General features: G+C 35.5%; 15 protein-coding genes across 21 annotated transcripts in view; 7 read left to right on the top strand and 8 right to left on the bottom strand.

Moving 5' to 3' along the window:
* The window catches only part of LOC110720624, a 4,686-nt gene extending 401 nt beyond the window's left edge, over positions 1–4,285 (bottom strand). The window contains exons 1-8 of the mRNA XM_021899669.1: positions 4,136–4,285; positions 3,932–4,056; positions 3,108–3,208; positions 2,582–2,777; positions 2,393–2,485; positions 1,860–1,919; positions 1,674–1,748; positions 724–804 (exon numbers count right to left, since the gene is read on the bottom strand). Coding sequence (XP_021755361.1) covers positions 724–804; positions 1,674–1,748; positions 1,860–1,919; positions 2,393–2,485; positions 2,582–2,777; positions 3,108–3,208; positions 3,932–4,056; positions 4,136–4,211 — 807 coding nt within the window. The 5' untranslated portion in view covers positions 4,212–4,285. The remainder of the gene's footprint in view (positions 1–723; positions 805–1,673; positions 1,749–1,859; positions 1,920–2,392; positions 2,486–2,581; positions 2,778–3,107; positions 3,209–3,931; positions 4,057–4,135) is intronic.
* A 7,323-nt stretch (positions 4,286–11,608) lies between these two features.
* LOC110720604 lies at positions 11,609–13,943 on the top strand. Its single transcript, XM_021899647.1, has 6 exons — positions 11,609–11,889; positions 12,024–12,101; positions 12,186–12,405; positions 12,797–13,020; positions 13,361–13,421; positions 13,601–13,943. Exons 1-5 carry the CDS (start codon positions 11,785–11,787, stop codon positions 13,382–13,384), a joined length of 651 nt encoding a protein of 216 aa, XP_021755339.1. The 5' UTR covers positions 11,609–11,784; the 3' UTR covers positions 13,385–13,421; positions 13,601–13,943.
* A 672-nt stretch (positions 13,944–14,615) lies between these two features.
* On the top strand, positions 14,616–18,716 carry LOC110720603. Of its 3 annotated transcripts, none has more exons than XM_021899646.1 (9): positions 14,616–14,785; positions 15,939–16,030; positions 16,111–16,197; positions 16,305–16,429; positions 16,685–16,781; positions 16,905–16,982; positions 17,181–17,406; positions 17,694–17,917; positions 18,199–18,716. In XM_021899646.1, the coding sequence occupies exons 2-9, from the start codon at positions 16,004–16,006 to the stop codon at positions 18,217–18,219; spliced, it is 885 nt and encodes a 294-aa protein (XP_021755338.1). In that variant the 5' UTR covers positions 14,616–14,785; positions 15,939–16,003; the 3' UTR covers positions 18,220–18,716. The 3 variants fall into 3 exon arrangements, with proteins under 3 accessions (XP_021755338.1, XP_021755335.1, XP_021755336.1); XM_021899643.1 differs by having other exon boundaries at positions 15,808–16,030; XM_021899644.1 differs by lacking the exon at positions 14,616–14,785 and adding an exon at positions 15,280–15,662 and having other exon boundaries at positions 15,808–16,030.
* Positions 18,717–20,089: 1,373 nt separating this feature from the next.
* LOC110720623 lies at positions 20,090–26,435 on the top strand. Of its 3 annotated transcripts, none has more exons than XM_021899665.1 (8): positions 20,090–20,311; positions 21,115–21,201; positions 22,349–22,476; positions 22,695–22,791; positions 23,082–23,159; positions 23,250–23,475; positions 23,577–23,800; positions 24,008–26,432. In XM_021899665.1, exons 1-8 carry the CDS (start codon positions 20,228–20,230, stop codon positions 24,047–24,049), a joined length of 966 nt encoding a protein of 321 aa, XP_021755357.1. In that variant the 5' UTR covers positions 20,090–20,227; the 3' UTR covers positions 24,050–26,432. The 3 variants fall into 3 exon arrangements, with proteins under 3 accessions (XP_021755357.1, XP_021755360.1, XP_021755358.1); XM_021899666.1 differs by having other exon boundaries at positions 20,092–20,311; positions 22,352–22,476; positions 24,008–26,429; XM_021899668.1 differs by lacking the exon at positions 21,115–21,201 and having other exon boundaries at positions 22,352–22,476; positions 24,008–26,435.
* Positions 26,436–29,597: 3,162 nt separating this feature from the next.
* Positions 29,598–32,799, top strand: LOC110720622 (protein MAIN-LIKE 1-like). The gene is made up of 4 exons (XM_021899664.1): positions 29,598–29,725; positions 30,513–31,850; positions 31,931–32,356; positions 32,452–32,799. Exons 1-4 carry the CDS (start codon positions 29,657–29,659, stop codon positions 32,590–32,592), a joined length of 1,974 nt encoding a protein of 657 aa, XP_021755356.1. The 5' UTR covers positions 29,598–29,656; the 3' UTR covers positions 32,593–32,799.
* A 17,962-nt stretch (positions 32,800–50,761) lies between these two features.
* Positions 50,762–51,797, top strand: LOC110720621. The gene is made up of 2 exons (XM_021899663.1): positions 50,762–51,369; positions 51,461–51,797. Exons 1-2 carry the CDS (start codon positions 50,794–50,796, stop codon positions 51,686–51,688), a joined length of 804 nt encoding a protein of 267 aa, XP_021755355.1. The 5' UTR covers positions 50,762–50,793; the 3' UTR covers positions 51,689–51,797.
* On the bottom strand, positions 51,712–52,542 carry LOC110720594. The gene is made up of 2 exons (XM_021899635.1): positions 52,069–52,542; positions 51,712–51,843 (listed from the first exon to the last, which is right to left on the bottom strand). The coding sequence occupies exons 1-2, from the start codon at positions 52,540–52,542 to the stop codon at positions 51,712–51,714; spliced, it is 606 nt and encodes a 201-aa protein (XP_021755327.1).
* A 6,520-nt stretch (positions 52,543–59,062) lies between these two features.
* LOC110720619 (protein SUPPRESSOR OF MAX2 1-like) lies at positions 59,063–63,530 on the top strand. The gene is made up of 3 exons (XM_021899662.1): positions 59,063–60,992; positions 61,339–61,627; positions 61,716–63,530. The coding sequence occupies exons 1-3, from the start codon at positions 59,782–59,784 to the stop codon at positions 63,357–63,359; spliced, it is 3,144 nt and encodes a 1,047-aa protein (XP_021755354.1). The 5' UTR covers positions 59,063–59,781; the 3' UTR covers positions 63,360–63,530.
* Positions 63,531–77,753: 14,223 nt separating this feature from the next.
* LOC110720618 (preprotein translocase subunit SECY, chloroplastic-like) lies at positions 77,754–83,026 on the bottom strand. The gene is made up of 8 exons (XM_021899661.1): positions 82,722–83,026; positions 81,856–82,013; positions 81,370–81,755; positions 80,337–80,636; positions 80,164–80,253; positions 79,777–79,900; positions 78,415–78,578; positions 77,754–78,129 (listed from the first exon to the last, which is right to left on the bottom strand). Exons 1-8 carry the CDS (start codon positions 82,907–82,909, stop codon positions 77,902–77,904), a joined length of 1,638 nt encoding a protein of 545 aa, XP_021755353.1. The 5' UTR covers positions 82,910–83,026; the 3' UTR covers positions 77,754–77,901.
* Positions 83,027–83,530: 504 nt separating this feature from the next.
* Positions 83,531–94,043, bottom strand: LOC110720617 (cyclic nucleotide-gated ion channel 17-like). Of its 2 annotated transcripts, XM_021899660.1 has the most exons (8): positions 93,896–94,043; positions 93,397–93,434; positions 92,704–93,271; positions 89,700–89,912; positions 88,715–89,016; positions 87,697–87,808; positions 86,444–86,680; positions 83,531–84,687 (listed from the first exon to the last, which is right to left on the bottom strand). In XM_021899660.1, the coding sequence occupies exons 2-8, from the start codon at positions 93,423–93,425 to the stop codon at positions 84,001–84,003; spliced, it is 2,148 nt and encodes a 715-aa protein (XP_021755352.1). In that variant the 5' UTR covers positions 93,426–93,434; positions 93,896–94,043; the 3' UTR covers positions 83,531–84,000. The 2 variants fall into 2 exon arrangements, with proteins under 2 accessions (XP_021755352.1, XP_021755351.1); XM_021899659.1 differs by lacking the exon at positions 93,896–94,043 and having other exon boundaries at positions 93,397–93,869.
* A 1,569-nt stretch (positions 94,044–95,612) lies between these two features.
* LOC110720616 (probable alpha,alpha-trehalose-phosphate synthase [UDP-forming] 8) lies at positions 95,613–99,729 on the bottom strand. Its single transcript, XM_021899658.1, has 3 exons — positions 97,195–99,729; positions 96,825–97,098; positions 95,613–96,388 (listed from the first exon to the last, which is right to left on the bottom strand). The coding sequence occupies exons 1-3, from the start codon at positions 99,174–99,176 to the stop codon at positions 95,999–96,001; spliced, it is 2,646 nt and encodes an 881-aa protein (XP_021755350.1). The 5' UTR covers positions 99,177–99,729; the 3' UTR covers positions 95,613–95,998.
* An 8,455-nt stretch (positions 99,730–108,184) lies between these two features.
* Positions 108,185–114,693, bottom strand: LOC110720615. 2 transcript variants are annotated; one of them, XM_021899656.1, is made up of 5 exons: positions 114,469–114,693; positions 111,536–111,614; positions 110,767–110,880; positions 108,654–108,755; positions 108,185–108,547 (listed from the first exon to the last, which is right to left on the bottom strand). In XM_021899656.1, the coding sequence occupies exons 1-5, from the start codon at positions 114,558–114,560 to the stop codon at positions 108,464–108,466; spliced, it is 471 nt and encodes a 156-aa protein (XP_021755348.1). In that variant the 5' UTR covers positions 114,561–114,693; the 3' UTR covers positions 108,185–108,463. The 2 variants fall into 2 exon arrangements, with proteins under 2 accessions (XP_021755348.1, XP_021755349.1); XM_021899657.1 differs by having other exon boundaries at positions 108,185–108,511; positions 114,469–114,690.
* A 3,111-nt stretch (positions 114,694–117,804) lies between these two features.
* On the top strand, positions 117,805–118,581 carry LOC110720593 (cell wall protein RBR3-like; the record flags this gene model as incomplete). The annotated part of the gene is made up of 1 exon (XM_021899634.1): positions 117,805–118,581. A coding segment is annotated over one exon (777 nt), but the record flags the coding sequence as incomplete, so codon positions are not given.
* Positions 118,582–133,464: 14,883 nt separating this feature from the next.
* LOC110720592 lies at positions 133,465–136,201 on the bottom strand. Its single transcript, XM_021899633.1, has 2 exons — positions 136,006–136,201; positions 133,465–134,351 (listed from the first exon to the last, which is right to left on the bottom strand). The coding sequence occupies exons 1-2, from the start codon at positions 136,199–136,201 to the stop codon at positions 133,465–133,467; spliced, it is 1,083 nt and encodes a 360-aa protein (XP_021755325.1).
* Positions 136,202–138,092: 1,891 nt separating this feature from the next.
* Positions 138,093–138,860, bottom strand: LOC110720591 (kunitz trypsin inhibitor 2-like). Its single transcript, XM_021899631.1, has one exon. It carries the CDS (start codon positions 138,858–138,860, stop codon positions 138,093–138,095), a length of 768 nt encoding a protein of 255 aa, XP_021755323.1.
* Positions 138,861–142,624: the final 3,764 nt, after the last annotated feature.

The raw sequence follows: 142,624 nt of genomic DNA, 5'->3' as shown, positions 1-142,624 counted from the left end.
TGCATTGGAAAACTATGACACTCAAGATCATGCAGACAAGAACATTACAATTCTGGAATTGACCCTCTTATCTATAACTGGAGTAATTCACTCAGTTTCTAAAAGGCAAAGAGTTGTCAACACTTGGAATGGAACAAAAATGAAAAAAGAGTTACCCTTGTGTTTTCAAAGAAGTATTTCACTTACCCTTGAACATATAATATCATTCAATTATAGTTCCAAGGTAATTTTGGCCATGTTTGACAGACAAATTTAAAAGAAATCACCAAGCTGAAGGGGCAATTACATATTAACACCTTATAACTTGCTAAGATCCATATGTTGCAGTAGTATGTGTTCTAAATAATATAGGGATGACGGAACCAAAATTCCAAAGACCCAAGTTGGTACAGGATTGTTTCGGCTGGGCCTACAGCATTGCCAAAATAAAGACAGGCACATTCTAATCCCTCTCAATAAACATGGGGTACCTAAGAGTAATTTTGGAGATAATCTTCAGCATTCTAATAGTAATTTTGGGGATGATCTAATCCATTGTGTGAGTTCATAAATGGAGAAACCCCAGGAATATTTAAAATAATCAGCATCTTCCTTATTATATACTTGTAGTCAATTAAGCTGTTCTCACAATGCAAGAAGCTTTTCTTATCTTTAAGGACTATAAAGCTGACAAGGTTACCAGCATAGAAATAGTATTTCAGTAGAGATGATGGATATACATACCACTGATTCCCAACAATCTGCAAGAGCAGAGTGGAAGCTCTCAGAGAAAATAACAGAATCTACAGCTAATAAGCTGTCTTCCTGCAAGATCAAGAAGAGAATTAAGATGGTTCTAATCAAATCATAGACATATATAATATGAAGATGGGAAGACACACAACTTAAACAAAATAAATTCATATGTTCAGTACGCCTGTGATATCTCAAAGTCATATCAGAGATTACAGTCAGAGAAAAGGTGCTTACATCAATACAGTTAAGGATCTCATAGATACAATGCCAACATTTTAGCAACCGAAGCACATTTAATCCAAAACAGGGAGAACAAGCGACAGCAAACTTGGAAAAAGATTACAGTATTCATCCAGTTAATTACTAGCATGCAAAATTCAATTGCCAAATTAGTGCACCAACATTTACTCTCTAGCACGCTTATAATTAGAAGAATGACTTAGGACATAAAAAGAACCAATAAGGGACTAATAAAGGGGATGATGGCCTTTCTATTTAAACCAGAAATTTTTCTGGGAGTCAAGAATCTCATATCTTGCATGCCAGCCATGTGTAGCTAGAACTCATGAACAGTCAACAAGCATAACAATTAGCATGGAGGAGCAGGGTTCAGAGATAAAAGCAATAATCTCATTTTCAGGGGCACCAGGAGAAGAGAGATTGTCAGACCTGTCAGTTTATCTAATATGAAAATGCCTCAATTCCTACAAACTCCTTCCAGACTAATCAGCCTATAAGATAACTATCCTCACTTAGGCTAAAGATAAAATCCAACAGTGACTAAGGACAGAAATATTATATTTCAAGATTTAGCTTGAAACCAAACAAAGAACCAAAGCAGGACCAGATGATCATATATAAAATTTCTAATTCCTCTCTGAGAGTCAAGAAGATTAACATTTCAAAAATATTTAAGTAAACCATCAGAGAAAATTTACCTTAACCCATTCTGGCACCATTGAATCTTGGATGCTGTCACAATATGGAAGATAAGGCTTCACATCCAGTACTGGCTGTCACAATTTTACATAAACTTAAAATGCCACACTTAAAGCCACCTAAAACTTTAACCATCACCTCAGGCCCTCAGCCCTAGCAGAAAATGCGAGGAATGTAGCACTTACTGTTCCATCTACCAAATCAACACCAGAAAGTAAAATCATATGTCCTTGAACAGCCTCGATCTGGAGAATGAAAACAATTGCTACCTAAGTTAGCATGTGCTACTCAGTTCAATTACTTGCCCATAACTTGCAGAATTGAATCATATTAAGGCCTAAGGACATAAAGATTTAACATATCCTTCTCACTCCACCAAGAAATTCATGTTTGTTGTCTTGCTTAATGTTTCTAGAACAATTAGAAATTTCTTGGACCTAGCAGGGGATGCAGAATAGGAAAAAAAAAAATAAAAAAATAGAGACTATGTAATATTTTCCTCGGAGAGGATACAATTCTTCAAATTTCCTTCACAATGTCTTTGACACCTCTTTGGCTAATGACAATTATATTCTTAAAATAGTTTTCACTCAATCCCTGTATGTTTTATTTCCTAACATTTTTGTAAGAAGATATTCTCTTTGAACAATATTCATACATCTACCCTAAATGTTTCTCTTAAACAAAAAGAGCTACATTACAAAGGGAGAATACTTGCCTTAGCAACAGTTAGACCAATTGGACTGGGACGATGGGGGGTTCTTGTTGCATATACTCCTTTTTTGCCTCCTTTTAATCGTGGCACCCTCACCTAATCGTTCATATGACAATTGTTAAATACTGAGAGGGGGGAGGGGGGGGGGGGAGCCATAACTAACGTGGTGCCGGTAATAAATATAGTGCGAACCTTGGCTTTGATCTTCGATCTGGAAGGCTCTAACCATAACTTATCCAAATCAGTATTTAAGTGGAACACATATATAATCCAAATATGAGAATACTCTTCAAGACCTTCCAAAGATGCCGGAGGAACCCTCATTGGGTCAAACATCAAACATGCTCTAGCAAGTGGCACCAGCAAAGGTTGTCTAGGCGTACCATTCCTACATTAATTAGAATTGGTACTTTTATATAAGCTAATGGTAAACGGATTAGAAGAATATCTCACAATATCACTACAGCTTAAAAGATCAATTGAGTTTGCTGATACTTTATCACCAAATCCTATACATAACTCATACTTGCAACTTAATAATTTCTACAGCAGTCATTACAAGGATATAATCAGGCAAGCCTGGTTATATATCCCATATCATTTGCGCTCTTCCAAAATTTAGTCTTTAGCCATAAGCTAGTTGAATATTAACATTTATTTTACACCTATCACCTCCTCAACATTGCATCAAGTTCTGGCCCACAAAATCATTAAGTACCTGGTTGAGAAGCAAGATTGGACCGTACCAATCGGAATCATGGGATAAGATGTTGGATCCATATGATCTGTCTTCTGTTGCAGAAGTGCCTTCCTCAATTCCTAGAGATATATCCAATGAAACATCAGGGACCTCACGAAACAATAAAAACAAAAGAAATCGTCAACATTCTATGCATCAACCATCATACAACAATGTCATATTATAATGCAAATTTCAATGATACAAGCCAACACTTCTAATCATTACACTTCAAAAACATATGCTAAGGATTTCTGAATACCAGAAACATTATCTAAATGAGTCAATGTTCTTCAGCGAGGATTCAACTCAAGAATGAAAAGGGCCATATCATACAAATTGGTTTGCCCTCTTCCATTAGACTATTTACATTACAAGTCCCAATGAATTGAACAAATGTATCATTGGAGTCATCATTGTACATAAAATCAGTTCATTCAGTAGCTTCCTTCTATTGTTTTTCATTCACGAATCGTTTCATTTGTTTTATCCACAAACGAATGAAACAAGAGCAATGGAAACCAAACCCATTCCACAATTTCACTTATAAAACTACTAAAACCACCCAAGAGCAATCAAATGGGTAACTGCACACAGAATTGAACTTCTCAGACCCTATGTCTCAGATCAATATGTGGGATTTAGATTCGGGTTCGAGTTCGGTCTCGTATGCAATCATAACATATAGCATCATTCAAACTTTTCAAACGCATCAATACATTCTAATTGAAATTTATAATCAAAACATCAAAAAGACCAGAAATTTATAATCAAAACATCCGAAAATTCAATGTAAGATAAACCTGTTGAGCCCTAATGCGGCCTTGTCGTTCAGCAGCACATTTATTAACCGAAGATTTAAGAGATGCCTCCAGTTCTTTAACATTTGATTCCATGGCTCTCCATTTTTTTCCCAGTATATAATAAGCTGCTCAAAATATAAAAATAAATACATATAAGAAGACATTAAAGATGCAATCTTGAAAGAGAGTAAGAAAAAGAAGCACCAGTAATGGCTGCAACAGAGAAAGTTAAGGTGAAGGGGGTGGGTAGCCATTGAGATGGTGGTGTAGAGTCGCCCATGAACTAAGAAAGGGGGGTTCAGGGTTTTGCACTTTTGCGCAAAGAGAATAGTTACGTTACAAGTTTAAATCCCGTGCAACGAACGGTTATACCAAAATTTATACTCCGTAGAGATTTACAATAATTTATATGTAGTTCAATAATTATTTACAAATCTATTCCGTTTATAAAAAGTATAATAAGTTTAAATTTTTATAATCTACTAAATTTTTAATATGTAGTTAAAAAAAATTATATTGATTTTGGATCATTACAATTGTTTAAATATAAATGATATGAAATGATATTTATCTTGAATAGATATAATGGTAAAGTAGGAAGGAAAATATTCTAGTAAATTATAAATTTCTTATAAAACACTGAAATTTTTTGGCAGGATTTTTTTAACTTACCTGTGTCATTTTTAATCGTCTTTAATATATAGTTATAGATAGATATTAAAAAAATAACCACATATAATAATAGTTATAATGAACATTTTAATATTATAGAAAGTTTAGTTTAGATTTTATGTAAAGCAAATGTCATTATTTAGATACAATAATTGTTAGTTATAGTAAGAATTTTTCTTAAAGCAAATATTTTTGGCGGGAAAATTTTTTGTATAATGTTGCCAAGTGTCTCTTTAGATTCGCCTTTAGTAATATGTAATTGATTGATATGGCCATATGTGTTATTAGCTCATAGAACTGCCAATTAGAAAGTAACAATTTGATTATGAGAAAATACAAGTTTATATCCGATATTTATCAAGGGGTATATATGTAAATTATAGCTAACTTTAGTTAACTGTTGTTTCCTCTCTCCTCCTTCAACCTTCAATTTCAATGGTGCAAAGTAACGGTACACCTCTTCACTACAACATCGAACAAGCCGAAACCAATGGAGGAAGAAAAGCTTACCTACCTAGTGTTAACCATGTCCTTTATTTTCACTTTGTTATTTGGGTTTTGTTTCCCAAAATGGTGGTACTAAATAGAAATCAATGGTTAAGCTAATTGTTGTGATACAGACTAAGAGGGAAATTCCTGATTCCTAGTTGAAATCAAGAACTTTTTGTAACAACTAATTCTATTTGTTAATAACAAAGTTGTGTAGTACTAAAATGCTGATTATTTGGTATCAAATTAAACCTTACATGGTACCAAATTAAAGTTAACTTGGTACCAAACGACATATTTCATAAAATTATGTTGGTATTAACAAAGCTGTATATTGTTAAAAATAAATAATAAAAATTTATAGGGGTACTAAACGTAAGCTTTCTTGGTACTAAACTTAAACTTACATAGTTACGTGGTATCAAAATAGAGAGAAAAAATGTGCATTTACCAAGTTGCCCCTTGATAAGTTATAATATCATCATAGTTAGAAATTGGGCAGTCCTTATAGACTAGAAGTGTAAATCTATACTTTAGTATTTAAAAACACAAACCAATACAAATCAAGTACCACATATCTTCCTTCCCTCTTTACCCTTTTTCATTCTTTTTCCATGAGTCCAATTAATGTTTTTATTTTTCTTTATGTTTTCATAGGATTTCTTTAGCTTTCCCCTTTATTTCTTAACAACTATTAATATTCTGTAACTTCTAATTTAATTCAACATATTGAATTTTTTAACTTTCTCCTCTTCTCCCTCCATCTTTCAATTGAATTTAATCACATTTGTCATTCAATTATTTGACCTCTTTTCTTCCCTCGATCTATCTGCTAATATAAATACAATTTTTCAATAAAGTTTTTTTCACATCACCTAAGTTCCAAAAAAATATTAGAGAATAAATTTTTTTTATGTAAATTGAGGCTGCAAAGAAGGAAGAATTGATTGGTTTTGACAAGAAAATGAAAAGTTTCATTCAAGAAAATTATGAAAAATTGTGTTCCATAGTATATATGACATTACTTGCATGTCACAGAGCCATTAATTTCAAGATATTAAGCACACTCTAGATAAATAGGAATTTTATAATATAATTATATATTTGATTTGATGTAACAATGTAAAATTATAGCAAGGGTTTGGTATTTAACTTTTTGATAAAAAATATTGGTTAACTATAATGTAATTAGAGAATTTGATTTTATAATTAAGCCTTTTTTTTAAAACAATTACTACTTTGCTAATTATTTGTTGAAAGATAAAATCTTGCTATTATTTTGCTAGGAATTGAAACTTGCAAATATACAACAATTATAAGGGGTCACCGACAATTAGTCAACAAATGAACGCACAAGCTATGTCGACATTCTTTTTCTATAAATTATACTATGCAAATTCGTCCAAATTAATCCATTAGGACTTTAATTTTTCAAACCCAAAAAACAATAGAATACATTTTTTTTTTAGTTGTATCAAAAGTTCTTAAAAACAAAAAAATAAATGTTAATTACAACAATAAACATTAAAACCTAAACAATTTGTGAAATGTTATAAGATGTGAAAAGTCAATGAAATTAAACCTTAAAGTTTTAAGCATAAATAAATAATAACTTATGCAAAGCCCGTGTGTAGAATGAGCCCAAAAGCTAGTTATTATAGACTTAAAGAGTGAGAGATAAGTCAAATGATTAGAGCTCCCCTCCCGATTCCAGGTGATCTTGTGATCGATTATAATTACTCGCCCTTGTGGTTCTCTAAACACCAAAAAAATATTGAGATAGTCAAACATTTTAAATCCACGCTTTTTTTATTTATTACAAAATATATGTCATTAATTACAAAGTACTACTGTATTAAAAATAACCAATTACAATATAAAACGCTAAACAAAAGTACAAAATGCATCTTAATTACAGTAAACTAATTACAAGTAGCACTTCGCAACTGATTAATTAGATTTAATTAAGCAGCTCACGCCAAACCAATTAAAAACTATGCATCAAACAGAAACAAATGAATCAACAATTCAACTCTTAATCCAATTACTCCTTTTTACAATTCAGAAATTGGAGTACACCTGAATTCACAGAATTGAAGGTAAGAGAATGTTATGCTATTTCCAAGATTCATTTTTTGTTATAAACATAATACATCAATTTATTATATCCCGTTCAATAATGTGGGTTAATTAATGTGAATCGCTAAACATCGCCCGCAAATTACCATATAAAGCCCACAAATATGACTTGGTGTGACCATTATGCCCATTTTCTAAAATTGAAATAATCTCGGTTTAAAAAATGTGGAGCCGTACTGGCTCGCCGGGGGAGACCGGAGATGCGGGGGACGCCGGAGGTACGTCGTCGTCGACGGAAAACGAGGTAAGTCACCGTTAAAATTCATGGTTTACCGTCGGAGTGGCTCTGGCGCCTAGGATGGACGCCCAAACCGTAGCCTGGACGTCCAACCCAGACGCCAGAACCACCAGAGTGGCGTCCAGCCTAGACGCCCAGACCACCAGACTGGCGTCCTGGCCAGGCGCCACTCTACTGGCTGAGGCGGCCCTGCCAAGCGCCAGTCCAGTGGTTGTGGCAGCCCTGGCAGACGCCACCCTTATAAATTAATTTTTTTTTTTCTTTTTTGATTTTGCTGTTGTTTTTTATTTATTTATTTTTTTTTTTTGAAAAAAATCGAAAATGATTTTTTAAAAAAATTCGAAATGGGTTTTTTTTAAATTAATTTTGAAAATTCGAAATAGGTTTTTTTAAAATTAAGTTTGAAAATTCGAAATGGTATATTTTTAAATTTAGTTTGAAAATTCGAATTGGGTTTTTATAAAAATTAAGTTTGATTATACATAATTATGCTTTTTTTTGTGTTAATTCTGTGTAAATATAGAAATTAAATGTATTATCCGTTAAATGTATTTATTGTAATATATAATTGATGCGGGATTATGGTGGAGACGGAAATGATTACAGTGGGATATCGACAGCTGAGCGGCTTAAGTCCTGCTGCGAAAGTAGTTGTGAAAGAAATGAGTGATGCTCAAGTCAAGCCTGCTAAAATATTAGCATCTGTGTTAGAGAAATTTTCAGAAGACCATCCAAACCGAAGACACATCTACAACGTCAGACAGCAACTCAGGTTTGAACGGTCAGAGGGAAGGAACCCTATACAGCAGCTGCTACACCAGGCACAATCACGTGGTTACCTGTTCTGGTTTGATTCTGATGAAGATACAACGGAGGTGACTCATCTTTTCCTTGTGCATCCTGATTGTGCTGATATGATCAAGTCTTGGCCATTTGTGATTTTGATCGACTCAACGTACAAGACAAACAAGTACAAGTTCCCACTGGTTGAGATCATGGGGATGACTCCAACGAACCAGAACTTTCTGATTGGTCATGCAATCATCAAGGATGAGACGGCTCCAAGTTATTATTGGGTGTTGGAGAAGCTGAGAAACTACATCGGGCCTAATGTTCATCCAGCAGCCATCGTCAGCGACTGTGAGGGAGGTCTCTTTGCCCCCATAGCAGAGCTGTTTCCAGAATCGAACCACTTATTATGCACATGGCACATCAACAACTGCGTGAAAGTGAAAGCCTACAACCTTTTCAACAAGAATTTGGAAATGGCAGAGAGATTGGTGAATGGTAAGTGGCGGAAGATCCTACAGGCTACCACAAAGGAAGCGTATGAGCGAGCATTGGCTAACTTCAGGGATTCGTACCAGTGGTGTCCGACACTGGTGGACTATGTGATGCAGCAATGGGTCCCTCACAGGGAAAAGTTTGTCAAATATTGGACAAACCAGGTACTTCATTTCGGGAACACTACAACATGTAGAGTTGAGAGCGCTCATAGAGCTACCAAGGACTGGATTGATTCATCGACCACTGCTTTGGATACACTGTTCGATAGACTTAACAAGTCAATTGAAACTCAGAAGAACGGCATCAGGAACTCTCTAGAGGACTCCAGACGACGACATGGTACGATGTATATCCATTTTATATTTAAGATTCTCCATGGTCGTGTGTCGCACTACTGCTTGGGGTTGATTCTCACTGAGCTGAACAGGATGAGGGACTTGGCTGACGAAGTGTATGCTCGGTGTGGGTGTGCTATTTCAGTAACTCATGGATTACCTTGCGCATGCACCATTCACCGCGTTATTACAGAAGAAAGGGCGTCGTTACATGTTGATCAGGTCCATTCATTCTGGTAACTGCGGATTCCGGGTTGTGGTTGATGTTTTTCAAATGGGCGAAGACAACTACGGTTTGGTGCGTCAGTTGATGTACAACGAAATTGCCTCTAACCGAAATGTTTATCGTCATGTGTACCAGGCCGAAAGGCATCCAGTTCACCTGCACATAGTTTTAAAATTTAATAACATGAATATAATATGTGCAAATAATAAAATGTAGAAACAATTTATAAACGTTACCTCTAAGGGGGACAGCCTGTCCAGCAATAACCGTATCGATCGGAGGCGGTCAACGGACTTCTTCTCCGAGCGCGAACTCCACGCACAAGCACGCGGCATCCCCTCATCAATAGGAACCGGGTCACGATGTGGTCGCAATGCAGGAAAGTACTCGTATATCCAGGTCTGCAATAGAGTCAGACACCCAGTGATACCTGCCGCGTCAGCCCGACTCGCAAATCCTAGTTGGCGATACAAATACGCCAACGTAGCCGATCCCCAGGAAAACTGGCCTACACTGTCGGGGTCACACGCCTCTACTATGTCGCGTGGCCTGAGCTTGTTTCCGCCACTCTTATCCGGAAACAAGGTACATCCGAGGAGTAGAAAAACATAAGCACTCAGCTGTGCGTCGTGCGTCCTACGTGCACTGGGGTACAAACACCGCTGCAACACGGATGCGATCTTCACACCTCCGTGTTCCCAAACACCTAGCGCCTCGGTGTACAGTGCAGCCCTGTCCACCGCCAACAACTCCGCCAGCAAATCTGCCTGATCCGCATCAGCCACAGCACAAAGTCGTTTACCCTCAACACGAATCCCCAGAATGGCCTCGACGTCATGTAACATGATCGTCATCTCACCGAACGGAAGGTGGAAAGAGTTTGTATCCGGCTGCCATCGCTCAATGAAAGCCGTGATCAGCGTACTGTCAATCTTATCGTGCATGGTGGCAGGAACGTGATTCACCCCAGTGCCCTCCAGTCGCTCGAACATCTCGCTCTCCGCCGGCCAAGCCTCAGCCCATGTACGCAAAAAGCTACAAGTCTTTTCCCGGGTATGACATTTCAACAACCCCGTAACTGAAGGCCTCTCCTGGTCCTCCCAAATACGGGCAGCTATGTGTCCTAGAAAGCTAGGAATCACACTCCCGTCAACAGGCCCACCGGGCACCTCACTCCTAACAACCCAAGAATCATTACCGGCCCTCGACCGTTTCCTGCTTGCCCCAGATACAGTGGACGCAGATGATGTGCCAGATCTACTAACAAACCTACCACCCCTACCCTTACGCACCTCCACCATATGTGTCTCGTACATGTCATCAACCCTCTGACTGAATGGACCGTAATCATCATACGGTCCACTGCCATCGTCCACATCCTCATCCTCATCTGCGCCCTCCTCCTGCTCCTCCTCCTGGTCACCCTCCTCAGCATCATCATCGTCATCGTCATCCTCATCCCGATGGTGGATCCGTTCTCTACGAGCTGAGGCCGAAATACCACGGGATCTGACATGTCTATGCCCCGACCTTTCCACTGAATAGCTTCTACTAAGAAGCTCTACATTCTTCCCCGCACCATGACGACCCAGTGAATTCTACACAAAATTTTAAAATATATAAACATACAAAAATTTATACGAAAAATAGCTACCACTACCCAAATCAAATAAACTAAAAACATACTAACAAATTAACATAATAAAGAAATTAACAAAACACTTAAATAAAAATAATAGAATAAAAAATACACTTAGAAAGGAAATAAAACCAACACAGAAGAATATATATAAACATAAATAATTCATTCCCAATTAAAATAAATTAACTAACCAAAAACAATATCAATAATAAAATTTAAAATAAATTAACTAACCAAAAACAATATCAAAGTCACAAAAAAAATTTAAAAACAAATCAAAATAGAGAATAAAAATAAAAATGTACAAAAAAAACAAACAAATAATTGTAAACAAAATATAAACATAGAAAAAATACAACAAAATTGAAAAAATTTATAAAAATAAACAACAAAATATAAAAACAATTCAAAAAGATATTACACAAAAAAAAAAATAAAAAAAAATAAAAAAAACAAATATAAAAAAAAAAAAAGAAAAAAGGGGGGGGGGGCGCCTTGGCTGGACGCCCAGCCAGCGGTGGTGGCGCCAGCTGCAGACGCCGCCACCAGTGGGCTGGCGCCTGGGGTGGACGCCACAGCCACGGCTGCGGCGCCTTGAATAAACGCCACAACCGTGGCTATGGCGTCCAGCCCAGCCTGAGTACAGAGTACTAAATTACCCAACCTAAGACTTGCTTGTGGAAAGCATCTTTCATGTAGTTATCTGGCTTTCTGTACTGTGAATAAGAATGTTGAGTACTTTGAATTTAATGGCATCCAGGACTGTAGCTATCAGCAGTGTTATTGTTTATTGTAAGTGTTTTACTTGTTCTCATTGTTTGGTAAATGAACAGTTGGACTGGATGCATGATGCGTTCATTCGATGGAGGTTATACTTGGACAAATAGAGAACAACTTCCTCCGGGTGTATTAGGACCAATAAAAAATAAGGTTCAGATTGCCCTTATATTTTTCTCCTTTTCTATATTGAAATCATCTGTTTGCCATGGCATAATTTGTGTAATACATTCATACTCAAGTTTTTTTTTTTTTTTTTTTTTTTTTTTTTTTGGGCCTCTGTTCAGCCTATCATGTTGGATGATGGGCAGATGATCTGTGGGTCTTCTGTAGAAAGCTGGAATTCTTGGGGGGCTTGGGTGGAGGTAAGACATTCTAAGACCAGATACAAATTTGATCATCATTGCTTTGGTTTGCTTTTATTTTGATTCTTTTTTCTCTTTTCTAAGGTAACATCTGATTTAGGAAAAACTTGGAGAAAAAATGGACCAATCTTCATCCCTGGTGAAGGTCTGAGTGTAATTCAACCTGTACCTTACCAGACAGCAAATGGGAGTTTAAGGGTTCTCTTAAGATCTGCTATCGGTAGAGTTTGTATGTCGGAATCCTTAGACGGTGGTCATACCTGGAGCAATGCACAGCCAACTGTACTTCCAAATCCTAATTCAGGTTCTTGTCAGAAAGCATTTTTAAGTAGTGATTTTTGAAATATCTTTTAGCTGTAATTTATTTGGACAGTGTGAATTAATGTCTTCATTTTAATTGAATGAACCCCTCTGAAGTTCTGAGTGACAAAGCTATACCTGCAACTGCTCAACCCTTGATAAAAAATATATACGCAGTAACAAAATAACACCTTGCATTTTGTAGTAGAGATATTAAGTTTGGTTGAACTTATTGAACTATAAATATACATCTTAACTCATTTTCCATCTATATTTGCACTTGTAACTTTATTTTGGCCAGATAACAAAAAATACTCTTTTGTTAAGAATTCTTGGGTTTCCAGGTAGTTTGACTGCCTTTGTGCTGACCTAAACCAAATATTTTTATCTATTAGGAATTGACGGGGTGAAATTGAAGGATGGTCGTCTTGTGCTTGCTTACAACATTGAAACGCGGGGATTGCTCAAGGTTGCTGTGTCGTGTGATGATGGTGACTCATGGATTGATGTTTTGACACTTGAGGATACTTCAGGCATGGAATTCTCTTATCCAGCTGTCATCCAGTCAAGTGATGGATCGGTGCACATCACCTACACTTACAAAAGGGCACAAATTAAGGTGCTTTCAACTTTCTTCCCACCCCCGTCACAATCTTTATATGGATTTCTTCCTAATTAACCATTATGCTCAATATCTGATCAAAACTGTCTAGATTTTGTGAATCATCACCTTTCAACTATAACATTTTGTTCATGACTTCCTCATTCAAATATCTGATCTTTCCTGGTAGAAGTTTTGCATTCATTCTTGTTTTTCAGAAGCCGGACTAAATTATTATTCCTAGGAAGAAACTGGAGTAAAATTGTGAAAATGTGTACGCATTGTACTGTAGATAGTGTGAATTGTGAAGTCTCTTAATTGGGCATTTAGCTTAACCCTTGTCTTGTTTTTGGTCCAGCATGTTGTACTTCAACTCAATTGACGCGGTGAACCTTAAATTCTGTGGCAAGCCTGCTGAGGTATTAAGCATAAATAGTGTTTGCTTGATGGATCTGATATTTTTGCTTCTCAGGTCCTTATGTTTTTAACTGCAGCTTGTGTTTTTTTTTTTTCCTCTGGCATTTCATATCCAAATGTGTAATTTGTTGAGATCAAGTGAAATCTTTTTCTGTTAAGAAACTATTCTTTTTCTTGACAGTTGAAGCTCAATGCGTGCTTGTAGACTTGTCCCTCTACTCAGACTGCTGGATTGTTGCTGATTTTAAGCTGTGTTGCATTGACACACAAATGGACATAGATACTTGCAGGAATGCAATAATAATGTGTAATAAACTAACTATTCAGAAATAAATTAAACTGGTTGCATATTATGCTTCTATACATCCTACATCGGCTATGTGTATTGGTTGTTTGAATATGATACTTGTGACATTAATGTGTGGTTTAAGGTCTTTATGATTTGTTTAACTGTCTAAGCTGTAGCAGCAGTGTAGCGCTCTAGTGTGTATCACACCAATGGATTGTCACTCTCTAAACGAGTAGACATGTCTGTACCCTAGGTTTAAGCTAAGTTTGAGTGCGATTATTATCGCTGTATCAAGGTTTTGTTAAGGCCTTAAGGGCCTCTCAGTATCTGCAGCCAATTAAGTACTCAATTCCCCGATTCTTCGAGGATGTTGGAGTGGTCTGAGGCAAACAATACCTATGCACATAAGATTGTCTGAAAATAATGCTCGAGGTTGACATCTGAAATTTGAAGTAATAAACGAAATAACAGAATTATACTTTGTATAGGGATAATTTGGTCTTTTTGTTAGCCCGAATGAGCTTCAAGGGCACAAATTACTAGGGGTGAGAGATTTGAACTTATTATGCACTTCGTATGACATTTTCATATACAAGCCCTCTATTTTACAGAGTAACTATTAGACTAAAATCTCATTGGTATATTTTGATCCTTTAATAACAGTGTTAAGTAGCTAACTATTAGATATAGAAAAAATTAACATACAATATATAATCCCAACTTTGTTTGTCCTTCTCATTTTAATCCATTCTTTTATATAACTCAGTTTAATCCCAAGTATTTATGTCACATTCTCAAATTAGTATAGGGACCACCTAACCATTGTGAGCATCTAATGGAAATGATTACGAACCCATCACGTGGCATCACTTCTTCCATTGTTTTTGTTTTAAAAGAAAGAACTGTAGTGGGTAGAGTAAGAACTAAGAAATTCATCTCTTTATCTAACGAATTCATGGCTTCCGAGGGAAAATTTGAAGGTGAAATATTATCACAAATGTTGATGCTAGATTGAAGGTTGTCGACAATGGTGGAGCGTATACGGGAAAGAGGTTTTACGCAATTAGAAAGTTCCCAGTAAGTGTTATTGTTAAAGTATCCAGTATATTGCTGTCATTTTAGTTAAACCGCATTTTTGTTGGTTGTAATGTTACACAGTTTATGATTTAGAATATGACAAGTGGTTAGAGCTTTCCTACCGGTTTTAGGGGATTATGGGATCGATTCTCATCATCTGCTTTTATAACTCTCTAAGCACCAAAAAAAATATACTTTGTTAAACAAAAGTACGGATAAAAATGAGAAGGACAAACAAAGTTGGGATTATTTATGTTAATTTTTCCTTACATGTATAACACAACTCTTAACATTTTAAGAGAAGTACCCGACCCATAAAAAACAATAACCCAATGGCTAATATTCGGGTTTACTCCGTATAAGGATCAAACATCCTCTTCTTGTAGCAATGCCACCACCCAACGAAGTCCTACCACAAATTTCTAACTGTATAAATCAACTACAAATAGATAGAAATTAAAATTTGAAAGTCAAACAAAGTAAAGCCTGAGAATTTGGAATTTCAAAGTTTATTGATGGTTCTTCAAGTTTAGATACCATACTCAATACCTTTTGCTAGAAAAAAGTTAAAAGATTCAATATTGTGATGAAATTGCTGCAATTTGTGCCCACTAGATTACTATAATTAATTAGATAATCTGCAATTGTTTTTTGATTACAAATTGTTACCAAAAAAATAAATAAAACTAAGAGATGGAGGCTTTTTATAAAGAAATTTGGCCTGACTAATCACTAAGTCAATGATAATAATGTTTGCCATGTTTACACATTTAATACACTCCATTTGTCAAATAAATGAAGAACTTTTAGATCAAGTCAGAAGAGCAGCTTGTCTTAGCTTCTTTATCATTTGCACCTAGATTACTGCATTATTAAGGTAATGAACTAATGGCTGTTTGAGTGTGTGTCAATTCGAGTCGTTTTGATGATTGTATCGATCATTCATATGAACTTACATACAGTATGCAGTTCATTTTCTAATATAATGCAGTTCATTTTCTAATATAATTCAGCCGTTGCAGTCTTGCAGATATTTCGTTTGAACTTACATACAGTATGCAGTTCGTTAGGCTTTGGGATGGTAAAAAGTGTTGCATCTTCACCGTCGTATTACTTATATTTTTCTTTCTTTTGGTTGAGGGATGCAAAACAGAATCTACCATATTAAAGGTGGTGCAAGAGGAGTTCACATTTGATGAAGTTTCGCGCTCTTTCAACATGTGCCATGCTTCTACAATCGTCGAGGTAATTGTGAAAAATCATTGTGTGTAACTTGCTCATTCTTCATCTCTGCAAGATCTATATGTGTTTATTAGCTTTTGTAGGTTGAAAAGGGCCATTTTTTGGTTGCTTATTTTGGAGGCTCCGGTGAGGGTGCACCTGATGTTAAAATTTATACACAAAGATATAAGGTAAGTGAGTGTAATAATACAGTCCAATGAATTTACTTAATTCATTTTGAACTAGGTTACATATTGTAGTTACATAAAGTGAGACATAGGTGCGTGTTATTGTGCAGGATGGTTCATGGAGCTCTCCTATTGCTATCGAACAAGAACCTGAAGCTTCAGTCTGGAGTCCTGTGTTGGTTAAAGCACATGATGAGTTGCTCCTGTTTTTTAGAGTTGGTCCAACCTTTCAAACGTTCGTAATTTATTCTGTTCTGTTCTGTTGTACATTCTGAAAATTTGCGCGATACTCCATCTTTGCACCCCCTCCCTCCCTAGGAGATCGAAAGACAATTAAAATGAACTCAGACATACCAATCATCAATAAGCTTAACTAATTTTATTTCAACTAATAATAAACAATCAGAATTTGTGCAACTTTGTGAATAATACAAAGTTTAGTTATGTCCAACTTTGTGAATATTAGTAATAAGAGTTTGTGCTTGTGCAGTTGGACCGGAGCTATGAGGCGTTCAATTGATGGAGGAGTCAGTTGGTCATCGCGAGAACAGCTCCCTGCTGGTATAATCGGACCTGTCAAAGTTAAGGTTAGGATCATAAACTATTAATTCATCTTCCTAGTTTCATTAATGTTGTAATTATGTAATTTTAATTTGCAATGCAAGATTCTTAATGTACATGTACTTTTCTTTCTTCATATACATATTCAGCCTCTTTTAATGGAAAATGGAGAATTGATATGTGGATCCTCTGTGCAAACATGGAATGCTTGGGCATCTTGGGTGGAGGTAATTACGCTTATGGATCAAATATTGTTTACTTCGTGAAATTTTTGGGATGGTATCCTAAAGACGTGGGATCGAATTTTGTTTATAATCATAACTTTGTGACTTTCTTATATACACTAGTGAACTTACATTATAGTTTGTGTTTGAGACGAGTCTTTTTTATTGAATATATTTTATGGCTTTGATCCGCACTTTTAGGTGACCCCGGATTTGGGAAGAACATGGAAGAAGTATGGTCCCATAGTGGTTCCAAATCATAATATGAGTGTGCTTCAACCAGTACCTTATCTCACAAAGAAGGGACATATACGTGTTCTTATGAAATCTCACTCAAGCATTGGTAGAGTTTGCCTAGCTGAATCTCGAGATGGCGGTCGTACTTGGAGCGATGCAGTGCCTACTCAACTCCCAGATCCTAATTCAGGTACCAGTACACTGGCTAAAGACTATACTATTAGTACTCTTTTTTTTGACAAACTATTAGTGGACTTAGCTAAATTGATTCATATTTATTTTTGAGATCGAAGTTTGACTCTTAGTCTTTTAATAAGTGGTACAGTTTGTCTAACGTGTGTCTATAGGCACATGCTAAGCTCCGCGGAACGCCATATAAAAATTCTGTTCGGCAATTTTGCTGCCAAATTACAAAAAATGGCCTATAATTATACCTTGGGATAGTTTCTTACTGACTTGATTGACTTCCATGATCAGCAATCGACGCAATCAAGTTATGTGATGGGCGTCTAGTGATCATTTATAACACAACTTCGAGGGGAATTCTCAAGGTTGCCATCTCCTACGATGATGGTGATTCATGGCTTGAAGTTTTGACACTTGAAGACACTCAAGGAATGGAATTCTCTTACCCAGCCATTATTCAAGCCAACGATGGATTAATTCACATTACTTACACATACAAGAGGACACAAATTAAGGTAATTTTTGCTATTTCTATTGATAAAAGGTAAGTTGATTTTTCTTGTTCATTTTGAAAGTCTATGCATCGATTTTTCCCAGTTAACTTAGTGGTAAATGTCATGAAATTGTATTGTAAACGACAGTTACTGAGCAAGTTAGTTGGCTACACTTGACTTTACATATCTACCCCCCAAGTTCCCCACGAAATGACACTACCACCCCTATATTAACAAATCTTGTTATTATAGGATTTAAATTGTATTTTCTCTTTATCATAACCTCTTTTTTTTCCTTGCAGCATGTTGTTCTCCAGCCTTGAGGGCCCTCGACACTTGTACTTTGATGAGGATATAAGGCATAACCGCATAAGTTATGCACAAAATATTCGTTACATTCTTGTTTAGTTTTTGAGTTTGCCCCACCCGGTTTACCAGAGCTTAGTTTCGACTATATTCCGATCCGACCCAGGTTGGACACCTTGACTTATGATGGGTGAGTCTCCTAACAAGAGTTTTTTGCATTCGGTGAAGCTTGAACTCGAAACCTCCCTTAAACGGCATCAAGCTGCTTACCACTTGAGCCAACTTGTTTAGTTATGTAACAATTATATGTAAAGATTTAGGTATTTGATGATCAGGTATAGCTTTTCTCTACCTTGAAAAAAGTACGAGAAAATACTTTTAAATAGTGTGAGAACAATTATATCCTTAAAATGTTTGTTTATCTACATATCCTCAAAACGTTTGTTTATCTATATGCCTCTATTATTATGACAACTGCATATGAGATTTCCCTTGTGTGATCAAGTAATTTAACTCTTATAAATATTTTTGGACAATTATATCCTTTAATATATTTATTTACTTATTTTCCTCATTAATGTTAATTACTTCTTTTTTTTTAACTCTTAAAAATTATATGTATGCGAACATTTATACCCCCAAAATATTTATTTACATATTTTCTCTTAATAAATTTTGCCAACAATAATTGAAAGGTCTATATATACTAGCTATATATGACACGCACATCATGCGTGTTAGCTACCGTATTATGCAAAAATGTGATTTTAATTATGGAACTCACATGATATTTAATTTTTGATGATCAATAATCAATAATTAATAATAATTGGTACCATGTCAAGATCTAAATAAGGTGAGTACATATATGTATGTACATTCATGCCCACATGGCCAAATGACTTATTTAATGTCTAGTCAATATTTTGATATGGACTACTCCTTCGCTTCTTTGAGTTCTGAAAATTTTGTTTACTTTTGACAATTACTTTCTCTAGTTGACACTTTTCTATTATCATGCTTATCAATGCATGTTTTTAACAATTAATATTTCTAATTATCATATCTGGAGAAAATAAGATCTCGTATGACTATATTTATCATACCTATAAATCACAAAAGCAAGTCAAAGTGTAATTTATAAATAGTGTAAAAGTGAAACTGTGTCAACTAAAAAAACGAAGAAGTATGTAAAACGATGTTGGAGGTTAGTAATTAATTTGGTGGAGTATTTCAATAATCACCTTGGAGGTTTAAATTAGGATCAATTATTTTTTTCCATCACCACTTATATCTATCATTGTTTAATTTTTTTGATAATAAAATCAATACATTAATTAGAAATCACATGGACTACAAAAGAAACTTCAAAGAAGATCTTGCACATATCAATGAAATTTACAGTCTATCTGGAGAGGCTTCATAATGATAAATTTAGTTGTGAGGATTATTTCCATCGATAGTATTTGAATCATTGATATTATGATCCTACACACATCCTCCATTTCTAAATACATGCAAGATGCAATAACTCTACACACATCCTCCATTGTCAGCATGCTAAATTTGAAATCAAATTTTACTCGTGATAATTTTCATATTCCAATTTTTCATATCAATCACAAACTCCACTTTAACCAACGTATATGATTTATACCTATAAATTAATATAATTATGTGGAATCTTGATATATTGATGGGCGAAATTAAACATCAATTAATAAAAAAGTCAAATTATTACATGTATTTTGAAGTTGACTACTCTGTATAAGAAAATCTTAGTTGAAGTTGGAGTTGAGTAGACGACATGATGACTTGTAATTTTGAACCACTTGATTCCATATTTTATACTAGTACATGTACATGCATGCCCAATATATAGCGAAATGCCCAAACGACCAAACTCCATATCAAACATAGTAGTAGTCGCTACTCGCTAGTCTCTAACTATATAAGAGTAACAAAATTTTTAGCTTTGCTACTTATCAAATCACATTCATCTTAAGTTTTAAGAAGAGCTACAACATGGTGACCATTGTAAAAGAGGAGTTCACATTTTCTGAAGAATCTCGACCATTCAACAACTGCCACGTTTCTACCATTGTCGAGGTGATTATTAAATACGGAGTACCGAATTATGCATATAGTTTTGTGCTTTAGAATTTATATATTTCAATTATTGTTAGAGATATGAGATGTCAATTATTCCGGTGATCACAAATTTTTATGTGGCTGTCCACACCGTGTGGCTCGAGTTATTTGTTCAAAGGTTACTTATTATAGGGTTGTTTATTCAGGGGTTACTCGGTCGGTTAGGGGTTACTCTCACACAGAAAGCGCGATAACCGAGTGAGTAACCCCAGAATAAGTAAACCTTGATTTTTTAAGTAACCCCTAAATAAGTAACCCATGAATAAGTAACCCAGTCACACTGTGGCCATCCACACAAAAAAAAGTACTATCTTGCGATATACTTCGTATAATCAAGGAAAGTAGTATTTATACTAATTTAAAGTAAGTTCATTTTAATTTATGGGTCATATAATTCATACTTGTATTTGTTAACGTTTATCAGGATTGAGTTATATATAGTGACGTACTAGTGGTTTTGGTTTTTCCAATGCACGATGCAGTAGAATTGAGGTTGTAGCTCTAGGAAGAACATAATACATACAACTGTTATATGTCGGACTTAGCTTGTTCTCTTTAGATTTGTTTCAATGCATACGGATTATTAAAAATTATGCATTGTTTTATATGTGATGGTACAAACGTACAATTAGATCGAGAACAACATAGAGTAGTTTAGTAATCCAAATGTTTACATACCACGGGAGTATAATTTTTGAAGATATATAGTGGAAATAAAAATTTACGAGTGAAATATTATATTAGCGTTGTTTTGTGTGTAGATCAACAAAGATGAATTTCTGGTTACTTATTGGGGCGGCTCAAAGGAAGGAGCTTCGGATGTCAAGATTTATACACAACGACATGTTGTAAGTAAATTAATACTATCGTCAATTAATTCTTAGGGGCTAAGCACAATTGTGGGATATAAATATTCAAAAGCACATACATAAATTGGATTTTTTTAAACAAATTGATAAACATGGCCTGACAAGTAAGGACAATCTCTCATGTTAAAAGACCCGGACCGGCAATCAACAAGCCCCTCAATCCCTCATAATCATATATCCTATGGCCTTTATTTACTCCCTGTCGCCCTTTAGTTAGAATCAAACCTTACACCTTAGGGTTGTGAATTTCAATTGAGATATTTACGTTAATTTGAATATCAAATCAATGTTTATATATTTTGTGTTTGGCCATCTATCTTCGGTAGAGCTTAAAGGTAGAAATTATCGGTGATTCATATAATAATTGAAACACTTAATGTTTGACACAAATTTTAAAAAAAGTGAAAAAGAAAAGGTTATTCAAATGCTTAACTGTGTGCATTAAAAAAAGAATGAAAAGAAAATATGCAGTTGAACTCTGTTCTTAGGCGCCAACCTCCCACCTACCCTCAAAAGAAAAACAAAAAAAAAAAAAAAAAAAAAGGTGGCATTTGGAAGTTGTTTGTTGCATGTAACATTCAGTAATCCTAGTTTCTTTTTTTCATTGCATGAACAAATAACTAATCAAGACCATAATCCATGCAATGTGATTATGTACCTATCTTGTTTCCTTTAAATTGCAATGTGGAGATGCACAAAAACAAAAAAAAAAAAAAAAAAAAAAAAAAAGTGACTCATGTAATGAAAAATTGAAAAGAGAGATGGAAGAAACATTAGCTAAATAAAAAATATCTTAAAGAAGAACAGGAGAAATACATTGTATAAGGTAATTAAGGAAAATTTGACAATTTGCGAGTAATATAGCTTTATACTTCGTAATTTTTTCCTAATTAATTTACAAAATTCAGTTTTTGTATTATTAGTGATATTAAAAAACAATTCATAAATTAATCATGAAATAAATTTTAAAAATAAGAAAATAAATTTATAATTAATTTTGACACCAAAAATAAATCAAAAATTAGCCAATAAAAAATTAGTACTTCGTATAATGGTAGTCATTTTAAGGATGAATACCATAGAATTTTCATGTATATTTATTTTGATAAGCTTAAACTTCTTTAAGCAGCATGGTTCATGGAGCTCTCCTGTTGTGGTTGATGAAGAACCTAGTGCTACTGTATGGAGTCCTGTACTACATAAAGCACATAATCAGTTGCTTCTATTTTTCAGAGTTGGACCATCCTTTCAAACGTTAGTTTCTTCTCTTTTGATTTCCTAATTTTAGTACATAATCATATCTTGTACAAAGTATTTTCTTGCAATTACTAATATTTTGTATCACTCTTAATTGAAAGAGTTATGCTTGCAAATTTCGATCCCAAATCTTAAGTATTGCCTCAAATAATACTTACTGATCAGAATTGACAATCTAAGCTTACTCTTCACCATTTGGTGATTGTTTTTTTCAGTTGGACCGGATGTATGAGGCGTTCATTCGATGAAGGTCTAACTTGGTTAGAGCGAGAACTACTTCCTGCTGGCATTATAGGACCTGTCAAAGATAAGGTTTGTACTCGTATGGTCGTATCATATCAACGTAATGTTCTTATATAGGGTATGTAAGACTCTAAGAAATGTCCTAAGATCTTTTGCCCCGTGTTATACGTTACATAGTCCGCATTTCTGTCAACCTTTATTGATTCATGCTACTCTGTTAGCTTGTTAGCTAACTATTTACAAGTTTATATTATCTGCAATAACTAGTTTTGCCGAAGAACATTATTGATCTCTAATTCTCTATGATGTAACTTATCATACTGACATGGATTCGATTTTTGACATTTTCCCTACATTAGCCTCTTTTACTGAAAAATGGAGACTTGTTATGTGGCTCTTCTATGCAAAGTTGGCATGCTTGGGCATCTTGGATGGAGGTAATTACGACGAAACAAATAGCCATATGTGTCACAGATTTATCTCAGTTTCAAGTACTTCATAAAATGTTTTTGCCTCGTAATGTTCAGGTGACTCCAGATTTAGGTAAAACATGGAGAAAATATGGTCCTATAACGGTACCAAATCACTCTATGAGTGTGCTTCAACCAGTACCCTACTACACGAAAACAGGCCTTTTACGCGCTCTAATGAAATCCCATGAGGATATTGGTAGAGTTTGCATGTCTGAGTCGCGAGATGGTGGATGTACTTGGAGTGATGCTATGCCCACTCAACTCCTGAATCCTGATTCAGGTTGCTACATAAACAAAAAATAGGTTTTGTTCTGTTTTTAACTAGTTACCTAGTGTACATTAATTTTTGTCTAACTTTGAGCAAGTGAGTTTATATGTTAGGGATTGATGCTGTGAAGTTGTTTGATGACCGTCTTGTGTTAGTCTACAACACTACTTCTAGGGGAATTTTGAAGGTTGGAGTCTCTCGCGATGATGGTGATTCATGGACAGAAGTTTTGACACTCGAAAACACTCAAGGAATGGAATTCTCTTACCCTGCTATCATTCAGGCTAGTAATGGATTGATTCACATCACTTACACTTATAACAGGACACAAATCAAGGTACATATACAAATATCCATGAATTATCTCTAGTTATTTTCCTAGCTTCTTTTAATGAGGAATACAACGAACTTTACTTACTTAAATTTCATTCTTCTTAATCCGAAATAATCAAAGAATTGAACATGCAAAATTGGTTCATTCTTCTTTGCATTTATATTACCTCGACATTAGTCTATATGATTTTGCCCTTTGTATTTTATCCAGCATGTTGTACTTCAACCCTCAGTCTCAACTCTCTCAAGTTGATGCAAAGAGCGGTCATAGGATTACTACAGGAAGGGCAAAAAGGGTGCTACTCCGTAATATGAACAAGAATATTATTTGATATTCCCTCCGTGGCATAAATAAATTATCACACATTTTTCATTATCTCATTATTTCAATTAATACGTTGTATTTTTAGTATTCAAAAGTATCAAAAGAAATACTAAACTCCACAAGCTAAGATTAAGGTCATTTTCTTTTCGCCTTACAAATATTAGTATTACATTATTTGATTAAAATTCAGTGCAAGTGTTTTTATAAATTTGATTAAGAAGAATAATAACTAATAAACTCAAATAAATTTAGCTAACAAGACTTGTCCAAATAAATTTTAGTACAACTAGGCCTGTTCAAGGATCAGATATCCGATTCGAAATCACATTTTGGATCAGATATCCGAATACTTGGATATCAGAAACTGATATCCAAATCCGATCCGAAAATTTCGGATATTCGATATTCCGATATCCAAATTTTTCGGATCGGATGCTTAGGATATCCATTATCCAATATTAAGTAAAATTGATTATGATTACTTTTCAAATTTCACTAATTTTACCGTTTTTTTATCACTTAGTTGTACAACATATTAGAACAAAATAGTAGTCTTTTTGCAATAAAAATTATCATTAAATATATTCAGAATATTAAAATAAGTTAATAATACAGGGTTAGTTTTATATGAACAATTTGAATTTTTATATATATTTCACTATTTCAGCCTTTATATTTCGGATATCGGATGAAAACTCGAATCGAATATCCAAAAATTCGAATCAACTACGGATCGAATTATCAGATTTTCGGATTCTTGAATAATTTTGTACATGCCTAAGTACAACTATTAAGGCCATTTTTGGGCTATGGTATAAAATATAAATCATGGGTAGTGTGTGAATTTGTACTTTGACGGGCTAAGTGGCCCAGTACTGTAAGCATGAATATTATGTTTTTTATTTCGTTTTTTCATTGGGCTTCACTTATGATTTTCATTTTGAGTTCTGTATTTTAAGAGTTTTTCTTCTCCTTTCTATTCTTTTTTTAGGGGTAATTTGGGTATGGTTTTTGATAGAAAATAAGTAAAAATTCCTTCCATATTTCCACCATTTTCTAAAAATTTGTAACAAATGGGATATTTATACTCCTGTTATGCGATTCAAAAAAAATAATAATAAATAAAAAAAAAATCCTTCCGTTACTTTTTAATTCATAGGTTTTGATCATTTTTCTCTAGAAAAAGGAATTCAAGTGTGATTAAAAAGTGACGGGTGAACTATTTGTTAATACACAACTTTGGTTATTAACATATTGTATGATCAATTGGCACCTTATTTTATCTTCAATTCTCCTTTTTTTTTCTTTCTTTTTTTTTTTTTTTTTTTTTTTTTTTGCGTTTAAGAAAAAATACTCCTATTTTCTTGATTAATTAATAATAGCTTTGATCAATGTAATATATTTTGATTAGTTAATACGAAGTGCACCTTTTATCTTAATATATTAAAGTCAACTAAACTACCTAAAACCATGTGTCGATTATAGTGTAGCACTTTTAAAAATAAAATTAAATAAAAAAAAAGGAATAAATAAGATATATGACTGGTAAATTGGGACAATCATTAAAAAAAATGTAAAAACGCATAAATGATATGAATTTCTTTTTACAAGCTAAGTTCAAACACTATCTAAACTTTATCTCTTTTTTTCCAATTGATATTTATTATTTTTATTTAAGATTAAATTTAAGAAGTATGGTAGTCTTAGAAACCAAAAATAAGAGAGAGATGCTTTGAATACTTTGAAAATTAGGTTAGTTTCTCTACAATACAATAATGCATGACTTTTAAAAGGGTTGATGATGCTGGTTAAGTATTGGCGCATAGCTGCTATTTACATGGCAAGTAAATAGCATGAATAAGACAAAAGAGTTGTGAAAAATGTTTTTCTAGTGGTACTAATAAGTATATAAATTGTCATCAAATATTGTACTACTGTTACCTATAATGGCTATAAATAGTACTAATAAAACAATCTATACTCTAGTAGTATAAAATATATGTATAATAGTACATTAAATATACCACTGTAATGATAAAAAAAATAATATAAATTTACCAATTAGCCCTCCCATATATACATCCCAAATAAATAATAGTTATACGCCTAGTTGCACTCCATGTTTCTTCATTATAAATAAGTTGTGGGAGTGATTAGAGGCTTTTGCAAAAAGTCATTCTTAATAAAAACTTTATAGAATAGGACATTCAACATTATAAAAATTTAGTCCACATAACATTTTTTTTTTCCAAAACACATAACATTATTTCTACTACCTCCGCTTTTTTTAATTTTTTTAATTTTTTATTTTATTATTATTATTATTATATTATTATTATTATTATTTGCAACGATTAGTCATATTCTATTCATATTTTATGTCAAATCGTTGCAGATAATAAAAACGGAGGTAGTATTTCCTTACAAAAAATTAAGATTATTTCTATCCGGGCGTTTTGTGTGTGGTTGGTCACATCATGTGACCGCTTGTAAAAGAACAAACTAACCCATGTAACACTAATCGAGTAACCCCTATAACATTGATCGACCTATAACATTGAAAGATTAACTCCTGTAAATTTGTAACACTGACGAAATAACCTTTGTAACACTGATCGAGTAACCAACACTAACAAAATAACCCCTTGATGGCTTGGCTGGCCACACGGTGTATTTCTATTTTTTATTTTTATTTTTTAATTTTAAGAATGAATTAAAAAGAATGTGCGCTACTTTTGCAAGTTGGTAGTGAAAAATGGGCACACAAGGACCAACTTTTAGCATTAAATGAGAAGTAGTGAGTCTGCAAAATGGTGCTGTAATGGTTTTTTGTTTGGTGATGACATTCATTTCAAAAGGTAACAAGGACAAGTAACAGGTCAATAAACCCTTCTTTATTCTGCCATAAAGTTGTTACAGATACACAAATATGGGTGTTTTTTGTTTTTGTTTTCCAACTTAAAGCTTTCTTTTGGGTGTACTTCTACTTCCCTTCTTTCAATAACTTTTTATATTTAAAGAAATTTTTACTTTTTAACTAATATTCCCGGTTTTGCTTTACGATATTGATAGCCCTAGGATTTAAGTTCTTGATTAACAATTGGTTGTTGTTGGTTATCGATTGTATGTATAAGTCGTTGGTTGTTGGATGTTTTACATTTTAAAATAATGATTACAGTTTTTTATTTTAATTATTTCAGTTAATATTACATTTGACTCTATTTGATTATGTGTGTTGTTTTATAAAATAAAAAAATTTAGGCCGATATATATGAGAGTCAACCAGGTCGACATGAGAATGGTCTAGCTTGGCCCAATATGAGCCTAGCAGCCTACCAAAAATCTAGTACAGTATGAGAGGCATGTCATTAGGCCATGAATGGTGCATAACTATCATTTTTAAAAGTTGGCATGATCACAACGGGGCAGCTTACATGTTGGCCTGCTTTTTTAAAGTACTAATTTACCAAATATATAAATTCAAAGTATTACTAAACGGTCAGGCACCACACTAGCACGACCCAACCTAACAAAGTATATATGATCGGTTCATATATGGACTAATTTTTAATGATTGACGTAGTTCTAACACTCCATATAACACGTAATACGGAGTACTACTATTTCTTTTAGCCAATTTTAAACATGACCCACTTAAACACGAGTCACGCAGGCACAGGCTTAGCCCGCCCTCACCTCAGCCGAGACTAGGGAGTAATACGGTTAATGCAAGTAAATTTAATTTAGAAATAATGGGCAAATTTTGTTTTTTGTTTTGATGTTTTTATGATGTGAAAGTTTGTGGATGAGACAGGCTTTTTGGTAAGCCTATGGCACAAATATCAAAGCAAAGTTTTAATTAATTTTGTCATTTAAAGCAAAGTTTAAAAAGTGAGTGAGTAGTATCTTTCTCTTTCTGTGTCTAAATCGGAGGGTAGATTTTCATTCTTACCTTTGCATGGGCATGTTGTTGTTGGCATGCTTAATGTTTTTTGGTTGAGTATATAAAACTTTCAGTAGGAATCTCTGAAGCCAGAGCAGCTTTTTCTGTTTAGGTTTTTGTGCACTCACTTCCATCCATTTGTAATTTGTTGCATTTCTCTTCTTTTGTGCTCCACTATTTTCCTTTGCGTTTTTCCTTTTATGAAAAAAATTGGTACAGTAGTGTATCTTAATCAAGGATCAACTTAAAGTTCTTGTTCTCGTCAAATAATTTTGATTATGTATGCACCTCTCAAGCTCGATGTAGTTTTCTCTAGGTTTTTTCAACTTGTTTGTGGAGTTTGATCAAGATCAACTTCAATGAACGCTTGTTTGTGCTCTAATATATACTTGTATACAAGTATAGCCATCCAATAATGTACTCGTATTAATAATTTGAATTTTTTTCTTAAAAAAGGTATACTATATATTCTTAACCAAAAACACACATCATCTTAACATTAAAGGAGCTCATTAATGCCCACTATTGGTTAAAGGCTTAGAGTGAGTCATTTTAATTTCTTTGACAATCATCAATTCACTAAATGGTTTCCATCTCTACCATTTGTTAGGTCAATTAATCGATCAATACTTAGTACTATAACAATTAATATCCACCTTGGCATGTGGATATTAAGAAGAAATTAACCATCCTAGCTAACACAATTTAAAATTAATACATTGGAATCTTTACCATAAAATTGGAGAATATTCATCCACTAATAGTAGTAGTTGACTTTAACTAGTTTTAGGTGTCAGATTTATCACATGCTAATTCATAACACAAATCCTATACGAGATTTTGAAAATATAGGGCATATAATTATTGGACTAATTTTGCTTAGTAATATTTTACTACGCATGTATAACTGTTTGGCCTAGCTAGCTTCCTACTCTAAAATTGGCATCCTTTTTATTGCTATAGATATTTAATAAAAGCATAGTCGTATGAGTTATGTATAAGAGGTAGAAGAAGAAATATAGAGCTAAACTACTAAATATATTTATGATAGATTCTCAACAAAATATATATGGGGAAATACGAATTATATCAATTGTACTTTTTACAAAGTATATTCTTTTTCTATATTGATTACCTCGTATTTAGACACTTTTTATCATTCGTTTGAACCTTAGACCTTTAATCCTCTTTTAATTTTAATGGGAGAAATTACTGGAGGGCTAGTTGGGCTAGAAGTGTGGATGCAGCAGCATGGGTCCTCCTCATACCCAGCGTTTAATATTCCACTTGAAAGTAGGGGGTGGATGAGATTCGAACCCGTGACCTTTGTGTCACGCTGGCTCCGATACCATGTTAAAGGGTCATCTCAACCAATAGCTTAAGTTGATAGTTGAGGCCCAGAAATATGTTTTATACTCTATCAATAAGTAATGATGATAAATTTATCTCAATTGCTAAACATCGCCCGCGAATCTCCACATAAAGCCCACAAAATTAGAGTGAATTGTCACTTTTGCCCTCAAAGTAAAAAACACAATTTCTTCTCTCAATTCTCTACTTCCACTTTCTCTCTCTAAAAAACTTTCCGAGCGATGTCGAGGCGGCCCGGCAAGGAAGTGGCGGCACAGGCGGCGGGTGGACAGCGGTTTTCCGGCGAGAAGGTATTTTTTATTAATTTTGTGTTTAAAAATTAAAAAAAAAAGGTCGGAGGCGGTGGCGGCGCCTAGGCCAGACGCCACCACCACGGCGGCGGCGTCTAGCCCAGACGCCACTACCACGGCGGCGGCGCCTAGGCCAGACGCCGTGACGGTGGCGGTGGCGTCTGGCCCAGGCGCCAGAACCACGGCACCGACGTCTGGCCTAGGCGCCGCCGCCGTGGTAGTGGCGTCTGGGCTAGACGCCGCCGCCACCGTCACGGCGTCTGGCCTAGGCGCCGCCGCCTTTTTATTTTTTTTTTTAATTTTTTTTTGGTTTTAAATTTGAAATTTAATTTTCGAAAATAATTATTTTTTTTTTGATTTTTTTTTAAATTTGTTTTTCTTTTTTTTAATTTTAAATTTTATGTTTCTGATTTTTTTTTTATTTTGTTTTAAATTTTGTTGGTTTTTTTTAAAAAAATTTTATGTTCCCTTTTTTTTGTTATAAATTTTTTTTAAAATTTTGATGTTCTTCTTTTTTTAAGTTTTTATAATTTTATATTTTTCACTTTGTTTTTTCCAATTTGTTTTTTTTGGGTAATTTTTTTTTTTGCTTTGTTTTTTCCAATTTTTTATTTATTTATTTATTAGGTTATTAATTTTTTTATTTTTAGGTTGTTAATATTTTGTAATGTTTTTAATTTATTTTCCATCATATGTATATTGTTTTATTTATTTATTTTAATTACTTTTTTTATGTTTATATTACATGTTTATATTGCATATTACATGTTTTGTTATTTTGTGTTAGGCATCGTATTTTCGTTCTGGGGCTGGGAAGAGTATGGACATTATGAGAAGTACGATGAACTCAATGGAGAGCTCGGGGCCCAGACACGTTAGATCCCGTGGTATTTCGGCCTCGGCTCGTAGAGAACGGGTGCACTATTCTGAGGATGATGAAGATGATGATGGTGATGAGGAGGAGGAGGAGGAGGATGCAGATGAGGATGTGGACGATCAGAGTGGACCATATGATGATTACGGTCCATTCAGTCAGAGGCTTGATGATGTGTATGAGACGCGTAGGGTAGACGTGCGTAAGGGTAGAGATGGTAGATTTGTTAGTAGATCTGGCACATCATCTGCGTCCACTGTGTCTGCGGTTAGCAGAAAACGGTCGAGGGCCGTTAATGATTCTTGGGTGGTGAGGGGCGAGGTGGCTGGGGGACCTATAGACGGGAGTGTGATTCCTAGCTTTCTAGGACACATCGCTACCCGTATTTGGGAGGACCAAGAGCGGGCTTTGGATAGCGGCATTTTGAAATGCCAAACCCGGGAGAGGACTTGTAACTTCTTGTGTAGTTGGGCTGAGGCTTGGCCGGAGGAGAGCGAGATGGTCGGCCGATTGAGGGCCACTAGAGTGAGCCACCTTCCTGCCACCATGCATGAGAGGATTGACTCGACGCTGATCACGGCTTTCGTTGAGCGATGGCAGCCGGACACGAACTCTTTCCACCTTCCGTTCGGTGAGATGACGATCATGTTGCATGACGTCGAGGCCATCCTTGGGATTCCCGTAGAGGGAAACCGAGCATCTGTTGTCACAGATGCGGATCAGGCAGATTTATTGGCGGAGCTGTTGGCGGTGGATAGGGCTGCGCTGTACACAGCGGCACTTGGTGTGTGGGATCACGGCGGTGTTAAGATCGCAGCAGTTTTGCAGCGATGTTTGCACCCCACTTCACGTAGGACGCAGGACACACAGCTGGCTGCATATGTTTTTCTTCTTCTCGGGTGTACCTTGTTTCCGGATAAGAGCGGAAACAAGCTCAGGCCACGCGACATAGTTGACGCGTGTGAGCCCGACAGAGTAGGCCAGTTTTCTTGGGGGTCGGCTACATTAGCGTACATGTATCGCCAGTTAGGATTCTCGAGCCGGGCTGATGCGGCAGGTATCACTGGATGTATGACGTTGTTACAGACGTGGATATACGAGTATTTCCCGGCGTTTCGACCACACCGCGACCCGGTTCCTATTGGGGATGGCCAGCCACGTGCCTGTGCGTGGAGTCCGCGTGTCGAGAAGAAGTCCATTGACCGCCTGCGATCGATACGGTTATTGCTTGACAGGATGTCCCCATTAGAGGTAAAGTGTTTAAATTATTTCTACTTTTATAGTTTGATGTGTTTATTGTATGAATCTTACTAATTTTAAAAAATGTGCAGGTGAACTGGATGCCTTTCGGCCAGAACCCTAGTAATAGGGTACCCAGGACCCTCTACACGGGACTGATTCAGTATCGTGAGATCGTAGAGGCGTACATGCCGCAGCGCTGTCTTCGCCAGCTTGGATATGTCCAAGTTGTTCCTCCTCCACCAGCATGGCCCAGTAAGGCCGTCCGATCTGCGTCGTTGAAGGAGTACGTCGTCCAATGGCCGGCAAGCATGATTGGCACGTGGGAGCAGTTTCCGATGGTTGCCCGCATATGGATTGAGCAGTTGCAGCGGCCGCCAACTGGGGTGGCTGCCATGTGTGACCAGCACTACATGGAGTGGTACAACCGGCACTCGCACCCGAGGTTGATCAGAGACGTCCACCACGGCGACGACGCCGATGATGATGATGTGCCACCGCCCACTGCCGTGGATGCGGTACGTCTCATAAAACATTTGTAGTTGTGTTTTTTTTCATATAATACGTCTCATAATACGTCGTTATTGAATTTTATGTGTTTTGTTATGTGTAGTGGATGGGAAAGATGACGCAGTTGGGACACAGACTTTTTGAGGAGAGGGACAACATGACGACTGCAACAGGCAGAGCTGTTATTGATGAACTGGAACGGGCCCTTGAGCAGTGGCAGTGGGCGTCACAGAGAGATTATTGATATGTCGGCAGTGCATTTATAAAACATTTTCCTAGTTGTTTGTAAAAGTTAACATTATCTGTTCTTATAATTATTATTTTAAGTTCTTAGAATTTGACATTATATTTTTAGTTTTTATAACTTTTATTTTAAGTTGTAATTAGTGGGCATACGAAAACTAAATACAGGTTCACATTTAAATGGGAAAACTAAATACGAAAATTAGAATCCGAAAATTAAATAAATGGGAAAAACATAGCAATAGCAATATTAGGTCACATAGAAAAGGCAACTAGATTGTTCCACTGCTGCACCCGGTCATGATATAACGCATCCCAGCCCTCTACGCTTGCTGTACGAATGGTGTACCACGTTGGTATAATCGGTGGGACCGGAAAATCGGGTGACAGGTCCAGTCGGATGAAATGTCTGTATGACGGCCCCAGAAATCCAATAGCAACCTCTCTTACCGGTCTGGTGACGGTCTCACGCGAACACCAAGGCAGAACCGTGGTACACGGATAGTAAGCTCGACCATGCAAACCAAGGCCGAAATGCATCACTGCACACTTGTAGATGTTTGCAACGGTGTTGTCGAACCTTTACTCTGAACTGACACCCACAACCTTTCCGCTTTGTATCAAACCGAATCGCTTGACTGAAATCTCGTTCCTCCCTTTTGCGATAACGGTCGCATCTCAAAATGCGATCCATTCTACCATCCCGTTGAGATTTATGAGTTGCTACTACTAAACAAAAACCTGATCTAATTGCAACCTGTTTCGCCCAATCAACCGCTTGTTGAGCATCTTCGAACAGACCATCGTGTACAAAAATCCCACTATAATCATTTCCGTCTCCACCATAATCCTGCAACAATAACATATAAATATAATCACATAAGAGTAGATTAAATTAATACATTTGACACAACATTAGCACAAAAGCAAAAACAATAATAAATTATAAACAACAAACAAAGAAATAAACAAAAAGTATTCAAAAAAAAAAAAAAAACAAAACACAAAAATAAAAAACATAAACAAAACTTTAGATTAAATAAATAAAAATAAACCAAAAAAAAAAAACAAAAAAAAAACATAAAACGAAAAAAATTGTAAAAAAAAAAATAAAAAATAAATAAATTAAAAACAAAAACAAATTAAAACAATTAAAAACAAAACAAAAAAAAAAAGAAAAAAATTGTAACACAAAAAAAAAAAAATAAACAAATTTTAAATTAAATTAAAAAATAAAAAATAAAAAATAGTGGTGGCGCCTAGCCAGGACGCCGCCACCGTGGCGGTGGCGTCTAGCCAGGACGCCGCCACCGTGGCGGTGGCGCCTGGCCAGGACGCCGCCACCGTGGCGGCGGCGTCTTGGCCAGACGCCACGGCCACGGTGGCGGCGTCCTGGCCAGGCGCTAGAGTTACGGTGGCGGCGTCCTGGCTAGGCGCCACCACTACGGTCACGGCGTCCCGGCAGGACGCCAGCCGCCAATTCGTGGTTTTAGATGGCTTCGTACCTCCTTTTCCGGCGTCAACGGCGTCTCTCCGGTGCATCTACCCGACGTTGAGGGCTCTTCGGTTTCACTCGGCGATCCAGTCCTACTCCACATTTTTTATGAGTGAAAAATTTTATTTTCGGTAAAAATTAAAACAAGGGCAATAATGTCAACATTTTTAAAAAATGTGGGCTTTATGTAGAAAAACGCGGGCGATGTTTAACAAATCCCAAATTTATATGTGACATCTTGAACTAAAACAGTACCAAACAAATTAACATTACCATTACCATGATTTATTATTAAATTGCTAAGAAAAAAAAAAAATCCCCTCGAAGAAATAGCTAGTTTGAGACTTTGAGTGCATTCAAGTAATACCCACATGAAGATTGGATAAATAAATAGAAGTTATTGCAGTGAATGCTAAAAGGGATTATATATAAAATTATAGTATAAAGTCTAGAGCATATAGTACCCATACATGAAATATAACGCTAGCTACTTGCAATTTGTTGCAGAAGATAATCTTTGGGAAATCGTCATTTAGATGTCTTTGTTCATGAGTTGCCATCTGCATTTAGTAAAGGCAACTAACTATATTGATTAATTTACGGATAAGAAGATCGATAGGACCCAGATGGCCAGATGACATGCATTTAAGGAAATTATGTGATTATATATTGCTTTTACTACACTAGAATTTCCTTTCCTAGTTTACTCAGAAAGCTAAATAATGGGATGATTCTATGGTTGTCATTTGAATCATAATTTTAAAAATGAACGGTTCAGATTTAATGATTTTTAAATTATTTTTTAATGGCAACATTAATTAAAAATCAACTTAATTATTTCCTGAAAAAAATTTAATTTAATTATCTGAGATTTAATTTTATTAATAATCAAAACTGAATTTCATAAATTAATTTGAAAAAAAAATTCAAAATTAGAATAATTAATTTTCAAAAATTTAAAATGAATTCCTAAAATAAGAAAAATGAATTTTAATTAATTTTAGCATTAAAAAATAATTTAAAAATCATTAAATCACAGATATCCAATTTTAAAAGTTGTGTTTTTCTACTATAGAATTTTCAAAATAAATGGCTTTATTTTATGAATAGTGTTTTCGAGCTTTAACTCCCGTGTTGTATATAGCTTTGGGTCTTTTGGTCTCAAATCATCAAATTATACCTCGTATATAGTAGATACGACATATATTACGTACCTAAAATAATCATTAGAAAGTACTCCTTGTTTTTCTTTACTTATAAAGTTATAAGGAACTCGATCTCCCACACTACATACATATACATTCAACGTATATATACTGGTTGCGTTGGTGAAAATGATTTTGAAGTAAATAGATTTTCCTTAGAGAAGTGATAAGGTAAATGATGTATATGAGAGGCAGGTATTATCTACTTAGTTGACAATTGACATTCGTCACAAATTACCTGTTTAATGCTTCATATATTTCTTTTGAGTATACACATAATTAGCAAATAACTAATCTATAGTATTTTGATTTTCATAATTGAAAATTCAAATAATAATTTACAAAAATATTATGGAGCTATTTAAAAATAAATTAAATTATTTCTTGTATTGTATGTGTAATTAGAAATCATGTTAATGCCAAATAGAGTGCAAGAAAGTAAACAAAAGGATCATGCTAATAGATATGTCAATATATATTCTCGCTAATTAATACCTTTTCTCACCTATAAAGAAACACCTTTAATCACCTTTTAAGGAATTATTATTAGTGCAATTTGTACATGCCTTTCTACAATGAAAGATAACATATGCATTAACTTTAAACAACATATCTTCATTAAAGCCTAACCTTTTGGGTTTGGTGAACCCCATTAGTAGTTCTAATCGCATTTTAATTAAATTTACTTTATGTAGTTTCTCACGTAGGTATTTTTATTTCTTTCTTGTATACAAGAAACCAAAAGAGTCAGTTACTCTTGAAGAAAAAACTACTTTTTATTTTAATCTCTTCCATAAATGGGTAAAGACTAATTGATTATTAGTGCATGATAATGACATATTAATATGATCAGTAGTGGAGAAAATGAAAAGTAGCTTTCTGCTCGGCCTCTTCTAAGTGGGATTTTCTGATATAGAATTCTTAAGGATTCCCTTTTAATTTTTACAAGATATAAAAGAATGATATGATGATGCTATATATTCCCTATACCAAAAAGCTTTTCAACACCGGATTTGGCATCTTTTATTTGTACTCTTTTTAATGAGAAAGAGATAACACAGTATTTGGAAGGACTTATGAGAAACTTTCCTAATAAATTAACTAAATTAAGGATTAAGATAATGATTAAGGGTGTGTTCTATTATATTCACTTGAACTTATTACAATTAGGGGCGAGCATGGAGCGGGTACCTGCTGAATCGTTAACACTAACGGTTTGGGTCGGTATTCGATAACCAATATCACTATAAATGATATCCATAAACCGAACCATTAAGTTCAGGTACTTGAACTTCGGGTACCCGAATTTTCGGATCGGTTATCGGGTACCCTATATGATATCCAATAATGATAATTAAACTTAATAATGTAGTTATTATGATATCATTCAACAGTAATTAACAACAAACTATTAATTATATATTACTAATCATTCATATAATAAAGTGATTATGAAGTAAAGTAAGAGTTTTGATTTTGGATAAATAGATTTAAGTAGGAAAAAAAAAAGAAAAATTTTCTTATCTTAAAATGATACCCAATACCATATTCGATAACAAATTATCGGATCGGGTACCCGAACAGTTAATGTTATTAGATCGGGTACCCTAAATTTCGGATTGGTTACAGATTAAGTTTTCGGATTTTCGGATAGTTTTGTTCAGCACTAATTACAATACAAGTTAACTTATAAAACCTGATTACCCCTGCTTTTCATATTATAATTACATCTAATTGGACCTAATCAACCCTAATTAAACTTCATTAGTCATGATTTTTTTTAAAAGGTGAACCGAACACATTGTACCCTAACTTGTGAACCCGAAAATCAGGTTGCATGCATCTTACTCGAAATTGACCTGATCTAAACTCGATTTGAACAACTCAATTGTCACCGATGAGTTAAGATTAATTGTTCCTTAAAGATCAAAAAAAGAGGAGTATCTACTAGGTACTTCGGGGGAGACTTAGGTTCAAAAAAAATTTGTATGCACCGATATACAATACTTTTTATTAAGGGTAGTTTTTAACTAGTTTGAATAACTTTTAGCCAAGGGTTAAAAAAAAAAAAAAAAAAAAAAAAAAAAAAAAAAAGATGGATAGCCTACTATGATTTAAAAACTTGATCACGACTGATTATAGCTAGATTATGAGACTAAAAAAACAACAACAATCAAGAGCTTGGATACAATATTGTACCTAATCAATCGCCATTTATATATAATTAATCTTTTTCACAAATGTATACTCAATTTTTCCTATGTTAAAACTCTACAAGAAAGATGGTATCACTCAATTTACTAAGAAAATGATGATAGGTCTTCCTCGTATGTCTAGTAACGTAACATATCTATGATATTAGAGTATTTATTAGGAAATTACAATATTAGGTGCATTCTTCATATTTCTTCTACTCACATGCGTAGTACTTGAGCATAAGAGCTTTATTTATGTAGAAAAGGGGCACCGTATTCTTTTTTTTTTTTTTTTTTGGACAAAGGATACAAACAGATAACATATTAATACTAAAGCAAATAAAATTAACCGCCGCTTCTCCAGCTATTTGATGAGCATGAGCCAAAAGTAAGCAACGTTACCTTGCTCATCCCCCCAAAGAAGGGTAACAATTATATGAATCAGTAAAAACCGTGAAGGAATGAAACCCTCGATCAAAAGCTCATTGTAACCCATACATGCATGCCAATGCCTCCGCGTGTAAAGCCAAAGTGCAAACCCGAAGTTACTTCCACCAATGATCCGATCATCCAACGGGTCATCATTATCCAAGCACCATCCCATCCCAGCTTGTTGAGAATCTTTGAACCAAGATCCATTGTAGAGAATATTTCAAACATCAACTTTGAGTACTGACAAGATCTAGTCGTATCACCTAATCAAAAGTATTTACCTAAGTCCTCTAACTAAAGTAGATAGGGAAGTAGGGTCGAATCCACAGGGAAACAGTGTTCTTTTATTCCTAATCAATAATTATAATCTAAATTATTAAGTAACCAAATTGTGTTTGTGTGAATTAAACTAATAATAAACTAAGCAAATAAATCAAAAGAATAATCAATAATAAAGAGCTCTAGGGTATAGGTTCACCAATAAATAATACTCCAGGGTAAAACATACGATCAATTATCAATGCATAAATTAACCAGATTATAAAGGGCTGTCGCTACGTATTATAATCACATAATCAATCTACTGGTATTAAATCTCATCTCTCGAATCTCGACCTAACCATTAATAGATTAACATGCCTATTGAAACTAAGCCTAAATATCAATTCTCATCTCTCGAATCTCGAATCAATAATGCAAAACTCATACAATTAAACAGGCCTAATCTAATTGCATAGCATTAAATCAATCAATAGGAAATCAATCAATCATCAATAATTAAACAATAATAAATTTACCCCTTCGTATTATTCATGGATCCCCACAACCCTAGAATTAAAATCTACTCACACATAATTAAATCTAAACTAATCATAGTAATCAAGGAATGCATGAAAACAACAAGTTAATTGAATTGCGAAAATAAAGTAAGCAAGAAATCGTACCAAGAGTTAACGGAAAATAAGGGATTTATTGATCAAAAGGTTTAGAGAGAGAAAGTACTCAAGTACTAAAGAAAACTGAAAAATCCAATCTTTGAGAAAATTCTACTAGCTAATACTAATGAAAGCGTTAAAGACCCGTAATTGCTCACTAAAAAGCGTATTTATACTCCTACTAAAAATAAACCAAAGATAGAAATTACAAAAGAAAGAAAAATAAAATTCCCTTCAGAAACACGCGCCCGGTCGGGCAAAGGGCCGCCCGGCCGGGCGCGCCTTTTGTACTTCCTAAAGCTTCCTCGCGCCCGGTCGGGCGCGCATCCGGGCGAAGCGTGCCCGGGCCTTCTCCTCTCGCCCGGCCGGGCGCGCCTCAGGGCGAGCACTGCCCGATCGGGCGGATACTTGGGCTTACACTTCTTCGTCCTTTGGGCCTCATTACCTTAGCCCAATTCGTCATCCTTCTTGGATCGAATTGCCCAAGCTCCAAATTTCCTCATTGAGCCCTTAATCACCGGATTGAATCATCAATTACGGTCTTGGGCTTCTAAACACGATCATATAAATACGTTTCAACTCCAATGCTCGCGGTGGCTCCATTAAATGCCGGAAAATGTTCCAAATCTGCAGTTTCCTGTAGAATAATACCACAACTACGAAAACACTAGAAAACGCATATTAGTAATAAAATTGGCTCTAAAGAGCCAAAAATACTCCTAACTATGATCACGGGACGAGGATAAAATACTATATAAAATGAATACATCAAGTACCACTGTGATCATGCATTTAAGAATGGTGGCGTCCAAAGGGAAAGAAGCTAGAGATAAAAGAGTCGCCAACAAGTTTTAGGAACTTGTAAACCGTTCACGAGTGTGAAGGTTACACCCCATTCACGATCACGGAGATCCCTAACTCCATAGTGGTCCGAACCATGACTGGATATTCGGGGATGATGGTACAATCCAACCTAAAAGAATTGAACTCGCCCTAAATCGGCCACTACTACAATCCAACCTAAAAGAAATTGAACCCGCCCTAAATCGGCCACTATTTAATTCTTATGATATTCATGTGCGCTTTCCGATCAACATACATACAATAAATTAATTCTAAACCTATTTAATCTATGTTGGTTGATTATTAATGCACAAATAAATCTATTATTGGCGATCACTTGAATTAAAATCATATTAGCCTAAAACAAATTATTAATTATCTTATTAGACGTGATTTCAAATACAAATCCCCTTTAAACCTGCAGAAGGGGCGTGATCAAGCAATAACAATAACAATAAATCATGAATAATAAAGCCACATAATTAATGACACAACAATCATCATCAATACTCAATATATCAATATCTCTAAAATAATATTAGCATGTCACTAAATAATAAAGGTTAAAGCTTTATCCTAAACATGATACTAGAAAGCATGATATTAGAAATATTAGTTAACATCCTAAACATGATACTAGAAATCAAAATCAACATCCTAACATGATACTAGAATCAAAACAACATCCTAAACATGATTTCTATATTGAAAGCAAGGAATAAGGATAGTAGATCTACTCACTTTGATGTCTCGTATCTCTTTCTATCAAAACAATACACACGTTAGTAACTTCAAGAAAGATTAAATCAAACATATAAATCAATAAGAATAATTGAAGTATAGATTTGGGACCAAACCCTCAGAAATATCAACCTCTCACGTCGAGGTCGAAGGCAACTACGAGAAGGACTTGGAGTGTTCAAGGACGTATGGCGTGTGATGTGTTTAGGCTAAGGCTAAGAAAGAGAGAAGCTTATAGCTTAGAGAGGAATTAAGAGGATGATTGTTGGTGATCAAGCCTGTTGATGATTGAGAACAGGGTAAAAAGACCTCCATTTATAAGAAAAAAGAGGGTCGAAAGATCAGAAAAAAGTCAAAATCCGACTCGGAGTAAAAAAGATCTCCGTCGCGACGCGATATTTTCGTCGCGACGCGATATTTTTCAAAAGATAGAATCCGTACAAAATCCGACTTCCAATCAAATTGGGCTAATCGTATTGCCGTACGTATTCTAGTTTTATCATAATTCAATCTATTGAAAAACAAGTATTTTATCCGAAGTAAAATTCTTAAATTTTTATCTTTTTGAAAACAGGATAACATAGAATCTTCTAGAGGATTCTAGAAACTAATAATAAATCCTAAAGGATTTAGGAATGATGTTTAAGTTTAATGGACCCTCCACATGGTCATAGGGTCGTAGGTAAGGCTTGGTATGGGTTCGGTTTAGTATCTTGGACATAACTTCCTCGTTATAACTCAGATTTAGGCTTATAATATATCGTTGGAAAGCTCTTTTCAAACCCCATCCAACTACATATTATTTGGACCCAGATTATGGACCAAAATAAAATGGATTGGACGTTTTTATAAAGATGACACGAAATGAACGATTTTGAAAGACACGAAATGAATTATTTTGGTCTTAAGGACACGAAATAATTCATTTTAGGAAAGGATAGAAATGGTCAAGGATAAAGGGAAATTTACGAGACTCTCCAACTCTTTACCTAACTAGATAATCAAATACATGAAAGGTACTCATCATTGGGTTTGGTTTTTGGGGAGACACAATAAGCTGTCTACACCCATCTACTTGTAGAGAAAGTAAAGCACTCCCATGGGTACTCAGTCCCAGCTGAGCTGTGTAAAACCCAGGCGGAGGAGAGGCACCACCATCACCCCCCCCCCCCCCGCGCAACATTAGGGGTGCTTGCGGAAGCGTCCGAGTTTACAAAGATTGTATGTGTGTCAATTACCTCCGGAACTGTGAATCAAACGACCAGGACGCGGTAGAATCGCTAAAAATTCTGGAATTCCGACATAACCACATACTCCAAAGCGTACTGACAAAGGTACCTAAGCGAGTACTAGAAGGACCATCCTGACTAATAAAAACTCGGATATAATCTTGGATCCAATCTGAGAGAGAAAGGTCTCCATTAAATTCTGAGCGGATACTGAGGCATCCACCCCTCCAAACTGATCGTGCACTAAAGCACATTCTGAAGCGATGCTGTAAATCCTCTGCATCTGATCGACAGAGGTCACAGAGCACATCTTGAACTGGAACACCTCTGTAATGGAGTTCCACCTTAATTGCAAGAGCACGATGTAGCAATTTCCATACAAACAACTTCCATTTAAGCTGTAACTAGAGAGACCAAAGAACTTTCCAGAAAGAATTAGTACTAGAATGTGTGGAAGCAGGAGAAAGTTGTTGTTGATGCATTACATATCCTATTTTCACCGAGTACCCCAACGAATAACGGAAGTCTTCCTGCGTCGTATCAGGTATCTCCATTGCCAGGATTGTCAAAGCATCCGCAGGAACAAACCAGTCGACTACTTTAGTAGTATCCCACCCCAATGTCTGAGGATGGATGAAAAAACTAACAGTTTGAGCTGCAAAAATTGGCAAAGGAATTCTGGGTTTGAACTCAGGAATGCTACCATTGACCGAATTAGCCGAACCAGTTAGAGTCGACCGCCCGTTACCAATTTTCCAGTTGCAACCCTGTTTTAAAAGAGTATCCGCCTTAAGTAACCCCTGAAGGCCATACAAGTGACGACCAGAAAATGTAGGCCGACTGTGAGGGTTGTTGGAAAAAAAAGGTCGTACGCGCACCGAAAACTTTAGAAACTAGCAATTGTGGGTTGTAAAAGAGTCTCCAAACCTGTTTCATAAGCAACGCCTTGTTTAAGGAAGACAAGCAGCGAATGCCCAAGCCACCCAAGCCACGAGGAAGATGCATGGTATCTTTATTAACCCAATTGCACCTTTAGTATCAGAATGCGCCAAGAAGAAGCGCATGAGTAAGGAATCCATTTTCCCAGTAACAGAGATTGGTAACTCATATCAAGCCAGAACATGGGAAGCCATTGCTACATGGATAAAGTTAATAAAAATTAACTTCTGCGACTGTGAAAGCCGGATAGCATTTAAACAATTAATTTTTCCAGTTATTTTGTCGATGACGAATTGGAAGTGGTCTTTCTTTTTTTCGATGAAATTGATTGGAGCCCCCAAATGATGATCAAACACTTGAATATGCTTCATTTGGAATATTGATTTGAAACCTTCCTGAGTAGAGGTACAAATATTCGGGCTAAACTTAATCAAGGATTTTGACAAGTTTAGCTCTTCACCTGAAATCTTAGTAAGCCGTTGAATTATCTACATGATATTAGTACAGGAAGCAGACGTTGCCCGAAAAAAGATGAGAGCGTCATCGGCAAAGAATAAATGCGAGATAGCAGGGCTCGTTCTGGATAGCTTGATTCCTTGAAAAAGATTCAAATCTTGTCCCAGATGCAACATACGAGAGAAAATATCCATGCAAAATAGGAAAAGATACGGAGAGATGGGAACACCCTGACGAAGACCACATTGTGGTTTAAAGGTGTCCGAGGTAGTACCATTGATCAAGGATTTGTAAGAAACCGTGGCAAGGCATTGTTGAATCATCTGTAACAAACGTTCCGGAAACCCATAGGCTTTTAAGACCTGCAAAAGAAAACTCTAGTGAACTCTGTCATACGCTTTGCTCATATCAAGTTTGATCGAAGCAAGCCAATTAGTGCCAGTTTTTGAGCAATTGAATTTCTCCATTAGTTCATGGCTCAACAAAACATTATCCCTCATGACGCGTCCTTGAACAAAGGCGTGCTAAGAATCTGAGATGAGAAGAGGAAGATACTGGCGCAATCTGGCCACCAAGCATTTAGAAGCGCATTTGTACACTGTATTACAAAGGCTAATCGGTCGTAAATGCCCTATCTCTGTTGGGGTACCAATATTAGGAATCATAACAAGGAGGGACTAATTCCATTCTTTCAGGAGATACCCCGTTTGAAAGAAACTTTGAATGCCTGAAACAACCGATTCTCCCACGACGTCCTAGTGAGATTTGAAAAATTCAACTATAATTCCGTCTGGACCCGGAGACTTACAGTTCCCTAAAGAAAACATTGCAATTTGAATATCAGAAGCAAAGAAGGGACGTTCTAAATTAGCGAGTTGAGAGGAATTGAATTGAGGTAGATCTAATTCATGCAGGACGATATCAATTTTCGGATCATAAGGAGGCATGCAATCACTTTAAAAAGTTTTTTCAGAGATTGCACAACAACACGTTGAACATCCGTCTGCCATGTTGGAGAACTCCAAGGTCATCAAGTAAAGAACTAATCTCATTTTTCTTCTGACAACTTGTGACCTTTGAGAACAGTAGTTTAGAGGGGCAATCGCCTTTCAGTATCCAGTTTTTCTTGCAACTTTGTCTCCAAAATTGTAGCTGCAATAAGATACTCTCCTTTGAAGTAACTATATTTGTCATATAGAGAGAGGCATCAATAACCGACTAAAGTAACTCTCCCTCATTGGAAAGATCCTTTGAAAAAAAATTCCAATCGACTCCCCAAAACTTCTTATTGTTGTGACACTAATTCCTGACTAATGACTTTACATGTTCCAAATTCTTAGAGAGAATGAACATTTGGTGAGTCATAGATGTTTCTTTGCCGGGTAGTGAGGACAAAGTCATGTATTTCATGATAGTTCAGACACCAATTGTCCAATTGATATGGACGATTTGACTGTCTTTAAACGGGGAGTCTTCAAAGAAAATAGAAGCATGATAAAAAAAATGAGAACGGTTGATTAAGTAAACGACTATCAGGATAGTTATTAAACCAATCAGAGGTCATGTAGGCCTAATCCAGACGCTGAGTTGATCAACATCCCTATTATTTGTCCAAGTATATGGAGGCCCCTTGAAGGGAGTTGCAAGTAAACTCGACTTAATTCTAAAATTAATAAAGGAATCCCAACCCTTAATGACATTTGACCCACCCAACCTATCATAATGGTGCTCAATTTGATTAATGATAATCAAGCAATTAGGAGCAATAGCAAGTAAATCTAAAATCAAACCCCAAACTTGAGATCCATCTTCAAGAACAAGAGCACCATAAATAAACATCACACATTTACTATTTCCATTAGTAAGCTTTATATTACAAAGTACAACATTTGAACAACAAAAAACACAAAAGACTTCCTCCGAACCATAACCAAAAACCACTAAACCCCCGCTAGTTCCTACCGAATCAACCCCAAAAACCGAAGTAGGACTCGTAAAACTAAGAAAGTTATTCACAACTGAAACGAAAACTTTAGTTTCACACAGAAATAAAAAGGTAGGAGCAAAATAGTGCAACAACCAAAACACATAAGGAAGCTTAGGAGAACTTAGGTCATTTAGCCAAGGGGAAGCTAAATGAGGTAATAATAATTGCTAAATGAGCTAAGTGATTGCCATTTACAGCAATGTGAGAATTAAATTGCAGGCTTGCAGCTACAGGATAAATATCCAAGTGTTAACATGCTAATTTCCATTTAGGCTGCTCAAAAAGGAATGCTAAATTGCTAATTACAGGGGAGATAGAGCATTTCAACCAAGTTTAAGGAGTTTAGGCAAAGAAAATTCAAGTCCGTCCATTATAGTCCTTTTTATTAGAGATTATCATGGTTCATCAGGCAAACTAAAGGTAAAACCATCATCTTACCTCGAAGCTGGTTCAATGGAGGTGAGAAAGCTCAGAATCGGTGGAGGTGTAGCCGTGACAAGGAGGTCGTTAGGGTGGAGGTGTAGCTGTGCGCGCTTCAATGACAAACCCTATATTAGCACAACCCTAAAATTACTAAATTGAACAGAAAATCAACGACAAACCCTAGATTGCGAAAGAAAATCAATGAATTCGCACAACCATAAGAAAAATCTTACGTCGAAGTGAGTTCAATGGAGGCCAGAGCTTGTTCAATGGAGTTGCTGCTTCAATGGAGTGAGAAAGCGCGTAAACCAATTCAATGGAGAGAGAGTGAGCTGCTTCAATGGAATGCAGAAGGAGATGCGAAAACGAGAGGGAGATACGAAAACAGAGAGGGAAAGCTGGGAGGAAGAGCAGGAGATGCGAAAATAGGAGGGAATTGAAAGAGAAGAGCAGAACGAAGAGGGAAAGCAGGGGGAAAAAGAAAGAAGAAGAAAGAAAGCCTTAAACCGGTTTTTTTTTAACATTTCGCACCGGTTTTGGTTAGAACCGATTCCAAATCCCTTTTCTCCCTTTTTTTCGTTTGTAATTTGCACCGGTTTGAACCAGTGCGAAAAAGATGATTTCGCACCGGTTTAATAGGAACTGGTGCGAAAAGTCATTAGCTTATCCCGCGCATTTCTTTTGCCACCGGTTTTCAAGAACCGGTGTGAAAGGTGCGGTGCCTAATTCATTGTTTCTACTAGTGAAAGAAAGAAAGTGAATTCTGGCTTGGTAAAACCAAAATTTACAAATTATCCTCTTGGAAGTCTTGAGACACTAATCTAATTGCATGCACTCCACGTGTAGAATGGAAGAAGGGAATTGTGGATGAGTAAGCTTAGAAGTGGGACAGCTCAAGAACTTAGCCTTGAACACTAAGAAAAACAATACACAAGACTTAGAAAAATAAAATTAAAAAAAAAAAAACTTAAAGGATTGATTGGTTGTTTAAAAAACAACACTGATTAGTAAAACCAAGAGACAAAGGAAAAAGATTGGTGGAATTAAAGAAGGAAAAAGTATAAACCCACCAAGAACAATGAAGAAACCCTAGAAACCCTAGGCACCGACTCAAAAAATGAGAGAAAAATTAACCTGCTTGCTTATATAAAAGAAAGTTCATCCAAGTAAAAAACAAATTAAAAAAAAAAAGAATTTAAATCAATTAATACTAAAATATAAAACTTCATCCTTTCCATATATTTTCCAAGTAATTTGAACATAATAAAACTTATAATTGTATTTGTTTTGTTTAATTGAGTTTATTATAACTTAATGTTGCTAACAATAACAATTTTTTTAAAAAAGAAATTACATTTACATATGTTGGCCAGAATAATGGCACTTCTATGATAATTAAATTTTTGTCTCGAAAAACTTTCATGTTTAAAATCGAAGTAACAATTTACAATTTAAGTGAATCTTGTAATAATTACCAATGTATAAGAAAAAATTATAATCATATTTGGTTTTGTTTTATTCGTCTCTACAAATGTTTTAATAATATCAAATACAAGCATAATGAAACCTTAGAAAGAAAGAATAATTTGCACTCAATTCTCTCCGATAAGATCTCATTATATCTTTCTCATGAAGCATCATAGATCTCCTTTTCCATGATAATAATATAATTTTTTTCCTCTCAATTTTTAAAAAAAAAATTAAGTGGAGAGCCAATAGCTAGCACCTTTTGCCTAATTAGTGCCTTGCTATTACACACATACTAATAATAATTAAAGAAAAGGTACCTTTAGTCCTTTTTCTTGCTCTAATCTAAAAGCTTTAATAAGTTAGGGAAAATAAAAGGGAAAGGGACCTTACTTTTTGATGGAAATGAGTGAGTTAGGCAAAGTGATGTTTATAAAGATAGAAGTTCTCAAATATATATTTGCTTTTAAGTGAAAGAAGCTACCAAAACCTTTTTAATTTATCCCAGCTGTGTTAGTGTTTGTTGTCATATCTTTGCTTAAAGTTTGACCCAAAGTGACATGATTGTATAACATTCATATATTATAAGTGAATGAATAATATAAATAGCACAAATTTAAGTTGGATCTTTGGCTTGCACTAGTGAAAAGATATAACTATATATGTATGAGTCTTCTTTTGTATCATCATATATTCTATCAATTAGACTTTAAGATGAACCTTTTTATCAACCAAAATTATTTTTGAATTTATGCGCCGACAATGGTCTCTTACTCTAATGGAACATCATTTTAAATTAACTTGGCTTTTTTAAACCGTGACTTGCATGAGTTTGTATGTTCATGTATACTTTTTGTGATGGTGGTGGAGGATGGAAGAAAAAAAAAAAAACAACGGTGAAAAACGTTTGAAATGATGATGTTTATATATGTAGAGTTGGACACGGATCGGGTTGACATACATAAGAATCGGTCAAATATATTATGATAAATGATCTGGCGTAAAATGATCAGAACACGGATCCGATACGGCATGAGAGGCACGTCTATGGGTTATGGGCTTATGCATGGACATCATCTTTGAAATATGGCATGAACCCGGCCCAATCTCAACAAGTCGGTTTGTGCATGTGTTACCTTGCTTATTTGTGGCCAATATAGAAAAATATATATAAAAGATGCATAGAGACCCATTGACACAACACATGAGTAGGGCTATGCATGGCATTGTTTATGAAAGATCAATATGACATAATTTCTTTATAGTTTGTTCTAGGCACGACCCGCTTGAGTATGAGGCATGTTGGCATGGGGCAGCGGGGCTTGCATACTGTGACTACTAATTAGGTTGTGGAGGGAGAGTATTGATCAATGTTAATATGTTGTTAATACGTAATTACGTACGTAGCAATTGGTGGTTCAATTTTAAAAACAATATAATCCACTACTTCCACTTATTATTTACTTAGTTGTAAAAGTTTTACTTCAAATGGTAAGACAATATTCGCAAAGTTTACATTTTTACTTGCCAAAGACCAAACAGGTAAAAAATAACTAGAAACGATAATCTTAATTGATAAACAAGACAAAAGTCAAAATGACGGAAAGAATTGGAATGATTTCAATTTGGAATGATTAAATGACTTTTTGGAGCGTGGGGATAGTATTATGGGCTCTTTTTTGGTGATTATATCTAATAATTATTGGATTAGCACAAAATTGAACACTAATTTATCCGAGAATTATGGTTTAATTATGAGATGCATTGCGTGCAACAAATAGTTCAAATCTATTATGCAATTGTTTGTTAAATACAATAATAAAATTTTCTACTTCAATTAGATACTATCTTCTGTATATGTGGGATAATTTCAATTAGGCTTAATTAGAAAATAACACCTGTTAAAAGACCTAATTTTGTTTTTAACACCTTAAGATTTCGAAGTTTAATTATAACACCTGTTAAAAAATAAAAATTTTGCTTTCACCACCAGATAACAGAAACTGTGACGGAATTTTTTGGTGGGGCCCACATAGTCGTTTACCCTCCAAATTCCATCCCCTTCAATTCGAATTTATCTTCTCTGTCATTTATTACCACCCAACTAATTTTGCTTCATTGAATTTCGTCTGCAAATCTTGAACAACCAAAATTACTGCGAACATTCAAACCCTATACTGATTATTGTGATTGAGAAATTGAGTTGGAAGAGGAGGTGTCAATATTGGAGCGAAACAAGTCAGCGAGATTCCGTCAGCCATTTCCAACATCCAAAAAGCTTGGACTTTTTCGTGGATTCTGACAGCAACAGGAGTAAGATTCCAATACAGGTACCTTTCGAACCCTTTAAGGTAGTTTTCAACAAGTACTGTGTGCTGCATTATGCCATTTGTGTGGGTGTAGTAGGGTAATTTGGGAAAAAAAATTAGGAACCCTAAGAACAGTAAAATGGGTTAATTTGTAATTAAAGTTGAATTTGATTAAATTAAGTATGATTTAGTGTAATGTGTGAATTATTTAGTTTAAATCATTGATTTTATTGACTGTTGACTGGTTTGTCATTGTGTTGGTTTAAATATGTTTGATTTTGTTGATTAAAGTATTGCGGTTGACTGTGTAATGGGGTTAGCTATGTTGGGTTTTATTGATTTGCTTTGCATTTGTTTATTAGGTAGAAAAATGGCCGACTTGGGTCTGGTTTCTGGAATCCTTGATGCAAGATGTAGAGCTAAGTTGATCATTTTTGGTTCAGCAAGAGAGCAATATGCTAGGGTATGGGATTATGGGAAGGCTGTACTGAAATACAACCCTGGGTCTGGTTGTAATGTTGTGATTGATGGCATTGAAAAGCCTGAGCCTCCCTTGTTTATGAGGATGTTTATTTGTTTAAGGCCTTTGAAGGATGGGTTCTTGAAGGGTTGTAGGCCAATTATAGGGGTGGATGGCTGCCACTTGAAAGGAGGTTATCCAGGCCAGATTTTAGTTGCAGTCTCCAAGGATGGGAACAACAGCATTTACCCCATTGCTTGGGCAACTTGTGAGGTTGAAAACAGGGAGACTTGGGTCTGGTTTCTGGAATCCTTGATGCAATGCATTGGAAGTGCAGATGGGGCAGGCTTCACCTTCATGTCAGACAGGCAGAAGGTAATATTGTTTTGATTATTGTAGTCTTATTTTCTGTCCTGTTCTTTATTGTTTGAAGTGTGACAAGTAATTGTTGATGATGTTAAACAGGGACTGGTTGAAGCTCTGTCTGAAGTTGTGCCTAATGCAGAGACTAGGTTCTGTGTTAGGCACATTTGGGCAAATTTCAAGTTGAAGTTCACTGGATCAGTTTTCAAAGAGCTCTTTTGGAGTGCTGCAAGAGCAACAACATTTGTAAGTCTCTAGGTGACCTTAAATTATTTTGAATAAGTAAATGCATGATATTGTTCCTGTTCATGTACCTACTTCATGTAATAATGTTCCTGTTGTGTATAAAAGCAAAATAAGAGCAACAACAGTTGTGTATGTTATTCTTTCATGATAATGTTCCTGTTGTGGTTGTAGGTTGAGTTTCAGATAGCCATGCAACAGATTAGGGAGCTTGATGAGGATGCTTACAATTATTTGGAGAACATCCCCACTCATCACTGGTGCAGACATGCATTCAGTGACAGTTGCAGGTCCAACATGTTACTAAACAACATGTGTGAGACTTTCAACTCTGTTATCAGAGATGCAAGAGACAAACCTATCCTCACCCAAATGGAATGGATGAGGAGGTACATGATGAGGAGAAATAATGAGAAGTGGGAGGACTCCAAGAAAATCACAACCAACATCACTCCATATGTGCATAAGCTATTTCAGAGGATGAGCTATGTGGCTAGGAATTGCATAATTGAAGCTGCCAGGGATGACACTTATGAAGTGCAGCTGAATGATGACCAGGTTCTAGTTGACTTGCCAAATTGGTCTTGTTCCTGCAATCACTGGCAATTAACAGGCATCCCATGTATTCATGCATTTGCATGCATAATGGATCAGAGGGTTGATGCTGAGCAGTTTGTCCACCCCTATTACACTATGGACACTTACAGAGCAGCATATGAGCCTGCAATTCAACCTATGCCAGGCCCAAAGCATTGGGAGAGAGTGAACATGAGAGAGCCTCATCCACCAGCATTCAAACAGCAGCCTGGAAGACCTAAACAGAAGAAGAGGAAGCTGGAACCTGGGGAGGGAACATCTGCAACAGGAGGGGAGCAGGGAAGAAAGAGGAGGAAAAGTCAGTGTAGGATTTGTGGTGGATTTGGCCACTATCCCAAGACTTGCAAGGGCCCACATGAACCTGAACCAACTGAGCAGAGAACTGCAGGAAGGCCTCCTTTAAATTCACCTTGGGTAGTTGAGCAAAGGAAGAAGAGGGAGATCAAAGCTGCTAAGAAGGTATGCTGTTGGATTTGTAACTTTTCTTTTAAAATTTGTGATGAAATTGGATGTTGATACTTTTTTATTGGTATTTGTGTTTAATAAACAGAGTGCAATAGGGGCTGGTCCAAACAGCATTGGGAATAGGACTTTTCCCCAAGAGCAACCTGGCTGTGAACCATTGAGTAAGAGGAAAGGTTCACACAGTCAACAAGGGCAGCCACAAGCCAAGCATCACACCACCCCCTCTTCCAGCCAACCTGAACCCAATGCTACTGGAGTGCAGACAAGGAGGGCTAAGCTGCTGACTTCCAGACAAGGAGGGCTGACACAATGATGTTTGAATTGTTTTTCTGAACTTTAGTTGTTGGTTGTATTTTCTGAACAATCAGTTGCAATATTTGTAGCTTTACTTTTGGGTATAGGACAAGGATCCTGTTTTGTTAAATTAATACTTTGCTGTAAGGCTTTACCAACCAATTTTGTTAGGCACTGCAACAACAAATTTGATCAACAACTTAAATGCAATATCAACTACTTAGGTACTTACTTAATTCTTTGCTTTCATAATTGTGTACATTAGTTTGCTTGCAATAGTGGTTCACTGCCACTTATAAATCATTACACTACCATATTACTGTTTCATGCAATTACTAGCATTACAAGTTATACTTAATGCATTACAAACCCCCTAATAAGAAGGATCACTAATATGACCAAACTAATCCCAACAGCAAGACTAAGAACAGAGTGATCTGATCTAGCATTCCTTCCATGCATCTCTCTGTTCATCTTGTTCCTGTCAGAGTTTAAAGCCTTGCATTTCATTTTCAGCCTGTCCACTTCATTCAGCAAGCACCTCAACTGTCCACCAAGATCATCAACTTCCCTCTTGTAATCACTAATTTCCCCCTTCAACAGTTTCTTATCTAGCAACAAATTGTTGATCACCTCTGTTTGCCAGGCTGTCCCATCTTGTTCATCCACCCATTCAAATGCTTTACAACCTCTGCTCTCAGTTACAGGATCGTAGAACTTGCATGTTCTGAACTTACGACCAGGGTTCTCCCTTGTCCAACTGGTAAGCTTTGCAAAGGGAACACCACATTTGCACTTCTTCTCCTTTGAAGGTGAGAAACTTGTAGAAGACATTTCCTGCACCAATTTGCCATCCATAATAAGCAAAACCATTCGTACTATGAAAAAAATACAATTGAACCAAGAGAATTAAACAGTCACTCCTACAAATCAAAACCCCCAAATTATTTCTACAATGAACCCTAATTTCATTTTCTCGCAAATTACAGCACAATTAACACACAATGAACCCTAACTATTTACGAATTACATGACTATTGCCAGATACGACCTGAATTATGCATTTAAGTCAACAACATATAGATTAATTTACGCCTTATTTTTGAAAGATAAATTAGGGTTTCTAAAGTGCTATTGACGCAATTACCTGATTTGATATCTACGCCCCCCAAACAATGATAGTAAAATCAAACAATTTCGCCAATTTGTTAGTCAGAATTCGCAAAATGTGAAGCAATTTTGTGTAATCAGCTCAACAATTCTACATTAGTGAAGGATGTCGTAACTATATAAAGCAGTTTGGAAAAAATAGCCGTTATTGTGGGCCCAGCTAACAGATCCTCTACCGTTGTTCCAATTTAGGCGGTGAAAGCAAAATTTTTATTTTTTAACAGGTGTTATAATTAAACTTCGAAATCTTAAGGTGTTAAAAACAAAATTAGGTCTTTTAACAGGTGTTTTTTTCTAATTTAGCCTTTCAATTACTATTAAGTTTAAAATGTTTTTATAACTGGTCATGGGAAGAAAACATCGGAGTATTACTGTATTTATGAAACTTATTTTTATAAATTAGTGGAGATCAAAGCTATAGGCTAGGTTTGATTCACCTTATTTTTTCTTATGTGATCTAACAAGATCTGAATTATAATATTTAAAAAAAACAGTGGGGATATCGAGTATGCAGTAATTTACGAAAAACTTTTGGCAAATTGGCAATGAACGGCTGCCATTCTACCAATTACTTTGCACTCATACTAGTACAATAGCTAATCACAGTTATCATTTTTAACAGCCATAGGCCATGTTCTTTTGAGCTTTTAGGCAAGCACTGCAGAGCAAAGCAGGTGTCAACGGATCAAAATGGGTGTCAGCAGAGTCGAGCAGCTTATTTAAACTCAGCAGAGCAGAGCATGGCTTCAATAGAGTAGATTTCAGCAGAGCAAACCACAGCAAATAAAAAGAACAGGGCCTACTACACTGCTAATGTAACAACTATTATTGCCGAACATAACCTAAAAAAAAACGAATAAGAAAAGGACAGCTGAAAAAGCGGCAAAGTAGTCCACGCGCTAAAGAGAAGAAATGGGGAAGGTACATAGCATGCCACAAGGCAGGGGAACGTAACAAAAGTATGTGGATTAGGGAACCGAAGAAAGAGAGAAAAGATGGTCGTAAAAAAGTGTGATTTTGATGAATTGAAAGTTGGCTCGAAATACGCGTAAAAGCCAAGGGAGGGGAAACGAGGGCGTGCGTTACCAAAAGGGAATATATGATCATCATTTTTTTGTTTCTCTAAAAGCTGTGCATTTTTACTCTTAAAAACATCAAATTTTAAAAGAGAATGATAAAAAAAAGGAACATATAAAAAGGTGAAGATTCCCAAAAAGTTACGATCGATAGGACATCATTTACCGTTTTTGGTAGTTAGCTTTACTCTCTTTAGGTATTCCTTAAACTATTAATCATTTTTTAATTTAGAAAAATGATAATTACTTCTTAAATTATAACATTAATTATATTGATTAAATGCGTATTTTTGTTTCAAATAACACTTATATTGTACATCTTCCGTCCCATAATATAGTTCCTATTTTTCTATTTTGAAAAGTCAAAATGTTGTTCTTGTTTCTATTTTTGAATAATATGTAAAGACCATTATATCCACATTTTTTTTAACTTTATTCATTGTACATCATACATTACCCTTAAATTTTGCACATGCTTTGTACTTTTTTCCACCTTTTCTCTCTAACTTTTATCTATAATTATACTTTTCACTTTTATTAACGTACTTCTTCCACTTTCTCCTCCTATTTCTTAAATACCATGAAAAAACACAAACATAAATTATATTATGGGACGAATGAAGTACATAGAAATCTCTAATGACCAAGTTACTTCTAGTCTCCATTAATCTTTAATTATTAAGTTCTAATCCCCATTCAAATGCAATTTGGGTTTGCGGGAGAGATAGGAATAGGCTAGGTCAACACAAAAATGATCTGACCCAATACTAGCTGGACACGAGACAAAAGCACGCTTGCGGGTCATGGCCTCATGAGTGTGCATGAGCATCATTTTCAAAAGGTAACACAGCCTTAAGGTGATCAAAATACGAGTCGAGTCATGCCTTACACATAAAATATCATACCCAAACTCGAAAAAAAAAAATATTGGATTTGACAAGCCAAAGCGGATTTTTGGGGCCAAGTTCAAAATTTTAACTAAAAATATGTGTTTACAGCTTTACGCTTCCTAACCTTCACTTTTTTTTGGGTTGGGCCAAATCAAGCTAGCAAACTGGGCCATTGATGATCAACTCTACTTGAGTCGATATAAGCATGGTAGTCTAACCCACTTTCTTTTAATCGATTAATAAAATAAGTTACCAAGGGACGTAACCTATTGTGTGCTACGACTCTACATGCACGATAAGTTGTGCATGTGCTTCATTTTTTTAATGACCAGCACAAGAGATTGACACGACTCGAATTTTTCTTATGAACGACGTATATATAGCATTACTCATAAGGTTTATAGCTAATGTAATTTATCAATACTAAATTTAACTCATACTCATGAAAATGAGGTGGTTGTTTGGTTGACAACAAAAGGTGAAAATAGAAAATCATGAACCTCACAAAATATGAGAAATAAAATACCTTATCCCCTTTTGATCAATTAAAATTCACAGGAATTTTAATCTCTTTAATATAATCGAAACAAGATTACAAATATTCTTGTTATTGTAAGTAATTTTCCATGTAACATAATTCTCTAAAGGAATTTTTCTCCCATGCAAACCAAACAAACCTTTAAGGTCTAAAATTACGTTACAATTAAAAAGGGACGAATAATAGGTACTCTGCGTATCATTTGTTTCCAGCTAAACCAAGTTAAATTGTGTAGGAGAGAGACCTCATGGTATAGTGGCCCAAAGATCTCCTCGCATCCTACAGGTGCAAGGTTCAATCCTCATCAGTCACACGAGGAGTATTACACTTTCTTTTTTAATACTCTAAGCACCCCATTTACCTCTTATTTTATTTAAATTAATTAAATTACCTAAGAGTATGTGCCGGTTAAAGTGTAACATTTATTAAAATACGAAAGGGGTAAATTGTCTAGATAGTTGACAACTTATTTGAAATTTTGTATTTAAAAAATAGAACAAATGAATTTATTAATTAATTTATAATTTTGAAAAGGTGTATGTCAAGCAGGGTGTACACTACAGTGTAATCAAAATGTAAAGCTTACTTTTAAAAGGAATTTATTAAAAAAAAGAAAAAAAAATAATGGGAGTAAATAGATGGAAACAAGAAACGAAATTAAAAAACAAAAGGCGGGAGTGGCTCTGAAAAGTGGCAGAGAATATTAAACGAGTAGTTAAAATTAAGAAAATAAATACTAATAATTGAAGTGAGCACTTAAAAAATAAAAATGATAAAAGGTTGGAGTAAGTATGAAAAGGTGGAAGCCGTGCGATGCCTTTTGCAGCAGGTTGCGTGTGAAAAGCAGAAAATTGGTTGAAACCCCTTTTCATTTCCATTTTACACCACACTCTTTTACCCCCGTGTACTTTCACTCCTTATTTATCATTACTTTCCTAATTCCTTTTTTTGCGATCTTTATTTTCTAAACCTTAGTTTTGTCCACTGATTATTGGCATATGAAATGCATGGAATAATTAGTAGGGATGTTAGTGGGACAAATCAGTTAAATGTTTACATACTCCTTTTGTTTCATGATAATTGTAAATTGATATATATAACTGCGTATGTTTTTTTTTTTTATACGGAATATATATATTAAAAATTATAGTCTAAGTAAGCATATAAATAGTGCAAAAAGACAACAAGTCAACCTATTACAATAGTTACAAATCAATAGATACTCATACAAATCTAAAATCACCCCTGTCTCACCCTCCAAAGTGGCATGTTAGCCCGTTAGGGACTTGAGTTGCATTCTTTTTTCATAAAGTACAAAGGTCTAACTACGTGTATATTTAACCTGAGTTGATCATGTTTGATTATATTTAAAAGCTAGCTATTTGATTCAAATAATAGTTCATGGGTAAAATAACACTACACCCTTTATTTATCTCGATAACAAAAAGAGTTAAATTGTTACAGTTCAAACTATTTTATCATTTGTTGATTTCGTTAATTATCACTTTCCCAAATAGCATGCATCCGTTTAATTTTATTTGGCTAACTCTCGTGTATTGTGGGCTAAGCCTAATTTAGAGCCGAGGAAAATCAATTCGTAAAAAGTTTGATATGGTATCAAAACCAGAGACACACATATATCAAAACTTTAATACTATGTGTCAAATACTCAAATGTCAATTAAATAGGAATATTATCAATATCATTTCATTCATTAGAACTTTAGAAGTAGTCAATCTAATCTTTAAAAGAAAGAAATTGTTAACGTTGTCCCTTTATCATAGAAGTTTTTGTCCCTCCAGATTAAAACACATGCTTCATAGTCCATAGTGGATGAACATTGTTGAAGAATGACTTAAGTTTTAAGTTGCATGAACTGATTTTCATAAGCAATATTAATTTCCAAAATGATTAGTGACAAATAAGATTGATATCATTTGGTAAGCTAACTACTAGATTGATTGAGGTTCATGTAGGATAATATGGTGTTATACTCTGTATTAGTCAAAACACCTATTTATCTATAAAATTTAACGATATATGAATGAATAAATCAAAAGAGAAAAAAATAGTCCTTGAAAAATCGCTCCATATAATGATAGTTAATGGTATTGATTGATAGCCTTTAAATCGAAATCTAAAAATTACCATTATAAGTATTCTCTTTTGTTCAATTAAAGATCATTATATAGAACTTTATAAACAAGATTAGATCACATACAAAAATACAAAATAATCCACAAACACAAGTTTCATGTACATAAAAAGCATATAGGTATCCATCTATCCAAATAGTCAAATATCTAATCTTATCCTATCTTCAAGCGCGTGAACAACACGCAACATGTATGCGAGTGAGGAAATTAAATTAAGGACAAATGAGTAAATATAAAAAGGATAGTCAAATGAGTCATAGAGAGAGAAAGAAAAGGCAAAATCCCCTTTGATGATACTCCTTCTTCCTTTCTCATCTCTCTAAAAAGCTACTTTCTCTCTCTTCATCATCTCTAATGTCACTCAATCAACTATAGCTTTTTCCTTTCTTTTTTCCCCAGAAATCCTTGCACCCCCAAAAAGTACTTTTTCTCTCTCCTCCTAAAATAATTAAACTTTTATTTAAAATTTTAAAATAAATTAATTTCAACTTTCTCTCTCCGCAATCAATGAAAACAAACAATTTTAATCCACGTATTCTAATGCCACCAAACATTTCTTTTTCTAGCGTAATTTATTTTTACATCCTTATTTGTATTACCCATCAAGCAACAATGATTATAAATTTTGTAAGAAGAAACGAAAAAGGATATATTTGAGTGTGTATAAGTATAACATGATTTCATCATTTCTATAATTATAATTTTACCAAATTTATTTCAATTCTTTTTCATTGAAAAGTTAAATTGTAGATGAGACAAGAATATTCAATACATCGATTAGTGATCAAAAGTTGAATAATTCATTTAATCCATCTTTAGTAATTATATGATTATAACATTCAATTTTACTCCGATAATTAAAGTTAGAATAGATTTAGTTAATCAAACAATCGGGAAAAAAGGATTAAATTATTTGATTTAACTGAATATATTCTAAAAAAAAATTTTGTTTAAAATTTGAGCTTGTTTGAATTTATTATCCGTATATTTGAACTTATGTTGTCTGAACCAAGTTGAAGACTACAATACATGCCCTTGAATAATTTTGTGATGATTTCCACCAATTGAAAATTTATGTTCAACAATGTTCAAATAAATTTAATAAGGGTTAACTAAATTCAATCCACAACTACAATAAATTTTAATAAGATTTATTTAAGTAAAATATTTTATATAACACTCATTCATCAAAATCTACATTTCAATAAATAGGTTTAAAAGAACATGATATTTTACATAGTAATTCTTTGCGCTTTTTTTGTTTTAGAATAATTGCAAAGGCTTTATATTGATAAATTGAATTTTGCACTATTACACACTAAAACTTGACTATTAATATGTTGTCAAATACTCTGTAGTGTATATTATCTTTGAAATATCAATATATTTATAAGAACATGATCTTTTTATAGCGTAATTCTCGATAAATATATATCTTTGAAACATTAATATTGTTATAATTTTAAAATAAAAGTATCAATAATTAAATTTATACGCTAAGACTACTTGGTTTTTTTTAAAGGGTATACAAATAGAAGAAAGGAGTAAAAACTTGAATTAAAAAATAAGCTAAGTAAGAAAAAAAAAAGTATTGAATATCTCCAATAAAAAGAGAGATAAAAAAGTAGAAATTTCTATTGAGTTAAGTTATGCAAAGAAAGTGATGTGTTTGTCAAAAAAAAAATAAGAAGGTGATGTGATCTTTCCCTTTCGCGTTGAAATCTCCCTTCCAAAAAACCCTCCTTTAATTTATTTTTTCCTTTTTACATGTACTCTTTCACGCCTTCATAAATCCCACCTTTATTTAAAAAAAAAGAAAAAGAAAATGTGGAGCTTAAAAAAGCTGAGCTCCTACTTTTAGATGTTCGTTTGTTGGGTTCTGTAGATGGAGGAATTTTAGTTTCCAAGTTTTTTCTGTCTTTCTTTCCCTCTCTCTTATTTACTGGGTCGGTTTGTGTCGTTGAGCTTGATTATTACATTTTCATTTATCATTTTGTCCCGGGCCTCTAAAATGTGAATTTCGTCAACTTGTTTTTAATTTTGCTATTTCACACTCTTTCTTTCCTTCTATTTTGTGGGTCATAAACATAGATAGATAACAAGTTGTTTATTACAATTCTTAATATCATTTCTCTTCCAATCTTTTTCTCTTCTCTTACCCCCTTACCACTCTCAAGAACCACCCCATAAATTGTCTAAATTAAACTGCTAAATTTATATAATTACCGGATTCGATTCCGAATTGTGTTAATTATAGTGAATTTTGAGAGGAGATCATTCCGATGAGGGGCGGATTGAGCGCGATCCAACAAACCCTAACGCCGGAGGCGGCGAGTGTATTAAGCCACTCGATCGCCGAAGCTGGCCGGAGGAATCACGGCCAAATCACCCCTTTACACGTGGCAGCCACCCTTTTATCCTCTCCAACCGGGTTCCTCCGGCAAGCTTGTATCCGTTCTCACCCCAATTCTTCACACCCACTTCAGTGCAGAGCTCTAGAGCTCTGTTTTAGCGTCGCTTTAGAGCGATTACCGACGGCGCAAAGCAGTGGTAATGGTACCAGTGGATCAGTTCACGAGCCGCCGATATCGAATGCGTTAATGGCGGCCTTAAAGCGGGCTCAAGCTCATCAAAGGAGGGGGTGTCCTGAGCAACAGCAGCAGCCGTTGTTGGCGGTAAAAGTGGAGTTGGAGCAGCTGATTATTTCGATACTTGATGATCCTAGTGTAAGCCGGGTTATGAGGGAGGCTTCGTTTTCGAGCCCGGCGGTTAAAGCTGCTATTGAGCAGGTTGTTAGCACACAACCCAATTCTGGGCCCGGTGGTGTCGGGTCCAGAATTGGGTTGGGTTTCAGGTCCGGACCCGGCGGCCCATCTCCGCCGGGTGCCGTACTACAAAGGAACTTGTACTTGAATCCTAGATTACAACAGCCGCAAGGGAATGAGTTGCAAGGAAAAGGGGATGATGTAAAAAGAGTGATGGATATCTTGTCAAGGTCTAAGAAACGGAACCCGATTCTCGTAGGCGAATCGGGGCCGGAGGAGGTGGTCAGGGAAGTGATTAGACGAATCGAGAAGGATGAAATACGCGACGTGGTGTTGCAAGGGGTGGAAGTGATGTCAGTAGAGAAGGAGCTCGGGTCGGATCGTGCGCAATTGGGAAGCAAATTAATGGAATTGGGGGCATTGATTGAAAAGAAAATGATGGTGAATTGTAAAGGAGGAAAAGGGGTGGTAATTGATTTGGGTGACTTGAAATGGCTGGTTGATCAGCCTGCTAGTCAAGGTGTATCGGAGGCAGCTCGAGGGGCGGTCACAGAGATGGGGAAGATTCTAAGGAAATATGGCGAAGGGAGTAAAATTTGGTTTATTGGAACAGCTACTTGTGAGACTTATTTGAGATGTCAAGTTTATCATACTGCAATGGAGAATGAATGGGATCTTCAGGTTGTTTCAATTGTTGCTAGACCCCCTCTTACTGGGATGTTGCCTAGGTAACATAATCTTCATCCCCCTCTTTTTAATTTTTATATTAATTTGATGTTTTTAATATTCTAATTGTTTTTTAAAATTGACTAATTCTATTTGATATGCTTGTAGTTTGAGTTGAATTTTCTTGAGAACAAAAAAAAAAAAAAAAAAAAAAAAATGGTTCAAACTAGTCCACCTATGTTATGAAGATTCTGTTGTTTTTTAGTCATACAACTATTGATAGTTCATCATTTTGATGGTGAGAATTTTGTGAAATATAGGATATAGTATAGTATATGTGTGTGTACCATGAAAGTACAATAGTTTTGTTGAACATATGATCAACGTTTTTAATATGTTTGTATGCAGGTTGGGGTCTAATGGAGGAATATTAAGTAGCTCAGTAGAGTGTTTAAGCCCGATGAAAGGCTTTCCGATGCCTGCTTCGTCTTTTACTAGGCGGGTTTCTGAAAATGTGGATCCTACTAGAAGATTTAGCTGCTGCCCTCAGTGTACAGAGAAGTATGACCAGGAACTTGCAAATATAGTTGCAGGGCAGACAGAGAAGCAATCATCTGATGTAAAATCGGATGCTACTCGACAGTCGTTACCCCCTTGGTTACAGAATGCAAAATCGAATAGTGATGAGACACTTCAGGTCTGTTCATATATAATTTGGAGTCTTTGGTGTATTAAATTAAATTTACTCACTGGAAAATTTAAGTATTGTTTCTTGTAAATTTCAGTGTAAGGAGCAAGATATGATAATGAAACAGAAAATGCAAGAATTGCAGAAGAAATGGAGAGAGACATGTTTGCAGCTCCATCCTAGTTTTCACAATAATATGAGCTCTGAGAGAATCATTCCATCACCCCTCTCAATGACGGGCTTATACAATCCGAATCTACTTGTGCGCCAACCATTTCAACCAAAATTACAGCAACAACCCAGAGGAGGCCTTGGGGATGGTCTGCAGCTCAATCTTAGTTCTCCTGTTGCTCAACAACTTAATTCGGGAAATCCCACAAGTACACCAGGGAGCCCGGTGAGAACAGAACTTGTTCTAGGTCCAACAAAGACCATGGGTACAGCTCAAGACGATGGCCAAAAGGATGGCCTTAAAGACTTCCTCGGCTGCATTTCATCTGAATCAGCTGACAAACCTGTATCTGCCATTCCTGAAGATGTAGACTCGTTCAAGAGGCTGCTCAAAGGTCTGATTGCCAAGGTGTGGTGGCAGACAGATGCGGCATCTGCTGTAGCTGCTGCCGTAACACAATGTAGATTAGGAAATGGAAAACGTCGAGTTGGAGGGTCAAAAGGTGACATATGGTTGCTATTCTCCGGTCCTGATAGGATGGGTAAGAAGAAGATGGCTGCTGCTTTATCGGAGCTTGTTTCTGGTGTGGGTCCTATTACTATCTCTCTTGGCTCTAGACGTGATGGTGATGAATCTGAGTTTAATTTCCGTGGTAAAACTGTGATCGATAAAATCGTAGAGGCGGTTAGAAGAAACCCATTTTCGGTGATAATGCTGCAAGATATTGATGAGGCTGATATGCTAGTCAGAGGGAATGTCAAACGGGCAATGGAAAGGGGAAGGATTTCCGATTCTCATGGCCGTGAAATCAGTCTTGGTAATGTCGTTTTCATTGTTACATCATGTTGGATGCCAGAAAGGCTGCGAAATTTATCCGATGGCGTGGTTACACTTGATGAAGAGAAGATGACCTCCTTAGCAAGTGGTGGTTGGCAGTTGAAAATATCAATAGGTGAAAAGGTTACCAATGCAGGGAAAAGATCACCGAGTTGGCTGAGTGATGGTGATCAGGAAAGGTCAACAAAGCAAAGGAAGGAGGAAATGGGTCATGGAAATTCATTTGATCTCAATCAAATGGCTGATACTGATGATGATCGGCTCGATGGATCCCATAACTCGAGCGACCTCACAGTTGATCACGAGGAGGAGCATGGCCACGAGAACAGGGGATCTCCCACAACCTCTTCAGAAGCACCCAACGAGCTGCTAACTTCAGTAGATGAGGCTATCATCTTCAAAGCAGTCGACTTTAAACCAATCAGACAAAATATCGAAAGGTCTATCTTATCAAAATTCTCATCTACAATAGGTGAAACATTGACAGCTAAGATTGAGAGGGAAGCCCTTGAAAAGATCCTAAGTGGAATTTGGTTAGGACAAACCACATTAGAATCTTGGTTAGAGAAGACCTTGGCACCAAGCATTAATCAGCTCAAAACAAAATTGCCCTCATTGGCTACCAGGGAGGGTAAAGTGGTTGCTCGGCTTGAGCTAGATCAAGAATCCGAAAGCCGGAATCCTGGCGATTGGCTACCGGGACAAATCATGGTGGTATCTAATGCCCAGTAAAAATTATGGTGTATGTAGGAGAGATGTATATATACTTGAAAGTTAGTCTTTTGGCGGGATATTTTGTGGAATTGTTCTAGGAGAAATACAGTTGAGGGAAGACCAAATACAGGGGATACTATAAGATGGTTAAAAAAAATTCTTTAGTGCAAAAGTTTATGGTCTCTCTCCTTATTATTTAATTTCTTTTTGATGTTTTTATCCACTTAATTTTCCTCAAATATATATATATATATATAAAATATGTTGAGCACATATAGTATAAGATTAGATTATATTCTGTTACATGAACAGATGATTAAAATAATAAGATGAGGGATTCCTCACTTTGACTATCACTTACATTTCTTTTTGCTCTTTTTGAAGTTGCAATATGAAGGCATTGCCTTCGCTTCTACAGATGTTAACACTTTTTAAGGTTTCACGTCTCGTTGTTTAGGATTTATTACATATTCTATTGGTTAAATAATTTTGTAAGAGCATGACATGTAGCGCAGTGTAAGTCGACTATGGCTACATCAAATCAATCTTTTTCAATCTCAAGAGAAGACTGTCTTAACTTTTGTGTACTTTAAAAAAAAAAAATTACATGTTGGACACCTCTTGCAAGGTCAACCTCAGATGTATTTGGCCCTTATTACTCAGAATCTCTAATCACCTCAAGCCACGTAGAAATTATTGTCATTATCAATACATGGTTTTGACATGAGCTAATTGTGAGACAGCCTCATACGAAAGGTTGCGTTTTTGAAATTATCATGTTCTCGTATTCCGTATGTCAAAAGAAAGGTCAAGGGAAATTCTAGAAGGAACTTCTTGTGCTTGCTTAAGCAAGTGAGTACATCATGTGCATTGGTATAGAGCATGAGCCCAAAAAAACAATGGTAGGTTTGGAAGTAGGTAAAGATATTCATGCATCTAGTATGAAATTGAGAGCTTTTCAGGTTCATGTCAGCCACCCAATCCAACTTAACCCTTCCTTTTCTTTGTTCTTTTGTTTGGCTGCTTTTTATTAACACTTCATAAATGCTGATTTCATTTCCAAATTGGGGTTTTAGACATGGTCTTTCACTTGCCAAACTTGTCTACTACTTTTGCATTGCTTCTTTGAATTGACTTAAGACTGAAGATAGTCTAATATTTGGTTGAACTTTCTAATTAATTTCCTATTATTAATCAATTAGAAGGGGTACTTTTTTTTTGAGGAAATTAAAGGGGTACTTTTAATTAATATATAATGTGTAAAGCATCTTGTTAATTATGGGGATTGGCTTCAAATTCATAGAAAATTCAAAGTCAATGCATACTTTGTGTATATCCTAGTACAAATCGATTGATGAAAAAATTGACCCAAAGTTTGACTTAATACAACTAAAACACCCATTGTCTACTAGATTATAAGACACTCTATAAGATCTTAGATATTATTAATATAATTACTTCTTTCAACTAGATTTAAATTATTAAGCACTTTTCATTTTTATTCATTTCAATTCGAAATAGTTTGAACATGTCTTTGGTGAATAATATATTATTTGTAACGTCTAAAAAAATCTTATGATACTTCGTATACAATAAGATTATCTCCTTTATATAATATGGAGTATATACTTTTTTATTTTAATTTAAATTGAAATATGAACAACTCTTTTTATATTGTTTACCAAAACTTTTCTTGTGATGGTAGTAGTTATTAATAGTTGTTACATATAGAGCACTAAAGTTTGATTTACAAGTACATTGAATACATTTTTAATACAACATTAATTTAAAAATACATGGAAAAACAATTTAGTCGATGTAATTAATGCTTGATTATGTTTAATATTGTCATTTTTACATCCCTACTTACAATCTTTAAAACTGTATATATCAATGTGAATACATAAAATCCATCCACTAAATTCTTGTCTTTTGTCAATGAAAATGGAAGAACCATGATATATAACGGAAAGTCCATCAATATACTTTCAATTTTCTTTTGATAGGATAGATTTTGTCCACCTTTTGAAATACACAATCATGAAAATGAGTATAGAAACAATTAGGCTACGAACGAAAAAAAGTTGAGCAATTTGGCAAAAAGTCAAAATTCAATGGTACAAAATATCAACACGGTTTTCTTTGTTTGAGCTACTAATGCACACCACCTAAATAAGAAACAAAACAAGGAGAAATTTTAAACTACAATCTCATCACTAATTACAACCAACATTTCTCAAGGTAAGAAAACTAAGAACTCAAAATGTGATTTTGTTTCAAAAGTCTTCTATGTGGATCCAATCCACAATAATAACGTGTAATTGCCAAAAAAAAAATTAACTCCGAATTGTGAATTTGAGCTTATATTCACACAAGTTACAATTTGGATGATTAAATTTAGTTCGTTAAATACTTTGTGTAATTCTATTAAAACTAACTACTTAAACACGTACTCCTTCTATCCCATATTATAAATTTAAAATGAATGTATTAAAAATTGACATACGTTGTAGTAGATCGCCAATCTTTTCAGACCGGGATTTCTTATGCTTACAATAATTGACTACTCCGCATACAACTTAAAGGTCATATGGCTCTTCGCCTTTCCTAAGAATATATAAGTAATATATCCGTTGCCCATATATGGTACAAAGTATGTACAAAGAATATATCACAATAAATAATTATAAGTCTGGCTCACCTAAAATAGGTTGGCAATGTAAACACAAATGGAAGATATTTGGTACCTTACCCTTAGATGAGGAAAACAGGAAAGTGGCAGTTCACAAAAAATAATGTGTGTGTGACCTAGACCTGGCAAATGGATCGTTCGGGTCGGGTACGGGTTGGGTCAATTTCGGGTTGGGTATGGGCCGGGTCGGCCCATTTCGGGTTTCGGATATGGCTCGGGTCGGGTATCAGGTCAAGTCATTTTCGGGTCAACTATGTTCGGATCATATTCTGGTTGGGTCAAAATCAGGTCAGGTTGTTCCATTTAATTTGTGGATCTAGCTCAAATTAATAATTTTATATTTTATTATTCTTATAATAAGAACATCAATTCGGTTTATGAGTGTGGCTACAGTTGAAGATGAACAATTTAAATTATTTTTTGCACCATACATTTTTAGTTCAATTATAAGGTAATTTTAGTTCAGGAAATTTCGAGTATTGGGTCTGTTTGGGTCAATTTTGAGTATCGAGTTTGTTCAGGTCAAACAATACAAGTAAATTTCGAGTCGGGTCAATTCGGGTGTTGAATCAGGATCGAGTCAACTCTATTTTCGGATTGGGTATAGATCGAGTCAGGTCAATTTCGAATCATTGTATTTGGGTTATTTTCGAGTCATGGGTCGAGTTATTGGGTCTGAGTCTGGATTGCTAAGTCTAGTGTGACCAAAAAGAATGAAAACCACTGGAGTGTAAACAGTTGGTGATGCGACTGCCTAATAATGATGAAAACAAAGGAAAATAAAATGGAGGTTTTTAATGAAACAATAAATACACCCCATTCAATTTATTATTTTATTTATTCTATTTATTAATTATTAAAAATATTTAATTATACAGCTAGATAGCTAGGCTACTAAATGTTCACTTTTGGGTCGGTTTCACCTAAGCCGAAAGTCTATTATTCTTTTTTAATTTTGGAGGTCAAAAATTAACTTTTTGCTTGAAATTTTTATTTTTCAGTTGAGTTTTTTTTTTTTCCTTTTTTTTTTTTAGAGATTTTATTAAAAAAAAAGGAAGACCAAATTCAGTGGACCGGTCATTGGCGTTTACTTGACTTTATTTTCTCTCTCCAAAATTGCATGGAATACACGTGGGAAGTTCTTAGTTGTATCATAAATCATAATAACATGATTTTCGTTTGAAGTTAATTTAACACCGTTTGTTTACTACTACACAGTTTGCATAATTTTGGAGCAGATAGATTTAAAATTATGATTTGGAAAAATTGATGGGAGTAATCCAACTTTTTCTAATTTTCTCAAAATAATTCCTATTTTAAATTATTCTAATATAATCCCAATTTTGTGTTGAATCAGCTCAAAATGGTCCTTAACCAAATGTCCACCACCGGCACCATGCCTGCCCTCCAAAACAACCACAACTACAGCCCAACATTAACCAAACCACTAACACTTGACCCATCCACGCCTCTACCCATCAAAAGTTCAAAGCTGCAATTCACTCACAAGCATTTGCAACAACCCATTCAACCTTTAACAAAACCTTTAATTTAAAGTATCAATAATCAATGAACCAATGTCTAGATAGTACTCCGGTATTAGGCAAATCACCAATACACATTCCAACATTCACAAATACTCCAACTCAGTATTCTAAACATTTGCCCATTCAAAAAAAAAAAAACAACGAAGTTAGAAATTTAATTTAATTTCGTCACAATTTTATACGAAGTATATATATTTAGCAAGGAGATTGATTTCAAAACATGACTTGCAAATTTTGTATTTTAAACAAAAACAGAAAAGGAAGAGAGAGAAAGAGCAGCAGTGGCGCGGTGTGACGGTGGAAGGCGGTAGGAATGAGGGTGCTGGTAGCCGATTAGGGGCATAGATGGAGTTCGAATGGTGGTGGACCTGGTGGTGGCGGTTGCAAGAGAGATAAGAATAAAGAAGATGAAGTCAGGAAGAGATTAGAGATCTAAAGGAAAAAAAAAAATATTAACTTTAAGACTTTTACAACCGGTTATCAGTTATTTAGACTATTTTGAGCAGATTCAAAGCAAAGTTGGGATTATATTGGGATCCTTCAAAATTGGGATTATTTTGAGAAGGATGGATAAAGTTAAAGTTGGGATTATTCCCATCAATTTTTCCTTATCGTTTGTATTTAGTTGTCATCAATTAAAGTACAATAATGTCGTTCATGATTTCGTATGGAGCTATGTCATTGTGTATGCTTGTTCAACTACCTTATTTACACTGGTTTTCATTCTTTGTTCAGAATTAGTTGTTTTATGATGAATAACATATTTGTTGAAGTTTACTAGTAACACGATAACCTTTTAAATCGAGATAAATGTTTTGGTATCCTTTTAGGATTTTACGCAGATATTTTCTTACAACTGGTATTGTATTATTGCTAGAATAATCTATAGATGAATAATAATGCTTCTTCCAATCTTCATTAATTATTGATTTTCAAGGATTTTGTTAAGAAAGACTAAGATGTGAGTTTTTCCAATTCACATTGGTAAAGAAGAAGAACAAAAAAAAAAAAAAAAAAAATAAATAAATTATATTGTCAGAAGACAATACAAATTTGCTCACTTTCTACACCCAACAATATATGAAACTAGCTTAGGCCTCATGCCATGCACGATAAGTGTGATAAGTATAATTTTTTTTTTTAAAAAAATAAAAAAATTATTATATCTAACAAATAAAAGTGATGTTTTAAAGTAATTTCCTTAATATCAATAATATGAATCAATATTGTTATGGAGTATTACTTTTTTAGCAAAACCTAATGTTACTCCATCTATCAAATAATTAAAAAGGAGTTAGATTAATATTTTAGGGAAAAATTATAAGCACCAAATAAAAAGGAATATTTTTGTCATATAAATAATATAAAAGATTTGAAATGATAATATTATAATTGTATCAAACATTCACAAAAAAAAAAAAAAAAAAAAAAGGCTAAAAAAGAGAAGGGGAATTTTAGAAGGAAAAAACAGCACCAAGTGTGACACGTGTCACTGCCAATGTTTGTTTTAGTATTAATTTATCATTGATTGATTACAATTTTCTATCTAACTATACACCCGACCATCATTGTGAGTATGATGAAATTTTCATTACAGATTTACTTGTAATTTATTTGTACCTATATAACCTTTTCAATCAATAATCTTAATTTTCCTATATTTTATTTGTACTTATATATAACATTACATTTAAAATAATCTTAATTTTTTTTCCCCTATAATCTAACCAACAAGTGGCTATATATTCATAAAAATGATCAAAATTTTCCAATACTACTCGTTTACTCAAACTATTATTCTTCATTCTTCACCGATTATTTTTTCAAAGTGTTCACATATCTTTTAATTCATTATTTATAAGAGCAATGTTATATGTAGCCCTAAGGATTATATAAGCATTAAATATACTCTTGAACATTGTATAAAATTAGGAATTCATGACAAAAACACACGTAAATTAGTGTAATTAGTGTCTATTTTTTTTTATGATTTCCTAAATTTATACGATTTTCTAGTATTTATTGAGTGCTTATATGTAGCCTTAAGAGCTATGTATAGCATTTTCCTATTTATAATTATGAAATTAAACTTTTTTTTTTTTTTTGGGAAGCATATAATGATATAAGATCGTGTTGTACTTTCGACATATGCAACCTTTTGAACAACTCGATTGTATGTATATATTAATATATGCCGATAGTGAAATAGTGGCCTAGTAGTTTGATGGGTGCTTAATATTTTTATAACAAGAGTAAAGATGAAAACAACATTAATGCTTCCAAATTATAAGGAGTGGTTAGCTAACTCAGATCATCATCATATTCGATTACTTGACCATAAGTGTAATGTTAGGCCAATAATTAATGACTTGATGTTATTGAATTATTGGTTAAGTATTTTGCTACAGTTACATAATAGTTCTAACTTTCAAGTTACCTGTATTTAATACAAAAAGTCATCATAGAAAATGATAATATTATTTATGATGATGAGATAGACTAATACTTATTCGTCTTTTATAGTACCCCGGCTCGTAATTGGAATTTCTACTCACCTTCTATTTTACTCCGTTTGAATGATACTCTACTCTTCAATCTTAGATATATTAGAGTTAGAGGTGGGACGTGTTGGACAAGCCCACATGTGGGACCAATAAGCCTACACTCTATTGGAATTTAGAATAATGTGTCTGAAACGGGTCAAGAAAAAGTTATGTTAAATAAGGTGCGTGATCATTTTCTATAAACAAGGGTTAATGCTTAGCCCGTTCATACATGCTAGGTTGTGCCAACAAGGCTCTATTGTCAAAACAAGCCTCTATTGTGAATTGGTGATTTTTGACACAATGTTAAGGGCTGGTAGCATTGCCTCTTGTATTGCTTCGGGGTTGTGATGGGGTCGGGCTTACGACGAGGTCGTTTGGTCAATTTGTGCCAAGCTTAGACGACCGACCCATGCATATGCCCGAACCATGCCCACTCATTTTTTCTTCCGTTCTCACTATTTTCCTTAAGATAAAAATAAACATATAATTCGTTTCATTGAAGTCGTGACATATGCTGGATTTCAACGTTTTAGAAAAATTACTATATATAAAGATAATAACAAATATTTATTCTAATAAATAATTAATATGTTGATCATTTAATTCATATTAATTAAATATGTACTCATTGCTGGAGTGATTAACTTAAATTACGTAGGATAAGCAAGTGTAAGAAACTAGCCCCTTGGATTTATTATGTTCTTCTTAGCTTATTTAGAATCTTGGCATATAATTTGAAGGAATATTCTAAATAATTCACAGTATGTGTAAGATAAAACATAGTCAATTCAGGTATGTTTATTTTGATTCGTTTCAATAAATGTTATAAGTAAAGTTGGGCATGGGTCGAGTTGGCCCGCGAGCAGCACATGCACGGCACGGTAGCGCCCGACACGGCACGAGGAAGGAAGGGCGGGCCGTGCCATGAACAAAAATATAAAAATTCTGCACGACCTCGCGTGCGGCACGAACTTTTGGCCAGCGATTCGGCCCGCAAGCACAACCCATAATAATTAAAAAAAAACTATAAATAATATAAAGAAAAATTAGAAATTAACATCACAAAAATTACAGAAATTTGATTATAACACCACAAAATTTCAAACTTTTATAATAACACTATAAAAAAACACATAAATTGGATTTTACCACATCCTAACGGATTTTTAGATGAAATCCGTTAGTAGGACCCACTATGGACACATGTCAATTAGGTATTGGTTTTAAATAAATAAATAAATAAATAAAAAGAAAAAGAAAAATAAAATAAAATAAAAAAAACCTTAAAACCCTAACCTGCCACTAGCCCACCACCAGCCACCCTAACCCCCATCGTCGGAAGTACAACCCTAGCAGCCGCTTGCCCCACCCCAAACCAGCCCAACCACCACCCTCAAAACCGCGCGACTCCATCCTTTCCCCCTCCCCGAAACCACCCAGTCCATTCAACCGTCGCGAAAACCACCCCAACCTTTGCCCAAAAATCGAAATCCACCGCCAGAAATCAAACCCCTCTCTCCACCGCCCAAAACCCCCTCCTCTAACACCGGAAATGACCGAAACCCCCTCCCCTAATACCGGATACCCCTAAACCTCCTCCCTAACACCGGTGGACGGGGTTTGATTTGCGATCTGGCGTCTTCTTCATCGTTGGTGTGGTGCGTGAGGTGGTTGCGGGGGCTAGGGTGGTTTTTGGAGAGGGGGAAGGGAGGAAGTGGTGGAGTCGGCAGTTTTGGTAGGGTCAGGGGGTTCCGACGGTTGGGTTTGGGCTTTCGGCAGTTGGCTTTGGGCCGTCGGCGGCAAGGGCGGGTGGTTCCGGTGGTGGGGCTGGGTTGGGTTAGGGTTTTCTTTTTTTAAAAAATTTGTTTTTATTTTTTATTTATCTTTTTTTTAAACAAATCGCTGAGTGACACGTGTCCACAGTGAGCCCCATTAACGTTAGATGGTGGTGAAATAAAATTTCTTGATTTTTTTTGTGGTGTTATAATAAAAGTTTGAGATTTTGTGGTGTTGTAATCCATTTTTGGTGAAATTTGTGGTATTATTTTCTAATTTAAAAAGAAATATATTAAAGGCCAAATTAGAAAATAACACCTGGTAAAGACCCCGATTTTGTTTTAAACACCTGTTAAAAAAAAAGTTTCATTATAATACCTCCAAAAATCCCAAAATTTTGGTTTCACCACCCACTAATGGATTTTTGGATGGAAACCGTTAGTGGGGCCCGCCATGTACACGTGTCAGTTGTTTATTGGCTTAAAAAAAATTTTAAAAAAAAAAAAAACCTAACCCCCTAACCCAGCCAGCCACCGCACCGACACCACCTGCGGCCAGCCACCTCTTCCCTTCCCTTTCCTTATTTCCTACCCTGATTCCCAATTTTCGGCGCCAATCACCAATTTCCGACACCTCCCTTGCTTCCCCCACCCCAACCTAGCCCAGAAACCTTAGTCGTCGGGAGCTTAGGACCGTTTTCGAAGGTGGGAAGGGAAGAGGTCGGTTTCTGGGTTGAGGGAAAGGAGGGGGGGCCGGTTTTAGTGGTGTGGGAAGGGAGGGGGCGCCGGTTTCGGCGGTGCGGGAAGGGAGGAGGTCCATTTAAGGGGGTTGCGTTGGGGAGGGGAACGGTACTTTGGCGGCTTTGTGAAGGATGATGGCGGTTTTCGAGGTGGGTTAAGGGTGGGGGAGCCGATTTCTGGTGTTAGAGGTAGTTCGGCGGCGAAAATCAATGGCTAGTGGTCGGTGGTTGGTTGGTTCTGGGGTAGGTAGGGGAGAAGGCCACCATTTGTGGCTGGCCGCAGGTGGTGCCGGTGCGGTGGCTGGCTGGGTTAGGGGGTTAGGTTTTTTTTATTTTTTTAAATTTTATTTTAAACCAATTAACAACTGACACGTGTACATGGTAGCCCCCACTAACGGTTTAGTGGGTGGTGAAACCAAAATTTTGGGATTTTTGGAGGTGTTATAATAAAAAGAACCATAATAATATAAAGAACTATAAATAATAATAATAATAATAATAATAATAATAATAATAATAACAAAAATAATAAATATTAAAATTAATTAATTAATAATATAATTATTTTATTAATAATAAAAATAATGGGCAGGCCCGCGGCCCGGCACGACACGACCCTTTTTCCGGCCCAAATTTCAGCTCTAGTATAAGAATGTAAATTTCTATAATTTTTTAAATACATATTTTATTTTATTTATTTTTTATTTTTTATTTTTTTTTGGTGTTTAGAGAGCCACAATGGACGGGGGTGAAAATCGATCTTAGGATCTCCTGGAATCGAGAGGGAAGCTCTAACCACTTGGGCTATCCCTCATTCTCTTTTAAATACATAATTAAAGCTATTAATAGTCAAAGATGTATATTGACAACAGTGTACAATTAAACCAGAAGAACGAAAGAAAATGAAGGGATTAATTAAAAGGCAGAAGTTTATATCAAGGCAGAGTTCCAAAAGAAAACCCTTAATCATATTGAGCCAATAAGCTTTAGAAGCTTATATAAAGGCATAATCATGATATTTATACTCTAATTAGTACCTAGTTGGAGTAGGTAATGGAATGTCTTTGAAGAATAATCTGCAAGTGAAAAAGGTGAAAGCAAATTAATAACCATAATTATTCACTTTCTAATATAAATAAAAAGGGATTATAATTGTATTATGGAATGATTTAAGTAAAGTGAGATTAACAAGTGTCCAAAAAGGATACAAACATAGGATGATGATAATTAATTAATATAATGAGGTAGATTGGGTGGTTTGATTAGGAGTTAAGTAAAAAGGGTTAAGCAAAGGCAGGCTTGTAATAATAATTATCCTAATTGGATTTTGTCATGATGCACAAAAAGTAGAGTCAAGAATATTGAAAAGGCAAACTTATGGCGTTTTCTACTCCAACCACAAGCAAACTTTAGAAAAGCCATTAAATAAATGTTTGTTGTTCAGTAGAAAAATGTTAATAATAGAGTATTATTAAAATTAAGTATCTTCACATCTTTTCATATATACTCCCAACATGCATTGTATGTATGTTTTCTGGCTCTCTGCCCATGTAAGATTAGCCTTTTTAGAATAACAACAAAATCTTCTCAACCACTCTTATTACGTCTTTTCCACTTGTTTATTTTTCTCTGGATCTACTTGCTCTAGTCACTAACTAGATATGTTAAACCTCACAAAATGTATCGACATAAGAGGCTAGAGCAGCTGTCTAGCTTTTCGACTTTTAACTTAGGCTACGACGCTATCTTATGTTTACTTTATTTTAACTCATTTTATAATCTGTATGTTTTGTTATTGTATTCCTATAATATAGGGTTCATTAGTTCAGATAAATTCAGGATTAATAAGATAAATAAAATTCGTTTTGATAAGACGAGTTGTTTTCTTTATTTAATATCGACTTTCACTCAGTTCATTTTAATAGAACCTTTATCTTTCTCTCTTTCAAATAAGTCTCTGACTTAGCATTAAAATCATTCATTTCTTATTCTAATTATATATCTATTCTTCATTATTTATATTTTGATATGACTTGATATATTGAAAATCAATGACTTATTAGTTTATGCGATGACAAGTAATTAGATATCGATCATGTAAGATGACACATTAAATTATTGAATATTTTAAATTAAGACACACTCATAATAATGATTGTTAATTGGAAAGAAATATAGTAATATGGTGGGAGATTGGGAGTGGTATTATTAAGCAAGAGTAGGCCCAGGGAATGAAATATTATAAAAGATAAAGCAATTGTCCTACTAATTTATAGTGTTTGTAACTGTTGATATCCATATATAATTGATAATGTTGTGTTGTGAATTTGTGATCATGTTATTTTTTTATTTATTTTTGACAAGAAGAAAAAGGATTTCATTAATAAAAGATGGTCAAACAGCACTTACAAACAATTCCTAGGAAATCTAAAATTCCTATACAAGTACAAATCACCTTAGAACTAGTTACATCGCAGATTCGATCAACGATCGCCTTAATAAAAAACTTCATCTGAAGCAATACAATCAGTGAGTTAGCACTAATTCGGCTTGAGATCCACGGATGAATAGTTGTTTGGGTAAAAAAACTTATATGACCTTCTAGAAACTTCCGAAGATTATGAAACCCTAAATCTTCAATTTTTGGCAAACGAACAAACAAAGAAAATAAACCTAATAGGATAAACCCCATCATAACGATGAGATCCATTTATTGAAAGCAATTAAAAAGTTTTTGGGGCTTACCACCGATAAAAACACCGGTGGAAGCCCCTACAAAATTTACAATTGAGACCAGAAGAAAAGAGATGAAAGAGAAAGGGAGAAGAGTGAAGGAAAACCTTCAAAAAAGCAGAAAAAATCTAGCAATGGAGGCTAGAAAAACCCTCCCAAGGGTGAAAACCTAAAGGGAACAAAAAAACCCTCCTAAGGAGAAAACCTAGAGGGAATTTGTAGTGTGCTTCTATGATCATTTTATTTTTAGCAATCACACAATTAAGTAAACAGATAAACAAAATTCTTGTATATAAATTGGAAAATTATGATTCAATTAGAGTTCTTTTATCTTTGTAAAGAAAATAAAATCCTCCAGTGACACTAAATTATACTCGCCAACAATTGTCGTATCAATTCGATTGCTTGTTAAAATTCATTCGTATAATGTTTCACAAATACAAAATCCCTGATTCATGATCCTATGTACAAGTATATAAAACTATATTCTTAATTAATTTCTAATCAAAAGGAAAATTGAATAGAAAAGGAAAATTAATTGATGAAAGAGATTCACAGTACGAGATATAGTCCAATAATAATGCCAAAATTTAAATAAAAATGACCAACTCCAACATACTTTAATGGCCCATTTATATAATTTTAGAAGGTGTACAACTTATTAAAGCTCCCACGCTTACCTGTTCCCTAAACCAAATAATTCAGCCAATCTAATCTTTATGTTTGCATAAAGTTTTTTCTTTTGTCACAAATGGACAATCTTTCAATTTTCTTTCCATTTTTGATTATCTGTACATCTTATTATTAATGGCCTTACCCTTGTTAGCTTTATATCTTTATTATGTCAATCAACTAATTATTATATGAATACAACTACAATTATACTATTTGATCATGAGCATCCAAATCTAGCATATAGTTGCCCCTTACCAATTTTCTTATAGGTAATTTATAAAGTTATTCCATGTAGATGACTCGACTTAATTATACGTAGGTTTGTTTTGTGTACAAAAACGTAGATAACTGGTGTATGTATGAAACTATTAAATCCTGCTTTAAGCAAGTGAAATACTGAAATAGTCATGGGATACTTAATTAGGCTAGAAATCTTACAGAAACTATCCTTAAGCCAGTTAAGACACACAACTAAAAGTAGCAGTACATAAGAATGCCTAGGGTCTGGCTGTGTCAAATAGTCATGGGCCACGGCCAGGCCGTCGACTTAACTGATCGTTGTCCTGATTGCAGGTCCAAGGAAGCCTCTGCCTAAGTAACTAAGCTACACACATGCAACTCCAAGCATTGCGAATTTGCAATTGAGGAAGACTAAGACTAGGAGTCGTACCCTCAATAAATTACATTGTATGCCAATACGCGTGCCATGCATAGGTTATATATCGCGATCCTTAACAATTAGAGATTTGATTTGATACAAATTGTACCAGTCAACCAGTGGTTGTACTTAATATTTGATGTTGGCTTTCGTAGTCACTTAGTATTCTCTATATACGCTGTATCTTTTAGTACAGCTCTTATATTTCAAGGCATTTGACCGACGAATAAGTCATTATCAGGCATTACAGCCCAACATCGCTATGTATACTATAAGCACCATGATTCTTAAATAGCCAAGGAGCTAGAAGGGGCGAATTCAAATGGGGGCTAACCTTAGACACTAACAGCCATCCAACTTTGCGGCCATTTATATTATTCCTAGTCCCTATCAAATTATAGAATGATGCTAAATGTGGATAATACTCATTTTCGCAATCCAATGTCTTACGAGTATGATTCAGCATTGATCAATGTCACACAAGCTCGACTTTGATGGGTCGGCTATGTACATTTCCATGGCCACGACAGCCAACGAGGGTTTATATTTCATGATGAGCTAGGTGACATTGCAATAACCTTTATGTGAAATAAATACAATGTCATTATTCTGATCTTAGAGGATAGAGATCTCATCATTATCTAGAACACATTTTTTTCACTCTTTTTTAAACATTTTGGGCTTAAATGTTTTCGGTTTTGTAGGTTGGATTGGGCCCCTATTTGGGCTGCCTACCTCAAAGTTAGATTTAGGTATTGGTAGCGATACATCATACAAGGCCCATCCCCCAGGCCTGCAAATGATGAGGCTTGAGCCCAAATAAAGACCCACCCAACTCAGCTCCCCAGTATCTCCTTGCATATTATAGTGGAGTACTCAGCTCTCCAGTATCTCCTGACAATGAAGCAAAGACACTGTCGTTGATCTTGAAAACCGCTTCAATCAGGTTATCTAGTGGATCGACCGCCATTAAGAATCATTCAGTAATGTTTGTAAGTTTAGATTTTGTGTCAATAGTCATAGATGCTCATCCATTGTGTTAATTTAAAAAAACAATAAGAAAAATTCAATATATGTAGAGAAGTTTGAGAGTACAAGACAAATTACTGCACAGTTTGAAGGGATCAATACCAACACATATTTACGCCATAGAAATCTTCCCATTTTATCCCCAGGCCTTGACTTAGCTCACCCTTAATTGTTTTTGTCGGGATCATAAAATTCGATGTTCTTATATTTCTGAGATATTAGCTCAGCTTGAACTTTTCTTGCAGTGTCTGTTGCACAACCGACAAGGATGAGGACAGAAGTGCCTGCAAACCCCCGGAATGCAGTGAGATGAGTAGCTTGTTCAACCACTGCTGGACCAGCAGCCAGAATTGCCAGGAAAGCAGAACCAAGGACTGATATCCGACTCAGAACCTGAATTTCATCAAGAAGCTCAAATCAGCATCAGAATGCAGCAGAGTGCAGAAGCAACATACATACTCTGTGCAAGTTTTGGGGGCACTTCTAAAGATAGATGGAGTTATTGAAGTAGAAAAAGATGGAGCAGCTAACTTAGAACCTTTGACATGCACGTGAAGATATGTTGGAGATTGAATTTAAATCAAAGAAGAAATTATGCATTATTAGCTAGAAGAAGATGAAATAAAGCTGCTATCTTAACAAGTATAGAATAGGCACAATTTACTAATTTTATTTTACCGTTTTGATGTATGCAGCCGTACTCTTTCCAGGCCGGACTAGCGGAATTGATGCACCTTGACGCTTCAGTTGTTCACTCACGTCGTCAGGGTCCAATTGCAAAAAGGTGTAGTAGTAATTAAAAAAGGCTATTAATAGGATGTTTGTTGGAAGATAGAAAGAACCTACAAAAAAATAAAATTTCTATGGTCAATTGAAATGTTGAAAAAAGAAAACAAACATATAATATGATAGCATCACAAAATAACTACCTTTAAGTATCTTAGTATACCCCTACTTCTATAACCAACCAAAAGGCACATCCAAAGAAAACCCGAATTTCAAGGGTCAGGTGCTTACCCTTCGCCATCAAACTTTCTATATCAAATTCATTTTGTTACTCCAACCATGTCAAACACCACAAGCAAATAATCATTTAAGAGATACACATGTGCACTACTTAATTAAAAGTACAGGCCAACACAGGCTAACTAAGCATCAAAATAAAGGTCATAGCCAATCAATTGTTATAAGAAAAAGTATGCGAAAGCATCCTATGACAAAGCAACTAAACCAGTCACTTCACACACACAGACACACACCAAAAAAAAAAAAAAAAAAAAAAAAAAAAAAAAAAAAAAAAAAAAAAAACAAATCATGGAACGTATAGAGACAATATGATACGGAGTACAAAATAGTAGCTTACATAACAATGTGTTTGGATAAAAGGATTTAGTTACAATATTTCTTTTTGTACATGTATTATGGTGATGATGGCTGACTCTTAGAGAATATTAGCTTTTACCATAAGTCCATGGTACAGAGACTTGGTCAATCTGCAAGATGTCCAATTGTTTGATGAGGATAATTCGGTCTTGTTCATATTGAGTGTAGGTTTGTTAGCGAGAAACTTGGGTGAGCAGAATGGATGATTCAGCTCCTACTGGAACAATAAACAGCCACAACGCAATGTTTATGATAGTGGATTGGTAGAGTGGTACCACGTATGTCTCTTTAGAGCAAGGCAAATGAGCATGCACAGGACCTCTTTGGGAGTACTTCAAGACTTATGTCACAAGATACAAGAGAGAATTTAGGAATCTACAGGTGAGGGGTAGTCTCAAGAAAAGTTTTCTTGATAGCTGTTATAAGGTCTCTTGTTGCTAGGCTTCTGATGTAAGCAATTCTTTCTCTTTGGATAAAACTCTCAATTATTCCTCAATATCTACTGTATATTTCACTACAGTTTCCTCAAGCAGTTAAGTTGTTAGGATAGAAACTCATGCTTCAGGGAAGCCATGGAGGTGAAATGACAGTCCATAAATTCTAATTCGCCTAGGAAAAATAACTTAGACAATACCAAAAACACTCTACTGTTATTACCTCCAGGGGTCAAAGAAACTGCAGCTTTCTTTAAAATATCTAAACCAGTGAAACGTGCAAGTGTAGCTGGAAGAGACAATGATGATGTTGAGAATATAATAGGCATTACTCCAGCACTGTTCACCTGCATAAAAAAAATTATTAGATAAAAAAGAGCGAAGAGAATAAAATAATTAGTTGATATCATATAAAAGTTATAAAACACATTGGCTCACTTATTAAAGAACAGAGGGTGTACAAAACTTGTCTTGATCTTTTTTTCTTTTTATATTTTTAATGGGAAGCCTTGATCATTGTTAAACCCTTCACTGTTGTCAACATCAAATAGAATTTGCAATATTTATTAAAGCTTGTAAAATTTAATCAATGCCTTCAAAACCAACTAACCTTGAAGGGCAGATAAGCAGACTTTTGAAGTCCTCCACTTCTACTAGAGTATCTTGATGCATAGTTCATTGGAATTTTCCTCTCAGCTTCCTGAGACATTTCGTCAAAGCCCACATAAGCATCTAGCTTCTCCTGTAATATATACCTCTTACACTATATATCTTCTTCCTTACCTGAACATATACAATACCAAACACCAATGACACAAATGATGCAACTATGACGGCAAGGCCAGTGTAATTTCCCTCTTGATATGCCTCTGCAGCTGTCCTTCCAAAAGATGCTGGCAAGTACGAGATGATGTTGGTGAAGATCAGTAGAGATGTACCATTTCCAAGTTTTAGGTCAGAGATACGTTCACCAAGGTATGTTGTAAATGCTGAACCAAGTGTTAACAGGATAACAGATGAAAGAACCCACTCAGTGGTGAAGTCATTGACATAGGGACGTAGAAAAAGCACTTGGCCGATTGCCTGTCATAAAATGAGCATTTTCTCTCAATGCACCACAAAGGTTTTTTTTTTCTTCAGGCAAAAGTTGTTAAAAACATCAAGCCAATACTAAAGCATTCATGGCTTTTGATAAAACCATCAAATGATAAAATTGATTTCTGTGATCAATATTCAAGTTGAAGAATAATAATTGGAAACTTATAGTTGCACAGGAGAGTAAGTCACACTAGATTTATATGGAAAACCACAAATCAAGAAACCTCTGATAGTTCATCATAGAAATAAGCTGAAGCGCATAGGCTTTTGGGTTAAGGACAAACAAAATGAAGTCATGCACTCAATATTTCTAAGTACTGTAATTAGGTAGTTATAATGATTAATACAGCCAGAAGGATCTGCAGACAACATTCTCACTTATTATAATGATTTATACAGCATGTAAATTCCGATGTTAAAGTTGTATGTATCATTATGGTGAGGAAGGATGATAGCAACAACTATTGAGCTACCAAATCAGAAACATTAGAGCTATAAAGACAATTCAGTAGGGTCTCAAATATGCACTAAATCAGCACCAAACATCTAAAGTACAAATTGATCGTGGTTACTTCACTTTTTGTAATAATAGTATATCATTTCTTGTACGGGAAATTTTAAGATTTGGTATCTATGTCCAAATTGTAGAAGATTTTCCAGTGAAAATTCTTAAGAGTCGACAAGGTTAGCTTTTCATATTTGTATGTAACTTCCTCACCTGTACCAAAGCGAACCCCACTGAAGCATATTGGGTATACTTTTGAACCTTTTTCCTCCCTGCTTCGCCTTCTTTTTTCTGAAGATCTTGCAATTTTGGGTAGACTTGGGAAAGGAGTTGAAACACAATCTGAGCATTAATATAGGGAACAATTCCAAGGGAGCATATCCCAAGTCGTCCGATTCCACCCCCAGAAAATGAATCCAAAGTACTAATGAAACTGTTCTGATCCAAGTTACCCACAAAGGCCTCTCGATTCACACCACCAAGAGGCACATATATCCCAAGTCGAGACAATGCCAATAACCCCAACAGTTTCAGAAATTTCCCAGGTAATGGGCCTTTAAAGAAGTCCCCAAAATCAATGGAACTATCTTCAATTGCAGCTGTCAATTAACACTACCAAAATTAAAAAGACTCACTCAGACAACAACCACAGAAAAAATTATGAAACATTATAAGAACAAAACCTGTCAAAAATCACACCTGCAACTCTTCGACCTGATGATGTTCTGTCTTTTCGTGTACTTGAACTACTCTCAAAAGTCTGTGAAACAAACTTCAGAACACCATCCCAGGTACTAGCTACATCCCATGACTTATCTTGCTCAATACCCAATGGATCAAACACTGAGCTTTCACAACTGCAATGAGAAAACCAACCATTTTCAAGTCAAAAAATGCTATAATTCAGATTTATTGCAAGTTAACCTTGACTAATGAACACTCAAAGATCAAAGGTATCCACTTCCTCAAAGGTCACAGAGAGCATAAAACTGCAACAATTCTTCAAGAAATTAATAGAAATTCACAAGCTTGAAAGTTCCAAATAAAAAAATTAAGCATCTATCATAGTTCGGGATGTCCATTATACGGATGTACCATATACACGGCATACGTTATATCCACACTCAATTTTTTCTCATATAGGGCTCCCTCAATTGAGAAAATAAGCCAAAATACAGCCTTGGTTGTACGATACACCTGGATGTACAATGGTAATTGCTCTCTCCAAGTTAGCATACAGAAATTTACTACATATACTAATCTGAAATGAAGCAAGGTTCAACATTTGTAATTAACTCTAAGAAATTAGAGGCACCCACCTCCTCAAACTTGTTACAGAGAACATTAAACAGTTAAAATGCATCAATTCCAACAAAAATTAAAGGAAAACACTAACCCAAATGTTTCATTGAACAAAATCATATACACCCAATTACCAAAATATTAATTCAAGCAAGAATAGAACAATATTACAAACACCCAATTGCCAAAATACTAAAGTCAGCAAGAATTAGCTCATATATTATTATTATATTATATATACAGAAAGAGGGAAAAAAAATTACCTGGAAGTGGTAGTGGAGGAGAGAGAAGCAGCTGCAATCCAAGAGGTGGGTTTGGTGCGGAGGCTAAAGGTAGGTTTACAGGCAAGAATTCTGGGCTTATGATGGAATTTAAGAGGGGAGGAGAGAGAAAATGAGAAGATAGAAGAAGTAGAAGCAGTAGCTGCTGCTTCTGTAAAAGTTGCTAACATTATCACTGATGAACTTCTTCTCCCCTGTTTGTTTCTCTTTCTCCTCCTCTTGCTCTTCCTCAGCTAACTTCTGGTTTTATGAGGGACCCAGTTTTCATTTTTCTTCGATTGCTCTTTATCCTTTGGCTATTTTCCAAAAAAGTTAAAATCTTAAATATTAATTTCGGGTATACAAAAGCTATTTGATGATTCCCGGATTATCATCATGATAAACATAGGTTATTTATCAAAGGGTAAAACAATAATATTATAGGGAAAAATAGGATAAAATCGCTAATGGTGTTAACGGTATTAGCCATTTAAAATTTAGGCCATTTATTTACAAGTTTTCCAATTGTCAAGAACTTGTATTTTTAGATTGTGTCGAAAAAAAAAAAGAAAAAAAATTGTATTTTAGATACCAAAACAACCCCCAAGTATGAGTATTTTATATAGTTTACCTATATAAATCTTCAGATTGACATCAAACACTAGTGATAATACATGATTATATTATGCCAAGTTGAACTGGAAAGATCAAACTTCATAACGACCAAACCACTCAAAAGAAATTTTAGTACGAAGATGCAACAAAATATATACAGTTGCTAAACTGATACTAAAGGAAAGAAAATCCAGGAATACAACCAATTATCGTGTATGCAAACCATTAAAAAATACAAAAAGAAAATAACAGGGATATGCTATATATATCGTCGTGTTATTAGTGTATAGTACATCTATATATGATTGTCATATTTCCGTGACAAGTACAGGCAGTCAGGCATTGAACGATCCCGGGTTCAAAAAATTCAATTTCATTTTATCAAATACTATATTGCTACCCAGTACATAATTCCTGTAAGTAAATTCAATGAATTGCTTGTCCAAATCTTCACTTTGTTGCACATTGCAATTCTCGAACAACTCTCTCCTGTGTGCACCAGCAGGTAATTCAGATGCAAAACAATGCAGATGATGGCTGACCAAGAGAAATATCCAGCAATTTTGTGTACGGCTTAACATTGGCTTCTGCTCTCATGGCTTCTTTTCGCCATTCAGCCTTTGAACATAAGTTTATAAGATTTTCTATACATATATATAGTATGTGCTCAATCATCATCAGGAGCAGAAAAATCAGGCTCTTCCGGTTTCTGCAGCTTAATCTTCTGAGCACCTCTCCTGGTGTTTGCTGCAAATTTTGAAGCCAAAAATGTCACTTTTAGGCTTGATACTGCCCGAGGAGTTGCACACGATTCATACTCTCTAGTATCGTCATCATCTCTCTCAGACGCGAAAGAATCCAAGGATGAAAGACCTTTTGCTGTCCTTCTCCTCTGGTACCGCCGCCAAGCAGCTTGTATAAAACAGGCAGCCCAGGTCCTCCAATGGTGAGAGTAAAACCGAAATGTATGCTGAAGTTTCTTGCTGTGAAGGCGCCTAAATTGATTGGCTACAAACTTCAGATCTTCTGCTCTAAGGGCAAAGGCTTCCACTTCAACAAAGGCTCTCACAGTTCTGGTTGAAGAAGGAAGATTGAGAGAGGATTTTGGATGAAGAGCCCAACCAAGCAACTCTTCACCACAAAAGTCTCCAGGTTTCAAAATAATCGAGTTAAAAAATCCAGTTCGACCTCCATTTGTGGTGGAACTCTCCAATCTACCTCGAATGATGAAAAGCATCTCTGTCACAGGATCACCCTCTCGAACAATATATGTACCCTCTGTACATAATGAAGATACAAGACGTTCACATATTGCATCGAGTAGCTGATCATCCATCTGTGAGAAGAAAGGAACCTGCATAATATAGAGTAGCTGGTTAGTGTGTGGCATCAAAACAGAGCATATAGAGAAGGTTATTGTACGAGCAAGATATTATTTGAAAGTAAATGTTGTGGGCAGAACTCAAATGTAAGCGAGACACAGGTATAATCGCTTCAGTGACCAGTACAGAAAACTATGAAATTGGCCGAGGTAGATGACAAAACCAATTGAGATATACAGTTCCATGCACCCTTTCAGAGTAGGAGAGAGCAGGTTTGCCAGAAAACTCACTCACCAGTCACCAGCCAACAACTGCAATTGAATTTATCGATTTGAATGACGGATCATCAATTTTATCACTGATCCAAACAAGGATTGACAGTGAATTTATAAATTAGCAAATTTATAATTTATGAGCCTGAGTTAATAACTTAACAAATAAAAAAAGAGTTAACAGTTTCATGTTAATCTAACACTTGATTTGAACTTCACTCGTAGGTAAAAATAAACTTGATTTGGACTTTTCACATATTGGTAGAATAAGTTCGCCCAAAAAAAAAAAAAAAGAATAAGGCAATAACGGCTTTCCTTGACAATCTGGAATAAGAATTTATTACAAAGTAATAGCTTATTTGGTACTATCTTTGTGTTCTTACTTTTCGTTTAATTGTTACTTTATTAATCTTCTTACTTGGTCTTTATTCCTTTTATGGCAAAAAAATTTCTCTTTTTAACATCCCATAGTTCACCACATGCTTTCTCTGTTCCAATAGACCAAAAGTGATTCCATTCTCATCTTTGATCACAATAAGTACACTCCACAGTTCCAGGAAACACTGGAAACGAAATTCCTAAGTACCAAAAGGTAAGCATCTAAACAGGGACACAAATGAACAGCCAGATATTCACAGTTAGCACAACCTGCCTTCATGCAGGATCGTGACGCCCTGTAAAAAGAGGCACAAACCGTAAATATTAATATATTTTATATGTTTTGAAAACACAGCTTTGTTGTATTCTGTCAAAGCCCTCAGCCAACTGACAGAAACAGTCCTCTTGATTTAACGATTTATGAAACGGACAGAGGACAAAGAAGGTATTGCAGAGAGATAAAGCAGGCAACAGAGGACAAAGAAAACACATCAACCTTTTGATGTATAAGCAATGAAGCCTATGATACGTAAGAAAACGCAATTTTCAAAGACCCAATTAATAATTTTTTTGAAGGTGTCTTGCTGCATATAAACATGTTGGGATATATATATATATATATATATATATATATATATATATATATATATATATATATATATATATATATATATATATATATATATAAACACACACTACCTCTGTTTCAATTTATTTGCAACAGTTACCATAAATGGATACTACAAATAATTTGCAACAAATGTTTTCTTTCCTTTTTACTTGTCATTTCTTTCTATATCTCTCCTCATCACATGCAACGTTATTTTTCTGTCCCCATATTCACTCACAAACAAATTTTACCTAGATGTCATTATAAAGATGATATTTCTAGGTTTTTTCCCTTGTGCAATGACCACACCAAGCTAGCTATATCTCAATAATGAAGCATATTGTATCTGACAATCTTCCTAGCTGGTAAAAATGAACTAAGAAAAATCAAAAACAGAAAAGAAAGAAATATTGAAAAAGGAGGTCACGCTGATATCTCAACTCGAGCAATAAACATTGAAAATCTAAATGATCTTCCTACCAGGTATCTAAGCTTTAGAGCAATAAACATTGGGTACTGAAGGCATACCCTTCGAACAAGATCTAAGCACAGGTGACGCTGGATGTCTCTACGTAGGTCAACAGGTAAGCTAGTCAGGATTGCTTCTTCATCCACACCTCGAGTTGCAAGCCATTTATACTGTACAAAACGTCGGACACGCTGTCTCAGATCTTCAGGGAGTTGTCGATGCCTCATCCACTCTTCAGTATCTCTTCGCTTGAGTCTCCACTCCTCAAGCCTTACAGTGATGGATTGGAGATAAGTCTACATAAAACACATTAAATTCAAGGATTCAGAAAAATAATCTGCAATCTTTTATTAACGCACAGGACAATCACAGCCATAAGAAAATTTTCATCACAAAAATCCCACTCCTTTTTAAATGAGACAAGTCTGTGACTGAAAAATCGTGATTCCATCCAAATGGTTCTCTATCTTCCTTTATAATGTTTTTTTACAAAAAAAATACCTCTTTTTACCATACAAAGTTGAATCAACACGTTAAGATATTGGCCAATTTTCTAGTGCAAATTCAACAGCCCACTCAAAAGAACTTGAATACGGAGTAGTATCTACTCAAGCATCCGACAATAATCATTAAAAACACACACGCACACACACACACGCACCCTATATTTCAAGTCTTTCCTTCACAAATCACAACCTATTAACCTTGGGGACGACATGTCAGATGCAGGTTGCTACCACATTGGTAAAGGAGTAAAACTTGGTGCAATATCAATTTTCATAGTTTGAAAGCACATCTTAAATTCATGATGCATGAACGTCCATCCCATATTTCAGGCTAAACAATATGAAATTTCATAGGGAATCTTTTAATAAGGGTACAAGGATTGGATGGGCTAGGAAAATAATAATGTCAAAAAGGAGCTGCTGAAGAGTGGTAATTGCACAAGGGAAAAAACCTAGAAATATCACCTTTATAGTGACATGTTAAAAACAATTTGGACTCTACATTACCCAAAAAAAGGGCTCTCACACAGTCGCACACTTCTGTTATGAATCTTATGATTATCATTTGTCTCATTGTAAAAAAACAGACCACAAAACTCTAGAGCAGCAAGCAAGTGCAGTCAAGTTAAAATTGATCACTACAAGCAGAAATATTAATCACGAACAGTGCGGATTCAGAGAATGAAATGACGACCAAACCAATCCTCAACATTGAGAAGCAAAACTTTTTCAAGCTATTATTTGTCATTACAAGGGATACTTCAAAATACATACATCCATAAATGTTAGAGGATTAGCAGTATTACCTGCATATTCCCAATCAAATGTGCAAATAAGACAAGACCCAAAATTGCAATGAGTATGGCAAATGAAGTCTCCCCAATTAATGTGCTTGTATTTAGATTCTGCCCATATGAGCTGTAATAGACATATGGAAAGGCATATTAGCATCTTTTAGACAAAACATATCCATAAGACCATAATAGCATTTTGACATTTGACGTATGAAACAGCAAAGGCACACTAGGTTTTTTTTTTTTCACAATGTAAAAATAAAAAATAAAACTTCTACAGGTCCAGATGTAACATTTAAAACAAGAAATTAGATTAAATGAAAAAAGACATCTATTACACCAGAGCTACCACGATAAAGTCTCCTAACCAACTTCTAGAACATCTAGACTCCTTTACAGTCTCTAACACATGATGGCTCCATAGGGCTCAACCAAAGTCACTATAATAATTTTGTCTCTAGTCGTCTTTCAGGCATTTGCTCCAAAAAAAAAAATCGTATCGGTTATCGCTTCCCTTTCCAATACCTTTGAACAACCCAAACCTTCAATTTCTTGAGCAAGAGAAAAACAAGTTCCAAATAAAGTATTCCCTCCATAACACTATGACAATTCACAAAACAGAAGTGTGATAGATTTGACTGGGTAAGTAACAATTTGGTTAAAAAAAAAACCTCGGGTGACATGTTTGGTAAAAAAAATAAAGTGACCCTTGCGACAAATCAGTAAGAATAAAGAGTTCCGGCAACAACCAACCAGAATATAACCCTAAAGTGAAAATTTGGGTTTTAATGACACCGGTATTTATTTTTCACGCAATCACTTTTTCTATTAATTGGCCCAAATTAATAATCTCACCCATTTTTATAAAAATTAACTGTTGCATTAGCTTTTATTTATAAAAATAAACAATAGCATTAGCTTTTAATTAAACTATTCCTCAATTACTGAACTCTAGAAAATTGAATAAGAAGATGTATCGCTATTATTCTAGTATATCAAATATATGTCAATGATGGTTTTGAGGGTCTACCTTAATTGCTGCAAGCCCCACCATAAACAATAGAAGTACTTCCGGATAAAATTGGAGGATACGACATTCTTCTTTACTGCATCTTCAAAAATTCCATATGTGAAGCTCTTACTTTGTTTTGGATCACAGTTGCTGAATACACTAGTTGTGTTAGCCCAAGCCATACGCTTTATATTGTTGACCATATTACAATCTAAAAAATGAGGCTCGCATTTTTGAGGGACTTTTTCATGTCTGCAGCTGAACTTCCAACAGTGTGTATACCTCTCAATTGAAAGTAAATACCATGCTGCCCCAAGAACCTGCAAAACAGCAGCATAGTACATAGCAGTTGGATCAGGCAGGACAGAAAGGAAAATAAAAATAGCGACAGAAGAATATCCATTGATCTCAATTTCTTTGGCATATCTGTTATTATGAGGATAATCATAACTTCTTTCCATCACACATCATCAAGAGATATCTCAGAACGTAACTGATATAATGTGCCAAAATGATATAAATACTTTTTTGGGAGGGGGGATGTTTGTGGTATGATGGAAAATCTCAAACTAAAAAAAAAAAGGGAATGATGAAAAGTATCAATAATTGCCTACTCTACAGTACAGGTGTCTACGGAAATACAAAGTTTTGAATTTTTTTAATTTATATATTTATCTCATTATTTCTGATATAAAGTATCAATAATTGCCTCAGTATTACTACAGAAAAGGATAAATAAAGGATTTGGAAAGCTAACAATTTTTTTTTTTTTTTTTTTCTTCTCAATAGATAGAAAATAAAAAGGATATCTCCATACTTGAGGCTAAAGCAAATTTAGCAGAAGTTTCAATCCTGAAAAATATCAGCTTTTATACTTGATTCCAATTATATACCAGGCTTTTACAAGATCAAATTGCATGTATGGAACTCCCAGTTTATTAGATGTGACTTTGTGTGCATGTGTACAGTTCAGCTAAAAGCACAAATAATAAGAAATACATACATGGCTAGCTAGGATATATAACAATAGATTGTATGCTGCACCAGCCCATGCAGTCTTTGTGACAACTCCGGTGGCCTTTATGATTTCAGAACTCAGGGGGAAAATCAGATACAATCGAGGAATATACTGAAGCAAAACAATGAGCGCAAGAGCATTGTTGTTGTGATCAGTTCTTGGACTTCTCGATGCAGGTATGATGAACCAGATTACAAACTGCAAAGATATATGGAGAAAAAAATGTATATATAATATTGTCTCAAAATGTTATATAAAAATGAGTAAATTAGAACAAAGTTTTCTAAGGAAACATCCCTTTCATAAAATACTAAATCCTTGTAAGCTTTGAATTTTCTTTATCAGAAAATAAAAAATCCATCGACATTATGAAAGGTCAACTTCTTATTTCTTAAGATGGAAAATCAGGATTCCATGAGTCCATACAAAGATATGAACACAGAATGTAACCTTATAGTGCTACACATCTTTATGAAAGGATACTCATTTGAGTCATTACTGACTTAACTATCTATTTAAATAACTAATATACACAAGTACATAACCACTAAAACTCTTTCCAGTCAAAAATTTTAACCCAAATCCCAATAAAAGCATTTATTCAATATAACTATACATATACATAAACACTTGACTGCTTTAGGAGAAATACCTACATCTCAGTAGCTGCATAAAACAAACAGTAGGTTTTTAAATTAGTTCCACAAGACTCTTCTTTCATAGCAGGTCCAATTACTAGATGACTGCTTTAGTATCCAGGTCAAACTTCAAAGTCTTACTGATCTAATAGCATAGTTTAGGTTCATGCTCTCCAGTCTGTGTTAGCAGTGGCATAAATGTCCTAATTACTAAAGTTGGTAGCCTTAATTTTTCAACATTCTAGAGACAAAGCACTGTCGTTTATGTTTAGCTGACAATTCTCAATTATTGCTGGTTTCTGTGCAAGGAACAATTTTAAAGGCTTTGGATGACAAATCAGGCCTGAAAAAGCCATCTCTACTGCTTTTTAGGCTGTTTATATGTATCCAAGAAAACAATTTGCTTCAGCTCATCAGATGGGATGGACGGTACTTTTGATAATTGGTCTTCCTACACTCTTAAAAGTTCCATTTGAGCTTCTAACTTCTTGAACAGAGAATAAATATGGGAACATGTACTGCTTCAAGCACTATTAGCAGTTATCAAAGAGATAGACGGCTTTATGCAGGAGGTACCATAGTCTATTTTGCAGTTCATAGTCCCCTAGCATCAAATCACAAGGGCAGCAATCCTAAAGATAAAGTATGCAGAAACCTGTCTTTTGAGAAATCAAATGCAAGTATGCAACTGCAATTACTACCTATTCTTGTTAAAATCAGACCAGATACATCAGAACAGAAAAATTCAGACCTCACCAGACCAAATTATGAAGATAACAATTTAGTCAAGACACAAATATTAGACCAGAAAAACTTTCAGACCAGACCAGAACAAACCTTAAACAATAGAAGTCAGAATAGCTCTATTAATGTGAAGAGAAGAGCATAGCAACCTTTATCAATACTAATTCCTTGGGTTTGAAGGAGAATCTTGACACCTAGAACTTTGGCTATTGATTGCGTAGAATGGGTGATAGATGAAAGTGGTTTCTCAAAAAAAATGCTTGCATATAGCCATATAGCTGGATAACTGATTAAAACTAATAGTAATACTTCCAAGAAAGATACTGTTTCTTACTTCAAGTCAGAACCCACATGGATGGCAAACAAGGCTGACATAATAAAGGCTAGGGATACTACATACCATAGTTCTGCACTTCTGCCAATGCCTGCTAATGAGTATTATAGGTGATAGATGATATCTCCTGGCATACACTATCTTCACGTAGCTTGTAATCCCAAGGCATAACTTGGGACAGATTTCACAAGTTATACTCTACCAAGGAAGTGCTTGCTCCAAAATTGTTACTAGATTTACTACAGCCTTGAGCCTTCACTTCGTATTCTGCCACCAATACTCTATCACCGTGGTCAAAAATTCCTGTAGTTTCAGTCTTTCAGAAGTCACTAAGCTTAAGATAATGGATAGTGTTCAATGTTGTTTGGTTGTCTAGTTGTGAATAGCTTTCTCTATTGGTCAATTAAGTTTTTTTTGCCCAAAAGCAAGAAGGAAGAGATAAAGCATGGACCATCAGGAATTGTACATTGGTACTCGTCAAAAAATAAAGAGAGGATTTAAAGATACAGTTTTAGAAGTGTTTGCCCTAACTTAATGGAGAGCAATGATAAACTCATGTGTGTAGGATAATGTTCCAAGGAATATGTGATAGGCTAGCTGATAAAAGACGTTCTCATAGATACACATGTGAAATCTCAAGAATCAAGATTGCCCCCTAAATAAAGAACTACTCCGTAAGAATTAATGAAAAGATTATAAGGTGTTGGAGATATAAATGCAGGGTATGGAACCATAAGCATCATCAAGACACAAGGAAACTTGAAAACCCAAATATATAGTATAGGCTTCATAAAAACTACGGAGTATAAATTTTCAACTACATCCAGTTGATGGTGCACCACTTAAGGCACTCAAATGATTTGCAAACTTGTCATTGCACATCCTATTGGGACTTTTTGACACGTCTGAATGCCATTAAATCTACAACTTGTATCTTTTTACGCAAATCACAGATCTAAAGAACCTATTCAGTAATGAAAGAAGCATCCAATTGAAAAAGAAGGGGGGGGGGGGGGGGAATAAAGCACATGCTACCCAAATTCCAACTATACACAAATAAAGTCACACAAATCAGCTAGTACACATAAGATAAGATGCGTGCCATTCTTTCCCCAACAAGCATTTTCAAAGAAAGCATCAATGTCACATGCATGTGTCATTTTAAATGTATGAATATCCCCTACACTACAAAAAATATGCTGTAACTTTCAACCTTACTCTAGTGATCATAAACTCATCAAAATGAAAGTAAATGATAATGAGCCTACCATACCTGGGGCAGAGGCAATGTAGCAATGGCATCAACGAAGAAATCAGATTTGAAGTACCTCCGTGCAATCATGTTGGGGTCTCTCACAAGCTCGCCCCTTCCAAAAACCCGAGAACTAGGAGCAACATAAGCTGTTCTGAATTTGATAATCAAGTGCAAGAGATAAAAGAGATCCGCAACAGTCCGACACAAGGTGACAAAAATTTGCAAATGCAAATCAGTTTTCACACAATAAGTCTTACTATTTCCAGATATCCCAGGCAGGTAAAAGTAGAGCGGGTCGATGAAAAGCGCCAGCAAGCATGCAACAATGAAAATCTTGTTCCATCTCAGCACAATATCACTCCCAGGATCTAGTATCTTCTTCCTCCATGACTCTTCATCCTCCTCTGGCAAAACCTTAGTCTTACCAAACTTATATGCTTCTCCTATTCTACCACTAACCCCTAAATTCCCACCTCCATTATAGTAAATTGATGAAAGCTTATAAGTAGATGATGACTTATCTAATCTTTTAGGGTCTGACTTTGGCAATACAATATCAGGGTCTAGTTTCTCACCAGAATGAAACCTATAATTACATAATAATACCCATAATTAACACAAATATTCACCAAATTACCTCATAATTACATCAAATTAAACAGTAGCATATATACTAACAAAATAAAAGTAAAGAATTACTGTGAAACTTACCTTACAATCTTTTCCTTCTTTAGCTCCATGCTAAAACCCTAACATACCCAGTTCAAAGTAACCCAGATCAGTGACAAACACTCAATCAACAAAAAGTTCTTGAAAAACAAGAAAGAATATAAGAAACCCACTAAAACTTAAGCTACAATTACACCAAAAACAAGCAGAAATTGGTGGGTATGCAACAAATTAAGCCCAAATTAAGATCTTGAACAAGAATATTCTTGATTTAGGGCAAAATTCACAGTAAAAACTAGAAACCCAGAAGGGGTAAGAGCTAAAAAACTAAAATTTGGGTTTTGCAGCCTACAAATTGACTAGAAATTGTTTATTGTTTGTGACTAACAGACACAGAATAAAGGGGGATTTTACAAATCAAAATTTAGACTTTAGAGAGGAAAATAAGTCAATGGATGTTGACTGAAGAGAAGAAAAGAAATAGTGAAGAAATATTCCCAAAACAATAGGGAATGAATCCTAATTTACATTAGTTTTGTACCTGTAATTTTCAATGTATTCTTTGGTCATAAAATTTCAACGAAGAAATGCTCCATTGTTCTTGGTAAGAGTTAAAAATCTTGGGTGTGAAAGAATGTAACGATACTACGATAGGGTGAAGCAGATTTCCCTCTTCCACAAAATCAGTCAAATCCTTTGATTAATCAATTTTATTAATAGACCTATGTTAACTTCGAGGAATGTATTTTATTCTTGAATAGATCGTCTAACGTGTACTAAGTTGTTCAATTTTAATATGGAATACTTTATTGATCCGAACTTGAGTTATACAAAAATATATGTACTTGTAACTAAATGATCTAAAACAAAATTAAACTGATATAGATTGTGACTCAATCCGATCTTTAATTTTACTATGAAAAGGACACATACTTGAATAACATGACCTATATCTAAGTCAAAAGTTTCAAGACTCTCTTCACCTAAATCGGATTTAGGCTTAATGAATTTGATCTAAACAACCCATTTGTTACTCTCATAAGACTAGCAGACTTTCACCCTACAATTTAATCCTTTTTAAATGACTATACAATTATTTTATGTTAGTCAAGTACAATTGCTTTTTTGACCCAACATTTTCACTCTACTAACATATAAATATTGATAAAATGATAAATTAACATGGCATAATAATATGATTAGGATCTTGCTAACGAACACCCCAAGGCGTTAGATAATTATATAATATATTACTTAAAATATTATTAAGTTAGGAATATATGACAAAATTACGCATCGATCGGTGTAATTAATGTTACTTTTACCCTAATATTTTCACTTTTAATTATCTTATCTAACGCCCCTTGGGCATCGTGGGCGTTCGTTAGCTTTTGCCATTTAACAATATATTGCATGGTAGAGTTTGCTTTTAATATGTTATTTAAAAACGATGATCAAAATTAGTATATATAGATAATGACAATATGTCAAATGTGTTAATTATTTAGGAAAGGAGGAAGTAATAGTAATAGTTAAATGTATGAACCATTAGAGTATTAGGTGGAAGTGTTCCGTTGCACTTCACTTGTATTATGGATTTTTTTTACCAAGATTTCAAAAGAGGACTTCTAATGTTTTTTATTTTTATTTTGATAAGATAAAGTCTGGTTTGATGTCATAGTATTAGTATATGGTCTGTCAGGTCTGATGATGGTCACCTAATAGTCTTAAACAAGTAATAAAAACTACTCATTAATGTTAAGAATTAATGGAAAATATTGTTTTAGTGAACAAATTCGTTGTTTTGAATTGAAACTTGATCTTTTAATTTGGGTCAAATTTTATTTATGTTGATCTTATTTGCTTTAATTGTTGCAAACATGTTTGACTGATCCTATCAATTAATTTTGTTGGCGGTTATATTTTGTGGTACCTCACATATGAAGGTGAAACTTACTACAACATATTAGTTTCATTTATAAAATACGAAGTAATAGGCATTATGTGCAAATTTTCCATTGCACATCACTTTGTATTTTGGATTAATTTATCCAATTTACCAATAAGAAAAAGTTTAAAATTCATATAGCTCCATTGTAGCTTTCATTAGGGTGCTCTTTCTCATGAAATTAATACTGGCTGTTCATTCATCTTATATAAAACATTACAGCAATCCCCAGAAAACTCGGCTGTAGAAAAAGAGAAACTGATGAATTGAAACACCAAATTAAGTGAACAAATTTTAAAAAATTGATAGCTTGAAAAAATAGGTGAACAAATAAGCTGTTGTAAAATCGAAACTCCAAACCCAAGTTGCGAGCATAGAAAATGCAAGCAGCTGGACATTATAGCAAAACAATTATAATTAAAAAGAATTGATAGCTTGTAAAACTGTCTTACGCCTATGAAGAAGATGGTATCAGACTATCAGCTATTCTGCAAAACAGAACCTATGCACTTGTATCTCCTAAAAAATGTATCCTAGATACTTGAACAAAAATCATATACGTTGCTGTACAGAATTCTTTTATGCCCCTACCCTTTCTCTTACTCTGTCTGTAAATTCTAATCTAGAAGAACTTTGCTATCATCAGTAGCAATTTGAGCATCAGAAGACTTTGGTTGCTGCACTGCGGCAGATGCATCAGCAGGCTCTGGTTGCTGCACTGCGTGCATCAGTCGGCTCTGGTTGCTGCACTGCAGATGCATCAGTGGGCTCTGGTTGCTGCACTGTAGATGCATCAGCAGCCTTTGGTTGTTGCACTGCAGATGCACCAGCAAGGCCCTCAATCAAGGTGATGACTTCAAAACTATCATCGAGGTAGTATCTTGCCATACTTGGTTTCTGACCAACTGTGCAGGCATACACTTCAGGGATTAGTGGCAATGATGGGTTTGTGGCTGCATGACTGATACCCTCAAACATATCTTCGTCAGAACAGTCATCTCCTATGCACAGGACAAAATCTTTCGGTTTACCCATATTGTTCATAGTTGTAATGAGTTTTTCCACCACGACTCCTTTGCTCACTCCCTTCCATTAAAATTTAAAAACATCAATCAAATTCAGAGTAAACAACAGAGTATTCAAATTTGCAAACAAGCACCATATCACATTTATGAATGAGCAGAATTTAGAGCAATGAAAACCTTGACAATGGAAATATATTATACTATCATATACAAAACTGAATTTAGAGCTAAAGCTGAAAGAGTAAAATTTCATTTTGACCAAATTCTGTCACACTAAGAGTTGACCAAAGAACTATATGAAATAATTTATGAAAAATAAAAGTTGACATAATTATATACTGTAGCTTTTATAAATAAATCATGACAGCAAATGTTTGGTCACATCCAAATATTCCTATTTGCTGATAAATTCATACACCAAGGCAAATTCTTCTAGATAATTTATAGTATAAGCCAAACGAAGAGAAATTTCAGCACATATATTTTAAGTATGTTACCTGTGGTTTCACTTCGACTATATGCTTGCCACGTTTTACAACGACGGGTTCATTAGCCAGCACATTTTCCAAATGATCAAGCAATTCCTTTGACTGACATTCCCCAAAATCATGGTCAGAATCCAGGTAATGCCACACCAATGCGCTTTCCTTGTACTCTATGGAAGAACCATCAGTTGCTTCTGCATAAAGCTCCATTATTGGTCCTACAACTTTCTTCCACTCAAAATTTGTTCCCAACACACTTGACTCCCATTCTGAGTGCTGACTCCACCTGCACACAGAAAGAGTGAATGTCTTCCAAAATCAATTTAATCACATAAGAAACAGCAACAGCATGAATAAGAAATAGTTTATACACGTAATTTACCTGGTAAAATATCCATGCTCTGCCGAAATCCCAAGCTTTTCACAGGCAGAAAACCACTTGCTGAGAGTCTCTCTGCTTCTTCCACTTACAATGAAGACGGCATTTTTCGGATCATTGCATAGACTATTCAAGAGGGACAGAACTTCAGGAGTAGGTGCCATATTAACAGATGTCTGTGGTATCATAGTTCCATCATAGTCTAGCAAGATCAGCCTACTGTTTGAATTTGCATATGTAGCTTTAATGTGATCGACTGTGAGCTTCCTAAAGTCAGGAGGCAGGGCAATTAACCTGAAATTCAAACCAAAGCCAACACCCCAACACCTCATGGAAAAGGGATCACCACAAGCTCTCACAAGATCTTGGTCGAAACTCTTAGCCCAATAAGCAATATCATGAGAACTAATATACTTGTAATGTTTTTCGTGCCTCAGCTGTTTCTCCTTCTTTGTCAAATTAATTGCCAGATGCATTGCCTCAGCTACTTCCTCCACATTCCATGGATTGACCCTTATTGCTCCACTAAGAGATGGCGAGCATCCAACAAACTCTGAGACAATAATGACACTCTCCTTAGGCACAGAAGAGTCGACCCCTAAAGCAGCATCTAATGCAGGACTACCTTGGCGAGAAACAGTGTATTTGTAAGGCACAAGATTCATCCCATCCCTCACCGCATTCAGCAAGCAACAGTCAGATATCGCATAGTATGCAACCTTCTCTAGGGTCGAAACAGAGTCATGGATAAAAACAATCGGATCATACCCCGGTGTGCCATACATGTCATTAACCTCCTTGGCAATCTGATGGGTCTCATTTACAACTTCTTGCACATCATTCCCTCGGCTCCTTGCTGGGTTAGCTATCTGAACAAGAACCAATTGCCCCCTCAACTTCGGCTGTGAATTCAAAAGATGTCCCATAGCCATAAACTTGAAACTAATCCCTTTCAAAACATCCATATCATCAACACCCACAATCACTTTCTTCCCTTCAAATCTCTCCTTCAACTCCTTAATCCTCTTAGCAGTTTCATCCAATGACATCAAAGATTGCAGCTGTCCCATATGAACTCCGACAGGCAAAATCTTAATACTAACAGTTCTCCCAGAGTATTCCACCCCTAAATAACCTCGTTTCGACCTATAATCCAACCCCATCATCCTACTACAACATGACAGAAAATGCCTTGCATAATCAAATGTCTGAAACCCCACAAGATCAGCATTCAATAAACCCCTCAAAATCTCTTCTCTAACAGGTATAACCCTAAAAATTTCAGATGATGGAAATGGACTATGCAAGAAAAACCCAAGTTTAACCCTAAAAACCCTTCTCCTCAATAAGGTAGGCACCACCATAAGATGATAATCATGCACCCACACAAAATCCTCACCATTCCTATACCTAAAAACCTCAATTATCTTGCGAGCAAAAAGCATATTAGCACTAACATAAGCACGCCAATAAGATTGATCATAAGCAGCACCATGATTAGATGTAATTGGCAATTTATAATGAAATAAAGGCCATAAGTAGTGCTTACAGAATCCATGGTAAAAACTGTTCTGAATTTCTGGTGAAAGAAACACTGGCAAACACTTGAAATTCTCCAGCAAAAATTGGGAAACCTCTTCTTGTTCTTTAACATCAAGAATCTCAACTTTCAAACACCCAACATAAACAACATCAATTTTGGGGTTTAACCCATCTTTTAGCTGCAAACATAGGGCATCTTCATCAAATTCAAATCTCCATTTCTTGCAAATACCCTCATCATCTTTGAAGCTTTTCAATGGAAGTTGGTTCGCAGCAATGATTAATCTCTGGTCAATCGCACGGGGTGATGAGGCCGTGTGATCAAATTCTGGAATGATCCCTGGTTTTGTCATTACTGACGGAATTCTTCCCACCTTTTCGTCTAACTCCGGTGACATTTCATCCAAACAATTCAGGAGATTTTTGCACGGCCGTTCAAGCATGGTTCTTGAATTCTTCTTTCTTTCTGGATTTTTTTATTGATTTTTTTCTTAAATCTTCAACAATGGCGGAAATCAAACAAGACCCGGAAAAGAGAAGGATGAGAATTTTAATGGGTATTATTTATTTCTTGGGAATTTTAATCGGTGGGTGTTGTAGATTAGGATGAGAGCAATGAACTTCATGTGGGTATTATATATAAAACTTTATAGTAAAAATTTTATAGTGTGAAAATTCGAAAAAATTGGGAGCTATTAAAGGAAAGAATTATAGGATAAGGAAGAAAGAAATATTTGAAATGATTTATTTCCTCGTTTAAAATGAATCAAAGAGGATTTTTTTTCTTCTTCAAATAAAAAGGAAGAAATTTATTTATATGGAAAGAGATCTCGGAGATTATGTGGATGATGATGATGTAAGGTGCTTTATTTTTGGGGATTGAAATATTTGGGATAAGAACGAAAGACCGACTTTGGTAACTAAGGGATTAACGATTACGTGATCTTTTCTTTTCTATTTATTTTTCTTTTTATTTATTTTTTTAAAAAAATTATTTATGTATTTTGGGAAAAAATTTGTAAAAGACGGTCCGACAAGGATTATTTTGTGAAAAGTCTCTAAAGCAATTTTGTTAAGAAAAAATTATTCCGTAGTTGGATAAAAAAGGTAAATACCAATATGTGTTATGGAGTAAATTTTTTGTATACTAAGTATAAATTTTTGGATAAATCTCAATTTGTTAAGATTGAACATATATATTAATTAGGCCTGTTCACGGATTGAATATCCGAATACTTAGATATCATAAACTGATATTCAAATTCGATCTGAAAATTTCGGATACCTGATTTTCAGATCGGATGCTTCGAATATCCATTATCCAATATTAAGTAAAATTGATTATGATTACTTTCTAAATTTCTCTAATTTTACCACTTTTTTATCGCTAAATTATATATATTTCAATATTCAGCCTTTATGTTTCGGATATCGAATATCCAAAATTTTGAAAATCAATATCCAAATCCGCATCCGATTTCCGCTTTTTCGGATTGGATATTCGATCCGAAGTGAAGACTCGGATCGAATATCCAAAAATTCGGATCAGTTGCGGATCGGATTTTTGAATTTTCGGATAGTTTTGTACAGGCCTAATATTAATACATTATTTCGTATATAAAATAGATGATCAAATCCTTAAATTTAGTTTTAATTAAATTAATAATTTTAAGTGTATAATGTCCAAAGATTGTGTATTATTATGGGAAAATTTCCCTCTTTTTTTTTTAAAGAAAAAATTGACGAGGCTGTATACTTGTATTATTTCTAACATATAGATAAATTAATATTTCACAATATTGAAAAGAAAAAAAAGTTAAAAGAAATTACTCTGTATAAAAGATAGTTATTGTTATCTCTCAGGTAATTTTATAAAAACTTGGTACTTATGAAGAAGTTAATAAAACTTAAAAACTCGTTAGTCTTTCGTAATAATAGTAGTACTTAAGTACCAATAATAATAGGTGATAAACTGATAATAGATGATGTGTAATGTAAATTTTCTAGTCAAGGAAATCAATTCTAATATGTCATATATATCATTTTCCACGGTTCTCAACTTCAAAACGATAATCCTCAAAAATGGAAACACTTAAATCAAAAGCTTTATAAAGAAAGAAAATACGTGGTATATGAAGTATTTGATTCATATAGTGGACGAAATATGGAATGAGGACCATTACACTATATATTGGCATTATTCTATGGAGAGGGAAAAAGAAACGAAATTGTGACTAGATAATTAAAAGATTCATAGTTTGAGGTAGGTGCGTGGGTGGATCGATGAGGAAGCATACGTCGTACTACCATTATTGAATTATATTTAAAATTGGTAATCCGTAATTATCAATCAATACACGCAGTGATAAAAGTTAATTAAGTTGACATAATTATAATAGGGAAGGAGTAAACGATGTATAATTATAAAAAATAAAAAAATAAAAAAATTGGTTTCACTTTGGATACATGGAATTATGCATATGTATATGTGTGTCCATTACTCCATAGGAAAATACTTTATATGAATTATCTAATGGTTCTGAGATACAATCTTTATCATTAGATCAAATAATAATTCATTCTCTATATAATAAAACTTAAGTTCTATGCATGCTAATTAATTAATCTACCTATGATAGTTGATACATTCATACATAGAGTTCTCAATTCGGATAAACGGGTTGGATTGGGGTCGGGTTAGTATGGGTCGGGTCAATACGGGTTAATGTCGTAGCCTATGCGGGTCGGGTTCGGATTGGGTCATGCTTGAGTTGGGTCACGTCGGGTCATACATCTTATTTTATATACTACGTATATATATGACATATCAACTTTAGCATCTAATATTTTATTCATTTTTTTGACTTAGTAATACTCTTTCTGTTTTGTTTTGTTCTTCCTAAATCGAATGTACGTGTATGTTTGTTAATATGCATTTCGTTTCATTAACACCTCTAATTATACTTAGTACAAATTACTCTTTTTTTGGTTTGTCTCATTTATTTTTTTTTACACAATTTTCGATGTACATGTTTGAACACCAATATTTTCAACTTAATTGATATTTTGAACATTATTACATACATAAAAAAAATAGTCCAAATTTTTTTTTTCTACTTCATATTATTTATTGAAAATGTTCCATAAAAAAATAATAATAAAAAAAATCCCCCTCAACTTGAAAATGTTCCATAAAATTAGTGAATATTTTTTTCTATTTCGTTTTTTTTTTTTTTTTTAAAAAAAAAAAAAAAAAAGGTTCAAACAGAGTATATGATAATGTTTCTTCTTAAATTTTGATGAAAACTACTCCGTAATTATCAAAGTTTCACTCTATAAACTATAATTGAGAAATCTCATCCAAGAATATAGATAGGAATAGAGAAATTATTAAATTACATACTAGACACCTAGCTATTCTTATGCCCATTACGGTATATATATTTTTTTATTTTTATATATGCTTATACAACAAACTATTACAAACTAATTAGAGAGTTTACTAAAATACTTAAAAGAGGCTCTAGCTCCCTTGTTACAAAAGCAACAACTAAAACATTCCATCTTCCTCGCTTGATCTTGTCTATTTGTAAATTCAAGCATTAAATTTCGTACATGCTTCCTGGAAAACCACTTCTTACTCTTGTATTACTGTTTCCGACATTTGATAATAGTGAAATGTATGTTTAATTTGTTGAATTCACAAGTTACTATTCTTAGAAATAAACAATCATTTGTAAAACTCGTATGACTATATATATTAAGTTTATTTTACAGTAATAAAAATGATATACAAATCTTATATCTTTAACTTAATTACGGATTACACCAAAACTATATACGTTACGTATTTCGTAGTATTGATCAACTAGAAACGTCAATGTATCTCAATCATGAAGATTTATATGCGTAAATAATTAAACTAGCTAGGTTCTGTCCTTGTATCTTGGAAGCTTTTCTTAAAAAAGAGAACCTTCATTCATTCACTTTTTGTAAGGTTATCCACAATAGTTTTTATATCTCTACCTTTTTTTTATTTTTTTTTATTTTACATTTACACTTCGAAGAATTTAGAAGCGTGTCCGGCACGAAGCCACGAAGGAGTAAGGGCCTATTCAAGAACAAGGCATGTCTCATGGGTCCCACTTTATCTATATTCGGCTCCTGTATTTGCTGCTTTTGCTTGGCAATGGAATTTCCGATGTGGTAGCACTTTCTTTCTTGAGAATTAGCAATACAATAAAGATATTCATAATTTGGATTATTTATTCATCATTATTATATATATACTATGCTTGATGTACCAATTAAGGGAGGAAATTATACCTATAAATACATTTACTTCTTAAGTACTTGTGTTTAAATTGCATTTTATGACCAGACATAACATGAGATGTGGTTGGATCGTGTATGAGCTTCATTTATAATAGATCGACACACACACTAAGACACTTACTACTCTGTTTTGACATGGCTCGCTTAAGCATAAGACATGCTAGCACAATTGTGCTGTTGTGGGCCCGCAACGCTTGACCATGCCCAACTTTACTGATATTGATATTTTGATGTGTCATGCATGTATAGAAGTTACCAAACATAGTAATGTTACGATAAATACTTTTTTCTGCTCTATTTTGATTGATATGTTTTGACTTTCATGTTTACCAATGCATAATTTTAACTATTTATAAATTTATTAGTAAAAAAAATTTATTTCATTTTTCATATTATAAAATTTAAATCAAGACGAATTTGACAAGATCCGATCTCACACGCCTATATTTTGTTCAACATATAAGTCAACAAAGGAGGTCAAATGAGAGAACATGAGTACGGAGAGTGTATTTTCCAAACATTGCAACTATAATAGAACCCTAAAGAAAAACGAATGAATTAATTTACATGATAATCATATGAGGATCAGACGACAAAGTAAGTGCTCTGGTAAGGGCAACCTAGCTAAGGGTTGGGAGAAGAAGGGACACAACTACCCACAGTCACGGGAAATGAGACTAAAAACTATTCATAACATCCACAAATTAGCCAAAATTGTAAATCATCCATTATTCTTAAAAGACGGCCACATATACACAAGTTTGACATTACATTAGAGAAAGAGACATCAATTAATTACAATTATAGCACAAAAGATGGGATTAATCAAATAGTATGCATGCATAGCACACACAAATTAGCACTATTTAGCAGCAACCTTTGAAATTTAATTATTCGCCTTATCTTCAAGTCAATTTGATATGATAGATTTTTCAATTCATGGTTGTAGTTCATAATTATCCAAACTAAAGTTTGATTATAACTATGCAATAATATTTCTAAAGAGTTTTGTTATTTTAATGAAAATAGAAATTTATAATAGTGCTTAAGTTTTTAGCAACATAAATGAGACAAAACCCCGTCACACCAGACATCACAAGCAAAAAGACATACAATGACTCAATTGCATGCATGCCAAATTAAATTTTGTACTTTGTATGATTATGATTACTATTTTTCTTTTGGCTAAGTCTAATCCTATCTAATCTTAGCCTACTTTAGACTAATATCCAATAAATAAAGAGATTTGGTGTGACCCAAGATCTAAGTCTCAATCATAGTCTTTAGATTGAGCTTAATCATATTGTTTACGTCTTCTTTTATATTCTTTCACGGGAAACATGGGACATGTCAAATTCATTAACTGTTCAAGTAATCAATCTCATCCTTAATTAGTTAATAATCGCAAAATTTAGAATGTATTAGATTCCTGAATAGTCAACTTTATTGAAACTCATTGCAATTGTTATCAATATGCGAGTTGTTAAAGAAAATCATTGTAGGAAACTTGAGCTATTAGTAATAGAACTTGAGAAAAGGCCTAAATGGTGTATGGAGTAAATTGGATTTCTTGGTAATAATGTTAAAAAAGACCGTGTTATATTGATTACTAAAATCAACAAATAAGAACACATATATTTACATGCATGGTTCACTTACAAGAATTAATTATTAGATCTACAGATATAAAAGGCTCACGTAATGACTGTGTAAATAAGCTAATAGATTCAAGGCATATTCTAACATGTAAAGTGTGTATTACGTATATTCTGTATCTTTCATACCTCTAAATACCAAAATTTTACATGTGAGATGTATCGAGCAACCTGTCTCGAAGCTACTCACTTCTAAATTTTTCATTATTTATTTACTTATCCTCCAAGTGGGACCAAAATATACATAAAAATAACTTGAAACATGAACCAATTGTTAATGGAAAACGACTCGTCAAAAAACATCCTACATTAAAATGGACCACTACCTATAATTTATGTGCATGCAAGTGATGCAACTCTGGATATTTGATTTATATTATGGCAATGAGTTGTTTATAGTAGAGGCTAACACATTTTAATATGAAATGGCAATGCCAAAAATCCAAAAATTCCAGGGTTTATCTTCTGAGTATATGCTATACGCTGTGTGGCTGTGTCCCACCTTGATTCTCCACAGATCTTGTAGGATTTAACGCATTTTCCACAATTTTATGTCCATACGGGTAACTAACTAACTAATAAACAACAGAAAGGGACGTACTGCCAAGCAGTCCATACATACATTAGCTAATATCGTGTGTAGATGATAAGAATTTTGTCCGTGAATGTCGATTAGCTTAGTTAACAAGTTATGAGGTGAGATTTATCATTCCTACGAAGTATATTAATTAATCTTCTCATTATCTTTGTGGTTTTTGCCTATACAATAAAAGCCGATGGTTTAGTTTTTCTTGATGACGAGCATAATGAATTTAGTTCATACTTTTCTCCCTTTTATTTTAGTTGAATTTTTTTTAGCCACACTATATTTGCCGATACATGATTTCAAACAATAATATTTTCAGTTTTCTACAAGAAAAATGTAAAAAAGTTTATAATTGAAATATATATACATCGAGACAAATTTAACAACACCCCACATCATAATGTTTTTTTTTCTTGTAAAGTATAAATCACAAAAGAAAGTCATTTAAGCTATATGCTCAAAGTCAAAGTTGTCAACTAATATGAAATGAAAGAAGTAATAGAATAGAAGAAAATGAAAATGAAAAATTCTTAGTTATGTTTATTAATCTTCAGTATTGAAAAGTAAAGAAGTTAGGATGCCATGTTAACTTCGCAAGACAAAGACCACGTTCTTAAGGCATGCCCAAAACTTAATTTAGTTCAGATTTTAAATAAGTTTAGCTAGCTAAGTTAAAATCAAATGAAAAAACACACCCCAACATATGGAGAAAATCTGTGAATAGATCGTGATTTTTATTTAAAATTAGAGTGTGATTTTTATAAGTTAGGGGAAAAAGCAATGACCTAAGCCAAAACAATTAAGTGGGTTTTGTGCAGTTGCAATTTTTTTGTTCGAACGAGAAATTAAAATACAAAATTTTTCAGCCTAAAGAATTAGTTCGCTTTAGTCTGGTCCATATTTCTATCGTGTATTAATTTTTGTAGTGACAAGTGACAACTTCATATGATAAATATGAAATAACTACTAATTTTTAAAAACAAGTTCCACTACGTGGGCCATCAAGTTATTGAAGAGAACTTCTTAAAAAAAAATAAAATAAAAAAGTAGTTATTGAAGAAAACACGAGACTAATCAAACACACTAATAATCACATGTGAGTAAAGACTAATGTACTGTAATGAATTTGGAATCAGATTGACAGAAAACACAAGAATTGGTCCATCTCCTAATTCCATCCTTATCCTATGATTTAAAAAATGGTATTGGTAATATGGTTATTAAATTATTATAAAGATGATATCAAGTCGCAGGTATTACCCTAGGAATTCCAAACAAGTCCATTCAAAACCAAGAAAGTTTGTAATATTCTATATCATCTTTATCTAGCTTCTATAAGAATAGATACAAATCTAGAAGAATAGATATAAATACTTGTAGTAGTGGATAAGATAAGGAAGTGGCAAATGCCAAATGGTAGCATCCGAGAAATGTTACACATGTTACACAACACACGTATTACCTCCGTTATATATTATGTGCAACTTTTGGGTATTAATTGAAAGAGATAAAAAATTCCAAAGTTGCACATAATATGTAACAGAGATAGTATATTGATGTATACATAATAAGTTTACATTAGGTGGCAATGGGCTAGCTCAGCGTCTCCAATGTACAAGGGTAGGTCTTGGCTTAGCTCACTGAAAATGAATGTGCTAATTAAACTAGTAATGTCATCCCAAAGTCATCCTACGAGATGACATTATGCTTATCACTTGTTGAGGAGGGTGGACGAGTGAATTGTTAATGGGTTATTGCCCTCCTTAGAGCAAACTCAATGGATGGATGACTAATATTTTTTTGACTTATTGTCTTCTTTTAAAGGCATAAAGAAACAATAAGTTAAATGAAAGATAATTTAGACGAAATTTAATCTCATGCATTAAAAAAAGACATTTGTAACAAATTGCTTTTGTGTAAGTGAAAGTATTTCAATCATCTAGTGAATGAATAATATTTTCTCTGTTCCTTTTTCTTGGTTACACTTTGATCATTTTTCTTTTACGAAAAAATTCCAAACATAATTAACTAAAAGGAACCATAAGTGTATTACAATTGGAGAGAGAGAAGTGTAACAATAAAATTTGTCTTTCCTGACATTATCCATTACAATTTTTTTTTTTTTTAAAAAAATGTGACGTTGAAAAAATTATTCCACGAAGATGCTATGGAAATGTCAACCATAATGGAAGTGTGGTTTGTGGATCCAATTATCAGGAACAAATTATATCTTATCTCCTTTATTTACTAATTTATGTTTTTTGCCAAGTCAATTGCATCCACCAATTACAAAATTTGGTGGAAAAAACACAAAATAAATTAGTTCAATGTATTATAAAAGGAATTAATGAGAAACTTCCGGCAGATTTTCATGCAGAAATTTCTATGACATGACAAAACATCCAAAGCAAATGTACCTAATTCTTGGTAGAATATTCCGGCTATTCAATACTACTACTCGTACAATTTTCCTTCAACGGTCTTCTAAACAACGATTTGTTATTTTCACGTCTTTTTCTTGTAAAAAGCATTCACGTTTCTTGGAAGCATGGAACCCAGGAGTATATCGTGGTTCTTCCTCAACTCTTTCAATTTACGACTCGTTAAGTACTCTTTCAATGTACGACTCGTTTAGTAGATGATAAATTGGAAAAACATGTCAATTGTCATAAATGACAAATTGACAATGCCGTCTTTGGTCTTTCTCATTTTGGCGATACATTAGGATAAAAGTAACCAATTGCTATTATACCTTCTATATTCATTTTCTCCCTGTTTTAATCAATATATTTTGTTAGACAGATCATCTATAGTACCAGCTCTCACTTTGTACAAGAAGTTTGGATAGAGCCACATTATTCGCGATCCCAAGCAACTCTTTTAGACTTTTACTCTTGCTTCTTTTTTTCATAGAATGGAAAAGTTGGTGATACAACTGCTACAGTAGTTGCGTTTCAATGTGTTTCTATCATTGAATCCTCTTTTGCTGAAAGAATCAGCATGAATTATGATCGAAATGTATAAATACAAGAATAAGAATGTAAGGATTGATTTCATCAATTTGGGATGAATGTAAATCTCTCGAACATGCACAAAGTCCATCAATCTACAGCTACAAACTCAGATGGCCACAATTTGATGCGTAGGAAAAATTCTACCATCTCACAAAGAATCCCAGAATAGCATGCCAATATCCATCAAGCTGCCACACAATAGCATTTAGTGTATTGCACTCAACCTATCGATATTTGAAGGCTTCTTAACCCATTAAAGCATTTAACCATACAACAAAATACACAGTTACAGTCTTAGAGCATAATATAAATAGAAAAGACAAAACATACCTGACCCAAAATAGTCTTTCCTGTATGGCCTTCGATGACTAAACCAGCAGTAAGGCCAATCATTGCCCACGCTCCATTGATCGCTTCAATTTGACGTCTTCTCTGTGGTCATAAACTCCTGTTACATTTTGTTTATGTGTGAATGGAAAAGGAAGGGAGGGGGGAGGGGAGGGGAGGCATTAATGCAAAGGTCCTAAACCCTCATATATAAGATTTTTCCATTCGAAGGTCGAACACCATTAGAATTCATAAATACTTTAGTTTTCTCCATCCCATCCTCCCTTCATTACTCCAATTAAGTGGAAGGTAACGTTGGAAATCTAAACATAATCTTATTCTATTTTAGGGCATGTGATAGTTCTCTCTGAGCACCACAAAATAGTATACTTGACAGTAGTTCCGAACAGAGTAACATCAAGTAAAATATACATGTTGCTGGACCACATCCAGGCAGCATGGAGCAATGACCATTATTGGTTTTTACCAAAAGAACCTCAAATGAATTACAGAAACAGATGCTCTGTCTCTCATGTTCTGCCAGGAAGAACTTGCAAGGCTCAGGCAACTATGAAGACAAAGAAAGGATGGATCAAAGCAGCTCACACAGAAAACTAAAGCTGAAGAGATAAGCTTCTACCATAGGCCAGTAGCTATGCTCATCAGAGATCAGACCGTCCGTACATAAAATATGACAACATGGAGTATGTAGGTCAATAGAAACCGTAAGTCAAATATCCCTGTGGGCCTGTGGCACGAATGTTCAGATCTGAAGTTATGGGTAGAATTGCGGAAACATTTATGACAAATATATATACTCATAACATATCTATTAGCTTGTTTCACAATTAATCTAGGCAGGTCAGACACAAGGTTCTACATATTTAGATCTCCCAAAACCCTGGCAACAGTGGCAAGGGTAGGTGCCACTCAATAAAGTTGACTCCCTTCTTTCTTGGCAACAAATGGGTATTGTTGATTCATTAAATAGGCTGGATGCCTTCTAAATCCATTTGGTCTGGTGGCATTTGCAGCAGCTTCCACATGGAGTCCTAAGTTTGCGCTTAGGGAGCCTTAACTCCTCATTCGGAAGTGAAGACTATGAGGAGCAACAACAGGCCTAGGATGTGGATATTTCCCCGTGGAATGAGCATTATCCTAATAGCCTATGAAGGTGAGGGGTATATGCCTCACCCAATGGGGCACAGAATCACCACCTCCATAATCCCCACCCCTCAAGAACGTTACAAACTGATCAAAAATAACTTTTTTTCAATTTAGTCAACTTAATGCCAATGGTTCACAGCAATTACAATACTACTATCCTCATTGCACGTCTTTGATTTTAGGGCATTCATCCTTCATTCATTCATTCATTTTGTTCATATTAGTTTTCATCCAATAAAGCCACTTCTTAAACATAAATTTTTATGGATATCTAGCTTAAAAGTTTAGACTTTAGAATATTCCTCAATTTGAAAAGGGGTAAGAATGTACAATAAAAGGGGTCATGTCACTCACGTGTCTTCTATTTCAATGTACAACCAAGGTGAGAGATTATTAACACTCTTAGGTTTCTAGATTAGATGTTTTGAGAGGTGTGGATTGTAATTCAAGAGGGGTTGTCACTTGTGAGGGTTACTTAAACTCCGTAATTGTTAATAGTAGTGGTGTATTACTGTAAAATACCATTTTCCATTGTCTCTTATATATTGCACCTTTGATTTGTTTAATTATCTAGTCCAATTTGTGTGTTTTCCTTCTACTAATCCTAAAAAAATTGAGCCTATTATATGAAAGGGTTGATCCAAGCCCATCAATCTTCATGGATTTAGATACACATCATTAATTGCTCTAAGCCTACCACTGCTACCAGAGTGAGATGCTTCAAGATAAAACATGCAATTTTAGAATCCTCTTAGATGGAGTAAATTTTTTTTTTTAAACAAAGGAAAACGTAAAACAGCATGGCTAATGACTTAGATCAATTGATGGACTCATATGACCCAATTCCCCTAATTTAAGCTTGAAATGTTTGTCACAAAGGAAAGCAGCACAAATTGTGCAGCAAATAAGTTTGTGCTGCAAATAAGTTCAGAGAAAGAAATTTACAAACCTCAAATTTCTCCTTTGATCTTATTTCTACATATTGTTTTGCAGCTAATTTCTTGGCCTCCAATGGATCTACCATAAGTACTTCTTTCCTAAAACTCCCCTTTCCTGAAGAAGCCTGAAGGAGAAAAAGATTAACTCATAAATATATAGCATTGCCTCATCTAGCAATTAATGACATAGTCAAGGGGTCATAATCTCACCACAAGCACCACTCAAGTCCAAAAACATACAAGTAAAAGCTACAAGCCAACGATTTTTATTTTTTTGACAATTAATAGGAAAGTATTAGGAAGAGTGGAAGACACCAAGCTAAGAATAAAAAAAGCTGATGCCCTTAAGCTATAGATAATAATGAAAACACAAATGATTAGGGAGCACTTTGAGAAATTGATGAGAATGTCATAATAATCATCCACTACTTAAATTCTATATGGACTATATCTCCACCTTCCAATATAATTTTTATTTGAAGTTCTTAGTAAATGGTATCAGTAAAAAAATATTATTCAAGGATGAAGGGAAAGTTCAAGTACAGTATACTAATCAGGCAAGTGACCTGATATTTGGGACATCCTCGAAAGAAATAGGTCTATTATTCAAGGATGAAGGGAACAGGGAGTGACCAGATATCTACAAAATCAAGAAACTCAAACTGAAACTAAAGGATTTGTCAAACTTGATCCAAAAACAAATTGTATACCTAGAGTAAATCCAGATTATATGCAAACTAACTAACCCTTATCATATAATTAAAGTCCTTAATTGCATACATTAGAATCGGCTAGCATACGAAACGCACCCCTCGTATGTGCAAACTGTCTTGAATGCTGCTTTCCCATCAAATGCCATCTGAAAGAAAGTAGCCATTAGTATTTACATTTGAGACAACCATCAAAGAAGTCAAAGAGAAAATCATCTGGGATTGAAATATTATTCAATTATCACTTATGAGTTACAATAACTGTATTTACAAGCACAAAGGATATCAAATCATTTAACACTCAATCCCCCCCCCCCCCCAAAAAAAAAAAAAAAAAAAAAAGGATATCAAAGATAATGAGATTGTTTTATTTATTTATTTATTTTATTTTATTTTTTTGGGTAGATAAGCTAAGCTCCCCCTGCCCCTAAATGTTATATATTAGAGCTTCATGCCCCTTGTGTTGAATCAATCGGAGGTAAAGACGTAACATTGAGACAATAAAAATTCATGACTACAGAAGCCAAAGTGGTAATATAGAACCACATACAGCAATCTTTATTCTGGGTAGCCAATCCTTTCCGTCGCACATGCTGACAGACACTCTGCCAAACAGCCATGACTAAGAGGTTTGCAAACAGAACAAATTAATTAGTTAACAGCGTCTTACACCTATAGCTAGGCCATACTCATTTATAAACATTTGTACATATTGTGAATGAAGCTGTTAATATGACATACATAGTAGACAGCTAATGAAGCACAAGGAAGATATAGATCCCAATATAGCAACATCATTCTAGCCATTTTTAAAGCACAGTGTTTCTTCATTTCCATGGTTCCACCACAAAAATCTTAAGCCCAGCATGACAAATGACATGGGGTTGAGGATAAAGCTTATGTGCCAATTTTGAAATGGTAGGAAAAGGAGTCCAAGAAAAGAGTGTTAAATACGGGTCTGGGCCGCACCCGCAAACCAAGAGTGAGAGTCCACTTCACAAGTCCAAAGAAGGTTCCATCCCAAAACCATATGGCAATAGGAGGAGTAGCCCCTTATCCTTATAAAGTGTTTAATTTTCTCTTCTTTTATCAATGTGGGACGCTTACATGTGTTATTTGGTAGGATATATTTCAACACTCCCCCTAACATGTAAGGTCCCTTTTATCTCAAAGATCACATGATCCAATTCAATTTGACCCAAAATACTTAATGCCATTAAAGGTCCCAAACCATGGGCCTGACAATATACTCAAGCCATTAAAGGTCCCAAATCATGGGCCTGGCTCTGATACCATGTTAAATACGAATTTGGGCCGCGCCCGCAAATCAAGAGAAAGAGTCCACTTCACAAGGCCAAAGGAGGTTCCATTCCAAAACCATATGGCAATAGGAGGAGTAGCCCCTTAGCCTTATAAAGTGTTTAACTCTTTTTTCTTTTATCAATGTGGGACGCTTACATGTGTTATTTGGTAGGATATACTTCAACAAAGAGTCAAATCAGGTATATGATAAGAATTCATTTTGGCTAATATTAATTTGGTTTACCACTACCTAACTAGCATAGCATATTGTGTCTAACTGTCTACTATCAAATGTACTCATACACAGCCTACCTAGGTTGCATGGAAACGGAAACGAGAAAACGGGGAATCGAGGAGACGGAAAATTTAAAATTATGGGAAACGGAGACATGGAAAAATAATATGAAATATCACCTTCAAAAGGCAATATTATTGACATATTTTCTTAATAAAAAAGAAAAATAAAGAAAGAAAGCAAAAAAATAATAAATTAGGCTATATTTAGGAGATTAAGTGTTGGAAAAGATCGAATTTTTATGTAGAAAAACGTTTTTCAATTAAAAATCCATATATCTAAGGGTTAATTTTAATTTAAGTTTCGGAGAAGTTTCTAGAGTTTCAGAAACGGAAACGGTGTCGAAAACGGAAACGTTGACCCCAAAGAGAGTTTCCGTGCATCACAGCAGCCTACTAACTCAACTCGGAGCTAATGTATTACACAATATATTTTATTAGTAAGTTTAACATCCTTTCCCTCCCTCTCTTGCATCCGAAGATAGTCTTCTAACTAGCCTGATTTAAGTGAAGGAAAATTGCAAAAGGCTATGGCCTATTCGTATAGTGTGGATAGAGGTAAAGGGTAAGACGGCGTAAATTCATACCTCCATTGACCCTGTCAATGGTGGGATACACTGGGTGGGCTAGAAGCTGAGTGAAACATCACTATTTCAGGAAACAGCGGCCTTTTCCAGCCCATTAATAGCCTATGTTGGATGAATGGCACATATATCCTGATGGACATACAAACATATAAAAACCAAACATCTTTCTCAGCCAGACATACTAAAATTCTTCCAGTATATTGCCTAAAATACTCCCTCACTTTGACATCCATTGTCACGCGGATAGTGTAATTTGAACTAGTGACGTGACTACTAGTCCTCCACTCCTCTCACATTGAACATATAAGCCCAATAACTACATTATATAACCCTAGTGAGCTCCCAACATTGCAATAAGGACTGCATTTACCGCGCTCGCCCTCATTAAACATTTATACGGCTTACCCTTGATGAATGCCGGGCTCTCATATACGAAGTATATACTTATGAACAATGTAACAATTACAATTGCAAGTATTACAGTAATTCCACGGCTCATGTCTAGTGAAGAATTAACAGAATTTTCCCTAAAATTACAAGTACAACATAAATAATTACAATTACAAGAATTTCAATTTGTATTTGTAAGCTGGAATTGGGGTTTCTCAAATTTAATAAGAGTAGATTATTCTAATTTCCAACCAATCTTGTATTGTATTCAGGATAACTTTTGAACAGGGGCATGATTAAATTTCCCTTAAAATATGCAAAATTCTAGGGGAAAAAAAAAAAAGACCCAGAAAGAAAAATCGAAACTTGGACAAATAGAGAAGATAGAAACAAGATAATAATGAAGGGAAATGAAATAGAATGAACTTACTGCTGTATAGAAGCGGAGCGTTGCGTTAGGAAGGGTTGACGCGGGGTGGAGGGGATGATGCATCCAATGATTGGGAGAGCTGAGGCTGCCATTTTCACTTTTCAGCTTCAAGCTACTATCTTCAATTATCTCTCTTCCCCTCTCCTTGGTCTTTGTTGTTAGTGGTTGAGGTAAGCTGGTAAGAGGAGTTAGAGGACACACACTTCATTATTTCATCGAGTAATTGAAATAAATATATTAATGGCATAAGTCGTACATTAATGCATTTGTAACTGTGAGATACAGAGTATTAACAAAAATTCTTGCGTGCAACCGGCTTACATTAATCTTAATGTAAGGCCTGATTCGCACGTGCCATTACAGTATAAATAGCAGTCGCACTTCTTCTCTCAACTTCGTCTTCTTCTTCTTTCAAATTCGCAGCCACTCTTCTTCTGTCAAATTCGCTGCAAATTCTCTGCAAAATATCGTTGGATTCCCTAATTCACAAATTATTACAATCTCAAAAACAAATTCAAGCTGCAATTTCAAACGATCTGCAAACTTCAAAAGAAATTGAAGTTGATTCTGCAATTGATGTTGATTTAAACAATGATTCTATGCAACAAACCCTAATTTGCAGGCAATGTGGCAATAATATTGACCTAAATTGCGAGATCAATGACAATGCAATGCATCAAAACCTCAATTCAGGTACGTAATTTTGTATATGAATTTGTACAAATTTACCAAAAATAGGTAAACTGGTGATTGAATGAATTACGATCAATGCAGATTCATATGAGAGTAGAGTTATTCTCGATGAAGAACAAATCTCAGCTGATGAAGTGCAAATCTCGGTGGATGAAGAGCAAATCTCAGAGGATGAAGATTCAACTTCTGAAGGTGACATTAAGCTTTTGAACAGTTGTGGAATTGTTTAAATTGAAGTTTCTGTTTAATATTGAAAATTACAAGTAAAATTGAAATTGCATACTTGTTTAATTTATAACTTTAAGAAATAAAAACATAACTTTAACAAAAAAAAATATAACTTTAACTAAAATATAAATAACTTACTGATTCAGCACTTGAATATCATCTAAGAAGCAATAATCAACAATCTCCTGATACAACTTTGGTAATTTTTTCAAAGACTTCTTATTGCTTTTCATCACATGTCCAACAAACACAACATCAACATCACATGGCCCACATCCAACATATATTTTTGCCTTACCATTTACCCAAAGCATTCATGATTATAGATGAGAAAGAACTTTCACCATACTCCAGGTTAATCTTTTCTATCACATTCTGAACAATATTACTAACAAAATCACCCCTAAGAACATTTTCCACCCTTCCACCATTCTCCCCACCCCCGACATTCATATCACAAGCCAAATCTGAAATACCTCCAGGCAATTTCTTCATTGATAACATAATATCAACAATTTCATCAATAATCTTAAACATTCTTGGATCATAATCCTGACTTTGCAAGACAGGAGATGAATTACTAGAAGCACGAGCCACATCACGCTTCTTTAAACTTTCAACCTTCTTCAAATGATAATTTGTAACAACTTCCATATTCCTCTTCATTAACAAAAATTGCTCATGAATAGCCTGAAAAATAATAAGTGAATAATTAGAAAGATAACTTTAGCTACAATAAGTATAACTTTTAACATAAAAAGTATAACTTTAGCATTAATAAGTGCAACTTTTAACTTACATCAGTAGCAACAGAATGAATTTCTTCATCAGATGCCATACTATCAGGAACATAAAACTTAATGATCCTTTTTCCTAGTGATGCATCATCAGCATTGTCACCTTGAGAAACTTCAGTTTGCTTAGCTCTTTCAGGTGAAATTCGAAGAGGCAGCTGATCTCCGAACACAAAATTCTGAGATATAGGGTATGTAGTAGTATCCAAAATACCACAACCAAAGGACTTAGCCTCAACTTCTTTTTTCACCCTATCACTGATTTTCTTATCAGTCGAGTGTTTGATAAGAGGCAAACTACAATCTTGTGCCTCATTCCTGAACTTCAGACGCTGAAAATACACAACCTCCAACAACAAAAGACAACCACCAACACTGTCTTGACTCTTACTTTTCTTATACTTCAAAATAGCCCTACACAACCTTTCATGAACATATTTACACCAATTGATATTCTTAATTTCATTAACATTTTCAAGAGCTTTAACAAAACTCAAATCGGCAGTTCTATTTGCAACAGGTGCTAGAAAGGTAGCAAAAGCAACCATCACAAATAGTCTCTTAAACAACTCCCCACCATCCTTTAACTAAACAATCCTAGCCTCTAATTTATGCAAAGGTATGCCTGCACTACCAGCAACATCAAACATACTCCTCCATTCTTGTTTCAATTGAAGATCAGTACTTCTAGTACTCTCTACAACATCCATCCCATTATTCAAAGGTAACTCAAATACATCATAAACATCATAGGGAGAAATAACAAATTCCTTCCCAGGACTTATAGAAAACATGCAACTAACAGGATCAAAATGATCGAGCAACCAAGGAAGTAAAGTTGTAACAGTTCTAGTCAACTTTAAATCCAACAAACCACCAAATCCTATTTCAACAACAGATTTAACTTGCTCATCAGAAAAATCTTTCATGAGATCTACTAATGTGTGCGGTCTGCAATGGGTACTGAAAAACCTATCCAAACTGAATCAAAAAAAAGAAGAAAGGAAAAATAGAATGAACAACTATAACTTTAAAGAGAATAAATACAACTTCAGAAATAATAAATGCAACTTTAGCAAACACAAAATTATAACTATAAATAAGTACTAAAATATAGCTTTAATATCATTATCCATAACTTTACATAAAATTATCCTAAATATTGTATTAGCATATAAGTTAATTATCACATCTATCTTACACAATGTCCATAACTTTAAGGGCATTATCCATAACTTTAAGGGCATTATCCATAACTTTAAGAGCATAATCCATAACTTTAGAAATAATAACAATAACTTCAGAAAAGGGTACTTACATTTCAACATCGGAATCAAAATCATCTCTCCCTGATATACTTGCAACATTTTCGTCTTCTTCAGCATCAGCATCTGGTTTGTTTCTATTTTCAATTTTGACAGGCTTGTCAACCACTCTCCTCTTCTTCTCAGCAGGACAAATACTGTCCTTCACCATTTTCCGTTTCTTCTCAGCTGGACAGAGACTGTCCTTCACCATTTTCCGCTTCTTCTCAGCCGGACAACGATAATCTTTTTTTCGTTTTTTCTAAACAGAAGCATTATTGGATGCCTTAGCTAGCTTTTTCTCAGGACGACGATAATCCTTTGCTGGATTTTTCTTAGCTGGACGCCGATCATCCTTTACAAGCTTCTTTGATTTCACACTCAATTTTCTTTTTTTCTTATTTCTCTCAACAGATTCTTCCTCACTTTCTTCTTGGTCAGAATACTCCTCACTTCCCTGCTCATCATCACCCTCATCCTCTTCTGAACCCTCCTCATCATCACCACCATCCTCTTCTGAACCCTCCTCATCATCACCTCCACCCTCTTCTGAACCCTCCTCATCATCACCTCCACCCTCTTCTGAACCCTCCTCATCATCACCTCCACCCTTTTCTGAACCCTCCTCATCATCACCTCCATCCTCTTCTGAACCCTCCTCATCCTCACTTTTATCCTCCATCACTGCACCCTTCTTTACTGCAGCCTCCTTCACTGCACCCTTCTTTACTGCAGCCTCCTTCACTGCACCCTTCTTTACTGCAGCCTCCTTTACTGCACCCTTCTTTACTACAACCTCCTTCACTGCACCCTTCTTTACTGCAACCTCCTTTACTGCACCCTTCTTTATTGCACCCCCCTTTACTGCAGCTTCGTTCACAACACCCTTCTTTACTGCAACCTCCTTTACTGCAGCCTCCTCTACACTACCTCCCTTCTTTCCACCCTTCTCCACATCAACATTAACTTCATTGCTTACATCATTAGCACCTATAGAAAATAATAGTATTAAATTGAAAATCATAACTTTAACTAAAAAAAGTATAACTACAACTATAATTAACATAACTTTTATAAAACAATCAGACATATGATTCAACATAAAGCATAACTTAAGCAAACATTTATATAACTATAACAAGCTGACAATGTTGAAGTTTAAAATTAACATAACTTTAACTAAATATAGTATAACTATAACTATAATAAACATAACTTTTATAAATCAATCTGACATATAATAAAACATAAAGCATAACTTAAGCAAACATCTATATAACAATAACAACTAATTTTGTAACTTTAACAAATGTACAAAAATCAAGAAATTGTAATTGTAAATAGAGAAATTGGTAAAACCTTGAGCATCATCAGATCCACCAACAGAGCTTCGCAAACCACGTCTCCTTCGAAAATTCGAAAGACCACCTCTAAACTTCACCATCGCAAATTCAAGAAATTAAACCCTAAAATTCAAAATAAGAACGATTAATTAATTAAATACTGACATAAACAACAAATTGAACGAAAATGCAAGCAAAAACTGAAAAAAAACTACGTTGAAAAACAAAATATGAACATAATGAACCAGGAAACCATAAAATATGAACAAAATTACGATCAAAAACAAAAAATACCATAAATCAAACTAATATACTTACGAATACAACAAATTACAACAAAAACAAAGAATTCTACTTAAAATTGAAATAAAGTAGAGAATTACAAGTTAATAATACATATGTAAAATGAAAAACCATAACAAATCAACAATTACAACAACTAATGAACAAAAATTATGCAATTAAAACCAAAAATAATTTAAAAACTAACCTCAAAAACCGATGAGAATCCAAAATTCAATTTGTCAACTAAAGAAAATCAACAAAACAAAGGAAAGATGAAGAGAAATTGCAGAGAAATATGAACAGAGGAGTGAGAAATTGTAGAGCAGAAAATAAATGAAGAAGACGCGCTAAAATAAAAATAAAAAAAAATGGAAAAAAGAAATAACCGCTGGACTGCACGTGTGAACCCAGTCCAGAAGAGAGAAGTGGGCCAGTTTTACACTAAGTTAGTGTAAGCTGGCCTTTTTCAAGAATTTGTGGAGTATTAATGGGTACGATCATAATTTTACAAAAATAGAAGAAGTATAAAATTATTTGTTTGATTACTCGTGAGTTATGACTAGACTTGATTATTGGGTAGGGTAGCGTAATGATAATAGGGTTAGGGTCAAGATTAAAGGGTTTTTAATGGAGAGATTCTTTAATGGACGAACCCTTATTGGGTAGGGTTCTTTAAGGAAGCCAGTAAGGACATTAGACAGGTAGGGCCAAAATGTTTGTCCAATTAATAAATAAAGGAAATAAATAGTGTAAAAAAATTACATACTCCGTAGTAGATAATTTCGTATTCATATATACTTACTAATGACTTTGTCCAATATTTATTTAATTGATAGTTTGTTGACCCGTGACCTGCATTGACCCTATAAAATATGACCCTCTTTGACCCGACCCGCATGACCTGACACGATCCGCCTAATAACCAAGTCTACTTGTGACTTTGAAAGAAGCACATGGACGATAATAGAGGAGCTAAGTCTTAATGCATTAAAGCGGTCTTATTTATAAATTTGTATTTCAATTAAAGGGATTAATAATTGGTTAATTCTTTTGATTTAGCAATAGTGAACAAGACAATTTGTCTAGGCCCCTCTTCTAGTCCAAGTAGCTAAATAAATATTCGTAGTAATCAATTATCAAGGTTAGCCTAGTTAGTTGGAGGCTCTCCTTCCGCCTCTGCGAGAGAGGTTCGATTCTCACCCAAAGCAAACAGGATCTTCAATTTCCCCCTACTTGCAAGGGAATTCTCCTGACCCATTAAAAAAAAAGAAAAATACACTTTAATAATCCCAACTAAGGATTATTATCTAATAATCCTAACTATGCTATGTGTTTGCCTCCAATGGTCCCAATGATCGGTAACCTGTTGCAAGGGTAAATATTTTTTTTTTTTGTTTTTTAAAAGCCACGTACGTGTCAGCACGTGATTGGTGTAATTTAAAAAAAAAAAACAATTCCCAGCCACCCCCTCCCCTTCCCCGTGAAACCATTTTCGAACCCCAGCCCACCGACAAATGGCCGGTCGGATGACCACCGCCCACCTCCCTAACCCCCCGTAAACGGCCGGCTGTCCCTTCCCCAGCCCAGAAACTCGTTGTCCGACCTTATCAATTATATTCCCGATTTTCCAACCGCGCGTCAAACCTTGTCAAGGATTCACTTCCTTTTGAAGCCTCACTCCGGCAACACGTCAGTTCCCGCTCACCACCAAGGAATTTCGGCCAACAACAACAATCAACGCGATTTGCTCTTTTCTTGCTCGTTGAGGCTTGCATTGAAGAGAATTGCGAGCTGGTTTAGTTGGTGGTTTCCGGGATGGCTGTACAGTGGTGCGGTGGTTTCGGGGGTTGGTACAGGTGCAATTTGGCTGGTTGGCTGGGTGGTTTCGGGGGTTGGGAGTAGGTTAGATAGGGGTGGTCGGCCGGTTTCGGTGGTTAATGGGGGTGGCCGACCGGTTTTCGACGTGTTAACAGGCGGGGTTAGGGTTTGGCAGTGGTTGTTGGTGGCTAAGCTTATTTCACTAGGCGAAAAACCCCAATCCCCACCGGTTCAAACCATACATTCCCCACCGGTTTTGAACCGGTTTTGATTTGGGGGGTGCGAAATCCCAAAAGATTTCCCACCGGTTCAAAACCGGTGGCAAAAAACCATTTTTCCCACCAGTTTTGGAGTGAACTGGTGGCAAAAGCTTTTGATTTATGTTATAATTGAGCACTTTTCCCACCGGTTTTGGGGTGAACCGGTGGCAAAACTATAACATTTCCCACCGGTTTTCACACTGACCTACTTGCAAGGGAATTGTACCAAAAGTGCCCCAAAAAATTAATTTTTTTTTTTTTTTTTTTGCATTTTTTTCACTTAAATTGTACCAAATACTTATATATAATCATAATATACATAAAACACATATATTTGCCTCAATAACTTGTAATATTACACTTTAAAAACTGGAAAAAAAAGAATATAGCTGTTTTGCTGGGCCTGGTGCTACAACGTTGTGAACGATAATGCATGTTAACAAGATAATTATAAAAGCTGCCCAGAACACCTCCGATAACTCCAAGAACTATCACAACCAGGATATCATAACTACTGCTGTTCTGCTTCTGCTACTGCTACTATTGTTCTGCTACTGCTTCTGCTACTATTGTTCTGCTTCTGCTACTTTGTGTTCTGCTTGCTGTTCTGCTATTGCTATTCTGCTACTGCTTGCATTGCGTTGCTGTTCTGCTATTGCTATTCTGCTACTGCTTACAAAAATGTATTTGTTGGAATCTGTGTTAATAAATTAGAAGAAACAAATCCATTCAGCAAGGTGATTTTTCTAAGAGCATAGCATGGATACTGGAAACTATATGCAACAAAATAACCTAATAAGGAACCATAGAGTTGCATGATCCCTAAAGAGAAACATCAGACCCATAGTCTAAACTAGATGCAGCATTCTTTTTTGGAAGAAAGTAAAAGAACTTCAATCACTTGGACCACATGGCCAACAGCCCGTACTATTCAGACACCTCATTTTATATCGTGTTGACTGCTAGGTACTTGACACTAAAATAAGTGTGTAGACAATTTATTATCACATTTCGGACCAAAATCATCCAAAATCTTTCATAAAGCAGCTAAGTCTGACACTTAGACAAGATCTCCTATCCAATACAAATAGCCAATTCTGAGTAACATAGCTTCTTATCATCCATATGTTTTCCCTCTCTCCTTCTTAGAGACAGTGTATTAGGACTGCCAGTTCATAAATCTAAAGGTGTGGACAAAGCTAAATAAGGTCAGAGCCCATACGCTACAAGTAACAACTAACAGCGGTACGAAAATCCAAGATAGAAACAGATAAGGTCAAAGTGAGGGTTAAATAAATTTCAAAGGAAAAGAAATACTTGGATAAGAGAGAATGTGTGGTCCAAAAAATCTAAATTATATAAGATTTACCGAGAAAGGAAAGATGCCAAGTGAGTACGAAATTCATGAAATGGACCAAAACAGAAAGTAGATAGCAATTCATGGAACGAAGGTAGTAGTTAATAATAAAATGGCACTTTATATCATGATAGCAATAGAAAATTAAATGTTTGTAAAATAAGACAAAAGAAAACATCCATATAATAATAAAATAGACTGGCTTCATCAACAAAAACACCACATGCAATCCTAATAAGACAAAGGAAGATATCCATATACGAGTAATAGAAGAAAAAACTGCTTCATCATCAAAAACACCAAATACAATCCCTCCTAAAATAAAAATGCTAATATGATATTTTATGAGTCGGCAAGGAATTCGTTTGACAAAATTTGTTGGCTAGTTAGTAAGGCATACACTGAATCAACTTATTGCATGTTTATGCTTAGAAGCCTTAGACCTCAACTCGTTTGAATAAGTCGTCTCAAGACCAGCTGATTGCAGCAAAAATAAGTTGTGAGACCGATCTCATCATACAACTATAATTCTAGCGGCGAAATGCCTCTGCCTATTGCTAGAAATTTGTTTGATCACCTCACATGAATGATGCAAACTACAATATCCCAACAGTAAAAATCAGTTTCTGCTTCATAGTTCAGAGAAATTTAAAGTTCAAATGCTTCATTATTATACATATGCAACAAGCTATGATCAATCAAATGATCCAGAATTCACAACTTAAGTTAAGAAATTATTAATCTGATCGTATATATCCCTCTTCATTTTTAAGAATCTACATTTCTGTAACAAATGAACTCTTTTAATTATTCTTCCACAATTCAGATCAGATGAACCCGATTCGGATTTCATACACTTAACAGATTATCAAGCATATTCAAACAAATGATCCTCAGAAAATAACATATTGTACATAACTTTAACCGTATATGTTTACATCATCAAAATATGCATTAATAATATGAATTTTATTGTATGTCACCGACAAATCTTTTAGATCAAGCAAAGAAAAGACAGCAACAGTCCAAATATGAGCCACAAAATAATAACAGAACTGCTAAAAATCAGCTGAGTTTAATCTGATAAAATTCCATTCCAACTTCCAAAACTACTACTATAATTAAACATTTCATAGCTTAATTAAACGTGATTAGCACTAATAAGTCAAATTATGAAATATATGCAGATTCAACTATTCAAGGTATGCACATACCTTGTGGAGAAATCTGCCACCACCACCACCAAACAATCGAGTTGCCTCGTAAATGGTAACATGAAGAACACCATGTAATAGTATCTTCGCCATATTATATCAATCAACCTAAATCATAAATAATTGTATAAAATAAGAAAACATCATAATTATAAGCAATAATAACAACTTTTTGTAGCAAATTTATCAGATTAATTATACACTATCTATATAATTTTATATTTAACTGAAACAAACCAATAGTAATCTCTGAACTTATTTATTTATTTTTTCAGAAAAAAACAGATGAAAAACAAAACAAAATAACAAAACTGAAAGCAATAAAAAAATTAAGGGAAAAACACCTGAGGTAAACAGGATTATAGCTTGCAAAATCCATGAACAAGCAAAATTCACAATAAACTCAGATCATTAACATATCATATTAATTTCCAAAAAGATAATCTAATTTTGTCAATATACTACTGATTAGTGCATTAACACAATTATACTCTTACAATCATCAAGCAGTGTACTGAAATACAAACTTCTTGATAAGCCACTTCCTCACATATACTGGATTCAACATATACTATTTAGGACCACCAAGCTCATTACTTAAATCTTATTAGTTATAGACTACCACATGGCATAAGTGTACTGAAACGTAGTCTAAAGCATAAAAGCATCCGGTAGACATATTAAAAATACAGTAGGCTTACTCTGCATAAATACATTAATAAAAACTGAAAATTATTTAAACCATGAATATATAAATAATCTCCCCGACCTTTAAAAAAATTGGACCAAGACAAGAACCCCCCAAGACACAGCATGAAGTATATCTTGTTTGGATGCAAAGGCCAAACCATAGAAACTCACCTCTACTGGCTCCAACTCTAGAGAAAATCTGATGCAAGTTATACAAAATGGGTGATCACATTCTGATAGCAAACCAAGCTTCGTTCAAAGGCTGCTGTCTTAGCGAGCACACGTTCTAAGCACACACTGCACTCTATCTCTTGACTGCGTTTCAGCCCAACAACCACTCCCCAACCCAGCCACGACAGCCACCCCCTCCCCCTGCACCACCACCGAAACCACCCTCCTTCCAGAGCCACATAAGCGCAATAGACCCCCCGCCCCAGCCCCACCAACAAAACCGCCAAAAACTTGAATTCCTTAACCCGAAACCACCCTAACTCCCATCCCTTTCCCCACCAGAAACCCCCACCCCTTTCCCTGACCCGAAACCGTCGTAGACTCGAAACTCTACCCCTGAAACCATTCCCCCACCCCCAGAATTTGTGAATTTGTGTTTTTCCTATAAAATAAAATAAATAAACTACAATTCACAAATTAGCAACCAAAATTGACTCAATTATCAAACTAGACTCCAAAAATTAACTTAAATTCTTCGACTTTGTATAACCAATAGTTCAATTTTCCAACTTCGAATAACCCTAAATTGAGTATATACTAACAATTAAATACACGATTAACACTAGATTGTCAAAATTAATATCAGATGATTAAAGAAAAAGAAGCATCTAACCTTAGAGACTGCTTCAATGGAGGAGAGAAAGCTCAGAAGCCCCTTCAATGGAGAATTTCGAGTACGCTTAAATGGAGGAGAGAGAGAGGAAAGAGTACAGCGAGAAACGCTTAAATGGACGAGGGAGAGAGGAAGGAGTACGGCGAGAAAGATATGAAGGAGTACAGAGAGAGGAAGGAGTACAGAGAGGTTCGTTTTAATGGAGGAGAGGGAGAGGAGAGGGAGGTAGCGCAGGAGAGAGGAGGAAAGATCGAATTGAAGGAGAAAGAAAGAAGAATATAAGCGGTTTTTTTTTTTATTTCAACACTTTTCCCACCGGTTTTGTTAGAACCGGTGTAAAAAACATACTTTTCCCACCGGTTTGGTTAGAACCGGTGGCAAATCCATTTTCCCTCTTTTTTTTTTTTTATAAAACAAAACTTTTTCCACCGGTTTTCAAGAACCGGTGGCAAAAGGGGGGTGCCTTTTTCAATTTTTCTACTAGTGTTTGTTTTTTTTTTATGTTTTTTTTTTAATTTTGGACCAATCATGTGTTGACACGTGTCATGGTAACCTGTTATAATAGGTTGTTGACTTAGTGTTGACCAGTTGGCACTATTAGAGGCAAACACATAGCATAGTTGGGATTATTAGATAATAAACCTTAGTTGAGATTATTAAAAGTAAATCACCAATAATTGGGATTAGTAAAGTGTATTTTTCCTTACAAAAATGGAGTGCTTGTTAGAAATTTAGAATGGCTCATATATTTTTCAAAGAAAAACTTTTTATCATTTATACTTATTGGTAATTAAAGATATAATTAGTCTAAATTTTGTATTAGTAAGGTGCCAGCCAAAATGGAACACTTAAATAAAGCAAGGGTATTAGAATTTTGTTCAACTATTAACTAATAATTGTATCATACGTTTATTTTATTATATATGTCGCAAATTATTACTTCCTAGGTTTCAAAAAAAAAAAATTATTACTTCCTAATTTTAACATGCTCATGCATTTATCCCATTTACAAATAAAAAAGAATACGAAATATTTAACCCCCCAATTTAACCACGCATGTACCTTCATCACCACTTACACTACCTTGAGGGGCCGTTTGGTTGGGGGTAATAATCAAAGGGAAAGATAAGGAATAGGCTCCATTCCCCTTGTTATTGTTTGTTTGTCACCTCTTTGTCATTCCCTTTACCAATTTTTATTTTTGTGTTCACCCAATTTTAGTCTACACTGATTCCCTACCCCCCCCCCCCCCCAAGACTTTTCCATTCCCTTTCCATGGCCATCACCTTCACTTTCTCTCCTCAACACTAGAAAACCAAAACTACAGGCAACAACCACTAAAGGCCACCGTCGATGAATCCTCCGGCAGGAACTCTGATTAGCCTCCCTCCGACCTCTTTCCGCAGGAACCACTCCCCGACAGGAACCACAAATTGTCGCCCCTCTCTCCCCGGAAAGCGCTCCCCCTCCCCTGAAAACATCCACCCACCCGCGAAAAACCCTAGAAACACCATCCCCTCCTTGTACAACCGTGGCCGACGGTTGTACAAGGAGGGGATGGGGTTTCTAGGGTTTTTCGCGGGTGGATGAATGTTTTCAGGGGAGGGGGAGCGCTTTACGAGGAGAGACGATGGGCGGCGAAGGGTGGGGGATGTGTGGCGAGGGCCGCCGAGTGAGGCTGGGTGGTGGTTGGGTGGTGGGGAGGCTGGAAAAGTTTCAAAGTGAAGGAAATAGGTGGTTCCATGGTGGTGGTGTGGTGAGTCGACTAGTGGTTTGTTTCCTTCTGTTTTTTTGTGAAACAAACAACATTGTACGTGGAATGGTTTTTCATTCCATTCTCTTTCTTTCTCTTTGTTCATTCCATTCCATTTACCCTGTGCAAACCAAACAACCCTAAATCCTTAACACCACAACACCCATTACCATCAAGTCCATCATTAACCACCATTGTCATCTTTCCGACATTGACCACATTGTGTGACACATCTAGGGGTGAAACTAATTCGGTTTTAAACCGAACTAAACCGCAAACCGAACCAAATTAGAAATAAGGTGCAGTTTTTTTTTCCTAATATGGTTCGGTTTGGTTTTAAAAAAAAATATTTCGGTTTTCGGTTTGAAGAATTAAAAAACCGAAATTTCGACCCAAACCCCAAATAAACCCTAACCCAACTCTGATTTTAGCCTAAGTATATAAAGTAAAAAAAACCCTAATCTATCATTCCTCACTTAGCCTCTCGCCCTCTCTCACTCTCCTACTCCACTCTCACTGACTCACTCCCTCACTCCACCGTCCACCGGCGTCCGACCACCGTCCACTATCCTCTCAAAGGTATGCTAGTTGTTGCTATTAATCTTTACATATTATACTTGCGATGTTGCGATTCAATTGCTAAGTTCAAATGTTCAATTGCTTTAATTTTTATTGAGATTTACATATTATATTTTGCTGCTGTTATATGTGTTGGTTCTGTTCTGTTGCAGTTCTATTGTTGCATTGTCTATTCTACTGCTGTTGCTGCTAACTGCCTGATATGATGCTGTTAACTGCCTGCTCGAGTGCTCGGTCTATGGCTCTATGCTACTGGTGGTCTGCTGTGTTGTTGAACAATTAGTTTTTTTTTTTTTTTTTTTTTTTTTTTTTTTTTTTGGTGAAGTGTTTGATTTTTTTGTCAATTTATACGCCTTGTAACTTTGAAGTTAAAACTTGTTGTTTTATTATGTTGAATAGCATATTTCATATTTGTTTATATGGTTTGGTTTGGTTTTGATTTGGTTCGATTTAGGTTTGGTTCGGTTCGGTTTATGTGCAATAATATTTTATGTTTATGATGCCTTGATGGGAAAATTTGGAGTGGTTCGGTTTTTTCTTTTTCGAAAATCGAAATGTATGTGGTTTGGTTAGGTTTGATTTCAAAACTAATATAGTGCCGTGTGGTTTGCAAATTCCAAAAACCGAATTATTGTTGTTCGGTTTTGGTTTGAACAATGAATCAAACCGAAAACCGAACTTTCACCCCTAGACACACCACCCCCACCTTTCCTATATATGCCAATATACACACAAATATACTAATACACCATCAACTACTTTCTTACACTACCACTTCATTGCTATTCGTACAAGTTTACCACATTCCTTTACGGAAACCATCTATTATGTCAAATTGAGCCCAACTTTCTTCATCATTTTTTTTCTCAATTTTACTTCTACACATTTTCTCTTGTGATTCCAATACTCTCTCTTACTACTCGTACTCATCTATTAACTATTACTAAAACAAAATGTTGCTGACATCATCAATATCCACATGTCGCTCTCATAATAAAAAAAATCCCGCCTAAATACAAGTAAGATTGTGCATCGCACGGGTTCTAACCTAGTTTTTCCTTCTATATTAATTTTCAACTTTGACAATTCACACGAACTACAATTACTTTATCCATTCCCAAAGTGCACACCCCATCACACGCCAAAGAAGATAGAATTACAGGAAAAATGACCAAAGTGAGCTTTATTAAGAAACTATGTTCCATAGTAGACGCGTGGCAAAACTATTTACCAAACTATGCTTCGAGGGTAAAACGCCATCCAGGTTGGCGTTTTCACCATGGCCAATTTTTTTTTTAATATTTCAGTCAGGGAAAAAACGCCAGCCTGGTTGGCGTTTTACCCTAACTGACATTTAAAAAAAAATTCGACTAAGATAGAAAACGCCAACTTGGATGGCGTTTTATAGTTGCACTAAAAATGCCAACCTGGTTGGCTTTTTTGTATCGAGTATATTTTCAGTTTACTTATGTTTTATCATTGTTCTTCAAAAAAACAAAAACCCCCAATTCCCAAACCCTAACCCCCGCGCACATAACTTCGCCAATTCCTCCATATTTGCAGCAAATTCATCACTTCCCATTGCTTAGATCTTCATCACACTCAATAAAAATTGTTCCTCCTTCTTTCTTTAACACTTTTACGCAGTAAATTGATCGTATTTGAGGTATGTATGTAATTTAACTATTTTACTTGTTTTGATGTTTTTTGGGAATTTATGTTTGTAATTTACAATTTATGTTCTATATTGTTGTTCAAGTATGCGATATAAGTATAACTACATAATACATTGTTGTTTAATTATTGAAATTAAGTATATTTATATGTATGTTGTTTAATTTCAAATTAAGTATATGAAGCATACATTATTCTTCAAGTATGTAGGTTTTTTTTTTATTTTTTTGCTAAATATGTATATTTAGTGTGTAATTATGTAATTTAAGTACGTTTACAAACTACATTGTTGAATTAGGTACATTTAAATATATACTACATTGTTGATTAACTAGGTAAATAAGAACATTGTTGAACACTACGTTGTACATACGCTTAGCTTGAGGATTTAATGGAATCATTGTGGTTTTAGTTGTGTTGTGTATTTGTGTCATCTAATATGTGTTCCGATTGTTATGTAGCACATGGCTTCACAATTGATTGTTTTGTTATGCTGTTGGGGGGGGGGTGAAATTCTGTGTGTTGGATCGAACGTCGAGTATAGAGGAGGAAAAATGGAACCATTGGCATTAAAACCTTGTTTGACTTACAATGATTTGTTGAAGAAGGTTTATACTATAACTGGTTCAAACCCAACGAATGTTGAACTGAACATTAAAATGAGGTTTGAGAGTGTCAGTGGGATTCAAATCTTACCTGTTTTGAATGATGACCATTTGGAGGTTTTGAGGGTTGTCGTTGCAATGAGGTCTCTTCCCACTAAATTGTATGTGGAACTGGTGCCTATATATACTCAACAGACTATTCGATTGACAGAGCAACAACCTACATATCTTCCCTCATACAGTACAAGCTCGTTACAAATGCCCTTATACAACATTCCGTCATTTGAATATGGAATGAGATCTTTCAGTAGAATGTTACACGACGATCAATTTGACATTCCATTCAGTTCGCATTTTACTGCACTTGTACATGAAGGGGCGTCGGTGTCAATGTTGCAGCAACCTGGTCTATCTACCTCAAACAATGACATTTCATCACCGATGCAGTTGCATAATTACTCTCCAACGCAAGAACATGTTCAAGCAACACTATCTCAAGCTTTGGTGACTGCTGAAACTGTTGTAAACAACGAATTGTCTGTTCTTGATATGTATGAGGATACAAATGACGAGGGTGAGGGCGGAGGTGAGGAAGATGTTATAAACAACGAATTGTCTGTTGATGATGCTGTGGCTAGAACTCCATTGCCTTGGTTCACTCAAATAAAAGAGAACTATGAGGTGGACATGTATTGGGCTGATTCAGGGAGCCAGACTTCGTTTGTTGTCGGGGGAGAATTTGAGAAGGACATGATTTTCGACAGTAAGAAAGTTCTCCAAGAAATGGTGAAACTGTATTCCATACAATGGAATCAGTTCTACACCACAGTGACATCGAATGAGAATGTTCTTCATCTTAAATGCAAGAGGAAGTGTGGTTGGTCGCTACGTGGTACAAAAACAAAGCTGAACACACATGCCTTTAAGATCATATCTTACAAGGGCCCACATCGTGAAAACTGCATGATGAAGTTCCGCCCAGCGATCACTGACACTTGGAATCCTCCATAATCTGTGACTATGTGAAGTCGTTTGTGCAGAAAGATCCATGTTTGAGAGTTGAATTCATACAAGATCTCATCTCTAACAAATTTCAATTCGATGTTCCCTATCGAAGAGCGTGGTATGCCAAACAGAAAGCTATTGCGGAAATTTTTGGGGATTGGGAGAGTTCGTACAACAGACTTCCTTTTTTCATGCAAGCCCTCTAAGAGTCAAACCCGGGCACCGTAGTTTTATGGAAATACAAAGCTATTGTTGAAGGCTTTTACTACAGTAACATGGAGGTATTTGAACGAGTGTTTTGGGCCTTCAAGCCTTGTATCAATGGGTTTAAATATTGCATGCGTGTTCTCTCTATCGATGGGACACACTTGTATGGGAAATATAAAGGCACACTTTTGGTTGCTACAAGTGTTGATGCTAATTTTCAGGTATTTCCTCTAACATTTGCAATAGTTGAAGGGGAAAACACCTCTAGTTGGTGTTGGTTTCTAAGCTGCATTCGGGTTCATGTTACTGATCGAGATGGCCTATGTGTTATATCTGACCAACATGTTGTGATTATTGTTGCAATAATTGACCCGAATGTTGGATTTCATGAGCCACGGGCCTTTCATAGTTTTTGCGTTCGACACATGGCCTCTAACTTGAGGACTCATGTGAAGAACAACAATATGAGAGATATGTTCAAGGCTACTGCTTACCAACGCCAAGAAAAAAAATTGACTGATGATATGCGTTCTATCGGTGAATCTTGTGTCAAGTCCCTAGAGTACATTATGGATGTGCTGTTTTGCAGGTGGTCCTTGTTTCATGATGCTGGTCGTAGGTATGGAATACGACGTGTTAATGCAGATGACGTGGGATCCATACGTCGCTGACTTAGTCGATGCCATGCCCCCATATTTTCGTGATCATCAAATGGGGTGGCGTGCCATGACAGTCCTCATATGTTTGAGGTAGTGGAGGCTCACCTCCCCAACAGAGTCATGCTACAGTTCGGCATTCGTTAGGTCGTCCCCGCCACATGTGACACGAGTGTCCACTTGCACAGGATAGACCGACGAGGAAAAGGGGACGTAAGCTGGGCAGTTCAGCATGCCCCTTTCATTGACATGTGAGATCAGCGGTTGCAGCACATCGTGGATGGTGCGCCTTTCCAAGGCCGGATGGAGTATCACGATCCATACATGGTATGGTACAGGAGCATTATCCGACGCTTCATCAACCCTAACTACACCCCACCCTCAACTCATTATCATCTAGCTTTTGGAGACATCAGTGGATATGTGAGTTTTAGATGGATTTTTTTTATCAATTAATAATTTATGATATTATTAAATTGACTCATTGTTGACTTATGCAAGTGTTTGATATGCTGGCTATACATGATGCACTGGAAGTCTTGAGCATATCATATCCCACCATACCGTAGATAGATGAAATTCAAGCAATGACTGTGAGTAACTTACAGAGACATGGTCATGGTCATCTTATCCAAGGGTGGGACCAATCACAGCAACGTTCACACTGTGAGGTAGGCGAGAGTAGTAGGGAACAGACTCACACGTCCTCTACAGCGTCCTCGCAGTTTTTTGACATTCAGAAGGATTTCGCCGTACCCTTGTCTGCACCATACTCATCACAGGAGGGACAATTATCCAGCCAACAAACTCCTCCACAGACCTTATGCCCCAGATCCTTTCACAACGGTATCTCAGTACTATCGTCGTTGGAAACCGCGAGTTGATAGACAACAATTACGTCGAATAGATGAATTAGGATCTTAGAATTTCTTTTGTTAGTTTGTTGTAATCGGATTCTCTAGTACGTTGTATCCAAACAAATATTATCAATATTACTGACTTTTTTAATTGATTTTCTGTCCATTATCAACTTCACCATATGCATTCATTCCTTTCAATTAACCGGTTGTTGTTGTTGTTGTGGCTGTTGTTATTGCTGTGGTTGTTGTTGTTGTGGTTGTTGCTTTTGTTGCTGTGTTTGTGGCTGGTGTGGTGTTGTTGTGTTTGTGGCTGTGGTGCCTGCAGTTTGCAGGTTGGATGTTGCAGGAAAAACGCCAACCAGGCTGGTGTTTTTAATGCAGGGATAAAACGCCAACCAGGCTGGCGTTTTTACCTTGGCCAATTTTTTAAAAAAGTTTCAGTCAGGTTAAAAACGCCACCCTGAATAACGCTTTTGCCTTGACTGAAATTTTTTAAAAAAATTTTGCAAGGGTAAAAACGCCACCATGGATGACATTTTACCCTGAAAGCTTAGTTTGGTAAATAGTTTTGCCACGCGTCTACTATGGAGTATTGTTTCTCAATAAAGCTTCCTTTAGTAATTTTTCCAGAATTACAAAGATGTTATAAACTCAAATTTCCAACAAATAATAAAAAATAAAAACCTTAAAATGCTATCAATAATTCTCGACCCTTGAGAGTTTTAAAGAGATAAAGGCATCACTACAAACAAGATCCAAAAGCATGTGCTATAAATAAAGCAATGTATCATTATCACATCTAGCGACAATGGATATATTAAAAAAAATTAAAAGTCATAATCATCAATAATATCTAATTGTTCTTCCTCTTTAATTACATTTCTTTTCCTACAATCAAAATATAAAACTGCGAATATTACATAACTCCATAACACAAACCACCCTAACAAAACCACCAATCCTACCATACATCCAAACCTCATCTCTACCGTCCACGTGTACCCTCCACTATCATTCGCTAAATCTTCACCGTTAATCACCTCAATCATCTGCCTTCCTATAAAACCCGAAATTGAAAGTATCAAGCCCGCCAAAACCCACCCACAAACCCGCCTTCCTTTCATTAAACCCCACCCAACCCATATCGCTTCATGCCCGACCCGGCCCTCTACTACAGACACGACAAGCCCAACTGCAAGCACTGACATTAGATACACCTCGACCGCCACCTGGGCCACCGTCAAGTACCAGTACTCGACGGCGACTCTATTTATGATGGGATCCAAATGGGCCCACCCCACCCACACGATAAAGTTAAATAAGCACGTGAGTATGGGTGGGGACCATTTGACCCTGAGAGCAGACATCGCTGCGCTCAGGGTCACTTTCTTTTTCCTGCGTAGAGCAGCATGAGTCGAAACAACAATAGTAGTCAAAGCAATCAATGACAACACAAGAATAGGAACACCGTGAAGGAGCTTACGACGAAGAAGCTTCCTCGAGTCAGCTCGAGACTCGTCTTGAACATTGGCTGCTTCTATCCAAATAGGAACCACATCGACGAGCCATTGAAGGCGGGCGATGTGAGATTTAAGGAAGCGTGGCGTGGCGGAGACGGAGTTGGAAGTTATGAGGATGGCTAGTGGGAGGGTGGTGAAAGTGTAGAGGATTAAATAGAGGTTGGGATTGCGTAAGAAGATGATCTTCAAAGAATCTAGGAAAATGGAAAATAAAGGAGTTAAGAAGTTGGATTTGGAAATTGTTCTAGTTGAATTAATTTCATTCTCTAACATTTTGAATTTAGTATAGAAATTAATTGCTGTTTTTGAAAATATTATGTATATTTGAGATGGGTTTAATTATAAGTAGAGGATTGGATTAAAAGGGAAAGAAAGTCGCATTCAAAAAGAAGAATGAAAGTAAAGTCGTCCAAAATTGAAGAAATTAGATGAGGAATGAGTGAGTACATGGCTAGTTGTATTGCCCTGACAAGGTCGCGTGTGATCCGCAATTTCTTTCAATAATTTTTTTGGTTTTGTTTAATTGAAAAGTGCTTAGGGAGGGGTGCGTGAGAAGTGCCTAATTGAAGATTTTCCGTGGGTTGTGTTTGGGGAATAATTTTTCTTGGTCTTACATAGTCAAATAAAATGGTTTGCTTTTTAATTGTGGGTTACCTTTCATTAATTACGAGACAAAAATCTGCAGCATTTGCATTCTTAATAGTCTTTGGGTTTAGTCTGAAGTTTAGTATAGAAATTAATTGGTTTAAGGGCGCGTGTGTTCGGCAAAATTTTGCGGTGAAGGTAATTGTTAGTTGTAATTTTAGCTGTAACAAGTTATTAGCTGTGAAGATAGATAATTGAGGTATGTGTGTTCGGTAAAGTAACGATCGACTAGCTGTTATACATAAAAATCAATATATTTTTCCCCTAAAACTATAGATTAATTTTTAACAGTTGCCTTTTAATATTCAAAAAAAACTAATACTACTAAAACACTACACCAACCATTGCCAAACAATAATATATACTTCCTCTGTTCTAATAATATTACAACAATTGGAATTTTACCCTATTCATCACGCTTGTTTGACCACATATTATGATTTATACGTAATGTAAAATATAGTCATATGGGGTCTTGTTAGATTCGTCTCATAAAATACTTTCATAATATCAACTTTTTATAATTTTTACTCTTATATACTTATAGATATTTAGTATATAACATGTGCTTTGGGATGCGTAATCTCATTCTTATTGCAATATTTGTGGAACAGAGAAAGTATATTTTTTAATTAAGTAGTGGTTTGATTTGGTCAAAGCACTTAAAACTACTCTAAAGTTACTACCTGTCGAACACGCCCTACGATGTGTTGTCATGGCGGCGTGGGTTGGTGCATAGATTGGTATGGGCCTATGGGATCTCATACTAGGGAAGAATAGGGATTCTAAACTTCATAGTCCATATTTGTCTAAATTTGATTGGTTTATTTTTGGAATAGTTTTTACATCTCATTACAAAAATAAATTGTGAATCTTAGGGGTAATTAAGTAGCACTAGTAGAAAAAAGCAATTGGACTGCCCCGAATGGGAAGCGATTATTGTATTCCGCTTCCAAAAACCCACAAAAACCCACAAAAAAAAAACACAAAACTGAAACATACAAATGGGGAGGGTTTTGGGTTGAACCGCTTCCTAATATTGTAATTGGAAGCGGTTTAATGTTTAAACCGCTCCCCATTCCTAAAAAAAACCCTAAAAGTAATACTAATACGAGCCTCCACTCTACTCACGCCTCCTCCTTTCTTTCTCCTCCTCTTCACTCTCACGTTCTCATCTCTCTCCTCTCATCTCCTTCTTCTCACACATCTCTCCTTTCTCTCTCCTCCTTTCCATTCTCATCTCCTTCTTCTCACCGAGCAGACCCCACCGAGTAACAACACCGACAGCAAACCCACCGAGCAGCCCCCACCACAGCAAACCATCGAGCATCACCGACTCACTGAGCAACAACGCAGCACCAACAACAACATCGACGAGGCGATACCCACCGAGTACCATCAACGTTTTTCAGATCTAATTTTAATTTAGATAAGAATTTAGATCTAGTTTTATTTTTTTTTTTCCAAATTTCATCTTTATATGCATTTCTGAACTGTAGCTTATGTTAGATTGCTTTGAATTGGTTAGCTTTATGGATTATTTGCATTTTTTGAGTTGAAATTTGGTTAGGGTTTGTAAATTTATTGATGTGTTAATGAATTTGTTTCAATTTATTTGCATAATGAGTAAACTTTGTGAACTATTTTTTTTTTTTATGTTCGTTCGTTGCGGTGGAGGCTTCAGATGCCGTGGTGGAAGAATAGAAGTGCGGTGGTGGCAGAATAGCAGTGCGGTGGTGGCTTCAGTAGTTTTAATTTTTTTTTAATTAAAATGCAATATTACAACAATTTATCAATGGAAATATATATTTTTTATACATATGTTTAGTTTTTATGTATCAATTTCTGTGAAAAAAGCAATTTTTTTTAATTTTTTTTAAGGCATAATGGGGAGTGGTTCAGAGCCCAAACTGCTTCCCATTACCTTCAAATGGGAAGCGGTTTAATGGGATGTCCCCCAAGCCCAAGCGGTTCAAACCGCTTCCCAATAGGGGTTTTGAACCGCTTGCCATTTGCTTTTTTCTACCAGTGTAGATATGAAATTCTAGGGGGATGAGGTGGAATTAGAACCCTCTTGGTATGAGATTCCTTTCTTAGCTTAAATTGCCTAACCAAACAATAAAATGAATGAAATTGACTTAAATTACATTTCAATCCATTCCAAAAGCTCCAACCAAATGAATTGAACCCTTAACTTATTGCTTATGATCTAATTTGATTGTTTGATTTGATTAAACTTTGTCCTTATATGTACGTTAATCTTAAAGGGAAAAAAATATATCAAGTGGGCTATGGTTTAGTTAGATTTGTAATATTGTATTATATTAATATGTATTTTTCATAATTATTTTCATTACAAAACTAAAAGGTATTTTGATAAAAATCCGCAGTTTAAAGGATAAAATGTAATTAAACTTATTCTTTTTGATCTAAATTGAGCTAAACTTAGTTTTTCTGATCTTATAAAACATAAGCTGAATTAAATCACAACTTGATCATTCAACAGATTTCCTCAATTTTTGCAAACGAGATAGATGATAACTGATTGTTCATTATCAGACTCAAATGTATGTATGATAATACACAAATTTTTATATGTGGCTAGCCACACCATGTGGCCAACCATCATGGAGGTTACGTTGTCAGTGCTATAGGGATTACTCACTCGGTCTGGGTTACTAAGTCAGTCAGGGGTTACTCGGTCAGGGCTTACTTTGTTAGTGCTATAGGGGTTACTTACTTGGTCTGGGTTACTAAGTCGGCCAGGGGTTACTTTATTAGTGCTATAGAGGTTACTTACTCGTTCTGGGTTACTAAGTCGGTCAGGGGTTACTTGGTCGGTCAAGGGTTACTTGGTCGGTCAAGGGTTACTCGGTCGGTCAGGAGTTACTCACTCGATCAGGGGTTACTAAGTCGTTCAGGGTTACTCACTCGATCAGGGGTGGTTACTTGGTCGGTTAGGGGTTACTCGTTGGTTAGGGGTTACTTAGTGTATGTCAACTGGCCACACGGTGTGGCCAGGTCAGCCGCAGACAAAAGTTGCTAATGATAATAATAACTCTAGGGAGCACATGCATATTAATTGAAAAAGAATGAAAAATTTGTTATTCATGCATCGCTTATATATCCGATACAATATACTCGTAATAAATACAAAACACTCTCGATGAACGAAAAAGAACACAAATCAAATCAAGCATGATACCCAAATTAAGGGGGAAAAAAGCCACACTCAAACAATGAAAAAAATTTAGGGTTAGGAAGATTTTGGCTTAGAAGAGGTAGTGATTTTAAGCTTTCTTGAACTTAACTCTAAGAGGTGGAGCACCAACACCCAAAAGCCAAGTTCCATCTTCTTGAACATAAACACCCAAGTCTCCGCAAATGGCCTCTTTGTAGCCGGGAAGATCATTAGCACTAGGGCAATACACCAACTTATAATCAAAATGAAATCTTGGGAAAAACCTCTCAATCTTAAACCAACTCTTGATGGTGTTAGGACCACGCAAGTTAATTGAACCACCAAGAATCACGTATTGTGTTTTGTTTTTTTGGTTTCCGGGCTTCAATGTCCATATAGGGGATTGGTTGCATCCATTAGAGGATGTAAAAGCTATGTTCATGTCTGTGGAGAATGTAATATTGGTGGAGCCGGACTTGATTGGTTTGAAAGTTATAGGAATGCCTAGAGCCTTTGTGTCTGTCTCTTGGACTACATTTAGAGGGCAATCTTCGTAGGCATTTTTAGGTCTTGTTCCTATGCCACCACCTCGGCGTTGGACGACTGGGAGGATGTAGTACTTTTGGCCACTTACCACTGGTTTAGCATCCGTGTCAAATATGTTCACTATGGTCACGGGAGCAGCTGGTGGTGGTGGTGGAGGGGTTGGGCCGTGGTCGTGATCATGGTCATGATCATCATGAGCTGCTGGTGGTGGTGGTGGTGGAGGAACTGTGCCATGATCATGGTCATCTTGAGCAATAACAGTGGTTAAAGTAAGAGTGAGCAAAAGGAGGAGGAAGGAGGAAAGAATAGGGCTATTATATTTGTTAGCCATTTTTTGAACTTCTAAGTTAGAATTTGAAATGATAATGTTAGCTAAGCTGGATGGATGCCAAGTATAACAATATGTCTCACTATTTATAGAAAACACATATGTACGTACGAGGAATACTTGAAGCGTTGACTTTCTTATGGATAATGGTTTGTACTTGTACTTAGTGGAGGGCATTAACGTTTATGCAATAATAATAAGCCTATAAATAACTAATCTACATCTGGTGGTGTGTAATGTGTATGACTTCTTTCTATTTATGTGTTCATTGTGTCAACATATTGTTTGCATTGACTTTGTTTAGGGAGGGGTGCGTGAGAAGTACCTAATTGAAGATTTTCCGTGGGTTGTGTTTGGAGAATAATTATTCTTGGTCTTACATAGTCAAATAAAATGGTTTGCTTTTTAATTGTGGGTTACCTTTCATTAAATACGAGACAAAAATCTGCAGCATTTACATTCTTAATAGTTTTTGGGTTTAGGGCTTGTTTGGATCACTTTCTTTTTACTGATCTGATCTGGTCTAGTCTGATCTGATCTGATCTGGTCTGGTCTGATCTAATTTGATTGTCTGATTTGATCAAACTTTGACCTTAAGTGTACGATAATCTATAAGGAAAAAATATATCAAGTGGGATCTTGTTAGATTCGTAATAATGTGTAGTTTATTAATATGTAATTTTCACAATTTTTTTCATTACGAAATTAAAAATATTTAACGATAAAAAATCGCACATAAAACGATGTTCTGATCTGAACTTATTTTTTCTGATCTGATTTGATCTGAACTTATTTTTTCTGAAATAAGTAAAAATAAGTTGAACTAAACAAGGCCTAAGTGTGAAGTTTAGTATAGAAATTAATTGGTTTAAGGGCGCGTGTGTTCGGCAAAATTTTGCTGTGAAGGTAATTGTTAGTTGTGCATGTAATTTTAGCTGTCAACAAGTTGTTAGCTGTGAAGATAGATAATTGAGGTATGAGTGTTCGGTAAAGTAGCGATTGACTAGCTGTTACACATAAAAATCAATATTTTTTCCCCTAAAACTATAGATTAAATTTTTAACAGTTACCTTTAATATTCAAAAAACCTAATATTTTTAACTTTTGATAAAAGCTACCTCCACTACTAAAACACTACACCAACCATTGCCAAACAATAATATAAACTTCCTCTGTTCTAGTAATATTACAACAACTGGAATTTTACACTATTCATCACGCTTGGATGACGCTGCCTGGTGTCGATGCTTCCCAGCAACACTGAAGGGCATAGCCCAACGGTGGTTCGGCAACCTGCCGGCTGGGTGCATCAATAACTTTAAGACGCTTGTATATTTGTTCGCGTCCAACTTCTCCATGAACTTCCCGGCCAAGAAAACCAGTCTCGGCCTAGGGGCTATCCGGCAGGGTGACAAGGAGGGACTTCGGTCCTATGTCAGGTGGTTCAATCTGATGAGAATTCAGATACAGACTTCTTCAAGGGTCTGAAGGATGGGTCGACATTCAAGTTCGACCTAGTTCGCAAGAGGGTTGCTACCCTCCAGGAGGCACTAATGGAGGCTTAAGCCTACATACAGGCGACATAGCTCTGTGCCGTCAAGCACTCGTCAGAACCCAGGCGGTCTGACGTAAAAGAGAGTCGGTTCCAGCAGCCAGCCAGAAAAGAAGAGAAGAAAAGAAAAGAAGTCTGGGCAGCTGACCGCCCAGGAGAGTCATCCCAGAAGAAGCAAAAGAAGTTGGAACCGTACATCCCCAAGTACGAGTTCAACAAGGACTGCTCCTCCATCCTCATGGAGATAAAAAACCGGTTGACCATTGAGAAGCCTGCTCCTTTGAAGAGCGCTGTCAAAAATCGGGATAAGAGCAAGTATTGCCAATTTCATGAGGACATTGGCCATGAGACCAATGGTTGCTACAGCCTTAGGCGGCTATTGGACCGATTAGCTGATGAGGGGGCTTTGAAGTCCTATCTAACGAAGTCCAAGGGTAACCCCAAAAACGGTGGACAATCGTCTAAGAAGTCGATGGTGAGCTCTGACACAGCATATCTACACCATTGCAGGCGGCTTCGCTAGCGGTGGTCCCACCATCAGGGGTGCCAAGGACAACATGAGAAAGTTGTCCACCTCAGAGGACGAGGGCCAGGCGTCGAAAGACGTCTTCCCAGAGGTCTTCATCTCTGAGAAAGACAGGGGTACGGTCAGGCGGCCCCACGATGACCCCATCGTCATCGAATGTAAAGTTGCCAATCAACGAGTTGGCCGGATCCTAATTGATACCGGGAGCTCGTCTGACCTGATAAGCTATCGCTGCTTGGCGAAGCTAAAGTACAAGCCCAGCAGTATGCATAAAGCTCCCTACCCCCTAGTCGGCTTTGGAGGTGGGGTAGTGCATCCGGTAGGTAGGATCGACTTACCCATCCGGTTGGGAGGCAAGGGGGAAGGACGACACATGGTCGTCAAGTTTCTGGTAGTCGAAGAGCTGACTGCCTACAACCTCATATTGGGGCGTCCGACCCTCAATGAGTCCAAGGCGGTAATCATCCCCTCTCTCATGCTGATAAAATTCGAGAGGGATGATGGGTCAGTAGGCTCCCTAAACGGGGACCAAAAGGCGGTTAGGGAGTGCTATCTCTCAGACGTTAGGCCGACTGCCCATGCAGCCGGCCCCAGCGAGGAACCTACTGACCTCGATGACAAAGAAGCCGGGCATGTCCCTAAGGCAAGCGGTACAAAGAAAGGCGGACCAATTGGCCCCTGCCAGAAAAATGAAATAGCAATCACTAGCCGGGGAAAGGCCGGACGACTCCCGGCCCCAGCCGGCTGGTGAAAGCCTTGATGTCGTCCTGGACGACATCCGTCCTAACAGAACAATTAAATTTAGGACGATCGCTTTTGAAAAGTTGGGGGCAGACTTGCTCCAACTTCTGAGAGAGTTCAAAGACCTCTTCGCTTTTGAAGTGGAGGAGATGCCAGGCATCAGCCCGGATCTAGCCGTTGATCCCAAAATAAAGCCAGTTAGGCAAAATAAGAGGGATCATGGTGAGGAGAGGTCTCAGGCGGCAGCCGCCGAGGTCAAAAAGCTCCTCGACGCTGGGTTCATTCGGCAATGCTACTACCCGGATTGGGTAGCCAATGTTGTCCTTGTCAAAATACCGAATAGTACTTGGCGGATGTGTGTAGACTACACAGACCTGAACAGGGCATGTCCAAAGGATAGCTACCCGCTTCCTAATATAGACAGCCTGGTTGACTCTACAGCCGGCCATGCCCTGATGAGCTTCATGGACGCCTACTCAGGCTTCCATCAAATTCCCCTATGGAAGAAGGACCAGGAAAAGACGGCCTTCGTCACTGATCAGGGGTTGTACTGCTATACGGTGATGCTGTTTGGGTTGAAGAATGCGCCTACTACTTTCCAACAAATGATCAACACGGTTTTCACCAATCAAATCGGAAGGAATGTGGAGGCGTATATAGACGACATGATAGTCAAATCCAAGCTCCAGGCGGATCACCTAGCTGACCTCCGAGAAACCTTCACCACACTGAGGCGGCACAAGGTCATGCTTAACCCCAAGAAGTGTGTCTTTGGTGTTGAGTCTGGGAAGTTTCTCGGATTCTTGATTGATCAAAGAGGCATAGAGGCCAATCCAGAGAAGGTCCAGCCGGTGATTGACATGCAATCACCCCGAACCGTCAAGGAAGCCCAGAAGCTAACCGGTTGCCTGGCAGCATTAGGAAGATTCTTCAGTCGGTCAGGTGATA

Source organism: Chenopodium quinoa, unplaced genomic scaffold (genome assembly GCF_001683475.1).
Source record: "Chenopodium quinoa cultivar QQ74 unplaced genomic scaffold, ASM168347v1, whole genome shotgun sequence".
In the NCBI taxonomy this organism is placed as follows: domain Eukaryota; kingdom Viridiplantae; phylum Streptophyta; class Magnoliopsida; order Caryophyllales; family Amaranthaceae; genus Chenopodium; species Chenopodium quinoa.
The sequence above is the reverse complement of the archived record's forward strand: the minus strand, read 5'-3'. Positions and strand labels throughout refer to the sequence as shown.

What these genes read in the sequence shown, in the direction of transcription:
- LOC110720618 (XM_021899661.1), bottom strand. Translation starts at nt 82,909, where the DNA reads ATGTTAGCAACTTTTACAGAAGCAGCAGCTACTGCTTCTACTTCTTCT. An exon ending in TCCTCCACTACCACTTCCAG is followed by an intron (nt 82,014 to 82,721) that starts GTAATTTTTTTT and finishes TTCTCATTGCAG; the next exon opens with TTGTGAAAGCTCAGTGTTTG. An exon ending in CTGCTTATCTGCCCTTCAAG is followed by an intron (nt 79,901 to 80,163) that starts GTTAGTTGGTTT and finishes TTTTTTATGCAG; the next exon opens with GTGAACAGTGCTGGAGTAAT.
- LOC110720592 (XM_021899633.1), bottom strand. Translation starts at nt 136,201, where the DNA reads ATGGTACTCGGTGGGTATCGCCTCGTCGATGTTGTTGTTGGTGCTGCG. An exon ending in GAGAGAGAAAGGAGAGATGT is followed by an intron (nt 134,352 to 136,005) that starts GTGAGAAGAAGG and finishes CCATTTTCCTAG; the next exon opens with ATTCTTTGAAGATCATCTTC.
- LOC110720594 (XM_021899635.1), bottom strand. Translation starts at nt 52,542, where the DNA reads ATGGTTTTGCTTATTATGGATGGCAAATTGGTGCAGGAAATGTCTTCT. An exon ending in TTGCTGTTGGGATTAGTTTG is followed by an intron (nt 51,844 to 52,068) that starts GTCATATTAGTG and finishes TTGTTGTTGCAG; the next exon opens with TGCCTAACAAAATTGGTTGG.
- LOC110720623 (XM_021899665.1), top strand. Translation starts at nt 20,228, where the DNA reads ATGGTGACCATTGTAAAAGAGGAGTTCACATTTTCTGAAGAATCTCGA. An exon ending in ACGTTTCTACCATTGTCGAG is followed by an intron (nt 20,312 to 21,114) that starts GTGATTATTAAA and finishes TTTTGTGTGTAG; the next exon opens with ATCAACAAAGATGAATTTCT. An exon ending in GTTGGACCATCCTTTCAAAC is followed by an intron (nt 22,477 to 22,694) that starts GTTAGTTTCTTC and finishes TGTTTTTTTCAG; the next exon opens with TTGGACCGGATGTATGAGGC.
- LOC110720615 (XM_021899656.1), bottom strand. Translation starts at nt 114,560, where the DNA reads ATGGCAGCCTCAGCTCTCCCAATCATTGGATGCATCATCCCCTCCACC. An exon ending in CGCTCCGCTTCTATACAGCA is followed by an intron (nt 111,615 to 114,468) that starts GTAAGTTCATTC and finishes ACTTTCTTTCAG; the next exon opens with ATGGCATTTGATGGGAAAGC. An exon ending in GTATGCTAGCCGATTCTAAT is followed by an intron (nt 110,881 to 111,535) that starts GTATGCAATTAA and finishes TTTCTCCTTCAG; the next exon opens with GCTTCTTCAGGAAAGGGGAG.
- LOC110720617 (XM_021899660.1), bottom strand. Translation starts at nt 93,425, where the DNA reads ATGGAGCTAAAGAAGGAAAAGATTGTAAG. An exon ending in CTACATTGCCTCTGCCCCAG is followed by an intron (nt 89,913 to 92,703) that starts GTATGGTAGGCT and finishes ATATCTTTGCAG; the next exon opens with TTTGTAATCTGGTTCATCAT. An exon ending in TGGGGCTTGCAGCAATTAAG is followed by an intron (nt 87,809 to 88,714) that starts GTAGACCCTCAA and finishes TGTCTATTACAG; the next exon opens with CTCATATGGGCAGAATCTAA.
- LOC110720621 (XM_021899663.1), top strand. Translation starts at nt 50,794, where the DNA reads ATGAGCTATGTGGCTAGGAATTGCATAATTGAAGCTGCCAGGGATGAC. An exon ending in AGATCAAAGCTGCTAAGAAG is followed by an intron (nt 51,370 to 51,460) that starts GTATGCTGTTGG and finishes TTTAATAAACAG; the next exon opens with AGTGCAATAGGGGCTGGTCC.
- LOC110720603 (XM_021899643.1), top strand. Translation starts at nt 14,736, where the DNA reads ATGGTGGAGCGTATACGGGAAAGAGGTTTTACGCAATTAGAAAGTTCC. An exon ending in ATGCTTCTACAATCGTCGAG is followed by an intron (nt 16,031 to 16,110) that starts GTAATTGTGAAA and finishes TAGCTTTTGTAG; the next exon opens with GTTGAAAAGGGCCATTTTTT. An exon ending in CTTGGGCATCTTGGGTGGAG is followed by an intron (nt 16,983 to 17,180) that starts GTAATTACGCTT and finishes CCGCACTTTTAG; the next exon opens with GTGACCCCGGATTTGGGAAG.
- LOC110720616 (XM_021899658.1), bottom strand. Translation starts at nt 99,176, where the DNA reads ATGCTTGAACGGCCGTGCAAAAATCTCCTGAATTGTTTGGATGAAATG. An exon ending in GAGCATGGATATTTTACCAG is followed by an intron (nt 97,099 to 97,194) that starts GTAAATTACGTG and finishes TTCTGTGTGCAG; the next exon opens with GTGGAGTCAGCACTCAGAAT. An exon ending in TAGTCGAAGTGAAACCACAG is followed by an intron (nt 96,389 to 96,824) that starts GTAACATACTTA and finishes TTTTAATGGAAG; the next exon opens with GGAGTGAGCAAAGGAGTCGT.
- LOC110720619 (XM_021899662.1), top strand. Translation starts at nt 59,782, where the DNA reads ATGAGGGGCGGATTGAGCGCGATCCAACAAACCCTAACGCCGGAGGCG. An exon ending in CTTACTGGGATGTTGCCTAG is followed by an intron (nt 60,993 to 61,338) that starts GTAACATAATCT and finishes GTTTGTATGCAG; the next exon opens with GTTGGGGTCTAATGGAGGAA. An exon ending in ATAGTGATGAGACACTTCAG is followed by an intron (nt 61,628 to 61,715) that starts GTCTGTTCATAT and finishes TGTAAATTTCAG; the next exon opens with TGTAAGGAGCAAGATATGAT.
- LOC110720622 (XM_021899664.1), top strand. Translation starts at nt 29,657, where the DNA reads ATGTCGAGGCGGCCCGGCAAGGAAGTGGCGGCACAGGCGGCGGGTGGA. An exon ending in ACAGGATGTCCCCATTAGAG is followed by an intron (nt 31,851 to 31,930) that starts GTAAAGTGTTTA and finishes AAAAATGTGCAG; the next exon opens with GTGAACTGGATGCCTTTCGG. An exon ending in CGCCCACTGCCGTGGATGCG is followed by an intron (nt 32,357 to 32,451) that starts GTACGTCTCATA and finishes TGTTATGTGTAG; the next exon opens with TGGATGGGAAAGATGACGCA.
- LOC110720604 (XM_021899647.1), top strand. Translation starts at nt 11,785, where the DNA reads ATGAACAGTTGGACTGGATGCATGATGCGTTCATTCGATGGAGGTTAT. An exon ending in CTTGGGGGGCTTGGGTGGAG is followed by an intron (nt 12,102 to 12,185) that starts GTAAGACATTCT and finishes CTCTTTTCTAAG; the next exon opens with GTAACATCTGATTTAGGAAA. An exon ending in ACTTCCAAATCCTAATTCAG is followed by an intron (nt 12,406 to 12,796) that starts GTTCTTGTCAGA and finishes TTTATCTATTAG; the next exon opens with GAATTGACGGGGTGAAATTG.
- LOC110720591 (XM_021899631.1), bottom strand. Translation starts at nt 138,860, where the DNA reads ATGGCTAACAAATATAATAGCCCTATTCTTTCCTCCTTCCTCCTCCTT.